At 43.8% G+C, this 144,179-nt stretch overlaps 1 protein-coding gene and 1 non-coding gene across 4 annotated transcripts; one reads left to right on the top strand and one right to left on the bottom strand.

The window, feature by feature from the left end:
• The first annotated feature begins 23,925 nt into the window (after positions 1-23,925).
• On the top strand, positions 23,926-143,677 carry LOC126204465 (uncharacterized). 3 transcript variants are annotated; one of them, XM_049938854.1, is made up of 3 exons: positions 23,926-24,801; positions 58,992-59,088; positions 143,230-143,677. In XM_049938854.1, exons 1-2 carry the CDS (start codon positions 24,001-24,003, stop codon positions 59,019-59,021), a joined length of 831 nt encoding a protein of 276 aa, XP_049794811.1. In that variant the 5' UTR covers positions 23,926-24,000; the 3' UTR covers positions 59,022-59,088; positions 143,230-143,677. The 3 variants fall into 3 exon arrangements, with proteins under 3 accessions (XP_049794811.1, XP_049794810.1, XP_049794809.1); XM_049938853.1 differs by lacking the exon at positions 143,230-143,677 and adding an exon at positions 117,955-118,065; XM_049938852.1 differs by lacking the exons at positions 58,992-59,088; positions 143,230-143,677 and adding an exon at positions 117,955-118,031.
• Positions 37,311-37,385, bottom strand: Trnas-cga (transfer RNA serine (anticodon CGA)). Its single transcript has one exon. It is a non-coding gene; the product is annotated as a tRNA-Ser (tRNA).
• Positions 143,678-144,179: the final 502 nt, after the last annotated feature.

The following is a 144,179-nucleotide window of genomic DNA, read 5'->3' as shown; positions in this document are numbered from 1 at the left end:
ATGACACGATCTCAGAAGACTGCATTAGAGTCCGTTACTCGTGGAAATTTTCGAAAGTCCGATAATTAACTGTATTAATTTCAGATAGTTATAAAAACGTATTGAGACATTACGGAATGGCTGCGCAAAGTTCATGAGCTATGGAGGTATACAGGTCCTTATTGAGGAGATTATAGGCAGGAAGTGTAAAGTCCTATGTAACACAAGTAAGGAGTCGACCGTCACAGATTAGACGAAACTGTCCTACCGCTAATAGGAAAGCTCTACATACGACTAGACCGGGTATTGGTCTGGTGGGGCGATGGGAGCCGGGGACATTAAGACCTAGGATTTTTCTTCGACACCTTACCGTCGAGGCGGTAACGTGCGCCCAATCCTGTTTCACGCATGTCTGCATCTACGTGTACATGACTTCTCTGCAATTCATACTTAGGTGTTTGGCGTGCGATTCATACAACCACCTTGAGACAAATTCTCGATCATTCCTCTCCCGAATAGCACGAGGAGAAGGGAACACCATCTTTCCATGCGAGCTCTGACTTTTCTAATTTTTTACGACATTCGTTTCTCCCTAGGTAGATGTGAGCTAACGAAATATTTTGGCATTCTAAACAGAAAGTTGGCAACTGAATTTTTGTATAAAGACGTCGCCGGAGCTAAAAACTTCTTTGCTTTAATAATTTGCACCCCAGGTCCTTTTATAATATACGTGACACTCTCTCCCCGATTTCACGTTCATATGAAATGAGCTGCCCTTCGTCGAATTTCTTCGTTGCTTCCAACAGTCTACTCTGGTAAGAGTCCCATACTGCACAGCAGTACTGGAGAAGAAGACGCAAAGTATAGTGTAACCAGCCACTTTAGTAGGTCTGTTTTATCTTCAAAGTGTTATATGCGTGAAACGCAGTCTTTGAATCAAACTCCATAAAAAAAATTGTCCATACTACGTTCAAGATTTAAGTCGTTCGTGTTTGTAATCCGCAGACATTTAGAAGCATAGAAAATCTTTAAATTTGCGTGGTTTAGCGTGAAAACGAAATTTAGCAGATTTCTTTACACTTTTTGGTTTAAGTTCCCTTGCCAACTTTTACACTTTGCAGATATCATTTTTCAATTCCTGCTCATCTTCTCAAGCATTTAGTGAGCGAAAAATGACAGCATCGTCTGCAAAATATCTAAGAGGGTTTAAAGATACTAAAAACACCAGAAAGACCAAAACTCTTCCTCTTGAGGAACCCCGGATATTACACCTAGTGTGCCACGTAACTATACGATATGCGCTTCTTTCGTTTGGATGTTTTCGCGAGGGAGAAAATAATATTAACTGTTGTCATCCGCACGAAGTTTGATAAGGAATGGGGACCCTCAATTTTCTCAGCATTTCCAAGTCTAAACGGCTGTTGTACTATCAATTCGTGCGAGTGGACTATAACAAAAATTTGCTCACGACAGTCCTGTGACAGGTATCTGCGTACAGCGGTGAAGTCTGGAGGTCGTAACACGCAGTTCCAGGGATGCAAACGCGCTCTCTGACTGAGTAACAAGATCGTCTGCGTTTTTTACTTTTGCCCACTAGTATCAGCTAACGCTTGTGGTATCACGTCTCGGCTTGCCACACATTAACACTGGCGGTTGTTGTAAGTAGCGACAATGAATACGAAATAACAATTCCGTGCATCACGCCATTTATCGCAGTAGCCGCGTTGATACAATCCTAGTGTGACATTGTTGAGGCAGCTCTTCATGAGAAGCAAGTAATACTGGATTGTCGCTATTGCTGGCCATAATTTTCGTGTGTAATTTTGGATTAATATAAACACGTTCGAAGCAATAAGGGACCAGATCTTCGGAATTCCAATTTCGTGACGATGATGATGATATTTGTTTTGTGGGGCGCTCAACTGCGTGGTTATTAGCGACCGGACGAATTACCAATCTTTCCCCTGTTCAATCTCTCCACTTTTCCGAATGGTGATGAAATGATGAGTACAACACAAACACACAGTCCCCAGGCTGAGAAAATCCCCAACCGGGAATCGAACCCGGGACCCTTTGATGCAGAGCCAACAACTTTCATTTCGAGACCGTTTCTACATGTCGCCCAACTGCTTAGAAAAATTCTGGTAAGTTAAATAAGAATTCCCAGATGAAATGTGAGCCACGTTCCTCTCCACAGAGAGTCTTGTGCTTTTACTAAGCTGTGCTAGAGGACGAAGACTCTCTCGGTAAGCTGTTCTTCGTTCGTAATTGTATTATGCTGTAAATTGCCACAATTTTTGAACCAGTGAGGAAGATAACATCAAAATATCAAAATACTGCGAACATTATTCTTTATCCAGACGACGTCGTAAAACTGTAAGAAAAAACGTGACATACTAAGCGATCTTTAAATTACTAGAACTAAAGCTGAAGTTATAGTTTCTGTCAGCTAATATGCAGTCCATAAATCTATGTGCCCAACCTCATTTTAGCATAAGCGTATTCTGCAAGTCTTTTAGGTGTCAAAATACCAACGCGTTATTAAGACGGACGTACTGTCACGTTAAGAACCCGCGATTATGGTGGCACTTCTACAAAAGTTTTCAGTCGTTGCTCGCATAAGCACTTTATTACGATCATCGGTTACGACATTGGCATCTGCGGATGAGGAAAAGAAGTTTCCCAACATCCACAGGATGCCCCTCGCGCTACAGCTGAATGAAGAAAATAAACATAGTTAGCGATATATAAAAAGAATAGGTGTGTATTCGTACATGCCTAAATTATTTTTGGACCCTAGACCTTGTTTAAAGTATGTTATTCATAACATTTGCTATTATAAACCACGTCAGCTACCTTGTTTATGTATGATGAATTAATGTCTTGTGACTAGAGCCTGCCGTCGGGTAGACCGTTCGCCGGGTGCAAGTCTTTCGAATTGACGCCACTGCTGCGACTTGCGTGTCGATGGTGATGAAAATGATGATGATGATTAGGACAACACAACACCCAGCCCCTGAAAGGAGAAAATCTCCGACCCAGCAAGGAATCGAACCCGGGCGCAGAGGATTGACATTCTGTCGCGCTGACCACTCAGCTACCGGGGGCGGACTTTATGTATGATTATACACGGCGTTACACAGTTTATACAGCGTGACACAAAAATCCATTAACATTTGAAACTCAGTTCTTCATGGAATAATGTAGGTAGAGAGGTAAAAATAAACAAACATGCCTTAAATGACATCGAGTTTTACTGAAACTAAAACAAAGTGTAGAAAAGACCAATAGATGGCTCTTCATCTGATACGAAAGCAATAATTAATATAACGGTTCAAATGGCTCTGAGCACTATGGGACTCAACTGCTGAGGTCATAAGTCCCCTAGAACTTAGAACTACTTAAATCTAACTAAGGACAACACACACATCCATGCCCGAGGCAGGATTCGAACCTGCGACCGTAGCGGTCGCGCGGTTCCAGACTGTAGCGCCAGAACCGCTCGGCCACCAGCGGCCGGCATAATATAACGGTTGATATTTAGCAAAGACGATATTATTTCTAACAAACGCTCAGCATGTGGCCGCCAATAATCAACATTTAGAGAAAAGGGACAGTGTAGTGTGAAATGTTTCCTTTTGAAAAATTATATACGTGACTGGGCTTAAACTGACACACAATATTTTTAGCGCAACGCAGTCTGACTTTCAATAATCCCTACAAAAGAATGGCCCTGACTAACATTAACCTATACCTTTCACAAATCACTTACCTCACAAAAATCTTCGTTACTCGAACTACTGCAATACAGCGAGCGGCACTACTGCCAGCTAAATAAAAGATTCAAACTACGGAAGGCACTAACTACTGATAGGCATAGTTAGCAAATGAAAGATTTTAAAAGAGAACAAACAATGTATTTACCTTAATAGTGTTGAAAACTCATAATATGCATAGCAGTTCATGACATCCAGTTTTACAAATTTCAAAACTCCGCCATTTCTCTCCCCACATCCACCACTGCTGGCGGCTCACCTCCAACTGCGCAACGCTATGCGCTGTTAACAGCCAACTGCCCAACGCTACAATGGCAGACAACAGTGCAAAAACTAGCCACAGACTGCACACAGCACAGCCAGTGATTTTCATACAGAGCGCTACGTAACGTTGCCAATAAGAAAACATAAACAGCCTACTTACATAGCCCCCATGCTCCCTACAAAAAATTTTACGAATTGTTTTGGGCAGTGGCCAATAATGATTTGATAAAATTTTTCATAATTACAATAACAAAGAAATCAAAGGCACACACCTATTGATACAATGTTGGTCAAAAATAGCAGTGTTTTTCTCAAAGTCTGAGCATTAGAAGAAAATGCACACGGAAGTAGTGGATTTCCATGCAGTCTTGAAGAAGTAGTGTTGTCCTTCCAACGGAAAGACAGTGCTGACTCGACATGCAGACAGGTAATGGGCCACAACAGAGCAAACCCACCGCAGAGTCAGTCGAAGTTTTGAAGAATATTGGTACGTAGGTCATCACAGAGTAGACCCACTGTAGTCCTGGTAGAGATTACGGTATTGGTGGGCCACCAGAGATGCAGACCCACTGCAGTCCTTGTAGAAATAATGGTAATGGTGGGCCATCAAAGATGCAGACCCACTGTAGTCCTTGTAGAGACGGCCAGCAGCCATCTGTTGCAACTGTGCAGGTGCACAATCACCATCGAAGAGTCTTGCGGACAATATAGCAAGTCCATAAACCACCACTTGTGCACTCACAAAGTTTTTGAAATTGTCCTTAGAACCAGCAATGCTGTTATCCAGTCCCTTGCTGAATTATTAACACACGTGCGCCGGCCGCGGTGGTCTCGCAGTTCTAGGCGCGCAGTCCGGAACCGTGCGACTGCTACGGTCGCAGGTTCGAATCCTGCCTCGGGCATGGATGTGTGTGATGTCCTTAGGTTAGTTAGGTTTAAGTAGTTCTAAGTTCTAGGGGACTGATAACCACAGCAGTTGAGTCCCATAGTGCTCAGAGCCATTTGAACCATTTTTTTGAACACACGTGCAAACACTAACAGTCCCTACTTCTCACATACTGTCCATATACTATGACCAACAGAAACGTGTGCAGTGAAATGTAACTTACAAGTTACTTAATTTGATGAACTGGTGTCAATTACAATTTTATAACATAAGAATACAATAACAAAGGTACAAAATACATCATTAAAGAACATAACAATACTGATAACATTTGTAGTAAAACAGAATTTACAAAAGAATAGAAATAAACATGTACATCAGTGTTACAAGAATTATGACATAAGTACATACATAAAAGATCAGAATAACTTTCGAAACATCGACTTCACACATGAGCATTAAAACAAAACAGAGTAAATAATGTCTAAACATCGCTACAAAGTAAATAACATAGTATTAGAAAAATTCTACAACATAACTATGATTAGATAAACACATAAAGACAGGAAGAACACAAATACCCAAGGGCAGACAAACACATAGGGGGATAACACAAAAGGAAGGGACAGGGTTCGTTTTCAGTGTAACATTTCGTACTGCAGTATTTTGCAAACAAAACTTTTTTTTTCTTGGAGATCTCCCGTCATTCATCATTATTCCCAAAAAGTCCTATCTATACCTCCTTTCTGTATTCTATTCATATTTCTTTCAAAATAATTATTTCTCATTGTACAATACTCATTTTGACCCAAATCTTTTTCATATAACTTCTCAATGCATTTCTTCCAATTCATCGCAACTCATTCTCTTTAAGATTTTTGTGAGATAAGTGATTTGTGAAAGGTATAGGTTAATGTTAGTCAGGGCCATTCTTTTGTAGGGATTATTGAAAGTCAGATTGCGTTGCGCTAAAAATATTGTGTGTCAGTTTAAGCCCAGTCACGTATATACGTAATTTTTCAAAAGGGGACGTTTCAAATGAACAACACTGTACGGCACATCAATAGGTACGGTGAGAAACTGCCGCCGGCTATTGTGCTTTAGCGTCCCTAATGAGGCGGACGATCGCGATAGGACTGGAGTGGCCGCGCGGTTTGTGGCGCCATGTCACTGACAGCGCGTCCCCTCCCGCCGGAGGTTCGAGTCCTCCCTCGGCAATGGGTATGTGTGTTGTTCTTAGCATAGGTTAGTTTAAGTTAAAATGAAACTTCCTGGCAGATTAAAACTGTGTGCCGGACCGAGACTCGAACTCGGGACCTTTGCCTTTCGCGGGCAAGTGCTCTACCAACTGAGCTACCCAAGCACGACTCACGCCCCGTCATCACAGCTTTACGTCTGCCAGTACCTCGTCTCCTACCTCCCGAACTTAACATAAGCTCTCCTGCGAACCTTGCAGTACTAGCACTCCTGAAGAAAGGATATTGCGTATACATGGCTTAGCCACAGCCTAGGGATGTTTCCAGAATGAGATTTTCACTCTGCAGTTGAGTGTGCGCTGATATGAAACTTCCTGGCAGATTGAAACTGTGTGCCGGACCGAGACTCGAACTCGGGACCTTTGCCTTTCGCGGTTAAGTCCTCTACCAACTGAGCTACCCAAGCCATGTTTCCGCAATATACTTTCTTCAGGAGTGCTGGTTGTGCAAGGTTCGCAGGAGAGCTTCTGTTAAGTTTGGAAGGTAAGAGACGAGGTACTGGCAGAAGTAAAGCTGTGAGGACGGGGTGTGAGTCGTGCTTCGGTAGCTCAGTTGGTAGAGCACTTGCTCGCGAAAGGCAAAGGTCCCGAGTTCGAGTCTCGGTCCAGCACACAGTTTTAATCTGCCAGGAAGTTTCATAACAGCGCACACTCCGCTGCAGAGTGAAAATCTCATTCTAGTTTTAGTTAGCTTACGTAGTGTGTAAGTCTAGGGACCGATGACCTTTGCACACATTTCTAGTCTTGCGACTAAGTAACTCCTCAACCGATAATCTCACGGATTGAGGTCCGGAATCCTGGCAGTCCAAGCACTGCGGTGGTGCCGGCTCAGCACGTGGTCCTCACCAAACGATTTAGGCAAGAAATCTGTGGCCGAGCTGTTGTACACGCTACAGTCTGGAACCGCGCGACCTTACAGTCGCAGGTTCGAATCTTGCCTCGGGCATGGATGTGTGTGATGTCCTTAGGTTAGTTAGGTTTAAGTAGTTCTAAGTTCTAGGGGACTGATGACCTCAGAATTTAAGTCCCATAGTGCTCAGAGCCATTTGAACGATCTGCCACATGTGTGGCAATACGGAGTGAAGCGCCGTCGTGCATAAAAGTCGTACCTACCAGCAGCTGTTTATAAGGCAGGCTACGGATGCTGCAATTCTGTAACGTAACGGAGTACGTTGCACCCGTCACGCTGACTGTACACAATTCCCACATGACGTCACTGACGTGTTACTGTCCGTCGCCACCTGTTGGCTGAATTTTGCACTCGTTTTTGGTTTCAATAAAACCTCAAGTCATTGCGAGCATTTGTGTCATGTTTTACCTCTCTCCCTACATTAGGCCGCGAAGTTGTGCATTTTCAAACGTTAACGGATTTTTCGGTCAACAGATTTATGGTGATTAAAGAAGGACTTTTTTGTGTCCCGCCTGGAAGGCGGCGCGTGGGCCTGCTTCTGAAAACAGAGGGTAGGCCGAATGTGGGAAGTGAGTAGGAGCAGGTGTAGTAAGATTCTCGGTACAGCTTTTTACGTGAAAGTGCATTTAATAGAGAATATTAGTCAATGACATACGTAACTTCGCAACTGAAGAACCCGTAGGTGCGAAACCGTATTCCCGTCGTAAGTAGTACAAAGTCTCAATAGCAAGCCAACACCCTCTTAAGTTGAAGCGATGTTTCCAGGCCGTCTGCTCTTGATGAAATGGGGCTGTATCTGGAGTGGAGCTCGTAGAACCGACTAGAGGGCGCTGTCGTCGGTGTCTGTAGTAGTGCCAACTTAAGAACTTGCACCTACGCCGTGGCATCGTAGCTATCAATACCACGGACTTAGTAGACACAGTTGTGATAAAGGAATCCATGTTTTAAAATGTACCATTTGGATGATAAATAAACTTGAAAATATGATCAGATTCAAATCTCCCGCTTCACGGTACGCACACAGCGGATACAGTGATATCTGACCTGTGTGCTCTACACGAGCCGAAGGCATATGCTGTTTTACAGTTCTCGTCTTCAGTGTCTGTAACATGAGTCCACATCACGGTCAATCTCTTCTTGAAAAATTGTTTTGAAAGCGCCTATGTAACCATAATCAAACCCAGGCATGCACCTTATGGTCCGAAGCAAATCGACGGCCACATAGGCTCCAAAAATATGAAAACTGCATGGGGAGAGATCGGGACCCTTATGGAGAATGTGTAAGGTTCAAATGGCTCTGAGCACTATGGGACTTAACTTCTGAGTTGATCAGTCCCCTAGAACTTAGAACTACTTAAACCTAACGAACCTAAAGACATGACACACATCCATGCCCGAGGCAAGATTCGAACCTGCGATCGTAGCGGTCGCGCGGTTCTAGACTGTAGCGCCTAGAACCGCTCGGCCACACCGGCCGGCGATGTGTAGGGGCTTCCCATGAAACGTCTGCAGCGTAGTCTAAACAACCTTGGCAACATGTGAGCGAGCATTATCCTGCCACTGAATGATGCTGTCAGTCAACCCGCAGCTCATTGACTTTCTGGAACACGGCGCCGCTAGTAATGCACACTAGTACGTGGACACTTTGCAAAAACTGTAGCGCATCAAGTCCAAAAGCCCACTGAAATATCGTGGACTTACAACATTTAAGCGAGAAACACACGAGCTATTTGTTCCTCCTCTATACTTAACACAATGAATTCAACACAAATGGTCTTCGTTGAAAGCCATAGACAAGTAACAACTTTGTAACTAGTGCCTAGCAGAAAAATAAGATCGCAACTAATTTAAAGTACTAGGAACACTGATTTTGGTTGAGGAAACAGCAGAATGACAGGTTCTATAGTGAGAGTTCGTTATATGCTTGTATGACTCTAAAATGTTTGAGTGCTCGCTCTCCTAGAGTGGAGGACATTGGAACGGACTAACTTGTAAGCTACGAACAGTACGAGTTCACAACTTCAACAGTCTTGCCAAATGAGTCTGACAGTATACCAACAGGACCGTGAGCCCATTGCCGAGGTCCCTGGGCGGCGAATGTGGCGTGCCGTCGAGGCGGTGCTGGATCCCAAGCAAACTACTAATCCTGGCTGGCAGCGTAACTGTCGTGATCGGCGTCGGCGCGCTCCTAAATACCCGCACAGCGGAAGTATACTCCCTCCTGATTGGCTGCACTTGACTTTGGCGGATGCAGCAGAATGTTCGTGGCAGGAGGGCTCTCTCTTCCTGATTTACACGCCCTCTGTGTTTTGGTCCGGTGCACACGAAGACCCTCTCTGCAAGTCGTGCTGCAAATGGCGGAGCCGGAACGTTATGTAGTTGCAGGGGTTGAGCTGGCAACCTGCCCGACGGCTGTGTGTTGCAGTGTGGCGTCGGTGTTTGACGGCTTTTGCGACACGCCACCCAGGAAGAAAAGTCGCTTAAACCAACTGGCTCGAAAGATGTGATGATAAACAGCAATAAACGCCATACGTGACGTGTGAAAAATACAACACCTGAAGAAAATGGGTTTTTATCTGTATAGGAACCAAACTGTAAAAACATTATGTATGCAAAAGCGTTTACTCAGTCGCCACAGCCGTAAGAAATTGGGTTTTTAATTCCATAGTGTAGCGGCACCACCGTTTAAGATGGGAAAAGGTTAGCTTCGGTGCAATATTTCTGAACACACAAGTCACGCTACCAGCAGTTGCGAAGTAGAATGGAGGCCACAGGGCCACAGACCCGCTGGAAAGAGTACTCGCAGTGGTTTGCATAGTGCAAGTTACAGGCAGAAGGGGCCCACCGACCCAACCCAGGTTTTATGAGTACATGATTCGGAGCGGCACGTCAACAAAACAGAGGTGCACAGCCGCATATAAATAGGTGACGGTTCACTAACAAGGCATTAAAGTGTGACAGCTCTCCTGGACGGTGGGGCATGTCACACTACTGGCTACACGCAGCAGCAGATGGGGCGCCAGCGCTCCAGTCCACAGCAGGTCGTTGGTTCGATCCTCTAAGGTCAACGTGGGGCCTGCAGCCAGCCAGCGGTAGGCCACGCAATGGCTCGCTACCGTGGGCTGTCTTGTTGGCTTCCCGGGTTCGATTCCCGGCGGGGTCGGGTATTTTCTCTGCCTCGTGATGACTGGGTGTTGTGTGCTGTCCTTAGGTTGGTTAGGTTTAAGTAGTTCTAAGTTCTAGGGGACTGATGACCATAGATGTTAAATACCATAGTGCCATTTTAACCATTTTGTCTTGTTGGCTCCCAACACACGACAGAGACATTCCGAGGCAAGGGCCACAGATTTGGCTGATGAATCACAGACGCTTGTTGTCACTGTGATCCTAACCGCGATGGCGAAGAAGCACGCAGCAGGCCGCCCTGTGGCTTCCCGCAAGCGGCGCTGAGACATCGGGGACAGAGGCCGCTGATTCGGCTGCCGGTGCATCCTGACGTCGCCAAAACTCTGTGTAAAAGGCCGACACAACGCAGCGCTTTGCACGGGTTGCTAAGACAGCCACTCTGCACCAAGCTGTTTCGCAGACAGTGAAGTTTCCTCAGCAAGCGGGACCCAGTGACACAGACCAAGAGGAATGGGGGCACTGTAGGTGGAAATCACTTGGGAGAGGAGTTTTAGTACGGCGCATCCTGACGTACCATCCTTGTCCAACATACCCTCTACAATAGGAATAAAAATTCAAAAACGTATTTTGTATGCAAAAATTTTTGCTCAATCGCCACTGATGTTGCTTTACAAATAAAATAAAGCGCTTCTGCTGAGAAAACTTTTGTAAAATGCAGAACGTTTAAGACAAAGAAATGAGTACTATACAAGAGCTACTGCGGAAGATGGCCTTCCAGAAAAACTTAAAGTACATGGTATACGCAAAATAGTAATAATGGTCCGTCTGAAACACTGGAGTGTTTATACGTTAACGTTGTTTGCAGTACATCGCTGGTGGAAGTCGCTGGTCTTTGCGTGTACTAACCGTGGCTCGCATACTATTTATCAATGTGTCATACGTATAAGACACAGAGCAGAGTTGGTTTCGTCACATTGTGGAAATAAAAAGAATTGACCAATTTACGTAAATCACGTGATATTCAAATAATGCCTACCGACCTCTCCGGTTGGTTTACACGTGTAAATTATTTCTACTTGCTGTGTGTTGTTTGGATTAGACCTGTAAAGTAAAATGAACGATTGTTCTAATAAAATACTTCCGGAATCCTCCAGACGATAAAAAAGTCCCCTCCATAGTGAATAATCTATTCTACTAATAGAATTAGGGAGTTTTCTCTCTTTATCTCCCTCTCCCTTCTTTGTATCTCTGCCTCCCTCTACCGCTATAGTCACTTCAGTATCACATTCTGAAAAAAATGGTTCAACTGCTGTGGTCATAAGTCCCCTAGAACTTAGAACTACTTAAACCTAACTAACCTAAGGACAGCACACAACACCCAGCCATCACGAGGCAGAGACCCCGCCGGGAATCGAACCCGGGAACCCGGGCGTGGGAAGCGAGAACGCTACCGTCACATTCTGAAAGAGCTTTTTAACTGCCACTCTCCATCACTATATACACTTCAGTATCACATTCTGAAAGAGATTCTTAAATAGTGTTAGCTGCGTGGAAGGGGTGTGGGGAAGGGGGGGGGGGGGGGAGAGAATCAACATAAATATTCATTTTCATCCGTTGATAAAACTCGCTTAAGAATTTCGTATTGCACTGACATCAATTCTTTTAATACATACCAAATTTTTTCACAGAGTTCCTGTAAGTAAAGAAAATATTGCTTCCTTAAATTTCGGGCGCACAGTCGCATAAATTCCATTCTTCTTCTTCTGATTTTCGGATGAGTATCATTCAGCCATCTTCAGAGTGAGCCGTTGACTGATTCGCCAACATCCCCTCCGTTCTTTTAAACTGGAAGACTGTGCAACAACCAATGCGGCCTGAGACGTCGATCGGCGGCAAAGTGGTACAACACATGCATGAGTTAGGTCTGTTGTTGCGCGTCTGATCCGCACTGTGTTATCAATGTCACTGTGAGCTATACAGTGGCGACGTCTTAATAAGTTCATTACAGAATGTGCCGGATCCCATGATTTATCCAAAGTTGCTATCTCTATTCATTAAATCCGTCGCCAACACAATTTCAGTGGCTTCTTTCTCTAATGAGTCGCAGAAAGATGACATCGAGGCTAAAATTTCGATGTTTTCGTGCACCATAGAGTACCCAGTCTCAATACAGTGCACCGCTACAGCCGATTTATTAGGTTGTAGGACCAGCAGTGACTGTGCATCTTTCATGGAATGTACATGTTGTCTGTCCGATATATGAAAAATAACGCTAAAAGGGGATCTTGTAAACCCCAGTCTTCCGAACACCAAATCATCTTTAATGGTGCCCAGGAATGATTCTGTCTTCGATGGAACGCGCAAAATCACTTTTACTTTGCTGAAGATCCTATTTTTGACGATTCTTTCCTCACATGACAGGAAAGTGACGGATTTAAAACTTTCCTTGTCCTCATCTACATTTCTTATGCCCATCGTTGGTAGTTTCATTGTTGTTGCGGTATATATTTGCTGTGGAGAATATGCGTTGGCTTCAAAAACTCTATTCAATTGGAGACGCTCGTCTCCCAGAGTGTTCTCGTCAGCAATGATGTATGCTCTTTGCACCAGTGTTCCGACAACACTCATCGTCTGCCAAGGATGGTAACAGCTATTTGCACGTAAATATAAATCCGTATACATCGGTTTCCTATACACCGCATGTCCCAAAAAGCCATCATTTTTGCGTCGTACCAAGACATCCTGAAATGGAAGATATCCCTCTTTTTCGATTTCCATTCTGAACTGGATTTGTCTGTGGATGGACTTCAGATAGTTTAAATAGTCTTGTAGTTTATCTTGACCATTTGGCCACACTATAAACGGCTTAACAACTTACCTCCAAAGTACTGTGGGCTTCAAGCTGGAAGATTTTAACACCTTTTCCTTGAAGTCCTCTGTAAACAAGTTGGCCACCAAGGGTGACAAGGGATTATCCATGGCGACACCGTCATTCTGTTCAGAAAATTGATTATTACATAAAAAGTGCATTGAGATCACGACATGTTTTAAAAACGATGAAATGTCTTTGTTGTTGTGGTCTTCAGTCCTGAGACTGGTTTGATGCAGCTCTCCATGCTACTCTATCCTGTGCGAGCTGCTTCATCTCCCAGTACGTACTGCAGCCTACATCCTTCTGAATCTCCTTAGTGCATTCATCTCTTGGTCTCCCTCTACAATTTTGACCCTGAACACTGCCCTCCAATACTAAATTGGTGATCCCTTGGTGCCTTAGAACATGTTCTACCAACCAATCCCTTCTTCTAGTCAAGTTGTGCCACAAACTTCTCTTCTCCCCAAGTCTATTCACTACCTCCTCATTAGTTATACACTCCTGGAAATGGAAAAAAGAACACATTGACACCGGTGTGTCAGACCCACCATACTTGCTCCGGACACTGCGAGAGGGCTGTACAAGCAATGATCACACGCACGGCACAGCGGACACACCAGGACCCACGGTGTTGGCCGTCGAATGGCGCTAGCTGTGCAGCATTTGTGCACCGCCGCCGTCAGTGTCAGCCAGTTTTTAACACTGGTAGCATGCCGCGACAGCGTGGACGTGAACCGTATGTGCAGTTGACGGACTTTGAGCGAGGGCGTATAGTGGGCATGCGGGAGGCCGGGTGGACGTACCGCCGAATTGCTCAACACGTGGGGCGTGAGGTCTCCACAGTACATCGATGTTGTCGCCAGTGGTCGGCGGAAGGTGCACGTGCCCGTCGACCTGGGACAGGACCGCAGCGACGCACGGATGCACGCCAAGACCGTAGGATCCTACGCAGTGCCGTAGGGGACCGCACCGCCACTTCCCAGCAAATTAGGGACACTGTTGCTCCTGGGGTATCGGCGAGGACCATTCGCAACCGTCTCCATGAAGCTGGGCTACGGTCCCGCACACCGTTAGGCCGTCTTCCGCTCACGCCCCAACATCGTGCAGCCCGCCTCCAGTGGTGTCGCGACAGGCGTGAATGGAGGGACGAATGGAGACGTGTCGTCCTCAGCGATGAGAGTCGCTTCTGCCTTGGTGCCAATGATGGTCGTATGCGTGTTTGGCGCCGTGCAGGTGAGCGCCACAATCAGAACTGCATACGACCGAGGCACACAGGGCCAACACCCGGCATCATGGTGTGGGGAGCGATCTCCTACACTGGCCGTACACCACTGGTGATCGTCGAGGGGACACTGAATAGTGCACGGTACATCCAAACCGTCATCGAACCCATCGTTCTACCATTCCTAGACCGGCAAGGGAACTTGCTGTTCCAACAGGACAATGCACGTCCGCATGTATCTCGTGCCACCCAACGTGCTATAGAAGGTGTAAGTCAACTACCCTGGCCAGCAAGATCTCCGGATCTGTCCCCCATTGAGCATGTTTGGGACTGGATGAAGCGTCGTCTCACGCGGTCTGCACGTCCAGCACGAACGCTGGTCCAACTGAGGCGCCAGGTGGAAATGGCATGGCAAGCCGTTCCACAGGACTACATCCAGCATCTCTACGATCGTCTCCATGGGAGAATAGCAGCCTGCATTGCTGCGAAAGGTGGATATACACTGTACTAGTGCCGACATTGTGCATGCTCTGTTGCCTGTGTCTATGTGCCTGTGGTTCTGTCAGTGTGATCATGTGATGTATCTGACCCCAGGAATGTGTCAATAAAGTTTCCCCTTCCTGGGACAATGAATTCACGGTGTTCTTATTTCAATTTCCAGGAGTGTATGATCTACCCATATAATCTTCAGCATTCTTCTGTAGCACCCCATTTCGAAAGCTTCTATTCTCTTCTTGTCCAAACTATTTATCGTCCAAATTTCACTTCCATACATGGCTACACTCCATACAAATACTTTCAGAAACGACTTCCTAGCACTTAAATCTATATGTTAACAAATTTCTCTTTTTCATAAACGCTTTTCTTGACATTGCCAGTTTACGTTTTGTATCTTCTCTACTTCGACCACCATCAGTTATTTTGCTCCCCAAATAGCAAAACTCATTTATCAAAGGCAAATTGTAACTATTGACGTAATCGAGTCCACACTCATACCCTGTCGCGTTACTCAGATGTTCAAATGTGTGTGAAATGGGACTTAACTGCTAAGGTTATCAGTCCCTAAGCTTACACACTACTTAACCTAAATTATCATAAGGACAAACACACACACCCATGCCCGAGGGAGGTCTCGAACCTCCGGCGGGACCAGCCGCACAGTCCATGACTACAGCGCCTGAGACCGCTCGGCTATCCCGCGCGGCTGTCGCGTTACTCACTAACACCTTAAAAATGACTGCCTTTTAATTATTTTCTGTTAGATTTTGATCACTCGACACAGCTTCTTCTTCGTTCTTGCAAAGAAGACTAATTCCTATTTCGGCTTTATGTGGCATTCAGGTTTAAGATCACTCCATCGTTTTCATAGTCCTTTTTCTCTCATCCTGGCAGGCTTGCATATCAGCATTTGCTTGTAGTATCTCATATCATCCATTCTGTCACTGACGTGTCCCCCGATTAAATTAAATGAGGTATATCTTCTTCCCTATACACATAGTAAGACGATCCTCAAGGACGTAAAACGTCATTAACCAAGAAAAAATGGTGCATATTTACAGTCAAGAGGTATACTAATTTCCTTCATCAGGTCCTAAACGCAATGCTCTTTCTGGACGTGGAATGAGTCAAAAACAAGTGAAACATATCTTAATTTAAGAGGCAATAATAAATTTATCACATGCAAATGTATAATACAGTGAGATGTTATCACGCATCGTCAGACATCAGATCACAACACTCATTCACATTGTCCACATTACTGCACCGAAGATATGCAGAAGTCAGATTTTGCAGAACATTAATGTTAATCGGTATTGTCATTAACATATGGTTCAACTGATTCTAATGAAAATTTGTGAGTAGAGCAGAAGTGGCTGGCCATCAATAGAATCTTTAGGCTCTTCTTAAATTGAGCTTCATTAGAAGCTAAGCGTTTTACGGCTGTTGGCAGGTTATAGAATTGTGAATTCCTCTGTTACCGACACCTTTATAGCGCTATGTAGATGACTTAAAATCTTTATGAAGATTATTCTTACTTTTAGTGTTGAGTTCAAACCGAGCCTCTGGGCTGAAAAAAGAATAAATTAACTGTGACAAATTTCCTTAAGGAATAAATTTATTGGGAAGCAGTACTTAGTATCGTGAACTCCATCAACAGACCCCTGCAGGATATTCTTGAGTGCGTAGTATTAACAGTAAGTAACACACACTTTGAAATCTTTAATTCAAGACGTTCTGATTTATTTTATTCAACGTGTGACCAAATCTGGGAACTCCTTAAGTATTTCTCTCGTTTCTAAACTCTGATAACTAGACCCACGCCTTTATTTCTTCTAACCTACAGTAATTTATAAAATTTAACTCTGGCCCATTCGTGACGACATGACGAAGAACCGTGTCACATATGTGCTAGACCTTATTAATTTTGAGGCTTAACGTATCTTCGCATTATTGTCTGGTGTTACCTTCAAAATATTTGAGAAATATACTGACACATCTAGCCAAACTCAACAATTCTGCATTAGACTAGTTCTTTCCTTTTCAAAGCCAAGGATCGTGTGTTTACTTTGGGAAGGTTAAGAAACTATTTCTTCCACATTTCTTTTACCTTCAACAGGAATTTCTACATCTTATCTTCATCGTCCTGGATGATTGTCAATAATCAGCGGAGAGCAGACAGTTAATGCGGCATCTCCGGTTCGAGGTAATCCCTGGAGAACTGACTTGTATCACCTGATACATGACACACAAAGAAACTATATCCTCTGATTTGCGCCTTATATAACAAACATAAATATGCCGAAGAGAAAAATCAGTACATAACCAACAATATTGCAATGTGCTTCTAACGAAACTTCAAATCACAGTTAAAAGCTAAGCAAGAACACTCTTAATGTTCAGTATTACTGAGAAATTACGATTCATGTTCGAATTAGCGTGAAAGCAATTCTTCATTTGCTATACAGTACGTCCGTATTAGTAGTCATCAACGTGTGCAGCTACATAAATTCTAACATTGGTCTGGAAACTTCTGGTACATTCGCCATAAAATTATGATCTCATACAACTGGAATTCTTCTTCACTTTTTCATTTAAAAGTTATGTGACAGAAGTCTCTCTAGAAAATAACCTCTGGAAGTACACTACTGGCCATTAAAATTGCTACACCACGAAGATGACGTGTTGCAGACGCAAAATTTAATCGACAGGCAGACGATGCTGTGATATGCAAATGATTAGCTTTTCAGAGCATTCACACAAGTTTGGCGCCGGTGGCGACACGTACAACGTGCTGACATGAGGAAAGTTTCCAACCGATTTCTGATACACAAACAGCAGATGACCGGCGTTGCCTGGTGAAACGTTGTTGCGATGCCTCGTGTAAGGAGGAGAAATGCGTACCATCACGTTTCCGGCTTTGATAAACGTCGGATTGTAGCCAATCGCGATTGCGGTTTATCGTATCGAGACATTGCTGCTCGCGTTGGTCGAGGTCTAATGACTGTAAGCAGAATATGGAATCGGTGCGTTCAGGAAGGTAATACGGAACGCCGTGCTGGATCCCAACGGCCTCGTATCACTAGCAGTCGAGATGACAGGCATTTTATCCGCATGGCTGTAATGGATCGTGCAGCCACGTCTCGATCCCTGAGTCAACAGATGGGGACGTTTGCAAGACAACAAGCATCTACACGAACAGTTCGACGACGTTTGCAGCAGCATGGACTATTAGCTCGGAAACCATGGCTGCAGCTACCCTTGAAGCTGCATCACAGACAGGAGCGCCTGCGATGGTGTACTGAACGACGAACCTGGGTGCACGAATGGCAATACGTCATTTTTTCGAATGAATCCAAGTTATGTTTACAGCATCATGATGGTCGCATCCGTGTTTGGCGACATCGCACTGAACGCACATTGGAAGCGTGTATTCGTCATCGCCATACTGGCGTATCACCCGGCGTGATGATATGGGGTGTCATAGGTTACACGTCTCGGTCACCTCTTGTTCGCATTGACGGCACTTTGAACAGTGGACGTTACATTTCAGATGTGTTACGACCCGTGGCTCTACCCTTCATTCGATCCGCGCGAAACCCTACATTTCAGCATGATAATGCACGACCGCATGCTGAAGGTCCTGAACGGGCCTTTCTGGATACAGAAAATGTTCGACTGCTGCCCTGGCCAGCACATTCTCCAGATCTCTCACCAATTGAAAACGTCTGGTCAATGGTGGCCGAGCAACTGGCTCGTCACAATACGCCAGTCACTACTCTTGATGAACTGTGGTATCGTGTTGAATCTGCATGGGCAGCTGTACCTGTACACGCCATCCAAGCTCTGACTCAATGCCCAGGCGTATCAAGGCCGTTATTACGGCCAGAGGTGGTTGTTCTGGCTACTGATTTCTGAGGATCAATGCACCCAAATTGCATGGACATGTCAGCTCTAGTATAATATATTTGTCCAATGAATACCCGCTTATTATCTGCATTTCTTCTTGGTGTAGCAAATTTAATGGCCAGTAGTGTATTATTTTACAAGCAGCATTCCACAAAATTAACATCAGTTGCAAATGGCTCTGAGCCGTATGGGACTTAACTTCTGAGGTTATCAGTCCCCTAGAACGTAGAACTACTTAAACCTAACTAACGTAAGGACATCACACACATCCATGCCCAAGGCAGGATTCGAACCTGCGACCGTAGCGGTCGCGCGGTTCCAGACTGTAGCGCCTAGAACCGCTCGGCCACCGAGGCCGGCCTCAGTTGCAGTTACTATTATGTTGAAGTAGCTCAGTTTTGTTCTTCTTGGCCATCTGTTATTTGTTTGCTGTTGCTTGGTTTGACGTGCTGACAGAAAAAAAAAGATGGAAACGTAACAAGACTTACGAGGTAGTACACCCAGATAAATCGAATACTCGGAGAGAACAGCGACAAGAATTGCACTATCTTTGCAGAAATAATGAAAGAACAGAAAGGAGTGGAGTTATGTATCATGGAGAGAACTTGTGTAAAAACTCCTATAAATGCGATGGGAATAGCGGGAAATTTGAATAATTCCACCTGACAAAGGACGCTGCCACTCACAGTGTGATACTTCCCTCCCATCCTCCCCGTCCCCCCTCCACGAGATTTCCTCTTAACAAGTAACTGGAACGGAAAGAAAAGCTGAAAAACAACTGTGACGTACGTAGTACAAACCATTGGCCATTGGAAATGATACTTCAGGAAGCGCAGCAAACAACTAAATTTTGGTTTCCGTGCATATAATACAGCTATAAACGTCCGTAGCTGGATTTCGGTACACACGTCGGTGCTCCAGAAGAAATGAAGAAACGAGGAAAGCTTTAGGTGGGAGACCCGCCTGCGAAAGAGTGCGCCAGACTAAAGTTAGGCGAGTGAAACTGAGGAAAACACAACAGACAAGGACAAGGACAAAGAAGTTAGAGGACAGCGAGGCGCTAAGCAAAGCCTTTGCCACAAGGACTTCGACAAGACCCAGATTTGCGGAGAGACAAATCCAAGACGCGACAAAAGCGAGTAACCGTATGACAAGCAAGGTAGTTATCAAACAGTCCTAGTACAGTGATGATTGATCTGACGATAAACTGACCATTTGTGCGCTGAGTGGCCGCCCATGGCTGAGGTGGCAAAAGTAATGCCTTACTTCCTATAATCGTGTCGGACCTTCTTTTGCTCGGCGTAGTGCGGCAACCCGACGTGAAATGGACTCAACAAGTCTTTGAAAGTCCCCTCCAGGAATACTGAGCCATGCTGCCTCTACAGCCGACCATAATTGCGGAAGGGTTGCCGGTGCAGAATTTTGTGCATTAACCTGAACTCTCGATTATGTCCATAAATGTTGGACGGAATTCGTGTAGGGCGATCTTGGTGGCCAAACCATTCGCTCTAATTGTCCAGAATGTTCTTAAAAACTATAATTGTGGCCAGTAACATGGCGCATCCTTGTTTGGGAGGATGAAGTTCATGAATGGATAAGAATTGTCTCTAAGTACCCGAACATGCCTATTTCCAGTCAATGATCGGTTCAGTTTGACAAGAGGGCCCAGTTCATTACACGTAAACATAGCCAACAGAATTATGGAGTCACCACTAGCTTTCACGGTGCCTTGTAGTTAACTTGGGTCCATTTCTTTGCGGGATCTGCACTACATTTGAACCCTGCCGTCAGGTGTTACTAACTGAAATCGTGACTCATCTGACTAGGCCACGGATTTGCAGTTGTCTATGGTCCAGCCGATGTGGTCACGATAGGTGCTGCAGACGACGTCGTGTTGTAGCAAAGGCACTCGAGTCGATAATTTGCTGCCATAGCCCATTAACGGCACATTTCGGCGCACTATCCTATGGGATACGTTCGTCGTACATCCCACGCTCTGCGATCATTTCACGCAGTGTCGCTTGTCTGTTAGCACCGACAACTCTACGCAAACGCCGCTGTTCTCGGTCATGAAGCGAAAGCTGTCGGGCGCTGCGTTGTCCGTGATGGGAGGTAATGACTGAAATCTGGTGTTCTCGGCACACTCTTGACACTGTTGACACTGTGGATATCGGAATATTGAAGTGCTATTTCCGAAATGGAATGCCCCATGCGTCTAGCTCCAACTAGCATCCCGTCTTCAAAGTCTGTTAATTTCCTTCGTGTTTCTATACTCACATCACAAACCGTTTCACAAGAATCACCTGAGTAGAAATGATAGCTTCGCCAATGCACTGCCCTTTTATACCTTGTGAACGCAATACTACTGCCACCTGCACGAGTCCATATCGCTATCTCACCCAAGTGTATACCTGCTGCATGAAACGCTATCGTCCTCCACGTTCATCCAGCGCAAGTTGTGGTGCACTCACTGAGCGAGCAGTGCTGCGCAGCCATGGTGCCTTAAAATCCATCTACTCTGTCGAGCCTCTAACCTTCACGGGGCTCCATACGAGAGTATGAGTAATACAAGTTCAAAATTTGTAGGTGATCTCAGGGTGTACAGTTAGTGCACAGAACTGCCATCTCTGGCATTAACAACAGCTGTAGACAGGTCGGTAATCGAATAGTCATCCCGTGCTCTACCTACTCTGTTCCAGAGTTCATTCGTTTTAGTGACTGTTTTTCCGTTTTTCTTTCCTTGTCAGCCTCTCGGTAACCCGTGACCAGATGTTTTCCGTGGATGGTGGCAGATCAGAAAGGCATGGTCTACATTCGGTCTTTTGTTATCTTCCACAAACTCACAGAGACCTCAATATTAGGGCACAGTCACTGATCTTGACACATCACAAATACGACATCTGCTATCTTTATTATGATCCATGCGAACTGGAGGAGGTCTTAATGTGTACCAATTGCCACCACCCCCATGACGCCCGATCCTAAGTTCTTGCTGGGTACACCACTGTCGGTTCTTTCTACTGCCGCATCAAGGGAAACAACAACAATGATGGCCATGCTCACAGGTCGTGCTGTTCTTGACGTCGTCGCATCTGTTCATAAGCACTGTTGTTTGTTACAGAGAAGGCATTTTCGCAACACAAGATAGATGATGTGACTTAACGATCCTGCACGGCTGAATAAACTGTAGGTCTATGCTCTCACGCATTTATCGCTTGGGCGAGTTGAGATCCCACATGGCGGTGGGTATGACTCTACATTCGTGCTGCCCTTCTCTGTATACTTTCAGTATCCGCTATCAGTCCTATCTGGTACGGTTGCAACACACTTGAGCAACATTCTAGGATCGGAAGTATCCGTGATTTGTCGGCACTTTCTTTGTAGACTCATAGCACTTTCCCAGTATTCTACCAATAAACCGATCTCTACCCCCTATTTTACCCATGACATAGCTTATGTGATCTTTCCGTTTCATATCCCTACAAATTGTTATGTACAGGTATTTGTACGAGTTATCCAACAGTGAGTCACTGATATTATTATCACAGGATTCCATGTTATTTCGTTTTGTCAAGTGTACAATTTTACATTTTCGATTACTTAAAGCAAGCTGCCAATCTTTGAACCACTTTGAAATCTTATCAGTAGCTGACTGAATATTTATGTACATTTCTTCAGACAGAACTTCATTACAGATAAATGCATCATCTGCAAAAATCCTGATGTTACTACTATTATTGTCCACAAGGTTATCAACATACAACATCAACAGAAAGGGTCTCAACACCCTACCCTGGGCCACACCCAAGTTACTTCTACATCTGACGATTACTCTCCATCCAAGATAATATGCTGCGTCATCCCTATCAAATCCAGTCACAAATTTCGATTGATACCCCATATGATCGTACTTTTAACAATAAGTGTAGGTGCAGTACTGAGTCAAATGCTTTTAGGAACTCAAAAAATACTGCATGTACCTCACTGCCTCAATCCAAATCTATCAGTACGTCATGTACAAAAAGTGCGATTCGTGTTTCACATGGTCGATGTTTTCGGAATCCATGCTGGTTAGCACGGAGGAGGTCATTCTCTTTGAAATGCATCATTATTTTTGAGCTCAAAATATGTTCTAAGATTCTACAACAAATCGATGTCAAGGATCACTACAACTACCCATCTTGTAGATGGGTGTGACATGTGCTTCCTTCCAAGAACTGGGTACGGTTTTTTGTACACAGAATCTACAATAAATTATAATCAGAAGGGTCGTCAGTACAGTAAAGAATTTGATAGAGATTTCATTCGGCCCTGGAATTTTGTTCACTTTTAACTATTTCAACTGTTTCTCAAAATCGCTGATACCAATACTTACTTCGCTCACCTTTTCGGTGGTACAGGGATTAAATTGGGGCAGTTATCCTCGGCTTTCCTTTATAAGGGAACTTTTTAAAACGGTGCTAACCACTTCAGCTTTTGCTATGTTATCCATAGTTTCAATTCCTGTCTCATTCGTCAGGGACTGGACATTAACTTTGGTGCCACTAATAGCGTTTTCATACGACCAGTATTTCTTTAGGTTTTGTGAAAGATCATTGGACATTATTCTCCTACGGCAGTCATTGAACGCTTCACACATTATCCTGTTGACACCCAAACGCGTTTCCTTCATCACATCTCTATCTATAGCCCTATGCTTTTGTTACGCCTAATACGCAGTATACTCTGGTACTTTAGAAGTTTCTATACAGTATCCGTAATGAAAGATTCGACAATGCGACCCGCCCTCCAGATCGAAAAACAGTTCACGACCAAAGATGTCGACCCTGATCAGGTAATATATATATATATATATATATATATATATATATATATATATATATATATATATATATATATATATATATGTCCGATTTGAGGAGAGGCCATCCGCCCGCACGCCTCAAAGGCACCTCCCCGCCTGGTACAGTTTAGTTGGACATAGTGTTGGGGGGTAATGTCATTCAGTTAACTCTGACGCACATGGCACTCAGTCACAAAAAGTAAGCACAAAAACAAAACAAAAGTCACACGGCGCCCGTAAGCTATACGCCTGGGAGACAGCGGCTACACCGGCTCACAGCGTCCGCAGCAGCTGCGGTGACGTCAGCCACAATACTCGCTCTCAGGAAACTGGGGCAGCGGACAAACTCAGAAACAAAAGCTAACACAGTTACGCACAGCTGTGACGTAGGGCGCCGCATTTATTGCACAGCACTGTCCTCGCACCCCGAGGAGCAGGCAGTGGCAGAGTTCAGTGCGCCATGAAGAGCTCAGGGAGGTCTTGCAGCCTTCTGCTGCTGACGATGGCCGCCGTCTCGAGCGGCCGCAACGCTAGAGATTACTTCGAGAAGTCAGGATTCCAGTATTTCCCTTCTAGGCCCGAGGACGCCCTAGTCTTTTTCATAGTGAATGTTCCACCCCTCATTTGTGAGTCGAAGAATGGCGAATGTGACAGCAGAGGCCACTCGACCTTTTGTGTCAATCTACCGCGCGGATACTCGCCCTACACATGCTGGTTCGAAGGAAACGCAACGGTAGATACCAATTTGAAACTGATAAGAGACAGTCTTCCTTACCTTTTCACTTTCATAACCGGATGGTTAAGCATTTTTACTCACACTGAAATGTACTGCACAACCAGTTCACAGTTACCAGACGAATATTTCCAACTGAGAGTACAGCGCCCTAATGAGAATCGTCCAGTGAAATGTCGTTTTCTTCATGACAATGGAAGGTTGTATCTCAGATTTCCAGGATACCCCACCATTGTTTGCCAAACTGGTACTAAAGCAGGGCGCTTTGATTTTAAGCTGCCCAGTATTGATGACCCATTCAAATGCTCGTTCCGGGTGTATTCAGAGTTGCTTCTAGGGGACACACGCACAGAGGAACGCCTCTATCAGTCTCTGATTAGCGGGCTCCCCAGGCGCATGTATGGAAATCCCCCACGTGTCGTGTGTTCCCACCAAGCAACCTCGAAACAGACGGCGCACTTTCAGCTAGTGTTGCAGAGTGGCTCCACTTACGACTGCAGTTTCCCCGACGCTGTTCCTCGGTATCTGGTAAGTGTGAGACTTTCTGGTTTTATTTTCGTTGCGTCAAAGCTGTTCATTGAATTGTCATATCTAGCATCAGCGTGATTCGAAATACATAGAGTGGGCAGCCAACCTTTTTAATGAAACTGTTTCTCCATTTACATCCAAATATTTTCCCAGTCCATGAACTGAATCCAGATATCCTGCTTTTCACAAGCAGTCGCCTTAATCATTACGATGCTGATGCATTTCTCCGTGACTGACTTAAATTCTCATCACTGTAGTGTTGCTTCCTATGGGAAGAGTTTCTCTCACCACGGGAACAGCCCCACAGCATGAAACGCTGGTTATACAGACAGGGAAAATGGTATCGGTACTTCTTGGTATCGAGTAGTTTCATTTTGATTCCTTCACTTTCTGTTCGATACCTTTGAAATTATACTTTCAGTCAAATCTCTACCATATAGCACGCAACTTATCGAATGATCCTAGTAATGATGTATTGCAGTTTTATTGCGTACCCAAAATTTTGGCCACATAACTGATGACTGCACTGACAGAAGTATAATAGAGCAGTAAAATATGAATTAAAACAGCAAAGAAAACGCAGATTGCGACCAATATGGACAAACTGAATATAACCATTTGGCTGCAGTGTCGTATTTTCTTGACCCAAAATTCGATTACGTACACCTTCAGGATCCTAGAGCTGGTGGACTGGCTATTTCCACAGTAAGCTATTTATCAGTAAGTAATTTTGCTGCTACAGCTGGAGCCAGCAATTGTGAACCAGATATTGATTCTTCTCTTGAAACCGTGTATGACTTTTGGAATTACTGCAAGACATTAGCACACAGTCAACAAAAGACAAAAAGGTGGAGCAGTCACCTATTTCCCTGTCTGCCAATGCCAGCCACATCACTGCACTAAGAGCGTGTATTTTCAGAGACAGGCAGCACGTTATCAAAGCCAAATAACAAACGACCAGCGAAACAACTGGATAATACTAGTTTTTAATTATTGTACTCAGAAAGCGTGGGAAACTTAGTTAAGATTTCATTATTTACTTTTCATTACTGTTGTTATGGTGATCATCAGTTCGAACACTTGTTCGCTGCAATTCTCCATGCTAGTCTATCCATTCTAGGCCGCTTCAACTGCTGCAATCTACATTCATTTGAACCTGCTTACTGTATTTCTGTATTTATGTCTATGTATCCTTCTACAACTCTTACCCCCTCCACCATACAGAAACACATGCCCTTACCAAACTTACTATTCCTTGATGCCCATCAACGAATCCCTTTTTTCATTTGAATTGTGCCATAAATTTCTTTTCATCCCAGCTAGATTCAGTACCGCCTCGCTATATATTATACGTTTGCATCTAATCTTCACCATTACATTTGCAAAGTTTCTACTTTCCTCTTGTCTGATCTGATTATTGTCCACGTTTGACATCCTCACAAGGATAAACTACACACACATTCCTTCAGGAAAGGCTTTCTAACACGTAAATTGGTATCTGATGTAAATAAATCTCTCTTTCTCTACATCTACATACTGCAGACCACTCCGAAGTTCATGGCAGTGGGTACGTCCCACTGGCCCATTCTCGTTTGTAGTGGCTGAAGAATTATAATTTAAATTCTTCTGTGCGTGCTGTAATTAATCTAATCTTGTCCTTACTATCCCAACGGAAGCGATTCATAGAGGCTTGTGGTATTTTCCTAAAGCCATCATTTAAAGCTGGTGGACGAAACTTTTTATCTAGGCTTTCTAACTCAAGTGTATTCCAGTTCAGTTCCTTCACCGTCTCTGTGACACTCCCACGGGTCAACAAACCTGTGACCATTCGCGCTGCTCTTTTCTGTAAACGTTTAATATCTTCTGCTAGTCCTATCTCGCACGGCTCACACATACTTGAGGACTGTTACAGAATGAGCCGTATGAGTGATATGAGTGACTTGTAAGCAATCTCATTTGTGACTGATAGAATTTCCTGAAGTCTACTAGCTGCGTTGGCCGAGCGGTTTAGGAGCCTCAGTCTGGAACCACGCTGCTGCTACGGTCTCATGTTCGAATCCTGCCTGGGGCATGGATGTGTGTGATGTCCTTAGGTTAGTTAGGTTTAAGTAGTTCTAAGTCTAGGGGACTGATGACCTCAGATGTTAAGTCCCATAGTGCCTAGAGCCATTTGAACTATTTTGAAGGCTACTACCTGCTTAACCCATGACTGAGGCATTGTGTAGAGTGTATAACAATTGTGTATAAAAATTATGTGTTATTTATCGTTGTTAAAAGCAGAACATTGTGTAAAGACTTGTTATAGTTTAAGTGGACATTTAAGAGACTTAGCCACGTTGAGCCATAATATTTGGAAGCGGCAGTAGTCGAACAAGGGAAGCCGGCACGTGTGTGACATTGGTCACGTTTCTATCCAACCTCAGGAGGCCGATGACCAGTGGAGTTTGGGCAGTAGCATTCAGCACTTCCATAGATCAACTACCGAACATATGAGCAATGTTTTCAAAGGAACAACGACCATAGCTGTTCATACATCAGGGTTAATGTTCCAGGAACTGTCAGCATACTGAAGTCACGCGCGTGACGTATCTGGCGACGCGGACGGGGACGACAGGGCAATGCCTGCCCACACCAGCATATAGGCAAAACAATGGAAAGCCGGCACGTGTGCCGACATTGGTCACGTTTCAGCCCAACGTGAGAAGCACAGATCAGGGTCGAAGAGTCAGTTAGCCACATTGGCAAAAACACCTCCGACAAATGGGTGTGAGGGGGGTCATTTGAGGTGGTCCTTTGAAGAGGTCCTTCGAGGGGAGAAAGAAGATATGAAGAAACGTCGCCTGGATGGACAGATCGATGGTTAGTCAGCAGACATCATACTTCGCTACGACGACTTAGCCGCTACGCTGATCAACAGAAGAAGATGTCAGTATCGTGTCAAGAGGTCAACGCAGAAGGTGCCATCCCAGATGTTACCAGAAGGAAGGTCGAGTTGTACTTACCCAGGTAGCTGATGAGGACTAAGGGACTGCGGCCTCACCAAATAGGTCACCTGTGAACTTAGTGGTTGATGAACTCCGCCAGAAGATGCCGAACCTGAGGGTCAGAGGTTCGATTCCGGGACAGAGCACTCCACGCCAGGCCGTAGCCGCTTGTTAATAACGCGAATGAATTCACAAGGAGAAGACCACGCCGCCACTGGATAGAGTCACTGGCAGTTTTTTTTTTTTTCCTTTATTGGATTTCGATTCCCCAAGAAGGGGGCGGGCTGGCAGCAACTTAGTACGCCGCTCTTCTACAGAATTTTTAAAACATAAGAAGATAAGAAACAATAAAAACAGGCGATGCAACGGTGATGTAAAATGTAAAATGTCGGAAAATTGTGGACAGTTAAAACATAAAACTAATGGTGGATGATGATAATAAAATACACTGGAAGCAGACAAGGAAAAAGTAGACAGACAATTAGAAAAAACACGGCGACAGTCTGGAAACTATTCGCAAGAGATATAAAAAAATCACACCCTGCGACAGCATGATGTCCGTTCGCAACACTTCGGAAAAGATGCACAACACTTAACAATCACTAGGAACACTACGCTAAAAGGTCGGTACGAAGATGACACGCCACAGGCAAGGGCAGATGGGAGGGGGGACATGGACAGAGGATGGGGAAGAAAAAGGGGGGAGGAGAGGAAAAAACGAAAGGTAGAGGGGGGGGGGGACGGCGAAGGGAGTGGACTCAGAAGGGGTGAGCAAGGTAGATGCGAGAGGGAATGGGGAAGGCAGAGGAAGGAAAACGGAAAAGGACTTGGTGGAGAGAAGGGAGGCAGAGAGAGGGTAGGCGGGGAAAAAACAGTATGGGGGGGGGAGGGGAAGAGGGAGCCCGGGAAAAGGACAAAGGAATGGAGGGGGGGGTGAGGATCAGAGTTGATAGGAGGGATAAATGGAGGGAGAGAGGGCATCAACTGGGAGGGGGAGTTGACGGAAGCCACCTTCGGAAAGGAGATCAAATGTGTACAGATGGAGGGTAGGGGGCGACACAACAGTGAAGGCTTGGTAGAGGGCGGGGGTTGGAGAGGAGAGGAGCAACCAGGGGATGAGGGGGATCAAGGCGGTGGGAGGTGTAGAGTATGCGGGTACGTTCGAGGAAAAGAAACAGATGGGGGAAAGGAATGAGGTCATAGAGGATCTGTGTGGGGGACGGGAGGCTTATATGGAAGGCGAGGCAGAGTGCATGGAGCTCGAGGATCTGGAGGGACTTATAGAATTTGGAGGGGGGGGGGGGGGCGGTCACGGGCAGTGTACTTAATGGAAGAAAACGCTGTAGGCCCATTGCTGCAACACGAGTCATCGCTGCATCAGCTGACACCGAAATCTTCACACTACGACTCCGCCGCTCTGCCGCTAAGAGGAAATGAGAGAGTTAAAACACAATGTGTGGTATCGATAGCTACGATGCCACGTCGTAGGTGCAAGTGCTTAGGTTGGCACTTGGACACCGAAACCGACGACAGCCCCTCTAGCCAGCGCTGTGCAGCTCTACGAGCGCCACTCCGGATTTAGCCCATTCGATTCCGAGCCGACGACCAAGCAACTTAGTTTCTACTTCATAGGGGGCTAGCCATTACAAACTTTGTTACTTTAGTTGCTTCAATGATAGTTTGTCAAACTAATAGTAGCTGTTACCGTTGATGCCTGTGCAGCTATGCACTTACGTGCTCGTCTCAGCCAAAGTTAAGTAATATTATTTGTACATGTTCATACACCAGTAAAAAGAGTTTTAACTTGTACACAGTACCGCAGTACTTCACCTTTTCCTGCTCCTATTCGCTTCCTTCATTCAGCCTACCCTTCAGTTTACAGGAGCAGACCCATGCGCTGCCTACCAGGCGGGATACAAAACAATGTACAGGGTGTACATAAATTCCGGGAACACATTCAGTTATGTACTGCACAAGAACCAAACATTCTACAGATATCGTGTCATTTTGAAGAGAAACCTTGAAAGGTTTGTTTCATGTATACCACCACGGCGTAATTTGGTAATTTTGTCGATAGTCAGCCCTAGTCGCTAACGTGGCGAGCTCAGGTGTCTGTTGTTGTTCGACAATAAAAAGTGTTCTACAGCTGTTCAACGGATGTTTAGAACCAAGTACAGTTAGAAGCCACCAAGAAGGAAGGCCATTTACCAGTGGCATAACAAATTTGTTACGACGGGTTGCTTGTGCCCGGCAAAGAGAAGCGGACGTCCCAGTGTGAGTGAAGTGAATGTGGAGCGCGTACGAGAGACATTCATAAGTATTCCTAAATTATCGGTGCGTCGTGCATCCCGTGAACTCGAAATGGCTCCAATGAGAGTGTGGAATGTCCTGCGACAGAAGCTGTCTATGAAACCATTCAGATTAGACTAGTGCAGAAGCTCAATGACGACGACAAAGACAAGTGTTTTGAGTTTTGTTCGCAGTTGCAACAACTGAATGAGGCTGGGGATGGCATTGTTCTTCGCTTAATTTTTAGCGACGAAGCCACTTTTCACGCTAATGGAAAGAGAACAGACATCATTTTCGAATCTCGGGTACGAATCATCCACACGAATGCATTGAATTTGAGTGTGATTCCCCAAAGGTAAATTTTTTTGTGCCTTGTCACGTCGAAAACTGTACGGGCCATTCTTCTTCGCCGAGATCACTGTCACCGAATATTCCTACTTGGACATGTTGCAGCAATGGCTCATGCCTCAAATGCAATTGGACTCTCCGGTCACCTTTCAGCAGGATGGGGCTCCACCCTATTTTCATCGTGAAGTTCCTGGGTATCTGAACACGGAGCTGCCGCATCGATGGATCGGCCGTGCTATAGAATGGAGCAGCTGTTTCATGAAATGGCCACCCCAATCACCAGACCTCAGTGTTACTTTTTTCTGTGATGACACATTAAAGATCTGGTGTATGTACTGCCTCTACGAAGTGATGTACCAGAGCTCCGGGAGAGAATACGGGAAGCGGCTGCCACTGTCGATGATGCCAGACTGGGAGGGATATGGCAAGAATTCGATTGCAGTATTGACGTCTGCCATGTCACTCATGGTTCGCATAGGGAATGTTTATAAAAAAAAATTTCATAGTTTCTCTTCAAAATGCAATATGTATGACATCTGTACAATGTTTAGTTCTTGTGCAATAAATAATTGAAAGTGTTCCCGGACGTTATGCACACCACGTATTATACTGTTTGTTTAAAGGATCTTATGTCTCAATAAATTACTGTTAGTGGAACCACCAATGGTTCACTCACACCTCACCTTCTGATCCAGGGAAAGAGCCCATCCCACCGCCCACAAAGTGGCGTTTCCACCATCCCTGACAAAATAATGGCCTCTGCTGCCCTCTGTCACTTACACTCAATATATAGTATCACGCACCAGTTCATGTCTCTACTAAGTGCTACACCCAGACTTTCCTATGATTTTACCAACTGTCACTCACTGCTGTTATTTTCATAGGGTTTTGTGAAGTGCACAATTTTAAATTTCTGATAATTTGATGTAAGTTGCCAGTCTCTGCACCACTTTGAAATCTTACCAAGAACTGAGTCAAATGCTTCTCGAAAATCGAGAATTATTGCATCTGCCTGACTGATATATTGCTTTCAGTATGAGATAAAAGTGTTATAAGTATGGTTGTTGTTGTTGTGGTCTTCAGTCCTGAGACTGGTTTCATGCAGCTCTCCATGCTACTCTATCCTGTGCAAGCTTCTTCATCTCCCAGTACCTACTGCAACCTACATCCTTCTGAATCTGCTTGGTGTATTCATCTCTTGGTCTCCCCCTACGATTTTTACCCTCCACGCTGCCCTCCAATACTAAATTGGTGATCCCTTGATGCCTCAGAACATGTCCTACCAACCGATCCCTTCTTCTAGTCAAGTTGTGCCACTAACTTCTCTTCTCCCCAATCCTATTCAATACCTCATTAGTTATATGATCTACGCATCTAACCTTCAGCATTCTTCTGTAACACCACATTTCGAAAGCTTCTATTCTCTTCTTGTCTAAACTATTTATAGTCCATGTTTCACTTCCATACAAGGCTACACTCCATACAAATACTTTCAGAAACGACTTCCTAACACTTAAATCAATACTCGATGTTAACAAATTTCTCTTCTTCAGAAACGCTTTCCTTCCCATTGCTAGTCTACATTTTATATCCTCTCTACTTCGACCATCATCAGTTATTTTGCTCCCCAAATAGCAAAACTCCTTTACTACTTTAAGTGTCTCATTTCCTAATCTAATACCCTCAACATCACCCGACTTAATTCGACTACATTCCATTATCCTCGTTTTGCTTTTGTTGATGTTCGTCTTATATCCTCCCTTCAAGACACCATCCATTCCATTCAACTGCTATTCCAAGTCCTTTGCTGTCTCTGACAGAATTACAATGTCATCGGCGAACCTCAAAGTTTTTATTTCTTCTCCATGGATTTTAATACCTACTCCGAATTTTTCTTTTGTTTCCTTCACTGTTTGCTCAATATACAGATTGAATAACATCGAAGATAGGCTACAACCCTGTCTCACTCCCTTCCCAACCACTGCTTCCCTTTCATGCCCCTCAACTCTTATAACTGCCATTTGGTTTCTATACAAATTGTAAATAGCCTTTCGCTCCCTATATTTTACGCCCGCCACCTTTAGAATTTGAAAGAGAGTATTCCAGTCAACATTGTCAAAAGCTTTCTCTAAATCTACAAATGCTAGAAACGTAGGTTTGCCTTTCCTTAATCTAGCTTCTAAGACAAGCCGTAGGGTCAGTATTGCCTCACGTGTACCAACATTTCTACGGAATCCAAACTGATCTTCCCCGAGGTCGGCTTCTAATAGTTTTTCCATTCGCCTGTAAAGAATACGCGTTAGTATTTTGCAGCTGTGACTTATTAAACTGATAGTTCGGTAATTTTCACATCTGTTAACACCTGCTTTCTTTGGCATTGGGATTATTATATTCTTCTTGAAGTCTGTGGGTATTTCGCCTGTCTCATACATCTTGCTCACAAGATGGTAGAGTTTTGTCAGGACTGGCTCTCCCAAGGCCGTCAGTAGTTCTAATGGAATGTTGTCTACTCCCGGGGCCTTGTTTCGACGCAGGTCTTTCAGTGCTCTGTCGAACTCTTCACGCAATATCATATCTCCCATTTCATCTTCATCTACATCGTCTTCCATTTCCATAATATTGTCCTCAAGTACATCGCCCTTTTATAGACCCTCTATATACTCCTTCAATCTTTCTGCTTTCCCTTCTTTGCTTAGAACTGGGTTTCCATCTGAGCTCTTGATATTCATACAAATGGTTCTCTTTTCTCCAAAGGTCTCTTTAATTTTCCTGTAGGCAGTATCTATCTTACCCCTAGTGAGATAATCCTCTACATCCTTACATTTACCCTCTAGCCATCCCTGCTTAGCCATTTTTTGCACTTCCTGTCGATCTTATTTTTGAGATGTTTGTATTCCTTTTCGCCTGCTTCATTTACTGCTTTTTTATATTTTTCTCCTTTCATCAATTAAATTCAATATTTCTTCTGTTAACCAAGGATTCCTACTAGCCCACGTCTTTTTACCTACTTGATCCTCTGCTGCCTTCACTACTTCATCCCTCAAAGCTACCCATTCTTCTTCTGTATTTCTTTCCCCCATTCCTGCCATTTGTTTTCTTACGCTCTCCCTGAAACTCTGTACAACCTCTGGTTTAGTCAGTTTATTCAGGTCCCATCTCCTTAAATTCCCACCTTTTTGCAGTTTCTTCAGTTTAATATGGAGCCGCGTCATAATGTAAAAGCTTTTACTGGAAAAATCTACTTCTCGGTTACGATTTAGCGGCCTTCTGCTGAACCTACAGCTACAACTGTCAGTATGACATGTGAGAGAAGTACGAGTTATATTCCGCGTGATGTATGTTTTCGATGGTTGGCATGGAGGAGATACTCCATTATGTTTGAGTTCAGAATATGTTCTAAAATTCTATAACAAATGGATATCAAGGATACTAGACTGTAGTCTTGTGGAACATGTCTGCTACGCTTCTCGTGACGGGTGGGACCTTTGTTTTGTTTGGGGGATCTACGATGGATTGTAGTTAACAGAGGGGCTAACACACTCGTAAATTGAGTATATAAGTTGACAGGGATTCTAGCGGACCCTTGGCCTTTGTTCAATTTTATCGATTTTTGCTGTTTCTCAACGTACAGATGAACTGAGGTTTACTGCAAAGCTTTCGGTCATATCATGCGGTGATTCTGGTCATCGATAGGGAGATTGTATGTCCACCCTTGATACTGGGTCTTGCAGAAACAATCTTGCATGCAGCTTCCATTTCTATTTCAATGGATTTGAGTTTTTGGTCTATTGTGACATATACATCACCTCCATTTCCCCTTAGCCTATGCTTTCGACATACACTTAAATTTTTGCCCAAATATCTCAAGTGCTGTTTTTAGGAGTGCTGCTAGTCTCTGGAATCATTCATGTATTACCTCGGAGCCTAGACGACGAGCATAGTTTGTTCCAATGTGTGGCACAATCTCCAGTTCGTTGCGCGATGCTGCCTTAATGACTGCCAGAACAGCCTGTTCTACATTCTGAATGAGACCTTCCGGCATACACAATGAGTGCACCTTTAACGTATAATTCGCGTCCGTTTCAATATGTGCCTGACCACCATGTCATCAACGAATCGGATGAAATGTATTTTTTTTTAAATTTGTACGTGTCTTAGTCATCAGAAAGTATTTTATGACAAGACTATTATATCATCAGCGAATAGAATACAGTATATTTTCTACCATTAATTTTGATCCATTTCGTGTTGTTTTTCATTGTTTGTATCGTACTTTCTAGCAATCGTAAATTACTGTCATTCGAAATGACGAAGACACCATTAGAGATTAGAGACGAGGTTGAAGCTCCAAAGGACAAGAACCAAACATGTGCTCTCTCGGCGACACCAGTTAGGGGTTTAATACAGTGGACTTTAATTTAAGCAAATCCATCGACAAACTAGCTGGCAGTCAAGAGATACGACGGTGTATTACTTTTAGAAATTTGCCTGCTTTAGCTAAATGTGTTTAAGAGAACAAATACCTTCACTTCGTCTCAGATTAAGCTAGTCAGCTGTAGAATTCGGAGGTGTTACATCTACATACGACGGTCATTTTCATTGGTCCGTTCTTTGGAAGATATAGTGTTCTTTGCTTCTCCAATGTTTTTAAGTTAGCAGTCCACAATTTATCGGTAGCTGTTACACTAACTATCGTTATCCCCTCTGCATGTATACACTGAAAACCACCATCTACACCATACTCCGCAAGCCACCAAATGGTGTGTGGCTAAGGGTACTTCCGGTACCACTAACTGATGTCCCCTCGCCTGTTTCACACGCGGTAAGCATGATTGTCGGCAAGCCTTTACATTGGCTTTAATTTCTTAAATTTTCTTGTCGTAATCAGTGCGTGAGATGTATGTGGAAGAAACTCATATGTTGTCCCCCTCTTTCCGGAAACTTCTCTCTCGAAATTTCACTAGTAAACGTGTCCATGATGCACACCATCTCTCTTGTAAGGTACCAATGGAATTGAGTTTGCCAATCTTCTCGGTAACGCTCTCGCGCCGACTAAATGATTCCGTGACGAGTTACATTTCTTTAAGATTCTTCCCATGAATCTGTCTCGCATCCTATTATGAGGTCATTCCACTTACGGTCGCTCTGGATGTTTACTCCTAGATATTTTACGGCAGATACTGTCTCCAGCGGTTTGTCATCAACAGGAAATGTACACTAATGAATTTCTTTTCCTATCTTTGCGCAGTATGTTACATTTATTTACGTTCACGGTCTACTGCAAGAGCCTGCACCATTCATCACAACTCTGCAGGTCATTCTGAAAATCGATACTGCTTTCAAGGGCTGCTACATTTCTTTTTGTAGGCAACCGCATCACCTGCGAACAGTCTCAAACAGACTTCCTGGTAGATTAAAACTATGTGCGGGCCGAGACTCGAACTCAGGACCTTTGCCTTTCGCGGGCAAGTGCTCTACCAACTGACCTACCCAAGCACGACACGCCCCTTCCTCACACCTTTACTTTTGCCAGCAGCTGTGAGGACGTGCCGTGAGTCGTGCTTGGGTAGCTCAGTTGGTAGAACACTTTGTTGTGTCTAGACCATACAGCCCAGACACAATGCTGTAGCCGATAGGGCACGCAAGGCTAACGCAGACGGGCGTGAAGTCTGGAACATGAGACTTATAAATGCACTAAAGAAAAATACGTAGCTTTTTTAATACTTAACTTTATTCTCTTGTTGGAATACATCTCTCCTGCATACTCGTAAGCTATTGGCACTGATACAAATGGCGCCTTGCTAGGTGGTCGCCATTTAACTTAGCAGAGGGCTATTCTACTGTCTATCTCTCGGCAAATGAGAGCAAGGCTTAGCACGTCCAATCGCTAGCTATGTTGTCCGTACAACTGGGGACGAGGTCTCCTCAGTCTCTCGAGACCTGCCTTGTGGTGGCGCTAGGTTTGCGATCCCACAGTGGCGACACGCGGGTCCGACATGTACTACAGGACCGCGGCCGATTTAAGTTACCACCTAGTAAGTGTGGTGTCTAGCGGTGACACCACACACTTGTCCGCGGAAGGCAAAGGTCCTGAGTTCGATTCTCGGTCCGGCACACAGTTTTAATCTGCCGCTGCATAATGAAAATCTGATTCTAGTCTCAAAGAGCATTCGACGCTTTCTACTAGATAATTTATACGCAGTGAATCACCTAAAACATGCATCGCAAATACTGCGGTACTGGAAAGTGCTCTTGACATGCGTTTTTTACACAATGGTTTTGCAGTCAGAGGCTCGTATTGTTAGTCAATAAACAGATACTTAGAAAGTATATTTTTTGTGCAAACATGTGCTGATATGAAACTTCCTGGCAGATTAAAACTGCCGGCCGGAGTGGCCGTGCGGTTCTAGGCGCTACAGTCTGGAGCCGAGCGACCCCTACGGTCGCAGGTTCGAATCCTGCCTCGGGCATGGATGTGTGTGATGTCCTTAGGTTAGTTAGGTTTAATTAGTTCTAAGTTCTAGGCGACTGATGACCTCAGACGTTAAGTCGCATAGTGCCAGAGCCAGCCAGCCAGATTAAAACTGTGTGCCGGGCCGAGACCCGAACTCGGGACCTTTGCCTTTCGCGGGCAAGTGCTCTACCAACTGAGCTAGCCAAGCACGACTCACGCCCCGTCCTCGCAGCTTTACTTATGCCAGTACCGCGTCTCCTACCTTCCAAACTTTACAGAAGCTCTCCTGCGAACCTTACAGAACTAGCACTCCTGAAAGAAAGGATACTGCGGAGATATGGTTTAGCCACAGCCTGGGGGATGTTTCCAGAATGAGATTTTCACTCTGCAGCGGAGTGTGCGCTGATATGAAACTTCCTGGCAGATTAAAACTGTGTGTCGGGCCGAGACTCGAACTCGGGACCTTTGCCTTTCGCGGGCAAGTGCTCTACCAACTGAGCTACCCAAGCACGACTCACGCCCCGTTCTCGCAGCTTTACTTCTGCCAGTACCTCGTCTCCTACCTACCAAACTTTCCTAAAACCTTGCAGAACGAGCATTCCTGAAAGAAAGGATACTGCGGAGACATGGCTTAGCCACAGCCTGGGGGATGTTTCCAGAATGAGATTTTTACTCTGCAGCGGAGTGTGGGCTGATATGAAACTTCCTGGCAAAATACTAACACGACTTCTTTATAGACGATTGGAAAAACTGGTAGAAGCCGACCTCGGGGAAGATCAGTTTGGATTCCGTAGAATTGTTGGAACACTTGAGGCAATGCTGATCCTACGTCATATCATAGAAGATAGATTAAGGAAAGGCAAACCGACGTTTCTAGCATTTGCAGACTTAAAGAAAACTTTTGGCAGTGTTGAGTGCAAAATCCTCTTTCAAATTCTGAAGGTGGCAGGGGTAAAATAAAGGGAGCGAAAAGCTATTTACAATTTGTACAGAAACCAGATGGCAGTTATAATGGTCGAGGGACATGAAAGGGCAGCAGTGGTTCGGAGGGGAGTGAGACACGTTGTAGCCTATCCCCGATGTTATTCAACTGCTATATTGAGCAAGCAGTGAAGGAAACAAAAGAAAAATTTGGAGTAGGTATTAAAATCCATGGAGAAGAAATATAATTGTCGATTATATTGTAATTCTGTCAGAGACAGCAAAGGACCTGGAAGAGCATTTGAACGGAATGTACAATGTTGAATGGAAGACATAAAATGAACACCAACAAAAGCAAAATGAGGATAATGGAATGTAGTCGAATTAAATCAGGTGATGCTGTGGGAAGTAGATTAGGAAATGAGACACTTAAAGTAGTAGATGAGTTTTGCTATTTGGAGAGCAAAATAACTGATGATGGTCGAAGTAGAGAGGATATAACATATAGACTGGCAATGGCAAGGAAAGCGTTTCTGAAGAATAGAAATTTAATATTGTGTGTAGATTTAAGTGTCAGGAAGTATTTTCTGAATGTAGTTGTAAGGAGTGTAGCCCTGTATGGAAGTAAAACATGGACGATAAACAGTTTAGACAAGAAGAGAATAGAAGCTTTCTAAATGTGGTATTACAGAAGAATGCTGAAGATTAGATGGGTAGATCACGTAACTAATGAGGAGGTATTGAACAGAATTGGGGAGAAGAGAAATTTGTGAGTAGAAGAAGGAATCGCTTGATAGGACATGTTCTGAAGCATCAAGGGGTCACCAATTTAGTACTGGAGGCCAGGTTGGGGGGTAAAATCGTAGAGGGAGACCAAGAGACGAATACACGAAGCATATTCAGAAAGTTTCTTGCAGTAGGTACTTGAAGACGCTTGCACAGGATAGAGTAGCCTGGAGAACTGCATCAAACCAGTCTCTGGACTGAAGACCACTACAACAACAACGAAATGCGGTACTAAATTGCAGAATGATTCTCGTGAGCATATCTGAAAAGAAAAGGAAACGGTGCTGCATATCGAAGAAGGCTTTGTTTCTGCACCCTTTTCGTTGCTTTGATACTGTACACCATTTCAATTTGGCCTGCCGTCACATATCCATATCTGAAAAACAAATCGCGTTATTTGTTTCGACTACCGGTGAGAAGGCTTTACTTCATTACAGTAAACCGTTTCTCTCCGATACCTACCAAATTTTTCTTATTTCAGTTCTCGCGCTGTGTGGTTGGATTAATGCAACAAATATTAAAGCGTCAGATTTACCATTTATCCGCAACATGTTCAAGCTTCGCAATCTGATTGTCATCCATGGCCGTTATTACTTCGAAACGCAATCTCCAAAAAATGGTTCAAATGGCTCTGAGCACTATGGGACTTAAGTGCTGAGGTCATCAGTCCCCTAGAACTTAGAACTACTTAAACCTAACTAACCTAAAGACATCAGACACATCCTTGCCCGAGGCAGGATTCGAACCTGCGACCGTAGCGGTCGCGCGATGCCAGACTGTAGCGCCTAGAACCGCTCGGCCACTCTGCCCGGCCGCAATCTCTAACTATTGTGTCAAAGCTCGGAAAGTTTGTTACTGAATCTTTACACGTTACGGACACAACTACCAGATTAATCACTATGCATGGCTAGTAAGATAACTTTGTTTCATATTTAACTAGTGGCGGAAGCAAGGATGCAATTTCATTCCCAATATCCAAGACTTACTGTGAGAAAATAGGCAATGATCGCTCAAGGATTAATAGTAAATAAAAAAATAATTTTGACTACAGGCGGTACAGGGAAAATACTGACAGTCGTGAATCAAACATTCAATTCTCATATTGATTAGCTATAATCGTGGGGATGTGGATTAATAGGAAGGTCACTAAGGACCCTCACAATCTTAACACCACGAAGAACACAAATTTGACTTGAAAATTAAAATAAAATATGCCACAAACATTTGCACTGCCATAAGTAGAAAATATTTTGCACTGAAATCAGAGGAATGGCTATCATCAGGTTTCACAGACCAACAGAAAGACCACGAATCTAGAAGAAGGTATTTGCTTCTTTTTTGGCGTCAGTCTTCTGATTTGATGCGGCCCGTCACGAATTACAAAGCAAACCTCTTTGTGTCAGAGAATCTCTTGCGCCCTCCATCAAAAATGTTCAAATGTGGGTGAAATCTTATGGGACTTAACTGCTAAGGTCATCAGTCGCTAAGCTTACACACTACTTAACCGAAATTATCCTAAGGACAAACACACACACCCATGCCCGAGGGAGGACTCGAACCTCCGCCGAGACCCTCCATCCTCCTCGTAATTATTTGCTGGGACTAGAAGAAGGGATCGGTTGGTAGGACATGTTCTGAGACATCGAGGGATCACCAATTTAGTATTGGAGGGCAGCGTGGAAGGTAAAAATCGTAGAGGGAGACCAAGAGATGAATACACTAAGCAGATTCAGAAGGGTGTAGGCTGCAGTAAGTACTGGGAGATGAAGAAGATAGCACAGGATAGAGTAGCATGGGGAGCTGCATCAAACCAGTCTCAGGACTGAAGACCACAACAACAACAACATCCCTATATCTGCCTTCCCCTGCAGTTTTTATCCCATACTGCTCCCTCTAGTGCCATGGAAGATGTTTTAACACGTGTCCTATCATTCCGCTCTTTCTTCTTGTTAGTGTTTCCTATATGTTCGTTTCTTCGGTGACTCTGGGGAGAATCTCTTCATTCATTGCCCATCAGTTCAGCTGATTTTCAACATTCTTCTGTGGCACCACATCTCAAATGCTTGGATTCTCTTCTGTTCCGCTTTTCCCATCGTCCACGAATCACTACCATTCTACCATTCTTTGGTGTGCTCCAGACGTACATTTACAGAAATATCTTCCTCAAATTAAGTCCTACGTTCTATACTAGTAGGCTTCTCTTGGCCTAGAATACCCTCTTTGCCTGGGCTAGTCTGGTTTTTACGTCCTTGTTTCCCCCGTCATGGTTTCTTTTGGTTCCAGGATAGTAGAATTCCTTGACTGCATTTACTTCGAGATCACCAATATTGCTGTTAAGTGTCTCGACTTTCTCATTTCCATAGCTTCTCATTACCTTTGTCCTTTACAGGTTTATTCTCAGTCCGCTTTCTCTACTCAACAGACTGTTCATTATATTCACATTAACTGAGGATAGCAATGCTGTTAGCGAATCTTAACACTGATGTCCTTTCACTTTGAATTTTAATCCCACTCTTATTTTATTTTATTTCCTCTATTGTTTCTTTAAAGTAGTGATTGAACAGTAGGGGTTATTACAGCCTTTTTAATCCCGGCACGCCGTTCTTGGTTTTCCAGTTTTATTGTCCCCTCTCGAATCTTGTACAAATTGTATATCATTCGTCTTTGCCTGTAGTTTATTTATATTTCTCTCAGTATTTCGAACATTTTGCAACACATTCGCTATCGATCGCTGTTTCTAGGTCGACAAATCCTGAGCGCGTCATGGCATTTCTTCAAACGTGCTTGCACTATCAGCGACAACACCAAAAGTACCTCTCTGGTGCCGTTACCTTTCCTAAAGCCAAACTGATCCTCACATAACAGACCCACAATTAGCTTTTCCATTCTTCTGTATATTATTTTTGTCAGCAGCACGTATGGACGAGCTGGTAACCTGATCGTGTAACAGTCCTCGCACTCAGGGATTCTCGCTATGTTCGGAATTGTGTCGATGAGATTTTGACAAAAGTCTGTCGGTACGTCTCCAGTCTCATAGATGTTACACAACAACTTGAATATTCGTCTTCGTAGGCTTTCCCGGTGTAATAAGTCTTGAAAGTCTATTTGGGCTTGCAGCCGGATACTAAAAGCAACTGGATTCAATATTTCGGCGATCCAATTGTTCGACATCTTCGGAAGAACGCTACTTCTGCTCCTGAGTCCCGCTGAGAAGTGATGGCAAGGCTGCAAATCGACATCCTATATAGTCCTCCGTATCGTACACGGCGCATGCGCCGCCCACCACTGTAACTTCCCTACAAGACTGGGCAGGTAGCGCTACCCGCCGGCAACGGTATATCGCACTCAGAGACGATTTTCGAACACTCGGACTGACCGCACCGAAGAACGTTCTGTTTTAATACGGGATAGTACAGAGCTCCACGTCCCGCTGAGAGGAAACCCATTGTCTCTATTAATCAAATTATCCGCCATCCTAATTTCAATTACCTCTTTATAAACACTGTTCCAGACACCGGTAGTGCCGGCAACTATCATAGTTTCAGGAATTCAACGTAACGTGTGTTATTTGTTTGAGACCTTACAGTCATATGCCACTAGGAGATAGATAGGTACCACATGAAAAAAAATTGAAGAGGCTTTTGGGAAAAAGACAGGTATGAATGAATATCGAGCTTAGATGGTAAACCAGTCCTAAATAAAGAAGGGAAATCTGAAACTTGGAAGTAGTATGTAAAGGGTCTACACAAGGGAGATGTACTTCAAGGCAATATTATAGAAATACAATAAAATGTAGATGAAGATGAAATGGGAGATATGATACAGCGAAAAGAACTTAACAGAGCACTGAAAGACCTAAGTCGAAACAAGGACCCAGCAGTAGTCGACATTCAGTCAGAACTTCTAATAGCCTTGGGAGAGCAATCTGGCGTGCAAGATGTACTTGACAGGCGAAATGCCCTCAGACATCAAGAAGGACATGTTAATTCCAATTGCAAAGAAAGCCCGTGCTGACAGGTGTTAATATTACCAAACTGTCAGTATAATAAGTCACAGTTGCATAATGTTAATATCAGTTCTTCATATAAGAATGGAAAAAACTGGTAGAAGCAGACCTCAGGAAATATCTGTTTGGATTCCCTAGAAATGTAGGAAGACGCTATGGAATACTGCCTCTACGATTTATCTCAGAAGATCTTTGTAGTCTAAGAGAAAGCTTTTGACAGTGTTGAGTAGAATTCTCTCTTTGAGATTCTAAAGGTAGCAGGGGAACCGAAAGACTATTTACAACTTGTACAGAAGCCAAACGGTCGGGGCGTGAAAGGGAAGCAGCTTAGCTGGTTGGCAACGTGCTCGCCTCCCACGCAAGCGGGCCCGGGTTCGATTCACGGCCGGGTTGGAGATATTCTCCGCCCCGGGACTGAGTGTTGTGTTGTCTTCATCATCATTGCACCCTCATCAACGGCGCGCAAGACGCCCAATGTGGCGTCAACTGAAGTAAGGCTTGCACTTGGCGGCCTAACTTCCCCGCATGGGGCCTCCCCGCCAACGATGACAAACGCTCATTTCCATTTTTAGTGGTTGGCAAGAGAGTTAGATAGGGTTGTAGCGTATCCGTGATGTTATTCAATCTATACAGTGAGCAAGCAGTAAAGAAAAGCAAGAAAAATTTGGAGCAGGTATTAAAGTCCAGGGAGAAAAATTAAGACTTTGAGGTTTACCGATGGCATTCTAATTCTGTCAGAGACAGCGAAGGATGTAGAAGAGCAGTTCAATGGAATGGACAGTGTCTTGAAAGGAGGATATAAGATAAACACCTACAAAATCAAACAACCACAATAGAACGTAATCGAACTAAATCAGGTGATGCTGTGGGAATTAGATTAGGAAACGAGACATAATAGCAGATGAGTTTTTCTATTTGGGCAGTAAAATAACGGATGATGGCTGAAGTAGATAGGATATAAAACGTAGGCTGGCAATGGAAAGAAAAGATTTTCTGAAAGAGAGAAATTTGTTATCATCGAATACATATTTAAGTTTTAGGAAGTCTGTAAAGTTGATGCATTAACTTGTTCTGAAAGCGGTGCTAATATTCAAGATAATAAAAGCTGGTTAAAAGCTGTGAGCTATCTGGGGAAGTTATCCTTGCATTACTGAGCAACTGTTTCACCAGGTATCCAGTCTAGTTTACCAAATTGCCAACCGGACTAACATTAATTATAATCTTTTAATAGTCATCTCACAACAACCGGTGATATATATATATATATATATATATATATATATATATATATATATATATATATATAAAGAGAATTTAAATAAAAAGAAATAAATCAGTTTATATTTGGAGATTTATTTTAACATTGATCATTGTTCCGTTAAAATTTCAGCATATTAAACTTGAGTCATAACTAAACTGATGCCTTATTTAGGACTGTGAAAATGTGAGTTTGTAATCTTACGGAACACATCAAATATGGAGCCAAGATTGGGAGACTGCATACAACACTGCATTCATAAAACAACACACGAAGATCGTTGAAACATATGCAAGAGGAAATTAAACACAACCAACCGATTCAATTTTCACCCAAAGAAGTTATGTTCGTAGCGCAATCCTGTCCGTCATGAAATTACCACACACTGGTATACTAAATTCATACTAACTCTCTGTGAAAACTTCCCGAAAAGAATATCTGAGGGCTACTTTGATGATTACACCACATGCTTCACGTGGTCAACTTGGTTTACACAAAGAGTGTAACTCCACAACATTTTTGATAAATAAAATAAATTACATCGTAACGCAATTTACAAAAGAAAAACCTCGAACTGGTTACTATCGTCTTACTATTAACCTGATGGGTCAAACAATTGAATAAGCACGTGGTTCTGGTCTCACAAAGTACACCACACGTGGGTTGAACATAAAGAAAAGTTGCTATACTGAAAAATATTGTCAAGACGAGACGTTATAATCTCACGCACATTCGCATTTAAGATTGATGATCTTAGGGTTACGGATCATCAATACATGGTTCCACTTTACTCACAAAGTAGTGACGAAGCAACTACTGCAAGATATTCTAAACTTCACACTCGAATTACACTGCATTGCAATTTAAGATAACATTAGATATTTTAGATCTAAACCTGAAATAAAGGTGATTAAATTTTCAGTTAGGCTGAACTTAAGAAATCCATTGTCCTATGGACGTAGCAGAGACGTGCTTAGCCGGAGATCTCTTACCACTTCAGACGCTCGCCGTGGACAGACTGGCCTGGGCCCCTACCGAGGGTGCTTCACAGATACAAACGGAAGTGACCAGAGAGGCAGCTTCCTATGCCAACATGACAAGGGACGGACAGGACCATACTAAGAATAGAAACCTCTTTGCTTTTAGAAAGCTTAGCTACCTGTTCCGACGTTGGTCCTACTGTTCTCTAGCAGACAGGCTTGTCTGCTACCATCAAGCATGCAACTAGAAATACATTTGCTCATTCATTCTTTCACACCGAAGGGAAGGGGGATGACAGTATCTTATCATATACAGTATATAAAAGAAAGCAGATGTAGGTTCCGCATGAGGCTGCGTGACATGAATTACATATAAACAGTGTTTTAAAGTGTGGTAGTGTGACAGATCGTTCTTGTTTATGTGTAAAAGTAACATGTTCCACTGCTCAGTCTCCTCCCAGATAGAAACACCACAGTAAATTTATAAGTGGAATGTATGCCGTAAATGACAACAGATTTAAGAAATTGACATGAAAGGAATCCAACAGAGACCTTTCAAGTCTTCCTTGAATGTATTTGTGTGGACTGTAGCCTTGTATGGAAGTGAAACATACTCGATAAACGGTTTGGCCAAGAAGAGAGTAGCGTCTTCCCAAATGTTGTGCTACAGAATAATGATGTTGATTAGTTGGGTAGGTCACGTAACTAATGATTAGATAGTGAACAGTATTGGGGAGAAAACAAATTTATCGCATAACTTGACTAAAAGAAGACATCGGTCAATAGGGCACATTTTGAGACAAGTGGTCACGAGCTTAGTATTAAACTGGAATGTGGGAGGCATAAATTGTAGAGCGAGACAGAGAGATGAATACAGTAAGCAGATTCAGAAGGATTAGGCTGCAGTAGATTAAAAGTATAATAAGTTACTTCTGCAACTAACGAATACTCTGATTTAGTTACACGTATGTTTCTCGTCATGAGAAAATTTGGTCTGCTTGAAGCTCATCTGCAGAAGCGGAAGAGAAGCGAAGTCATCAGTCTCTAAGTGACTTTCCGCGCACAGCCATGTTTCCTTCCTCTTGTTTATCTCCTGATGTCAGATTATCTATTACCCCCAGCATCTTCAATTGTTTCACCTTTCTATTCCAATCTACAAGTTTTGCTCTCTACGTTTCTTTTAAGTCGGATGTTATTCCCTTATGTTCCTTCTAATCTGTGTTTTCGAAAAATTCCTCTTCTCGCCAATTTTCCGACAATCTCCTCATTTCCTCTCTCATCACTCTTCTTAATAATCATCATCCTTCTATGGTACCACACAGCAAATGCTTCGACTCTTTTCTTTTCAGACTTTTCCACAGCCCATGACCGATTTTCGAAGGATGCTCCAGACGTACAAACATTTCTTTCTTAAACAACGATCATCATACTTATATACCTTTTTTGGTGTGGTGTGGACTTTTTACGATTCTATTTTCCTGTGTTAATCTGCTTCTTGTATCCTTCCTGTATCGTCGTCACGCGTGATTTGGCTTCCCATGTGGCAGAATACCTTATTTCAGCTGCTGCGTGGTCCTCAGTGTTGATGTTTGATTTGTCGTTAATGTCATTTCTGCTGCTGCTGCTCAGTACTTTCACACTTATTTTATTTGCTCCCTGTCCACATTCAGCCAACATTCCATTCCCACAGGATAACGAAGTTGTCAGGAACTCAAAGAGTCGCAACTTTTCACACCGACCTTTGACCTCACTGCTTAATCTTATTTCTCATGTCAAGCATAGCACTGTATTACAGGAGCTCGTGAACAAGTTTTCCCTTTTGGTCACAGCAGTTGCTTTTGTACCGGAGCGTAGTTTACCATCACCACTTATACACGATCAAAGTATTTGATGTGGACTGGGCTCAGTTACCGGTAAGTAGGAATGGTCCACAGGTGCAGGCCGTCATTCTTAGTTCTAGAGGCACTGCCGTGTGCGAACAACATTGAACAATTTGGTGTATGTCGTCGCCGGCCGCATATGTACACAGTATAGAGATTTTACTGTTCAAATATGTAAGCGACATCCAGTAAGTCAGGTCGTTTCATTTTTGAACCTACATCACAATGATAGGCTACTCGTCAACGGATGCCGGCGTATTTACTGCAGTAAAGAGCTTTCTAATATTTGATGACGTTGTTACAGATTTTGAATTTGGAATAATCTGAATGAAGGCAAGCTTCAAAAGTGAGACAAACGTGGTAGAATGATGCATTTTAGACCATCTACCTCAGGAAACGTAGCGGCAGAGCGTTTGGGAAGCGATCTGACCAAAAATCGTATGTTTTGGTCTTCCGTAAAATCAGTAAATGGATAAAAATCATATTTTCAGTCAGACACTGATCATACAGGCACTGAAACAGAGGGGGACATAGAAAAAGCGGAAATATTGAATTCGGTTCAAATTGGCTCTGAGCACTATGGAACTCAACATCAGTACCCTAGAACTTAGAACTACTTAACCTTAACTAGACTGAAGCGTCTAGAACCGCTCTGCCACATGGCCGGCTGTGAATTCGGTCTTTCGAAACGGTTTCAGTGAGGAAGATTGTAATATGGTTTCTCTGCCCACTCGTTACAAGTATGCAGAAATTGCATACACCGAAAAAAATAGGAGCAATAGTAAATTAAGCAAAATCTCTGAACGTCGGATAGCATGTGGACCGGATGAGATAACTATGCGATCCTACACTCACCATGTGAAATAACTTGGTCTGCTTCAAACAGTAGCCTATCGTACGTCTGTGGAATGACGAATAGTTTAAGCGAATGGAAAGAGATGGAGATCAATCACTTTCTCAACTAGGGTCGTAGAGCATACGCAGATAATTACAGTAGTATATCGCTGACTTCTTTCTCTTGTAGAATTAAGGAACACACACACCTGGCCATTTAAAATTGCTACACCAAGAAGATGACGTGCTACAGCCGCGAAATTTAACCGACAGGAAGAAGATACTGTGATATGCAAATGATTAGCTTTTCAGAGCATTCACACAAGGTTGGCGCCGGTGGCGACACCTACAACGTGCTGACATGAGGAAAGTTTCCAACCGATTTCTCATACACAAACAGCAGATGACCTGCGTTGCCTGGAGAAACTTAGTTGTGATGCCTCGTGTAAGGAGGAGAAATGCGTACCATCACGTTTCCGACTCTGATAAAGGTCGGATTGTAGCCTATCACGATTGCGGTTTATCGTATCACGACATTGCTGCTCGCGTTGGTCGAGATCCAATGACAGTTAGCAGAATATGGAATCGGTGGGTTCAGGAGGGTAAAACGGAACGCCGTGCTGGATCCCAACGGTCTCGTATCTCTAGCAGTCGAGATGACAGGCAGCTTATCCGCATGGATGTAACAGATCGTGTAGCCACGTCTCGATCCCTGAGTCAACACATGGGGACGTGTGCAAGACAACAACCATCTGCACGAACAGTTCGCCGACGTTTGCAGCAGCATGGAATACTAGAACTGACATGTGATTGCATTATCACGCAATTTGGGTGCATAGATCCTGAGAAATCACTACCCAGAACAACCACCTCTGGCCGTAATAACGGCCTTGATACGCCTGGGCGTTGAGTAAAACAGAGCTTGGATGACGTGTACAGGTACAGCTGCCCATGCAGCTTCAACACGATACCACAGTTCATCAAGAGTAGTGACTGGCGTATTGTCACGAGCCAGTTGGTCGGCTACCATTGACCAGGCGTTTTCAGTTGGTGAGAGATCTGGAGAATGTGCTGGCCAGGGCAGCAGTAGAACATTTTCTGTATCCAGAAAGGCCCGTACAGGACGTGCAACATGCAATCGTGCATTATCCTGCTGAAATATAGGGTTTCGCAGCGATCGAATGAAGGGTAGAACCATGGGTCGTAACACATCTGAAATGTAACGTCCACTGTTCAAAGTGCAGTCAATGCGAACAAGAAGTGACCGAGACGTGTAACCAATGGAACCCCATACCAACACGCCGAGCGATACGCCAGTATGGCGATGACGAATACACGCTTCCAATGTGCGTTCACCGCGATGTCGTCAAACACGGATGCGACCATCATGATGCTGTAAATAGAACCTGGATTCATCCGAAAAAATGACGTTTTGTCATTCGAGCATCCAGGTTCGTCGTTTTGAGTACACCAACGCAGGCCCTCCTGTATGTAATGCAGCGTCAAGGGTAACCGCAGCCATGGTCTCCGAGCTGATAGTCCATGCTGCTGCAAACGTCGTCGAACTGTTCGTGCAGATGGTTCTTGTCTTGGAAACGTCCCCATGTGTTTACTCAGAGATCGAGACGTGGCTGCACGATCCGTTACAGCCATGCGGATAAGATGCCTGCCATCTCGACTGCTAGAGATACGAGGCCGTTGGGATCCAGCACGGCGTTCCGTATGACCCTCTTAAACCCACCGATTCCGTAGTCTGCTAACAGTCACTGGATCTCGACCAACGCGAGCAGCAATGTTGCGATACGATAAACTGCAATCACGATAGGCTACAATCCGACCTTTATCAAAGTCGGAAACGTGATGGTACGCATTTCTCCTTCTTACACGAGGCACAACAACGTTAACCAGGCAACGCCCGTCAACTGTTGTTTGTGCATGAGAAATCGGTTGGAAACTTTCCTCACGTTGTAGGTGTCGCCACCGGCGCCGATCTTGTGTGAATGCTCTGAAGAGCTAATCATTTGCGTATCACAGCATCTTCTTCCTGTCGGTTAAAAAATGGTTCAAATGGCTCTGAGCACTAAGGGACTCAACTGCTGTGGTCATCAGTCCCCTAGAACTTAGAACTACTTAAACCTAACTAACCTAAGGACATCACACACAGCCATGCCCGAGGCAGGATTCGAACCTGCGACCGTAGCAGTCGCACGGTTCCGGACTGCGCGCCTAGAACCGCGAGACCACCGCGGCCGGCTCTTGTCGGTGAAATTGCACGTCTGTAGCACGTCATCTTCGTGGTGTAGCAATTTTAATGGCCCGTAGTGTAATACCTGCTATTACCGTATCATCCTTCTGCCCGACGTAGTGAAGCTACTCCACGTGCCATGTACGCAGCAAGTCGTTGGAAGTTCCCTGCAATAATACTGAACCATGCTGTCTCTATTGTTGTTGTGGTCTTCAGTCCTGAGACTGGTTTGATGCAGCTCTCCATGCTACTCTATCCTGTGCAAGCTTCTTCATCTCCCAGTACCTACTGCAACCTACATCCTTCTGAATCTGCTTAGTGTATTCATCTCTTGGTCGCCCCCTACGATTTTTACCCTCCACGCTGCCCTCCAATACTAAATTGGTGATCCCTTGATGCCTCAGAACATGTCCTACCAACCGATCCCTTCTTCTGGTCAAGTTGTGCCACAAAGTCCTCTTCTCCCCAATCCTATTCAGTACCTCCTCATTAGTTATGTGATCTACCCATCTAATCTTCAGCATTCTTCTGTAGCACCATATTTCGAAAGCTTCTATTCTCTTCTTGCCCAAACTATTTATCGTCCATGTTTCACTTCCATACATGGCTACACTCCATACAAATACTTTCAGAAATGACTTCCTGACACTTAAATCTATACTCGATGTTAACAAATTTCTCTTCTTCAGAAACGCTTTCCTTGCCATTGCCAGTCTACATTTTATATCCTCTCTACTTCGACCATCATCAGTTATTTTGCTCCTCAAATAGCAAAACTCCTTTACTACTTTAAGTGTCTCATTTCCTAATCTAATACCCTCAACATCACCCGACTTAATTCGACTACATTCCACTATCCTCGTTTTGCTTTTGTTGATGTTCATCTTATATCCTCCCTTCAAGACACCATCCATTCCGTTCAACTGCTCTTCCAAGTCCTTTGCTGTCTCTGACAGAATTACAATGTCATCGGCGAACCTCAAAGTTTTTATTTCTTCTCCATGGATTTTAATACCTACTCCGAATTTTTCTTTTGTTTCCTTTACTGCTTGCTCAATATACAGATTAAATAACATCGGGGAGAGGCTACAACCCTGTCTTACTCCCTTCCCAACCACTGCTTCCCTTTCATGTCCCTCGACTCTTATAACTGCCATCTGGTTTCTGTACAAATTGTAAATAGCCTTTCGCTCCCTGTATTTTACCCCTGCCATCTTTAGAATTTGAAAGAGAGTATTCCAGTCAACATTGTCAAAAGCTTTCTCTAAGTCTACAAATGCTAGAAACGTAGGTTTGCCTTTCCTTAATCTTTCTTCTAAGATAAGTCGTAAGGTCAGTATTGCCTCACGTGTTCCAGTATTTCTACGAAATCCAAACTGATCTTCCCCGAGGTCGGCTTCTACTAGTTTTTCCATTCGTCTGTGAAGAATTCGTGTTAGTATTTTGCAGCTGTGGCTTATTAAACTGATTGTTCGGTAATTTTCACATCTGTCAACACCTGCTTTCTTTGGGATTGGAATTATTATATTCTTCTTGAAGTCTGTGGGTATTTCGCCTGTTTCATACATCTTGCTCACCAGATGGTAGAGTTTTGTCAGGACTGGCTCTCCCAAGGCCATCAGTAGTTCTAATGGAATGTTGTCTACTCCCGGAGCCTTGTTTCGACTCAGGTCTTTCAGTGCTCTGTCAAACTCTTCACGCAGTATCGTATCTCCCATTTCATCTTCATCTACATCCTCTTCCATTTCCATAATATTGTCCTCAAGTACATCGCCCTTGTATAGACCCTCTATATACTCCTTCCACCTTTCTGCCTGCCCTTCTTTGCTTAGAACTGGGTTTCCATCTGAGCTCTTGATATTCATACAAGTGGTTCTCTTCTCTCCAAAGGTCTCTCTAATTTTCCTGTAGGCAGTATCTATCTTACCCCTAATGAGACAAGCCTCTACATCCTTACATTTGTCCTCTATAGCCGGCCATAATTGCGAAAGTATTGCCGGTGCAGGAATTTGTGCACGAACTGACCTCTCGATTATATCCCATAAAAATTCGTTGTAATTCATGTCGGGCGATCCCGATGGCCGAGTCATTCGCGATAATTGTTCAGAATGTTCATTTAACAAACAGCGAACAATAATGGCCCGGTGAGATAATGCTTTAGCATCCATTAAAATTCCTTCACAGTCTGGGAACATGAAGTCCACGAATAGCTGAAACTGGTTTCCATGTAGCCGAACATACCAGTTTCCAGCTAATGATCGGCTCAGTTGGACCAGCCCCAGTTCATTCCATGTAAACACAGCCCACTCAATATGGAGCCACCACCAGCTTGCACAGTGCCTTGTTAACAATCTGCGTCCATGGCTTCGTCAGATCTGGGCCACACTCGCACACTATCAGTTCTTACCAACTGAAATCGGGACTCATCTGACCAGGCCACGTCTTTCTCGTTGTCTATGATCCAATCGACATGTTCGTGAGCCCAGGAGACGCCCTGCAGGCGCTGTTGGCTAAGGCAATAGAGTCGCTCATCTGCCGGTATATCCTGTTAACGCCAGATTTCGCCTCTCTATCCTAACGGATACGTTCGTCGTGCTCCTCAAATTGATTTCTGCGGTTATTCCACGCAGTACTGCTTGTCTGTTAGCACTGCCAACTCTGCGCAAACGGCGCTGCTCTCGATTGGCCGTGATGATAGATAATGCCTTAAATTTGGAATTCTCCTCACAGTCCTCGCACTGTGGATCTCGGAATACTGAATTTCCTAAAGATATCAGAAATGGAATGTCCCATGCTTCTAGCTCCAACTATCGTCCCGCTTTCAAAGTCTTTTAATTCCCGTCGAGCGGCCCAAATCACGTCACAAATCTTTTCACATGAACCGCCTGAGAACAAATGACAGCTCCAACTAGGCACTGGCCATTTATACCTTGTATACGTCATAATACTGCCATATGTGTATGTGTGTAGAGTTACTTTGCCGGCCTCTGTGGCCGAGCGGTTTCTAGGTGAGGTAGATGTTTTGAATCATCAGTGTGTGTGTGTGTGTGTGTGTGTGTGTGTGTGTGTGTGTGTGTGTGTGTGTGTGTATGCCACAAAATGATCACGATGTACAAAATCAAAGGAATAATAGAGCACATAACAGCGTTTACCAACATTCATTTTATTCATACACCACTTGTAAACGAATCGGGGTGATGGAGGAAAAGATACCACAGGTACGCTCTGGCACACACGAGAAGTTACCTTACGGAGTATGGATGTAGATGTAGATGTAGATGTAAGTCGCAATTACGCATTACACAGCATGATTCGGAACGGGCTCATCAGTGTGTACAACGCTTTCCTATGGACGACCACTAGTACGAGTCGGTGAGTAGCAGTCATCCCCGTTCACGGCGAAATGTATCGGAAAGACAGACTTATCTCACATGCCGATTGTTCTGCGTCGTCGCGGATCACATGCTGTTATTCTGTCATTTGACGTCTACGGCGGAAACTAGCACTGGTCTGCATATTTTCATTGTGTTTGTTCGTTTGTCACTAATTGACACTGACGCAAGACTGACCTTCCCGCTCACACAAGAGATGTCCCAACTATTGCTACACATGTGACTCAAGTATGAAGCGTGATTTTAAGTGCACGTTACTACACGTCCTTTTAAGTTTCGATTCGTTCAAGGCTTTTTTTGGGTATTACAATTTTTACAAGTGTTAATGCAATAATCAACTTAGTTTGAGTACATAAATGACTAATGTAAGAAAACTGTTACCAATACCTCAAGCAAATATGCACTTAAAAAAGATCTGGCAGCTTTCAGTTTCATGAGTTTTATAGCGTGTAATCACAGGGTTTATTATAGCTCCTCTGCGAGTTCTGACATTGCCTCATATATTTGTTGTTAAAGCTTCATAGGATTTATTTATTTCTTGTTCAGCTAGAGGCAAAGCGTGATACACTTACAAACATCAACATAAAAATTTAAATTAACATTAACAATGATTTACAATAAAATTTTCAGGGTTTCCAGCCACAAAAGTGCTTGGTCACTTATCACATGTATGTCCATCAGATTTCCTCCCTTAAGTCCGTGTACGTCGCACTCAACTATATGCTGCATGGTTTGACTCTCTCCGCACTCACAATTGGGGTCCTGGGAGAAACCCCACTTTTTCAACAAATATCCGCACCGACCAACACCTGTCCGCAGACGATTTAGAGCTACCCACACTCTACGTTGGAGTTGGAAGCCTGGAACTCGTTGAGATGGGTCCTCAATAAGGAAACTGTTATTCACTTTGCTTTCCTGCCATTGCTGTTTCCACAGGTTATCGATATCAATCTGTTGTTTGAGTTCTTTCCAGAAGGGATTTCTTGACATCAATCTGTCAGGGGGAGGAGGTAGGTCCCTGAACTTTTCTTTGTACCTCTGGATTGCTCTTTCACGTCTAATCGAGGGTGGTTCGATATTGGCAAGGACGGGCAGCCAAGGTTTCGGGGTGGGTCCTACTGTTCCTGTTATGAGCCTCATTGTCTCGTTAAGTTGCACATCAATATATCTGACATGCCTACTGCGGGCCCAGACGGGTGCGCAGTATTCCGCTACACTATACAGAAGTGCCAGTGCTGATGTGCGTAGAGTTTCAGTGGAACATCCCCAGGTTGTTCCTGCCAGTTTCATTATGATGTTGTTTCTTGTTTTCATTTTTTGGGCGACTTCGTACAGGTGGCTCTTATATGTGAGAGTGCGATCTAGCTTAACACCCAGATATTTTGGCGTTCTATCGTTTTTCAACAATTTACCTTTTATTTGCACTTTTAGCTCACGATTTGCATCTTTGTTACACAAGTGCATTATTGATGCCACGGATTTAGTCGGATTTACTTTGAGGTGCCAGTTGTCATAATATTGTTGTAGTCGTTCCAGATCCCTGTTTAAAATTTCTTCCAGTTCTTCGAAAGTGTTGGCGTGAGCCGCGATAGCGATGTCATCTGCATACATAAAAGAACGAGATTCCATGTTTGGGATGTCCGCTATGTATAAATTGAAAAGGCATGGAGCCAGCACAGACCCTTGGGGGAGACCATTTTGTAGTGTCCTGTAGCTGCTTGTTTTCCCATTCAGAGATACCTTGAATCTCCTGTTTATCAACATATTTCTGACTAGATCTATGATCTTCTTGCATTTCACGACTTTTGACAGTTTATACAGTATCCCTTTTGTCCATACGGTGTCGTATGCTGAGGTGAGATCTAATAATACCATGCCCGTTTTCTTTTTGTTTTGGTAACCTCTTTCAATGAAAGTGGTTAGGGCGAGAACTTGGTCGCAACAATCTCTTCCTTTTCGAAAACCGCCTTGCTCTGGGGTAAGAGCAGCTTCTATTTTACTTTCTATTCTGCCTAGGATGACTCGTTCAAACAGCTTGTAAGTGGTGCACAATAAAGATATCGGTCTATAATCTTTAGCATTCTCTCCTGTTTTCCCTGGTTTCTGGATGGCTATGACTTGTGCGTTTTTCCATTGCTTTGGTAATCGGCTGGTATCTATGATATTAGAGAAAAGAGAAGACAGCCATGCTCTTCCCTCTGGCCCGAAGTTCTTCAAGAATTCTGGAAGAAGGCCGTCACAGCCAGCTGCTTTACCAGATGACATTTTCTTTAGTGCTATATTTATCTCTTCTTGTGTTACCCAGTTCGCTAAACCTGCTTCCTCCTCGCTTGCATCTAGCTCTTCATTCATCAGTTGGTGCAGTTCTTTTTTCTTCGAGGCGGAGGCATGGATTCTGGATGTTTGTAGTATAGAAGAGCATATCTTGTTAGGGGTCATTTTATTATTGATGTTCCGTCCCTTGAATTGTGCTCCGCCAAGTTTCCTCAGTAGACTCCAGCTCTTCTGTGAGGAGTGCGTAAAGTCCATTTGTTCCATCCGCTTTTGCCATCTCTGTTTGCGTTCCTCGTCCATAGCTCTTATGAGCTGTTCTCCTAGTTCTGGATTCTCTGTTTTGTTATATTCATCGAGTAGTTGTTCGCACTCCTTTGTCCAGCATGGGATGTATTCTTTCCGCGCTCCTCTTGGTATTGAGTTATGTGCCGCTTTAATAATTAACTTCGTAAATCTGTCGTAATTTTCTGGAATTGGGGGAATTCTGTTTACATTATTTTCAATGGTATCTTTAAACTTAACCCAGTTAGCTTTCCTGAGGTTCCAGCGGGCTATAGGGGGGCTCTTTATTACTGGTATTTGGATCCCAAGGTCTATAATAACTGGTCTGTGTTGGCTCCGAGGAATACGGCTCAGTACAGTTCTCTTAGACGGAAGTGCTATTCCAGTTTCTCCAGATGAGACAAAACAAAGATCGGGCGTTGATGTTGTGCCCCACGCTCCTGAACAGAAGGTGGGGGTATCTTTTGCATCGTATATTAATGTATAATTATTTATATCTGCCCAGTCTGCCAGCATGAGTCCTTCTTTGTCGCAAGACTGATAGCCCCATCTGGGGTGGTGGGAGTTAAAATCACCAATTATGACTGCAGGGTGTTGTGGGTTAGGTAAAACAGGTTGTTCCCATTTTTCTGAAGGTGGCTTGTACACGTTATACACAGTCATATCGTTTAGTTTGATTCCCACGGCAAATTCGTGGTGCATAGTTTCCTGAATATTATCAACCAGTTCTTTCTTGATCAGTGTTGCAATACCGTGTTTATTATGGGCTTTATAGCCCACAATTTCATAGCCTGGTATTAGAAGTCTCGAGGTATTTTCTTCTGATAGATGTGTTTCCTGCAAGGTCAGCACGTCAATTTTTTCTTCTGTTAGTAGCTTTGTGAGGATGTCTCCTTTTGTCCTCGTGTATCCTTCTATGTTAACTTGGCATATACGTATTCGTCCACGCACTTGGCTCCGGGGGGGAATCAGGCATTTGTCTCGCTCTCTTGCGTAACTTCGCCTGTAAGGGCCGGGAGGTATTACTACGTCCGGCCGCCGTTTGGTGGTGACATTTGCTTCTCGTGTCGCAGCTCGTTCTGAGCATTTCGATTATCTTCTCGCAATGCGATCGTTGTGCGGCACGATACTGGGGGGGTAGGCCACGTCGAGGCTGTCACCATCTACCCCGCTTCATAGGAGCAGTGACCTTATGGGTTCTTATGTACGAATAAATTATTTCAATTTACTGTATAAAGTTTGGTTTGACCCTGTGAACCGAAACTAACGATCCATCTCATGGCAGACGTTCGGACTATATCAGATTGTCAAGATGTCTCTCGTGGAATCGAGGGCAGTTTCTTCCACTATTCTGGATGGGCTGACCTAGTAACTAAATTTAGTACTCTTTCTCTCTCTGTCTCCATCCCTCTCCCTTTCACAGCCACTCCTTCTCTCTGTTTCACTCTTTCAGCGTCAGTACAGCATTTCGAAGAATTTCTCAGATAATTGTGGTAGGGTGGGAATGGAAAGGAGGCAGGAGCAATATTACTGTTCGTCTTTATGCATTTATACATTACTCTTAATAATATTACATTACACTGCCATCAATTCTTTAAATACATACAGAATTTCATTTCATAATATAACAGGGAATTCTGTACATTGAAGGTCTAAAGATAGTGGTACACACATGCATATTCAAATACAGAGATATGTAAACAGGCAGAATACGGCGCTACGGTTGGCAACGCCTATACAAAACAACAAGTGTCTGGTGGGTGCAGGTGTTACATCTGTTATTGCTGCTACAATGGCAGGTTATCAAGATTGAAGTGAGTTTGAACGTGGTGTTATACTCTGTGGACGAGCGATGAGTATCTCCGAGATAGTGGTGAAGGGGGTGGGGTTTCCCGTACGACCATTTCACGAGTGTACGATGAATATCAGAAATCCGGTAATACATCACATCTCTGACATCGCTATGGTGGAAAAATATCCTGCAAGAACGGGACCAACGACGACTAAGGAGAATCGTTCGACGTGACAGAAGTGCAACCCTTCAGCAAATTACTACACATTGCAATGGTGTGCCATTAACAAGTATCTGCGTGTGAACCATTCAACGAAACATCATCGATATGGGCTTACGGAGCCGAAGGCCCACTCATGTACCCTTGACGACTGCACGACACAAAGGTTTACGCCTCGCCTGGGCCCATCAACACCAATATATTGGTTAGTTGGACGAGTCTCGTTTCAAATTGCATCGAGTGGATGGACGTTTACGAGTATGGAGATATCCCAATGAATCCATGGTCCCTGCATGTCAGCAGGGGACTGTTCAAGCGGGTGGAGGCTCTGCAGTGGTGTGGAGCGTATCAGGTGGAGTGATTTGCGACCCTTGATACTTCTAGATACGACTCTGACAGGTAACACATACATAAGCATACTGTCAGATCACCTGCATCCAGTCATGACCATTAAGCACAACGACGGACTTGCGCAATCCCAGCAGGACAATGCGACGCCCCACACGTCCAGAATTGCTACAGAGTGTCTCCAGGAACACTCTTGTGAGTTTAAACACTTGGGCTGCCCACCAAACTCCCCAGACACGATTGAGCATATCTGGGATGCCTTGCAACGTGCTGTTCAGAAGAGATCTCCAGCCCCTCATGCTATTACGGATTTATGGACAGCCCTGCAGGATTCATGGTGTCAGTTCCCTTCAGCACTACTTCAGACATAGTCGAGTGCTGCGGCACTTAAGCGTGCTCACGGTGGCCATACACGATATTAGGCAGGTGCACCAGTTTCTTTGGTTTTTCAGTGTAAATACTGGTTAATATTTGGAGTTACAAAGTTGGGAATATGCTAACAAAAGCTTGCAGTAACTTCTCTGCCATAATATTAAGTGGAGAACACTTCCTATTGTTATTTCCGCCATGCACCGACATCAAGTAATATGCTGTACTATTATACGAAGAGAGATAGATATTGACACAATATTCTAATAAATGTATTGCTGTAATATAGGTTGTACTATTTATTTATTAATAAATTGTGATGTTGAAATAATTGCTATTAATATTATTAATCATTGTTTTGCACAATATTATTTAATATGTATATTTAAATTAATGTAGTTACAAATTCGTCTCGAATGCGTCATAAGTTCAAAAACAGTTTTAAATTTCAGTAACCTCTAATTTACATGGCCAGCCTGTGATGGAGTGTGCCTTAACCAATTTTGCCTGTCGTTCCCTCTGTTCCAGCCACAACCAGAGAACACGCCACGAGACTAACAGCGTATCTCCGTCAGCGAAACGAAAGATTCTTTACGACAACAAAGCTGGAACACTAGCGAAAACAGTGAGAAAATTATTTTATACTAATGTAATAAATATGAGTATTTAACGTTTAAAGTTTGCTTAATGTAACCTTATTTCAATTTTAACCACGCTCCTTTAAAAATCCTCCTGCAGAGTAAATTCCATAGTTGTGCATTAATATGAATGGCTGCACTTTCCAGATACACAAATATTACTCTATTGTATGACTTAAGTTACATTACTGCGTAGTAATTGGGAATCTAGATAAGATGTGCAGTATCGTCCGGAGAAATAAGTTTAATCCAACTCTCGATTGCCTTTAGTGTTCCACAGCTGGTCTAAATGAAAAGAAGCATGGTTGAATGCCCTGGCGACGAGCTCGTTAGAGAAGAAGCACCACCTAGGATTGAGTATTTATAGGGAGAGATATCCGCTGTGCTCTCTCTAAGCAACCACCTTGGCATAGGCCTACAGTGACTTTGTGAAATCACATAATTAGTGGCGTATTTGAAGGCTGCAGTCTTTTAAGATGACTTCTGTACATTAAACATTATCAAAATTTCGTAATAGTCCCTAACATGATGTGAACTGCGAAAATGAAGCACGTGTAGCGAAATTTTAAAATGTCTGATTTTCCTATCTTGCGGAAGGCAGAGCAGGTTTCTGGGCTTATGATGATTTATACCTCTAGGAGATTTTAACCTATGTTCTCTCGAATGAGAGTGCAGTGTGAGACAACCTTTCTCGGTCACTGGTGAATGAAGGCCTTGCCCACTCCTTTCTCTATTCTCAGCATCGCTCTGTCAGCTCGTGACTAATCTCTCTGGAGTCTTCTCCATATCTTCCTAGTAATCTTCTTCATTTCACTTCTGTGGATGTCGTAACGCTGTCATTGTATCTTGATATTTCCTTCGTGTTTATATCTCTGTGTTTTGGGCTCGGATATGTGTCCTTTAGTACAGTTGTATTTCCTACGTCTTCATTTCCAATTCTGCCTCGAAAAAAATTTATTTTTCAAGTTTGTTTCTGATTTTGTGTCTACATCCCGCGTTAATATCCAGAACTTTGTGTTATACTTGAGAGTTAGTATGAAAAGTGATGATGGTATGGACTGGTACTTGGCGGTATTGAACATTCGTATCCATTCCTTTCTTGATGATAAGTATGATATACCACTGAAAGTAAATGATTCTAGACGCTGCAAATTGATACGTATAGGTACGTTTATGTGGTGGAAACGTGGTGAGGCGATATGTAGTTCAATACTAAAGGCAGTTTCGAGCTTATGGAGATGTTGTGTGGAGGAGGACTCACGTGAACCGTCCACAGGCTATGCAGTGCGTCGTATGGCATGCTGCACTGCGCTTCCATATAGAGAGAAGCTAAATCGCACATGAGATGTGACTCAACTTTAATTCGTCCCAATGGCCCAATATTGATCATTTGTGCAATGCAGTTATATAAATTGATCATATAAACGTCAAATAAGTATCGTCCGTAGTTTTAGAGGTATAGAAGTTTCATTAAAACACAAAATTTTCAGTTGGGGGGCTTATGGGCGCTCAACATCGAGGTCATCAGCGCCACAAAATTTTCAGTAGTTAGAGATGAGTTACAGTTCCCCTATCATTAGAATGTCAATTCAGTGAATGGAAAGTGTACTTGAAAAACGAATCTGGAGTTTATGAGTAATTAAGCATATCTCACTATGTGAAATAGCGTTGGGCAGTAGTGAAGGGAGTCAAATGCTCTAAGTGAATTTAAAAATGTGAAAAAGGCCGCTGATCACATCAAAGAAGCAATATATTGAGGTCAGCCCAAAGAGTGAATAAAGATATCATTATCAAAAGTTCATTCGGCGTTTTCGAAAATATATCCTGGCAATTAATATAAATCCCTTTTAAAGGTGTAATTAGTTAAGGGAATTCTCTTAATTATATGAGAACAGATACAGCCCCCGCTGGCCGTCAGCCAATGAGAGAGACGCAAGGTCCCACGATCAGGAGTCAGCAGGTGTACAGCTCGGGCTACACTGGGCGAGTCGCAAGGTGATACGCCAGTTCCTGCGGCTTTGTGTGCAGTGGCTCCGATGATCTTGTTAACCAAGAGACTACGGACATTTAACAGTGCAGTATTTATGACATCCTATTTTCACGACATTTCAGGTATGTTATTTGGATGAAGCGAAATAAGGCTTTTTTACCACAGCCTTAACTCCGCGTGGCGTATTACGCAGCAGACGCTTATAAACCAACTAAAGGGCAGCGTGGCGTTTATGACGATCATTACTAGAAATTGAACATTGTGTGAAATAAACACTATTTGTGAATTATGTCGGAATTTAATGGTAAAACCTCGTTTGTACGATGTAAGTACTGATCACACAGCGAAATGTGTGTAGAGAAATGAGGTGTATAAAACCACAATGTGCTGCATTATAGCTATGCATGCCACTACTGTCAAAATATCTCACCATTTCCAGAATGAGATTTTCACTCTGCAGTGGAGTGTGCGCTGATATGAAACTTCCTGGCAGATTAAAACTGTGTGCCGAACCGAGACTCGAACTCGGGACCTTTGCCTTTTGCGGACAAGTGCTCTGCCAACTGAGCTAAAAAAGCACGACTCACTCCCCCTCCTCACAGCTTTACTTCTGCCAGTGTCTCGTCTCCTACCTTCCAAACTTTACAGAAGCACTCCTGCGAACTTTGCAGAACTAGCACTCCTGAAAGAAAGGATACTGCGGAGACAAGACTTAGCCACAGCCTGGGGGATGTTTCCAGAATGAGATTTTCACTCTGCAGCGGAGTGTGCGCTGATATGAAACTTCCTGACAGGAGACCACCAGTAAAGTTTGGAAGGTAGGAGACGAGACACTGGCAGAAGTAAAGCTGTGAGGGTGGGGCGTGAGTCGTGCTTGGGTAGCTCAGTTGGTAGAGCACTTGCCCGCGAAAGGCAAAGGTCCCGAGTTCGAGTCTCGTTCCGGCACACAGTTTTAATCTGCCAGGAAGTTTTTTATCTCACCATTATAGATACAAGACTGGAAAAAAATTCTACTAGGTTGACAACAATGTCACAAGGTTGACAAAAGAAGTCACTTAAAACTGTTTTTCCAGTTTTTATTTGAGAACCCAGCATGATGGGTTTCGGAGTTGGATAATCCCTCACCTGACAGTATTTGCACACTGAAGGGCCAAAGAATCTGGTGCACCTGCCTAATATCGTGTATGGCCAACTCGAGCACGCAGAAGTGCCGCAACATGACGTGGTATGGGATCGAATAATATCTCGGGCGCTAAAGACTACACTGTTGAGCGCCCATAACGCCATATCCATCCATCGAATAATATCTGAAGCAGTGCTAGAGGGAATTACCATGAATTCTGCAGGACTGTTCATAAATCCGTAAGGGTACGTGGTGGTGGACATCTCTTCTGAACAGAACGTTGCAATGCATCCCAGATGTGCTCAATAATGTATGTGTCTGGGTAGTTTGGAGGCCAACGGAAGTGTTTAAACTCAGAAGAGTGTTCCTGAAGCCACTCTGTAGCAATTCTGGACGTGTGGGGTGTCGGATTGTCCTGCTTGAATTGCCCAAGTCTGTCGGAATGTACAATGGACATGAATGGATGTAGGTTATCAGACAGGATGCTTACATACGTATCACCTGCCAGAGTCGTATCTATAAGTACCAGGGGTCCCATATTTCTCCAACTCCACATCCCCCCCCCCCCCCCTCAATTACAGAGCTTCCACCAGATTTAACAGTCCCCTGCTGACATGCAGGGTTCATGGATTCATGACGTTGCCTCTATACCCGTAGACGTCCATCCTCCAGCCGCAGCGACGTTGGAGATTTGATGTTTCACCAGATTCCTGATATTCACGGTACACTCGTGATATGGTCGTACGGGGAAATGCCCACTTCAGCATCTCGGAGACGCTGTGTCCCATCGCTCGAGCGCGGCTATAACACCACGTTCAAACTCACTTAAATCTTGATAACCTGCCATTGTTGCCTCATTAACCGATCTAACAACTGTGCCAGACACTTGGCTTATATAGGCGTTGCCGACCGTAGCGCTGTATTCTGAGTGACCACTCGTATCATGATCGTGGTGGTAGAAATCATCATTAGCGCAGAAAACTGCTCTGCAGAACGTAATCTACGCCCTGTTCCAGATAGAGAATCTGACATTTTAAAATTTCGCTACACGTGCTTCAGCTTCATAGTTCAAAGCATAGTAGAGACTATTGTGAAGTTTTGATAATGTTTAATGTACAGAAGTCATTTTAAAAGACTGAGGCCTTCACACACACCACTAATTCTTCACTGGGGGATGCATTGCGTGTCAGCAGACCACTAACAGACAACCGAGTATATTTCATTAACATTACCTGTCAACCAGTCGTCTACGACGTCAGCTTACTCATCTGGTACCCATACTGTGTACGGTCAGCTAAAGATCGATTACCTACAAGACTCCAGTGTTTCACTTCTTTGCTCAAAGCAAATCGAGGCTTTGAAAATATGGAATCGCGTGAGAAAAGATCGAAACTGTATTGAGGATGTGTAGTGGCTTCGCAACGAAGTTCTGCAGCGTGCCTGACCCGAGCATGGCCATATGTGGGCCATCCCATATCTTTGAAGTCTAGAAGAAAAACATTCGTGACCATCCATTTGCTTCAGATGAAGAGATGCGTGCTTGGGAACATTCATGTTTACGTAGGCAACCACAAACATTTTTCCACATTTTCTTCTCTCACAGTGGGATAAATGTGTTAACTGTTATGGTGATTACCTTTGAAATAATTAACAATTTACTTACTTTTTTCCATACATCTCGTTTTCATTTGACTGTCCCTTATAGCTAGTTAGTTAATTATTCATGTATTCCATAGACCATTTGAAGCTTTCTTTTTATCGAAATGATGTGGAACAAGCCAGTTTACAAGATGTCTGTTCATGATTAGTGCTAACATAATTGAACAAATTATCATTTTATTCCTACGTATGCAGCTACATTTAAAAACATGCTTTTTTTTTTTGACTGGCTTCCAGTTTTTAAGTAGAAATTCGTCAATGGAATAGGAGTAGTTGTCCAGAGGAAATGATTTAAATTTTCTTTTGTTACCTGTCAGACTTTTCATGTTATTGGGCAAATAATGAAAAATTTATGTTGCTATATATTGAACTCCTCTCTGAGCCGCTGACAGTTTTAACAATGGGTAATAAAGGTCATTTTTACCTCTAGTGTTGTAGGTATGTACGTCATTGCTCTTCTCAAATTGTGATGGATTATTTAGGACGAATTTTAATAGCGAAAATATGTATTGTGATGGCACAGTTAAATTGCCTAGCTCCTTGAAGTACCTGCATAATGTCAGTGAGTGAACATATTATTCTTACTGCACGGTTTTGTTCAATTAATACTTTCTTTCTATGTGATGAGTTACTCCAAAACATTGATACGTTTTTTTTTTTTTACCAGCTCAGTAATATGCTTTTTGCAGTTCAAGATTTCATAAATAAATACACTCAAAAATTTGGATCATTCTATCCTACTTACTGACTCCAGTTCTGTGCTAAATCAGTTGTTGGTAAGACCCTATTTGTTACACAGAACTGAATGTATTGTGCTTTTCTAAAATTTGAGGGAGCCTGTTTTCCAAGAACCATACACTAATTCGGTAATCCTTTGGTATAATCAATTAATAACTGTTTTATTGCTTCCACTCTAATGCAGTTTATTATAACACTAATTCTGTCTGCAAAAAGTACCAATTTTGCTTGTTGAATATTACGTGGAAGGTCATTAACGTATATAAGTAATAGGAGTGGATCCAGTAGTGTGGGAACTTACAGTACCTTACAAAATTTAATTCTGGTCTGCTTGTGTTTTTCAGATACTGAAGGACTGCACCATAAATGTATTAGATCTTATTAAGTTAAAGACTTAAGTTTCCTTCTCTTTAGTATTGATATGACATCTAGATACTTGAGAAATGATACATGCTGAAGGATCTAACTAATAACATTTCTTTCCCTTTGAAATCTCTTACTATGGGTTAAGGTTTTAGTCACACACGATTCGTGTAAAATAAACAATAACTTCAACTGTTTATGTTGACCACCATGCGTGATCACCATGTCATCATTGAGAGCAGCGTCTTCAGTTCAAAGTAATCACTGAAGAATTAGCACGTGTGGCATAGGAGATTGTGGAAGGCGTAAGTGGCTGTGGGTTATGGGGTTGTAAATACTTGTCTAGTTTTAAATCATTTGGCAGTAACACAATCCTGGAAATCACAGAATATGAGCATAGGAAAAAACGTAAGAAAATGTTACTTGCACTCAAATCAATTCAGTACACACATGAACTTAATAACAAACATAAATCCCACAACTTCAAAATTCCAGGACTTAAAAATTAAGTTAACTTTACAAGAACAGGAAAGCACACAGTAGATCTGCAATCCTACAACTAATTAGTTATACAAGTTAGAAGGGACAATACTACAATAGAGCTGTGAAAAAGTTCAGAGTATAATTCATAATTAAAATACAAATGAGACACAAAACAAAACACGTAAGACTCATCAACTAAATGCAATATGACAAATTCAACAGCAGGAAAATAAAGCTCACTATGCTGGAATATAGACAAGAAAGAAAGGTCCAACAAAATTAGACACTAGGCTAACTGGTTACATACAAGATCACCCATTTAAACAGAAATTAACAATAATATAAGAGCACACTACCAAGGTACAATTCACATAAATCTCCAATGAATGAAACGTATTTCAGCCACACTTAGGACAATAGTAAACCCGAAAATACCTAACCTTCCAATTGCTAGCACAAATTGAAGGTGGGGGACAAACTCAATGCAAACTACTGCATAACATATGTTATGCATGATGTACAATGCACTTCTTGTCACTGCCGCTAAAGGGCACATGCCACAGGTTGTACTCACTTGTGTAACGCCGGTACAGACTCTCCTGGAGCCAAGACGAAAGTCACCATCCTCCTGCTCAGAACAGGAGCACATGTTTAGGTATTGGTAACAAGTTCCGTTCGCTGCTAGCTCGGGCCCGTCTCCATCAGGCTGTCCGATTGCTGCCACGAGAACTTGCAGCTCTGACCCTGCTGCACGCACCTGTCTCTATGTGTCCCTTGTTGTCTATCCTTGGTAGTTCTCCATATGCTCACTAATATCTCTGTCCAAAGCTTCACGCAGATAAAGCGTGGTGCCACTGTCAACATACATCTGTGCTTCAGGCGATCCCTAGGCGACCAGCGACGAGCAACTGGCAGGCAGGAATTCAATGTCAGTAATACCTGGCACACATACAATGAAGCAAGGAAGATCATGGGATACCTCCTAACACAGTGTTGGACCTCCTTTTGCCCAGTATAGTGCAGCACCTAGACGTGGCATGGACTCAACAAGTCGTCAGAAGTCCACTGCAGAAGTATTGAGCCTCACTGCATCTATAGCCATGCATAATTGCGAAAAGTTGACGGTGCAGGATTTTGTACACAAACTGATCTGTCGATTATATCTCATAAATGTTTGATGGGACTCATGTCAGGCGATCTGGGTGTCCAGGTCATTTCTCGAACTGTCGAGAATGATCTTCAAATCGTTTACATGGCACATGGTCATCCACGAAATTTCCATCAATGTTTGGGAACAGGAAGTCCATGATGAATGCAAATGGTCACCAAGTAGCCGAATGTAACCATTTCCAGACAATGATTATTTCAGCTGGGCATTCCATGTAAATACAGCACACACCATTATGGAGCCACAACAAGCTACCACAGTGCCTTGTTGAAAGCGTGGGTCTATGGCTTGGTGGGATCTGAGCTACGGACGGACCCTACCAATAGTGCTCACCAAAAGAAATTGGAACTCATCTGACCAAGCCACGAATTTCTAGGCACCTAGGGTACAACCGACAGTAGAGGAGCAACCTGCATGTCATCCCACTCTCTGTTGTTGGCAAATATATTCAAGATGGCGGATCCAAGATGGCGGTGATAGATATGGCAACGTCGCAATGACGCCATAGCAAGAAGTTCAAATTTTGGCGGTAAGATAGGTCAATTGGACTCCCTCCACCAACCTAACCCCCTCACAATCTCCCCCCCCCCCTTAACCAGAAAATAACAGGAAGTTTAAATTCCTACAGTACAATGCAACACACCATGGCTACCTCCACTAACCTAAGAAAATTGCAGGAAAATAGGTCACTTCGGCTACCTCCACTAAGTCATCTGACCGCCACCTCTTCCTAGGAATTGGCGGGAAAAGGACAGCCTATACTGGGCTGCTGGATAGGATGGACATAAGTCTTTATTTAAACAGACTTTATTTAAACAAGTTGGAGGAGTAGATGCATCCACTGTGTCCACCATGAGGTCCAGAGTCCAAATGATGTATTACACAGTACTGTCACCAGAGGGCACTGTCATCCCTCCCATGACATAATACTTGATGGCGGTCTGCGGGAAAAATGGCGGGAAAAGGATTCACCCTGCACTAGGCTGCTGGAGAGAGGGAGAGGTGTACTTTATTTATTTTTGGAATAATTTACTTAGGGACGGATTTCATATAGTTTGTTTATTACACTGATACAATACACTCACCCTGACATGCTTCGGGTCACAATATACCGCCTACAGACCTGTAAACTACTTGTAAATCAGCGAAATGATGCAGTACACTATTGTGCAGACACGCAAACAACTCGTAAATTGTCAAAATAATGCATGTATAACTCTCTGCAAACGAACTCACTAGTTCTAAACTGTCGAAATAATCCACTGAACAGCCAACAGAGCTGCAAACTACTCGTAAATCAGCGAAATAATGCAGTTCACTGATGTGCAGAAACGCTCACTTGTTATAAACTGTCGAAACAATGCATACAATTTATTTAGGGACGGATTACATCTTTTATTACACTGATACAAAATACTCACCCTGGCGTGCTTGAGGTCGCAGTAAATAGTCTACAGACCTGCAATGCAGTGCTCAAACACTCATGGCACTTAATAATGTTAACCGCTACGTATCAGTGAACTGCTCCCCTACAGAATTCCAGGGCGTGCACGCTAGGTGGCGCACTCATGCTGGTGCCATACATGAGATGCCTCTGAGGCATGCACTCGTGTTTACGATTGCTGGTGCTATGCCTCTCTACCAGGTCATGCTATAGAAATCTGTTCCAATGCTTCCAAGAATAGCACAGGGTGCATTGTTCCTAGCGATCCTAACAAGACATATGAGGTGTGTCTAGCCATGCATGCGTTTACCTCAGCAGTGTGGCTGACGCATTGCCCGAAAATGATATAGTGGCGACTCACTATCTAAAAGGTTCTCAATGTTATATTCACATCACGTCAGATCATGGGTAGAAATGACATAAGGAAATCTATAGAATTGCGAAAAATGACGGCAAATATGTTTAAATTGAGGGAAATACACCATAATGTGGGGAAATTGAGGAAGAACTTGCGTGTCTCCTGGTTGGCGCAGAACAATTCTTCTGCATGGGAGCAAGTATGCGACTGCAAGAGGAATCCAAGAAAATGTCGACATGAAGGCGAAGGGAACCAGGGAAACAGTCAATTTTTTTCTGTCGAGGCAGCATTCTACTGTATATCTATTGAGGTAACAGTGATACACACGAATTGACTATTGTATTTGACGCTTTTCAAGAAAACAGACAACTATCTGCCACTGAACATACATGCTTCTGCATTAAAGGATAACAGAGAGAGAGAGACGACATAGTGATCGATTGAGATGGAGCTGGAACGAGGTAGGATTTAATGACAGACTGATGATGCATTCTAGAGAGGGAGATGTTGGTGCAGGTTATTTTTTCCGCTGTTCTGTCAGGATGCAATGGTCGTGTGATGTAGCTGCATTCGACTCGTGTACAACCATGTTTTCTGTATGTGACTTAGAGCACTGTCTACTCGCGATCGATAGCAGGAAACCTCTCGGTCATCAGAGGACTTCCATCTCATGTGTGATGAAACGTGACCCTCCAGTTTCGACACATTCCTATAAATGAATGAAGATTTATGCGATGTACTCCATTCCCCTGACGCATCTTGGGTATAAACTCGAGACTTCAGTTTAATAACTAAGATGATTCTAGGTTAGCAATAGGTATCTGTGAGACACTGCAATACCCATGAATACATCTTCCTGACAGATATGCTGTTTACAGAGTTAGTGGCTGTATGAAATGTAATTTCACATGTTGGACGCTGCTGCTATGTGTTTCTCTGCTTCATTGCAAGATGTATTCTCCATTACTAACGACCATTTTATATAGCAATGAACTGGGCATAGTATAATTTCTGAACTGAGATCACATGTGAGCAGCAGACGCTATACATCTCTGGAAAGCTACACTGCGCATGTATCACACGGAGATGCTCTTTAAAGGAAGTAGTTTTTCCATCTTACTGTTTGTTCCCGTAGTTTATCGTAGAGAAACCTGCAATAAGAATGTATGTCATGCGCTGGAAATATATTTTTTAGAGTGAGATATTAACAGCACTGCATTCCACATGACTGATAGGTTGGAAACTGATCTAACATTATAACCTGTTTTAAGTGCAGAACCGTATAGCCTTAGGAATGCATGTGTTTACGTTCTCTCTTACCAATACCCTCCTGGCTGATTCCAGACACTAGAACAGTATTTTAAAATTGAAAGCATAGTTGATTTACTTAAAATGCCTCGATCACCGTCCGTCTGGAGCTCCATCATCCATGAAAACTACCCGTTTCTCTTTGTTCTTAATCGCCTGCTATTAAAACGCTATCAAATCTGTTAATTTACACAGATAAGGGGTGCTAACCTTCTCTATATGGGCGCATCTGGAGAAATCTTGTGTACATGGATAGGTAAGGACTCAGCAAGGTCCATTCATTCACGAGACGCGGAATGTTGCAGTCTACTTCTGGTCAGCTGCAGATTAAATCGGTAACGGTACTGCGGGGTAGGTTGATCAAAGACAGTGCGAAGGGGTCTTTCAGTCTCTGATTTTATCCTAAGACTGCGAGAATGCTCTGTAACTCCGCATAGAGATAGATCGTCAATTATACACTATGCTAGAGATGCTAGAAATATGTAGAGTGATGTCTGGTATACTTTGTTGATGTATATGTTTGGGAATTAACAGTAAATGGACATACTGCATAGTCATCAATCTTCATTCGCAATGACACTCACAAAGAAGAGAATGGACGGTTTAGCAGTGATACTGACATTGGGAAACATGCTGTCACATCATTTGTCGGTATTGGAATTACTGTAAAGCTGCTGAATTTGTTTTCACTATCAACTGTGATGCTTATTATTACAGTACAGCGACGGTTCCTTTTCCATACCATCCATCCAATGGTATGCTGTTGGTCACCTCATAATGATTGACTGACATCTTTTGTTTGAGATGGAGAAAGAGTTTTGGTGGAGGGGCAACACCTTCTGGGGATGGCTAGCACCGAAACAGCGATAGCGTCCATGACTGCAATATGAGGAATCAGTCGAAACAGACTGCAGAGTCATCAGCTATTCCATGTAGAGGTCGTCAATCACCTTCGGACTACAGCTTCTAAACGCTCCACAATGCTGCCAAACTCTTCCTTACGTTGTAACTTTCTTCTATTTAAAATCATAGAGTGTGTGTGGTGTGTTATGGTAGCAGCAGTAACAACATGATTTACACCATGCGACGTCTAGTTTTCTGTGAGAGGCAGTGGATCAAAGTATGTTAATGTCAGTTTAGAACGTGTCACAGGCCTTGAAATCGTGGTGGAAAAAACAAAATGTATGGCAGTGTACAAAGTGTGTTACAGTAGAAGAAAAACAATGTTTCAAACAATAACACAGGGAGCATCTCTTGTGACTTACAGTATAGTCTGCTGGATGCGGTCATCCTACTACAGTACTGGCGATGCAACTTTAAACTGGTCTGTGCAGTGGATCCTGTATATTTAATAGGATCGTCACATGTGCTCGATGTCGGCATGCAGACGGTATTTGTTTTCGATATATGCGACGAGAGATGCAGTAAAAATCTCTATTAGATGAAGTTAGTGGAGCTTTCATAACTCATAATTTTTCTCTGTTGGATGGTACAAAATAATGATAATAGAGGTTAATGGGCCCTGAGGGATGCGAATCTGTTTTGGACTGCAGTATCTGTATGCAGTTTAGGGACGCCCCACTATGCTGTAGCAAAATTCTCAGTTCCTAGTTCCTGTACTACCTTTTGTTGCAGGAGCAGGCTTCGTTTGGTGCTGACCTTACACATCCTGCTTTGTTGGCGGAGCTATGACAACTTGTTCCCATTTCCACCGAATGGTCAAAACATGGTCCTGTCACACTAACTCAGGTCACTCTGTTTCTACACGGGTTGCAGAAGATGGTGGATATACCTCTCTCTGACGTCTGCTAAGTTCCGACTTAAACTGCGCAAAGTTGCAAGAGGCATAGGGACTACCTAAAACGAAATTGGAATTTTACTGCAGCAGATATGACTATATAAAAGCTAATGTGAAAATTATAGCAACGGAGGTGTTGGGTAAAAAAGATAGCAACCACAACCGTGCAGCAGAGTGGTGGTCAGAGGAACTAGAGTTCCTCGTTAGAGAAAAACGAAATGCGTTCCTTCAGTGGTTGAATGATAAATCAGAAGAAACAAGATCAATATACAAGGAAAAGAAGAATGAAGTGATGAAAAAAATAAGGATAGCAAAAAATGAAGAATGGGAATGAACATGTGCGAGGGTGAATAGCAAATTAGGATTTGGGAGAGCAAAAGAAGCATGGTCAGTATTGAAAGGGCTTCGACAGGATACAAAAAGCAAAACTAATCTCCAACTGATAACACGAAAGGAATGGGAAGAGTATTTCCAAAAATTATTAAATGAGGACAGAGAAGAATATCTAGAAGAAGGAACAGGGGAAGATAAAGGACATGAAGATGATGAGATCCAGATTTTAGAAAGTGAAGTACTTCAGGCGTTGAGAACAGGAAAGAATGGTAAATCACCGGGACCAGGCAATATCAATGTGGAGTGTCTGAAATATGGTGGTGACAAAATTGTGAAACTGATAACACAGCTCTTCAACAAAATGATACATGGAGATTCAATACCCAACGAGATGAAGCTAGGTTACATTAATACAATATTTAAGAAAGGGGATCGCAAAATTTGTTCAAACTATCGAGGAATTTGTGTTACGAACACATTAATGAGAATTTTTGCGAAAGTAATTAAAAACAAACTGGAAAAAAATTTTAGAACCCAAGAAGAACAATGTGGATTCACGGCTGTGAGAACATGTGTAGACCATATTTTCACATTACGACAGATTTTGGAAAAACATAGGGAAAAATCAAAAAACATAGGATTAATTTTCATAGATCTAGAAAAAGCATATGATACTGTCCCAAGAAAATTACTTTGGAGAGCACTACATATGGCAAACATAAACCCTCCCTTGATTAAAATAATACAACAGATGTATAAAGATAACATTTGCCAAGTGAAAGTTCGTAATAAACTTTCACAGAAATTTAGAACAAGCAAAGGCCTTTTACAAGGCTGTCCCATGTCACCATCATTATTTAAAATCTATATAGATATTAGCCTTAGAACATGGTCTCGTAAATGTAATAGTATGGGATTAGAAATAAGAGATGGAGTTTACCTACATCATTTATTATTTGCTGATGATCAAGTAGTCGTAGCACAAGATAGGGAGCATGCTAACTATATGTGCAATCAACTAGCAGTAGCATACAAAACTTGGGGTTTGAAGATTAATTACCAAAAAACAGAATACTTGACTAATGATTCAGATGAGCTATACATTGAAGGAAAGAAAATCAAAAAGATAAACACTTTCTGTTATTTAGGATCCATTTTAGAAATCGAGGGAAAATCAGAGTCAGAAATCAATAAAAGAATTAGTAGCGGACGGAGGGTCATTGGGATGCTTAACTCAGTCTTATGGAGCAGGAATGTAATGAGCAGAACTAAAAAACTAATATACAAATCCATATTAGAGAGTGTGGTTCTGTATGGAACGGAGACCTGGACAATTAACATGAAGCACATTTAAAAAATTACAAGCTCTAGAGATGGACTTTTGGAGAAGATCGGCAAGAATCTCCAGGAAAGAAAAGATAAGGAACACCGAAGTAATAAGGAGAATGGAAATAAAATAAAGAATATATGACGTAATGGATAGGACGAAATTACAGTGGTACGGGCATGTACGACGAATGGAGAAAACCAGAATACCAAAATTGATACTGGAGTGGGAACCGGAGGGGAGAAGAAGAAGAGGACGACCTATGACAACCTGGCTCCAAAATGTACAGCACATAATGAGGAGAATGGGCGCAGAGGAAGAGGACACACAAGATCGAAACACCTGGAGAAATATATTGAGATTATAATTTAAGAACGTTTATTGTTTGTATTGTAATTTCCAAGTAAATTATTATGTTGGAGATAAGCCTCTGTAATGAGGAAAAGCTCAAAATAATAATAATAAAATAAGATAGGTTCGACAAAGGTGACCCGTTTCGAGATACGGGAGTCCCAGAAATATGATTTACTAGTGGCTGTAATCATTAAAGTGCTTCTCCATAAGATCCAAGGCAGGTATGTGGTTGAATGGAAAGAATTGACTCCAAATCGCAGACAGCATTTCGAGCGGATGGTGTAACACTAGAGATCTGAAAAACACATCATCTACTGAAACTTCCTGGCAGATTAAAACTGTGTGCCAGGCCGAGACTCGAACTCGGGACCTTTGCCTTTCACAGGCTACCATCTGAGCTACCCAAGCACGACTCACTCCCAGTCCTCACAGCTTTACTTCCGCCAGTACATCGTCTCCTACCACCACAAATTTTACAGAAGCTCTCCTGCGTACCTTGCAGAACTAGTTTGGAAGGTAGGAGACGAGGAACTGGCGGAAGTAAAGCCGTGAGGACGGGACGTGAGTCGTGCTTGGGTAGCTCAGGTGGTAGAGCACTTGCAAGTTCCCGAGTTCGAGTCTCGGTCCGGCGCACAGTTTTAATCTGCCAGGAAGTTTCATATCAGCGCACACTCCGCTGCAGAGTGAAAATCTCATTCTGGACACCATCTACTGTTTTTGATCCTTCTCAATCAACCTTCGCCTATAACCCAGTGCTAGTTTATGGCGGGTCAAGGCCCATCGAACGTAGGCCGGTATGAGGTGGAGCGTACAACATTAAGTTAAGTAGTGGTTTCGACTTTTTACATATGTACTGTTTGTGTTTTCCTTTTCTTTTTCGTTTATAAATGTATAGCTATGGTGTTCTTTTAATCATTGACAAAGGTCTTTTTAGGCACTTGTGGGTTTTATTGTTGTTCTGAAGAAGGTGTAGTTATCTATGCCGAAATCTGGGTTAACACTTAACACTAGATGCTTTTTTCGCAATCGAGGCGGGTTTTTAGTTTTTTAATATATTAACCAACGATTGCTGACGCGCTGCGATGTTGAAGGTTTTTAAAATTTACTCCAAATCCACTTAAGTGAGCTTCGAAGTTTCTAGTTCATGCAGATAATTTAGAAATTAGTAGTAATTTCACTGATTTAGTCTTTCTAGCTTTCAAAATGACATAACAACATAATACTGCCTTAAGAACAGAAACTACAAAATTTAAGTTAGGTAATTCATGTACCTTTCTGGGAATGATAAACAATGACATTAACTAATGCTACTTGATTTATCATAATGAGACACATAAGGTCAACTAATTAGCTGCATATTTCCTGTGTATTATTAGATTGTAAATGTATTACTAGAAACTATACTAAGGAAAACTGGAACTAGACTAACCAAGCATGGAAATATTATCAATTTTCACATAATAGACTATGTTAGCTTCGACATTTTCCATACCACATACGGTGTTTTTAAGTGCCCTCGTGTTTCAGATGGCTACGTCAGTGAAATCGAACAGTAGTAAAAATTGTTAATTAAGAGAGAAAAACATGTGTAACCGAATAAAGCCCCAAAATCAAAAACTCAAAAAGAATGTGTCTTTAAACTACACCGTTAAAATACATGATAGAAACTGAAATTTGACGCCAGGCCTTACAAATTTCTTACTGACGATCTAATAAGCATATGATACATAAAACCACATACAAACAACTGTGCAGTGCGCAAGCTGGTATCGGGAGATGAGATATGCTCACTGTGCAATAACACTTTCTTTTAGAAACAATATCAAAACATTCCTGAGAGCAACAAAATTTCAGTCGTAAATAACTTTTGACATAACATTGGTCTGAGTATTTTAATGTGATAACGCAAAACCGCAGTACAGGAAATCGCCTTTTCCAATACTTGCTTTTCCCCTTTCTATAACATTTTTTCAACTAAGTAATTATTTAATAGTTAGTAGCATTGGGCAGTTCTGGCAAGAGTTCATGATGTTCTCAATTGCACGTTCAAGTCAGGAGCTATAATAAGAATGTCTGTAGTATGAGACAAAAGGTCATAAAATTTCTACATTGTGTTTGGCTCTACGTTTTTCATAAAGGTTTTAAGTATTTTAGTCTGTACTTGTCACTTTCTTATTAAAAGTCAAATTCATTTTCCTACTACAAAAAATTAGAAAACTGGTAGGTTGGCTCATAGGTCCTGCATGCAAATAATGTTGCCCATCAACGTGTTTACTAGCAAACTACCTATTGGCTTCCGTCTCGGGTTCTTTGGTCGACGTTCGTCTGATGATTTTTCTGACGTTTCGCCAGCACGCTTCACTGGGATTCTCAAAGCTTCACCCTTCGATGGTGGTGGTGGAGCCGACCACAATATCAGCCGCTCGTGGCGAAGCGTCAGAAAAATCATCAGACGAACGTTGGCCGAAGAACCCGAGACAGAAGCCAATAGGCAGTTTGTCAACAAGTGGCCACGAAAACCTTAACAATGTCTTTAGTGTTCAATATCATACACAGATTTCTCACTAAATGCGCATGTTAAATGACAGATTGATGAAATTGAACTCACTGCTGCTAATTATATGTTGTTGTTGTTGTTGTTGTGGTCTTCAGTCCTGAGACTGGTTTGATGCAGCTGTCCATGCTACCCTATCCTGTGCAAGTTCTTTATCTCCCAGTACCTACTACAACCTACATCCTTCTGAATCTGCTTAGTGTATTCATCTCTTGGTCTCCCTCTACGATTTTTACCCTCCACGCTGCCCTCCAATGCTAAATTTGTGATCCCTTGATGCCTCAGAACATGTCCTACCAACCGGTCCCTTCTTCTGGTCAAATTGTGCCACAAAGTCCTCTTCTCCCCAATTCTATTCAGTACCTCCTCATTAGTTATGTGATATACCCATCCAATCTTCAGCATTCTTCTGTAGCACCACATTTCGAAAGCTTCTATTCTCTTCTTGTCCAAACTATTTATTGTCCATGTTTCACTTCCATACATGGCTACACTCCATACAAATACTTTCAGAAACGACTTCCTGACACTTAAATCTATACTCGATGTTAACAAATTTCTCTTCTTCAGAAACGCTTTCCTTGCCACTGCCAGTCTACATTTTATATCTTCTTTACTTCGACCATCATCAGTTATTTTGCTCCCCAAATAGCAAAACTCCTTTACTACTTTAAGTGTCTCATTTCCTAATCTAATTCCCTCAGCATCATCCGACTTAATTCGACTACATTCCATTATCCTCGTTTTGCTTTTGTTGGTGTCATCTTATATCCTCCTTTCAAGACACTGTCCATTCCGTTCAACTGCTCTTCCAAGTCCTTTGCTGTCTCTGACAGAATTACAATGTCATCGGCGAACGTCTAAGTTTTTATTTCTTCTCCGTGGATTTTAATACCTACTCCGAATTTTTCTTTTGTTTCCTTTACTGCTCGCTCAGTATACAGGTTGAATAACATTGGGGAGAGGCTACAACACTGTCTCACTCCATTCCCGACCACTGCTGCCCTTTCATGCCCCTCGACACTTATAACTGCGATCTGGTTTCTGTACAAATTGTAAATAGCCTTTCGCTCCCTGTATTTTACCCCTGCCACCTTTAGAATTTGAAAGAGAGTATTCCAGTCAACATTGTCAAAAGCTTTCTCTAAGTCTACAAATGCTAGAAACGTAGGTTTGCCTTTCCTTAATCTTTCTTCTAAGATAAGTCGTAAGGTCACTATTGCCTCACGTGTTCCCATATTTCTACAGAATCCAAACTGATCTTCCCCGAGGTCGGCTTCTATCAGTTTTTCCATTCGTCTGTAAAGTATTCTCGTTAGTATTTTGCTGCTGTGACTTATTAAACTGATACTTCGGTAAGTTTCACATCTGTCAACACCTGCTTTCTTTGGGATTGGAATTATTATATTCTACTTGAAGTCTGTGGGTATTTCGCCTGTCTCATACATCTTGCTCACCAGATGGTAGAGTTTTGTCAGAACTGGCTCTCCCAAGGCCGTCAATAGTTCTAATGGAATGTTGTCTACTCCCGAGGCCTTGTTTCGGCTCAGGTCTTTCAGTGCTCTGTCAAACTCTTCACGCAGTACCGTATCTCCCATTTCATCTTCATCTACATTCTCTTCCGTTTCTATAATATTTTCCTCAAGTACATCGCCCTTGTATAGACCCTCTGTATACTCCTTCCACCTTTCTGCTTTCCCTTCTTTGGTTAGGACTGGGTTTCCATCTGAGCTCTTGATATTCATACAAGTGGTTCTCTTTTCTCCAAAGGTCTCTTTAATTTTTCTGTAGGCAGTATCTATCTTACCCCTAGTGAGATAAGCCTCTACATCCTTACATTTGTCCTCTAGCCAACCCTGCTTAGCCATTTTGCACTTCCTGTCGATCTCATTTTTGAGACGTTTGTATTCCTTTTTGCCTGCTTCATTTACTGCGTTTTATGTTTCCTCCTTTCATCAGTTAAATTCAATATCTCTTCTGTTACCCACGGATTTCTACTAGCCCTCGTCTTTTTACCTACTTGATCGTCTGCTGCCTTCATTACTTCATCCCTCAGAGCTAGTCATTCTAACTATATTAAAAAAAAAGCCCTCGAGCCCCCATGTAGTGTATAGAAATATACTATAAATTTTAAATATGAGTAAATACACAAAATTAATTTAAGTGCATGAGTTCACTGTTCCAAAATTGTTCAAGGTTGTCCGGAAAACACTAATTGCGTTTAACACAATTCCATACGTAACTGAACGAAACTATCCTAAGTGTTGACAGCTGAAAAATATTCAGAGTTTCGTCTGAACCGTGTGAGTCAGAGTCCATCTCACCACGAAATAATTCTAGGCCATGGGTGGCATTTTTTCTGAAAAACACAGTTTCGTGCGACACTTGATGAAATTAGTGTGTGGACCGAAGCAAAAATATTCAGAGTCCATCTTAACTCTCTGTAACCCTATAGGGAACTATTCTAAGTGTGGGGCAACCACACAAGTGAAAATCACATGTTCAACGAGAGACTATATTATTCCAAGTGTTGATGCTGTCGTCCCAAAATACTGCCAGCTGCACCATACTGACCAGTTAAATACACGACGCATAGACGCATAGATCATGCCTCCACTAGCACCTCAGTCTCAATGGTCCAGATAAATGGAGGCTACACTCCTCTTATCAGATTGGTTCCCCTGAAGCTGTAATTTCCGAGAATTTACGTCATTCAGCGCATTGCAGAAATCACCAGTCTGAGTTTTGTGTACTGAAATGCGATCTTAAAAGGATAGGTGTTAATAGAAGTGCTGTGACGCTGATTAAAATTATGTATTAAAATCAATCATTGGTTATGTAGTTTGACAACAGTCTTAATTATAATAATTACACATTTCAAATGAAGACCTCAATATTCAGGTTTTGCTGACTGTTTCCAGCAGTTAAACAACCTTTACGTAAATGGTGCATCAGTTTTGTAGGATCTCCTCTTTAAGTTGCTACTATTCAAATTCATGTAATTTTAACCGAATTTAAATTACTTACAAAACTATGATAAATTTTTATCAATTAATTACAGTCAATAATTAATAAATATAAAAATCTTATGATCGAGATATTGTTTACGACGTGTGACTACGTTTCCAACACATACTGCTATGTATGTAATTAATTGTGCTGGCTTTAATTAAATATGTTGCTCTGTCATCTCTCATTGGCTAATTAAGTATGTAAATGAACTTGTACATAGCTCACTCAATGCGTCTATGCGAGTGAATTGACATGGTGGATTGACCATTTATGTAGATAGATTATTACAATAGTTGTTGAAGACATTGTAGAGGTTCGTTACAAATAAATTATTGGGTTCATAACGAATTAGATGTATCACTTGCTTAGTTAGCCAAATCGTTTTGTTCTGCTTTCTAAGTCGGTGAACTGCACTCCGCTATAATTTTTATGGTTTATATCTCATGTGGTCGTATGTGTTCCAAGAAACGACGCCCAGAAATTGATTTTTCAGGGGGTTAAATCTCAGGTTCTGTTGATCATAGAGGTGAGGGGTGAAGTGGTCAAGTGTTTCGGTTAGCCTTTGGCCTAGCGATCAATTATATACCTAAAGGATAATTAACTGAAACCCTCAGCTGCCAACAGGTGTTGTTGGTATACCTCGATGGGGACAACTGAAAATGTGTGCCCCCACCAGGACTCGAACCCGGGATCTCCTGCTTACAGGGCAGACACTATATCCATCTGAGCCATCGAGGACACGGATGAATAGCGCGACTGCAGGCACTTATCCCTTGCAGGCTTCCCGCGAGACCCACAATCCCAACTGTCCACAATCTACGTACGTAATGTACGTAATAGATATTTGCCCATCCACTCATTACTCGCAAATATCTATTAGGTACATTACGTATGTAGATTGTGGACAGTTGGGAATGTGGGTCTCGCGGGAAGCGTGCAAGGGGTAAGTCCCTTCAGTGTCCTCAGTGGCTCAGATGGATAGAGCTTCTGCCATGTAAGCAGGAGATCCCGGGTTCGAGTCCTGGTGGGAGCACACGTTTTCAGTTGTCCCCTTAGAGGTGTACCAACAACACCTGTCGGCAGCTGAGGGTTTCAATTAATTATCATATCGGAAGAACGGGCACACAGTAGCTGTCTTACAGTATAGGCCCAAAATTTACACAGTGCACTATACAAGAGCCGAGGGAAATCGAACAAATCCTTGGTTCTTAAAACCATCATTTGTTCATCGGCTCCTCCTAAAAAAGCTCGCATAAAGCCGGGTGTTAGTATTTTTTATTTATTTTGCATCGTAACCTTCAATTGTCTAAATAACTAACCATACCAAATGGCTCAAATTTTAATTGCATGTTCTTTAGGCATTTATTTAGCAACGCCATTTCCCAGTTTTCGATCATATTTATCCGTTATCAAGACGCATGCGAGAAATGATGACTTATGGATATCAATAGTGCCAGTTGTGGCGATGGCCACTTCTATCATTTCTGTTCATGACAAATCGTTGAAAATTTTACCGTACTAAGAGAGGATGTTCTCGGTGAACCTTGAAACTTTTTCGATATCATTGTCCGTTACCGAGATCCATAAGTTCAAAATTGCCGTACTGGTCCACAAAAAATTCCCCGTCAGAATGGTTGGCTCAATGTGAACAACTTTAAATATCATTAAACACCATCATCGTGTGAAATAAAATTCTCATCTGGACTCGAAAACATTTACATGTCTTTTATTGAACGATTTTGAAAATGTCGTGTTCTGTAGTAGTTTTCTTTTTAATGTTTAGCTGCACATTCAGACGAATGCTAAATGCCGTTAACCAATTTCAAGAACATTTTTAATAATGGCTGATGTCTGACATAATTTACTTGCAACTCAGATATGCGCTTAACTGTAACAATGGATGAGCCAATCGTTGCGTGGTATTCTTATCATATGCTAATCTTCTGTCGTCGTATCTGTAACAGGTATTCAAATATGCACAAAGTAGTACTTCAGTGACAAGAAATGAGCTGAAAAGACTCTTAATGCACCAAAAAATATGTAAAATCAAGGAGAATGCTCATTCAGTAAAATACTGCTGATAACATTTTTACTCTTTTAAGATACAAATCGTAAGTCGGATGTTTTCGATGAACTGTAATCGTTTGAGAAAAATATTCAGTAAAAAAGTGAAGCAAATGATTTTGTGTTAACCTTAAATTATGGGTACTTATTTGTTGTTAATATGTGTCAAAGGATATAAACGTGTCGAAGTATATAAAGAAGCTGTCAAAACTTTACTGAACTATAAAATTCGTTTTATATAAGCGGCACAGACCAACGGAAAAATGATCATGTCAGAGCATAAAAAAGGCGAATTGTTCCTGTCTAAAAGACTCCGACAAGAAAAGTGAGGAATCAGTTGCCTCATTCCACTACCTCAATAAAAATTTTTGCTTGCGAATATATTCGTACAGTTCTCCGCTGAAAGAGAGTAGAAGAGAGAGGACATAGTTCCACTTGGACAGGAAGAGAGAGGAGACAGTGATAAGTCGAAAGAGAAAATTGCAGTGAAAGAGAAAGAAAGATGGATGAAAGCAACAGCAGTGGCAACCGAAGATAGAGGAAACAATGATGACAAGCCAGAGACAGTGACAGTAAAAGAGAAACAGTGATGGAATGAGATAGCAGCAGAGAGAGCAAATGAGAGATGGCGCAGTGGAAACGAAAAAGTGTGGAGTGGAGACTGTTCATAGCGTTGGGGAGTTTGGACCACCCCAAATAGGCGAACTTTCTGACGTACGTGCAGGGTGGGGAACATTTTGGATCGCAGTGTTAAACATCTGTGTACAGTGGAAGAAATAAGTTGGACTCTTCCAGAATTTTTGAGCTTCTGAGGTAAGATAGAGACAGTAGCAGTAGGGAAGAAAGACAAAAAGGGGCAGTGGGATTTACCGTAAATATCAGAGACCGTTGAGCCGTGGTAGAAATTGCTATTTTGAAGAGTAGTGTGTAGTGTGAAGCAGTCGCCCTCCGTTTCTGGCGGTGGCGCTGCTGTGGCAATCGCAGCTTTGGTGTCTCCCTCTGGTGGGAAAGGGGGAAGGTTGCCTGTCCACGTGCATTTAAGGGGCGCTATGAGCTCGCCAGTTGGTCAGTCTGTGTGAGTGTGGAGTCAGTCTGGGGTCAGTCTGTCTCGCCTCCGATTTTGTGGCGCAGCGAGACAACTCAAGGAGTGGTCGCCCGGTTGGGGGCTTAGTTCCTGCATCTGAGTCTGCGCGTTAGGCCGCCAGTCTGCTCGAGTTGCTCAGGCAACGGTCATTAGCGATTGGATCGATCGGTTGGTCGGTCGTGCAGTAAGACACAAGATGACTTGTCCGCCTTGAGCGTCGGCGCATGTGAGGTTGCCACTTGAGTCACGTGGGCCGCGCCCTATAGCAATGATGAACCGTGAATTTACTTTCAGAGCTTTTTCTTAAGAATTTATTTACTAGCGATTCAACAAGAACATTAACACATTTAATTGCTTTTACAAATGGGAATTATATTCCTAAAAGCTTTTTTTTAAAGAAAGATTTAAAATTATAAGCAGAAAGGACCCTCTAAATATCAAGTTACAATTTATTCAGAGGCAGAAAGAAACAAATGTTTGAGTGTATGAGGTTTCGGGCTGAGAACCTTGCCGCTCCCTGTTGACACGCCCGTAGTCACATGCAGAGGAAACATTCCCCAGGCAATCCGACATCCCTACACAGTAGAAGGCCTCACAAGATGACCAAGGTTGAAGGGACTATTCGAAGCTGACAACCAATGAGCTCCCAGAACTTTAAGACCAGAAGCTAATGTCTTAACTTAACGGATTATCAGTGCTAGACTATCTCAGTTAACATGATCTGCAACGCAGCCACCTTCCTCTGCAACTCAACCACTTCCTTACGATCAGTCTCGTTTACAGCAACTTGTTCTAGATCAGAGACCCAGTTAAACACGTGCACCAAATGTGCACGTAGTCTAGCTAACTGCTTGCGACTCGGTTGATCAGCACAAAACCAGTCTAAATGTTGGTGGAACTCACCGACCTCTCCTGCCGCCGCTGCCATGGCTGTCGGAAAGGAACAAATAACTTCCGGTGAAATTTGGACCGGATTGAGCAAGGCATCTTTCAAGTCCGCAAGCAACTCAGGAACAGTGCCCTGTTTGTTTATATTACGAATACTTCTGCGCAACAGGCCTAATACTGGACATTCTCTGACCGCCATGACAACCTGAAACATGCAGCTAAACAGTCACTTGGCCAAAGCGAAATCTTACAAAATTATAAAGTAAGTACAACTACAATTCCATCAGTTACTCAAAGAGTAGTAGCAAGAACTCTAACCACGCTCTGCTACCAGCGATGAACCGTGAATTTACTTTCAAAACTTTTTCTTAAGAATTTACTTTATTTACTAGCGATTCATCAAGAACATTAACACATTTAATCACACTATGTGAGCGTGGAAGTAGTTTCCAGGGAGTAACTGATGAAATCAAAATGAAATTGCTTTTAGAAATGGGAATTTCATTCCTAAAAGCTTTTTTTTTAAGAAACAAATTTAAAATTATAAGCAGAAAGTACCCTCTAAATATCAAGTTACAATTTATTCAGAGGCAGAAAGAAACAAATTTTTGAGTGTATGAGCTTTCGGGCTGAGAACCTTGCCACTCCATTTTAACATGGCCGTAGTCACGACCGCTCAGAACAGCCTCTGAAAGACTACAAAGGTGCAAATCAGCAACACACCAGATTACCTTAAAGTAAAAGTTTTAACAGTTCACACAAACTATGCACCCCGTAGGAGGGATGGAAATGGTACAAATCACTAAAATTAAAAGATTAACCTGCCACCGCAGGTGCAACCTGATTTTAACTTCTAAGAAAAGTCTTACGGTGGAAGGGTGGCAACTTTATATACTAAAATGACCATTTAAATAAAATCCATGAAATGCAGTCTTACATAAAATATACAAGGTTGGCCAAACATGCTCTACATTACACGTATACCGCCTCTCAAGATGATAGGCAAGATAAAAACATATTTCAGAAATTCGGCCGTTAGACTTCAAGCAATAAATTCGTTAACACACCGAATCCGACAAACATGACAGAGGCAGCTATTAACGTACGGCAGATTGATAGGGCGATTACCGAACAACCCGAACCGCAGGTTGCTCTAACCCGCCCCTACTCCATAAGGGAAAAACGGACCACCCAATTCATAAACAACCACCTTCCCGCGGGTGGCCAAACGGAGAAGAATGGTGGGACGACCCCAAAACAAAGCGGCTGGTGACCTCACCAAGGGAACAAGTAGAATTTTACAAGTAAATGAAACAACATATCACCAATCACTTAACTTCTAGTAAACTACGATTTCTGGCGAAGACCTGGCACAGCACCCCCAGAACTCTCTCCTGAACCGTCCGCTGCCAGCAGCTTCAACGGTCGCAGGAAGGCGCGCCGATCTCCCGTCTCACGGCATCGCAACTCGCACCGGCCAGACTGATGTCGTGGGTTGACTCCTGTTGCTCTCGTGTCGGCCGCGAAGCCACTACCCCTCGCTATACGGCGCGGCCCACTGGACTCACGTGGCGACCTTACATGCGCCGACGCACAAGGCGGACAGGTCATCTTGTGTGTCAGTGCGCGACCAACCAAGCGATCGATCGGGCAGTGGGATGTACCGTAAATATCAGAGACAGTGTAAATGAGAGGTAGGCAGAGAAGAGGAATTCTTGGCGGGCCGCATAAAACCAGTCAGAGGACTGATATTTCAAAAAAAATTGTCTGGCCATATATAAAAACTCTTGCAATTTATTCCTCACATTCCCGGCCACCGCGTCTGCAGTTGATGACTTGCAGCGAGCAACTCTCTCCGCCAACAACTACGCCTCCCTGACTCCGCGCTTAGGGACCTAGCGACAATACTTTTTACTTCAGACGCTTGCTTCGGCTCTATACAACAGCAAATTTCCCTGACTAGCCCAGCGTTTTTTTCTATATTAGTTACAATATTCTTTTCAATTAGTTTATTTGAATTAATTCTTTGACATTTAGTTCTATGATAACATTAATAAAATAATAAAATGCATATATGACAGAAATTACATCACGTTTACATTATGGTTACAGAATTATTTGGGCGAAAAAATTATTAGGCACTGCGTTGTTGCATTTTAACACAAAACAGGTATGTAACCAGTGTACACTACTTTATACAGTCGGCTCGAAAATTCAATGCCGAAAAAAGCAAATGTATTGAAGGAGACAACAACAAATATACTCCAACAAAAAAAAAAATGTACGCCAGCAAGGCATTAAGCGAATGGGACGGAAAGCGGTAAATGTGTTTTACATGTTCGGATAAACGAATGATTGGTATTTCAACAAAATAGGATGATTTATTCAAGAGAAAGAGCTTCACAAATTGAACAAATTAATTGCGCTTTGGTCCACTGCAGGTCCTTATTCAAGAGGTTATTCGGCTTTACACTGATTTATGGAGTTGCTTGCTGGATGTCCTCCTGAGAGACATCGTGCCAAATTCTGTCCAATTGGTGGGTTGGAGCTTCAAAATCCCGAGCTAGTTGGAGGATGCTGCTCATAATTCTTCATCTTCAATTGGGGAGAGATTCGGCGACTTTGCTGGCCAAGGTAGGGTTTGGCAATCACGAAGACAAGAAATTGAAACTCTCGTCGTGTCTCAGCGTCAGCGTGCTTTATCTTGCTGAAATGTAAGCTTAGGGTGACTTACTATGAAGGACAACAAAACGGGGTGTAAAATATTGTCGAAGGATCGCTGTGCTGTAAGGGTGCTTGTCTTCGTGTCTGTCAAGCCCTGATGAGAACGTTTGGAGAATTACGTGCAGGGCTTTCCAACCAGCTCGGGTTTTTGACCATATAACCCACAAAATTGACAGAATTTAGCACCATATCCCTCAGGAGTACATACGATAATTTTATCACTCAGTGCCAAGCTGAATAACTGCTTGTATAAGGACCAGAGATGGACCGATGCGCTTTTGACTCTTGTTCTTGAATACAGAGAGGTCATCGGTCCCATCAGATTAGAAAAGGATGGGGAAGGAAATCGGCCGTGCCCTTTCAAAGGAACCATCCCGGCATTTATTTGAAGCGATTTAGGATAATCACGGGAAACCTAAATCAGGATGGCCGGACGCGGGTCGCGATGTGTCTTTTTTTGTCTTGGAGTGTATGTGTGTATGTTCTGTTAGTAGTCAGCTGTCTGAAACGCGTATTGAGTGAATGCAGAGTGTCCAAGAGATTATTGTGTGTAAGTGAGAATATCATAATATGGTTATTTACCTTTCGGCAGGTTTCGACTTGATAGCCCTCCATGCTTCTCTGCTTTCGTTTCATTCTCTGGTTCCCTCCTTGTGATGTTGTGTCCTCATTCAGCATCTGGATATTTCTTCTGCCATTTCCTGTCTTCCCCAGAATGATGCCTACAATTGCCTGTGCTACAAGGCAATCCCGACTGAGATTATATCCTATCCAGTTTACCTTCCTATCCTTCACTGCCAATAAAATCCTGAGATGTTCTCCAACTATTTTCAGTATCTCCTCATTCCTGACTTTATCATTCCAGCTGACCTACTCCATCCTGTACCTGATCCACATTTCAAAAGCTTCATTGCACCTATAGTTCTGCTATTTCCATGATACTGCTCCGCACAAGACCACGTTCCCTATCAGGCATTTCACCAGTTGTTTTTTTTATTCTGTGTTCAGATAGTGTTGAAATCACTAGCTAGCTTTTCTGGTTTTGATACGGCTCTTTCCTAAGCGGCATTCTGATTGTAATATCTTGTTCACACTCCACATCTTTTCTCATCCAGCTTCGGAAACACCTGCTGTATGGTTTCTATCCCTAATTTAAAATTCACTCATACCTATAAAACTATAATCATGGTTTTCGTTATCTTTTTATTTATTTTCGTGTCATATGCTACAGACGCTTCATTCAGGTCATTTAGGATTTGAGTCAGTGTCTCCTAATTTTCTGCAAGAATCTCCATGCCATCTGCGAATCTCACGTATTTTCCGTTCACTTATCCTGACGCCTCTCTTCCCATCCAGACAAATGGTTCAAATAGCTCTGAGCTCTATAAGACTTAACTTCTGAGGTCATCAGTCCCCTAGAACTTAGAACTACTTAAACCTAAATGACCTAAGGACATCATACACATCCATGCCCGAGGCAGGATTGTAACCTGCGACCGTAGCGGTTGCGCGGTTCCAGACTGTAGCACATAGAACCGCTCGGCCACTCCGGCTGGCTCCCATCCAGACACCTTTTCACTATTTCTACCTAATAAATATTAAATAGCATCGGTGAGAGACAACATCCCTGTCTGACTCCTCTCCCGATGCTGCTGTCTGCCGAGGTTTCATGTAGTACTGATACCCATGCCTTCTGGTTCAGGTACAGATCGGCAGCCAGTCTTCTCTCCTTCCACTTTAGTCCCTCCGTCTCCAGGATATCCACCGCTTTATCCCACTGCACTCTGCCAAAGGCCTTTTCGAGGTCTGTGAAAGCCGGAAATACTTCTTTGTCCTTTTCTACATATCTTACAACAGTGGTTCTTAGAACTTCAATAGCATCTCGTGTCCCTTCTCGTCTTCTGAAACCATACTTCTTCTCCCTAAGTCATTCTTCCACCTTACCTTAAAGCCTTCTATGCAGAATTCTAAGAAGAACTTTTGCTGGCTGCAATATTACCCTGATGGTCCTGTGTTCTTCACACTTCTTAGAATTTATGCTCATTGAGATTGGGATTGCTGTAGGTACGGAAAAGTCCTCCGGCCATTCTCCTTTCTAGTAAATATAGTTTCCAGGAGAGGTAAACTCATGTTTGCTTGTTGCTCATAAACTCCTTAAGATTTCTGCTGGAATATGATCTACGCCATATGCTTTCATTTTGTCAATTTCCTCCATACCTTACTCACTTCCGACCCTAGGATCCCCTTTCCTCTCCAATTACAGCTTTTTCTGTTTCAGTTTGCAGATTAGAAGGTCTTTGTTCAGCTTCATAGAAACTATCAATATACTCTTTCCGCCTTTCACGTGGGTTGCTTACAACTGTTCCATATTTCGTGAGTAAAAATCTCTCGGTGTACATGCCGCGTCAAATCAGGATAAAACTCCAAGCTTTCGACCACTACCTCCATGGTCGTCGTCAGGGCTAAAACTGACTGTCGTGAACTAGCGAGGTTCCCACTTTTATATGCAAAGGACGGCTTCTGATTGGCTGGAATACGCCAGCGATATGGCGCGTAGTGAAGTGGTGCCCTCTACTTCCATAGATGTAGTTGCTATCCCGCGTTGCTTGCAGCGCCATCCCTTGAATCAGGAGGTAAAGTGCGAGAAGTTTTTCTCTGCGATTTTTCTTTATCCAGTGCACTCTTCCAAGTGTTGCTAAGTGCATAGCCGTTGTCTCTATTAAAGTTATTATCGCTAAGTCTAATTTCGACTGCTTCCCGGATCACAGAGTCCCAGTAATTCGATGTGTGGGCTATTACTCTGGTTTCTTCAAATAAAATCTTATGCTTGTTAAGCAGGCTATGTTCAGCCACCGCTGATTTTTCCAAATACGAGGGCCGTTCAGAAAGTAACCTCCGGTTGATTTAAAAAAATACACCAAGTTAAATAAAATATTTTAATATATACATCTTACAACTCCATCTTTGCACTATTTTTCTACATAGTCTCCATAGCGATTGAGGCACTTACCGTATCTCTTCACAAGCTTTGAAATTCCTTCTGCATAAAAATCACACGCTTGTGCCGGGAGCCAGCCTGTGACCGCATCTTTGAGCTCTTCGTCGTCATCAAACCGCTGTGACCCGAGCCATTTCTTCAAATGCATGAAGAGGTGATAATCACTTGGCGCCAGGTCTGGGCTGTAAGGTGGATGGTTGATAATGTCCCACTTGAGGGACTCAAGAAGGGCCGTTGTTCTGCGAGCAGAGTGAGGACGGGCGTTATCGTGCCAGAAAACGATACCGGAAGTCAGCATACCACGGCGTTTGTTCTGTATAGCCCGTCGTAACTTTTTTATTGTTTCACAGTACACGTCTTGATTAATGGTCGTACCACGTTCCATGAATTCAACCAACAACACCCCTTTGGCATCCCAAAACACCGTTGCCATCAGTTTTCTGGCAGAAAAATCTTGCGAGGCTTTTCTTGGTTTGGTAGGCGAATTTGAATGTGCCCACATCTTTGATTGTTCTTTTGTCTCAGGGTTCACGTACTTAATCCAGGTTTCGTCACCGGTCACGATTCTGTTTAACAATGGTTCTCCTTTGTCCTCATAACGTGACAGAAAGTCTAATGCAGAGGCCATTCTTTGAGTTTTCTGGTGGTCGGTAAGAATTTTGGGCACCCATCGTGCACAGAACTTACGGTAACCAAATCTTGCTGTCACTATCTCGTACAAGAGAGAAATCTGTGGAAAACCAGTAGACAACTCCGACATTGAGAAACGTCGATTTTTACGAACTTTTGCATCAACTGTCTGAACGAGTTCGTCAGTCACCAATGATGGTCTACCACTCCTCTCTTCATCATGAACGTTTTCTCGTCCACTTTTAAATAAACGTACCCATTCACGGACAACTCCTTCACTCATAACACTTGGTTCGTACACGGCACAAAGCTCACGATGAATAGCTGCTGCAGAATATCCTTTGGCTGTAAAAAACCTTATGACAGCACGCACTTCACATTTGGCGGGGTTTTCTATTGCAGCACACATTTCAAACTGCCACAAAAACTAAACTAGCGCAGGTACAACGTTCACTCGACCACGGCCTGATGCCGACTGACCTGTTGAGTGCGTGAACGCACAGATGGCGTCGCTACTCCCCCCACAACCCGCACTGTGACCAATCGGAGGTTACTTTCTGAACCGCCCTCGTACCTGTATTTCAGGTGGCGTTGGTGCTCGATGCAGCGGTCGGCAACTGTTCTTACAGACTGGCCCACGTAATTCTTGCCACATTCGCAAGGAATAGTATAAATTCCCGGCACTCTTAAGCCGAGACTATCTTTGACTGGTCTCAACATTTCCTTAATTTTCCTAGGTGGTCGGAAAACTGGTTTTATTCCTTGCCTCTTCAGGACTCTGGCTATCTTGCTCGTTGTAGCACCGCAAAAAGGAAGCCGCGCTATGTGTTGGTCCTCTTCTTGTATGTGGCCGGCATCGTGTCTTACTTTCTTGTACAATACTGATTTAATTTCACCGGCAGAATAACCATTCCTCTTGAAAACAGTCGTCAAATGGTTAATCTCGGGACCGAGGTGGTCCTTGTCGGAAATAGTCCTGGGTCTGTGTACTAAAGTATTCAGCATAGCTCTCTTCTGAGACGTATGATGGAAGCTATGGCTATGCAGATATAAGTCTGTATGGGTTGGCTTCCTGTACACAGAATGGCCCAGTCGTCCATCCGGCTTTCGCTCTACCAACACATCTAAAAAAGGTAACTTCCCTTCCTTCTCTACCTCCAATGTAAATTTTATGTTTGGATGTACACCATTCAGATGTTCGACGAACTGCTGCAGCGTGTCGCTGCCGTGTGGCCAGATTAAAAAAGTATCGTCGACGTATCTTTAGAAGCATGATGGGCGGAGGTGAGCACTGCTCAGGGCTCGTTCTTCGAAGTCCTCCATGAAAAAATTCGCTATTGCTGGTGACAGTGGCGAACCCATGGCTGTTCCATCCGTCATTTCATAATAATTTCCACTGTATAAAAAATAAGTGGTCGTCAAGGTATGCCGGAACAACTTCAAAATTTCTGAGGAGAAATGAGCAGCCAACAGTTGTAATGTGTCATCCACAGGTACTTTGGTGAACAGAGAAACCACGTCGAGGCTGACCATGATATCACTTGGGCCTATCTTCATCTGTTTTATGATATCAACAAACATTTTTGAATTTTTAATATGATGTGGGCAGTGACCAACTATAGGCGCCAACAATTTAGTTGAGTGCTTTGCAAGCTTGTACGTAGGAGAGCCAATAGCGCTAACAGTCGGTCTCAACGGGACGTTCTCCTTATGAACCTTTGGCAAACCGTACAGTCTTGGTGGCCTAGGTGCTCTCGGCCGTAAGTTTTTCACCAGTTCGTCGGAGAGGCTAGAGTTTTAGTAGCTCCCTTGTCTTCCTGCTGAGCGCCGATGTGGGATCCCGTCTGAGAACCCGGTATGTGCTGTCCTCCAGTAATAATCCAACTTTCTTATGGTAATCTGTAGCATTGAGGATTACCGTGGCGTTCCCCTTGTCAGCAGGTAAAACAACTACACTCCTGGAAATTGAAATAAGAACACCGTGAATACATTGTCCCAGGAAGGGGAAACTTTATTGACACATTCCTGGGGTCAGATACATCACATGATCACACTGACAGAACCACAGGCACATAGACACAGGCAACAGAGCATGCACAATGTCGGCACTAGTACAGTGTATATCCACCTTTCGCAGCAATGCAGGCTGCTATTCTCCCATGGAGACGATCGTAGAGATGCTGGATGTAGTCCTGTGGAACGGCTTGCCATGCCATTTCCACCTGGCGCCTCAGTTGGACCAGCGTTCGTGCTGGACGTGCAGACCGCGTGAGACGACGCTTCATCCAGTCCCAAACATGCTCAATGGGGGACAGATCCGGAGATCTTGCTGGCCAGGGTAGTTGACTTACAACTTCTAGAGCACGTTGGGTGGCACGGGATACATGCGGACGTGCATTGTCCTGTTGGAACAGCAAGTTCCCTTGCCGGTCTAGGAATGGTAGAACGATGGGTTCGATGACGGTTTGGATGTAGCGTGCACTATTCAGTGTCCCCTCGACGATCACCAGTGGTGTACGGCCAGTGTAGGAGATCGCTCCCCACACCATGATGCCGGGTGTTGGCCCTGTGTGCCTCGGTCGTATGCAGGCCTGATTGTGGCGCTCACCTGCACGGCGCCAAACACGCATACGACCATCATTGGCACCAAGGCAGAAGCGACTCTCATCGCTGAAGACGACACGTCTCCATTCGTCCCTCCATTCACGCCTGTCGCGACACCACTGGAGGCGGGCTGCACGATGTTGGGGCGTGAGCGGAAGACGGCCTAACGGTGTGCGGGACCGTAGCCCAGCTTCATGGAGACGGTTGCGAATGGTCCTCGCCGATACCCCAGGAGCAACAGTGTCCCTAATTTGCTGGGAAGTGGCGGTGAGGTCCCCTACGGCACTGCGTAGGATCCTACGGTCTTGGCGTGCATCCGTGCGTCGCTGCGGTCCGGTCCCAGGTCGACGGGCACGTGCACCTTCCGCCGACCACTGGCGACAACATCGATGTACTGTGGAGACCTCACGCCCCACGTGTTGAGCAATTCGGCGGTACGTCCACCCGGCCTCCCGCATGCCCACTATACGCCCTCGCTCAAAGTCCGTCAACTGCACATACGGTTCACGTCCACGCTGTCGCGGCATGCTACCAGTGTTAAAGACTGCGATGGAGCTCCGTATGCCACGGCAAACTGGCTGACACTGACGGCGGCGGGGCACAAATGCTGCGCAGCTAGCGCCATTCGACGGCCAACACCGCGGTTCCTGGTGTGTCCGCTGTGCCGTGCGTGTGATCATTGCTTGTACAGCCCTCTCGCAGTGTCCGGAGCAAGTATGGTGGGTCTGACACACCGGTGTCAATGTGTTCTTTTTTCCATTTCCAGGAGTGTATATCTTCATCCTTCTGCAACAATTTCAGTCATTGTCTCTCCTCTCTGCTGATGTTTGACTTAGGCGGCTTGGATGTCGCTAAAATCCGGCTAGTAGCAAGCCTTACGTCATCCGCTGCTTCTTGAGGAAGATGACGAACTGCTTGTTCCACTCCACTAATGATCTCAACCACCGGTAACTTACGTGGAGCTGGGGCAAAGTTCAATCCTTTACTGAGAGCCGAGATGGTAGCTTCATCAAGTTCCTTGTCAGAGGAGTTGATAACAGTGCGGTGAATGCCGTTGGACCCAGTAGTTCCTTGATCACGGTTAAGCCGCTCAAATTTATCGGCCTGTTTCGCCGTAGTCCTGCTTAAATTGGCTCGTTGGTGTGCCGCCAAAGTATTGTCCAAGAAAGTAAGACACGATGCCGGCCACATACAAGAAGAGGACCAACACATAGCGCGGCTTCCTTTTTGCGGTACTACAACGAGCAAGATAGCCAGAGTCCTGAAGAGGCAAGGAATGAAACCAGTTTTCCGACCACCTAGGAAAATTAAGGAAATGTTGAGAGCAGTCATAGTCTCGGCTTAAGAGTGCCGGGAATTTATACTATTCCTTGCGAATGCGGCAAGAATTACGTGGGCCAGTCTGTAAGAACCGTTGCCGACCGCTGCATCGAGCACCAACGCCACCTGAAATACAGGTATTTGGAAAAATCTGCGGTGGCTGAACATAGCCTGCTTAACAAGCATAAGATTTTATTTGAAGAAACCAGAGTAATAGCCCACACATCGAATTACTGGGACTCTGTGATCCGGGAAGCAGTCGAAATTAGACTTAGCGATAATAACTTTAATAGAGACAACGGCTATGCACTTAGCAACACTTGGAAGAGTGCACAGGATAAAGAAAAATCGCAGAGAAAAACTTCTCGCACTTTACCTCCTGATTCAAGGGATGGCGCTGCAAGCAACGCGGGATAGCAACTATATCTATGGAAGTAGAGGGCACCACTTCACTACGCGCCATATCACTGACGTATTCCAGCCAATCAGAAGCCGTCCTTTGCATATAAAAGTGGGAACCTCGCTAGTTCACGACTGGCCGGACATGGGGCTTGCATCCTTCTACCATCCTCCACACCTACAAATCCCTCATCCGTCCTATCCTCTGTTATGCCAGCGTTGCCTGGATCTCCGCCCCCACCCGCTTTTACAAGGCCCTCCGAATCCTTGAACGCCATGCGCTCCGCCTTGCCTTCCGTATCCGCCTTCCTTCCCCCACACGGCTCCTGTATGAACTGATCCCCTTCCCCCACCTCCTCCTGTTCCTCCAACATCTCCGCATCCTTTACATTGTTCGCAGGCTTGATCCCCCCCACCCTCTGGTTTCCTCCTTCCTCTCCACCCCCCGCCCATTGCCGCGCCTCTATCGCTGTATCCCTCCATCTCTCCACCTCCACACCCTCCATCTCCTTCATCAGGGCAATTTCCAACGCCTCCCCCTCCCGGATGACGAACTTCGCCGTGACATCTACCCTTCCTTCCAACTATAACCTGGCCTTGTTCCCCCCCCCCTCCCCAGGGCCCCTTTCCCTCTTTCCTCCCTCTCCCAGAGCGGATTTTCCTCTGTCCCCCCCCCTCCCCTGAGACCCTGCATCCCATACTTGCCTCTCTCCTTCCCACATCCCTCCCTCCCTGGCCCTCTTCCACGTGCCCCCCGGTCACCTCCCCCATCTCTTCCCCTCCCTCCCTTCTTCAGGTCTCCCTCATCTCCTAGTGCCTGGCAGATCCTCTGTGTTGCTCTTCATCAGTGTGCCACATCAGTGTTGTTTAGTGCTGTTTCTCGTGTGCGTCAAGAGGTGTGATTTTAATTGTGTCCTGCCTTGAGGTTCGCCGTCAGTGTTACATTATGTGCTATGCCGTCCGTCGCTACCTTTATGCTCCAGTCATACTGTGCCTCGTGTTCTTTTAACCGTCGCAGTGTGTGGCTTTTTGTGTGTGCTACTTTTAAACAGTTTTTATCTCCATTTTAGTCACCCCGTTTTTTGTCTATTGCCTTCCATGATGTTCCCCTTTTTTATATCTATGTTCACCTTATTCTCTCCTTTGCTGTTTTTAACTGTCTTCTATTGTTTTGTTCTATGTCTTTCGGCTGAAGAGCAGCGCCTATGCTGCTGCCAGCCCGCCCCGATGGGGAATTGAAATACAATAAAGGAAAAAAAAAAAAGTTCACGACAGTTAGTTTTAGCCCTGACGACGACCATGGAGGTAGTGGTCGAAAGCTTGGAGTTTTATTTTGATTTGACGCGGCATGTACACCGAGAGATTTTTACTCAAGAAATACGTCGCGAAAGACTTCGTAGCCATGTTCCATATTTCCTCCATACCTCCACATAATGTTTGTTATACCTTTCCTAAAACAGTATCTCCTTGTTTACTTGTTATATCTTTTCGTACATGCCCTCTTTCTTCAGTGTCCCGATTTATGACGAATTTCTCTCGTCCATTTTTCCCTGGCCTGAGTAATTAATCTTCTCAGCTAGTTATTCAGTTTCCTGTATTGGCTTTTTCCTTCTTCAGTTTGTGCATTTTTCCATTTTCTCCTTTCTGCCATTTTCAAGATCATATTGTCAGAAACAGATGTTTTGTTCTCCCCTTGCACATCGTAAGTCAAAAAAATTCTTTACTCGTTGTTTTAGGGGGACACTGAACTGGATCGTTTGTTCATTAGTCTCTCCTTCTCCACTTGTCTCTGAAACCTTCTTCCAGGTTTTCTAGTTATTTTCTCTTCCCTTATCACATCCTAGTTTAACATCTCTCTCACTCAGTTTTCAACCTGACTTGCACTTCCGCTGCAGCCTGGCTGTGGTCGGAATTAATACCTGCTACCCTGCTACTGGTTAAGCCTAGCAGTTCCACATGTCTTTCCGAAATCTATACTGTATCGGACTGTTCGCGGTACCAATATTACCCAAAAAGCCACTCGCGAAAATGAGACTTTTCAGGCGGTCATATCTCGGGTGCTATTGATCACAGAGATGGGGGTCAACTATTTTAAACAGGTCTTTGCCTAGGCACCATTTGTATATCAACCAAAAGAAGGAGTATACTGTAGCTATCTTGCTGCACAGAGTCAAAATTTAAAAATTACACACTTCCTCGACCACAGGCATTTGCATTAGATGTGGTCTAAGATAGACGGCTTATAAAAAGCACCATTTTTTCGTGGCAGTTGCTGAGAAAACACCGAAAAAATACGATTTTTGCTTACCAAAAGTACCAATTGTGGAGATGAACACTCCTATAATGAATATATAATCGTTTGTATCTAATTTCGTCCATACACGATGTCTACGTGAGCCGTCTTCTTTCGCAATTTTTCAAATTCGAGCGTGTTTTCCTAACAAAATCTGATGATTTTAACGCCTCTCTCGTTTCTCTCTTTTTCTCTTACTCTGCCCAACTTTGCAACCAACTTTGCCATTGCTGGACGTACAGGATCTGAAAAGTGCGCCGTGTTACATAACGCTGGAGCCACATTCTCTAACCCAGCGAGGTGGCGCAGTGATTAGTACACTGGACGCGCATTCGGGTGGACGACGGTTCAAATCCGCGTCCGGCCATCCTGATTTACGTTTTACGTGATTTCCCTAAACCGTTTGGATGGGACCGTTGACCTCGCTGTTTGGTCCGCTTCCCCGAGTCAGCCAGTCAACTATCCAACCATCATCACCACACTCTCCACCTGATGCGTAGGGCAACCTCGTACAATAACGTCGACAAGTGCTCTTGCAAGAAAAATAATTGTGGTAAGGACTATGGGACCAAACTGCTGAGATCATCGGTCCCTGGATTTACGCACTACTTAATCTAACTTAAACTAACTTAAGCTAAGGACACCACACACACACCCATGCCCGAGGACTCAAACCTCCGAGGGCGAGAGGGGGGGGGGGGGTTACGAGCCGTGACAAAGCGCCCTAGACGGCCCGGCTCTTGCAAGAACATTCTGCACCAGGACCCCGTGAGTCGACGACGCAACATGTGGGGCCCAAACAGGTAGTAGCCCAAGATACCGGCCCACATGTTTATTGTATACTTCTCTGATGCCCTCGCATAACTGTTGTAAGTGCGTTTTCATCATCTCTTAAATTTGTAAACAGAAAAGGGCGTGCTTACAATTGCTGTGAACCCACTCAATACTCATTTCCAACGCCTAGTCGTTTAACGAAATGTATTAGGCTTCGTCGTAATATCTGTCAGTTTGGGCACCAAGTTTTTGAACATCCTGCAGATTAAAAGTTAAGTCCATCAGATCTGCTTGCTGTAAGTGCTATCAGAAATATTTTGTTTATGCAGTATCATTAAATTTAATAAATCTCATTGAAATCCTCCTTGGGGCACTGCCGCGACATCTGTAAATATTGTAGTACCGAACTAAATCGATGTTTCGGCCGAGTTGAAGAGGGCTTCCTCAGAGTAAAGATTAATTAGTTGCGGAGTGGAGATTTAAATACACTATTTTTTTAACGGTGTTACTAGATCAATGACATCATATTTAATAGGTTTTATTGGCCGTAAAATAACACTAGTGGATATTAGGAGAGAGGGAGGTGATGTGTCGAGACCGTTTGTAGGTTGCATGGTGTGCTGGCAGTTGGTAGCCCGCTATGAATCAACTGCAACAAAGAACAGAAACGGCGTCGTGTAATACAGAACTGTACTGACAAAATAAAAATGAGCTTTGTATTGCATGATGCAGTTCCTAGGAACCATACAACACGTGTCTATCCTACGACTCGTCAGGTGGACTTCTCCAGTGTTTCAGCAGGTATTCGCAATTTCGTTTTTGCATTGTGCAACTGGAGTTAGTCCAGACCATTCCTGCTCGTTATGTCTTTCACCGACAACCAGTGTCAACATAAAGCGTGGGTTTGTTTCCCAGTATAAGCAAAATTATTTTTAACGCCGAATTTTACGTGCAAAATAGACTGAGCGGTCACAGATCGGTCTAGTGAGATATCTGTTTTATCGGTGCATATTAACAGGGACAGTAAAACACGAAGAATAAGCAGCAATAAGGCAGCGACTTAATAGCGCTGCATGCTTGGCTGTTATAGTCAACGCGGGCCAGGGCGGCGCTGTCACTGCTGAAGAACTGGATATTCTTCGTGTTTTACTGTCCCTGTTAATACACATCGATAAAACAGATATCTCACTAGACCGATCTGTGGCCGCTCTGTAATTTGCAAGTAAAATTCAGCGTTAAAAATATTTTTTTTTTGCAAGGGAAAACAAGTCGACACTTTCCGTCAGTTCTGGGCGTCGCTTGAAAGACTTAACGAACGCTGTTTCTGTGGGCTGACTCCAGATGCAGAGTGCGAAAAAGTAATTCCAAAAATCTGCTGAAACAGCATAGTAACTGCGCCTAATGACTCTTACGAGAGGCGCCGTGTCTAACCGCCACCTTAGATTGATAGGTTGCGAACTTACAAGTGTAGATATTTATAAATTTCCGCGCTGGTGTTCTCCACAAGTTGTGAATTTCAATCATGATATAAAAGAGAAAACCGATGTTTAACAGGCAGGTTTACAATTTCTGAATAGTTCACCTCGTTTCTGCACAATGTGTACAGAAAACCTTCAAGCTTCATAACTTTAGATTCGCTTCAAATGATTACCATGATTTTCTGTTCGTCTATCGACGTTTCCAGTCATGTTTGCCCCTGTAATTTACAAGCAAATTAATTGGAAGCTATACGAAACAAGTAAGTAATTTCATTTCTGTCTGGCAGATCGTCTAGCACTCCACATTTTGCGGATCATGCTCACCTCCATTCACACTGCCCAATCAGGAGAGGTCGAATAAGGTAATGGTCAATTACGGCTTCACTATTCTGAACGACTGTGAAAGCTCAAGAAAACTCCCTCCCTCCTGTTTCTACACTCAGACAAATTCATGGCTTGGAAACGTTTTGAGTCTAAAAGTAAGGTTACCACGGCTGTAGATGGGTTCTTTGTAAACACATGGAATTTCTATTAGTTGGGATAAACGCTGTACAAAATTCAAATGGTTCAAATGGCTCTGAGCACTATGGGACTCAACATCTTAGGTCATACGTCCCCTAGAACTTAGAACTACTTAAACCTAACTAACCTAAGGATATCACGCACACTCATGCCCGAGGCAGGATTCGAACCTGCGACCGTAGCAGCCCCGCGGTTCCGGACTGCAGCGCCAGAACCGCACGGCCACCGCGGCCGGCAAACGCTGTACAAAGAACACATATAGCTAATGAACAGCATTTCATTGACAACCGCAAAATTTTGTGTTCCCTCGTCGTCGCCATCAGTCATTTATTGTTCACTGCTGGACAAAAAACCTTGTTCAGACTTTTCTACGTATTAAGTCTCCAGGTACGTGCATCGCTGCTACTTGCGCGTTAATTCTACCTTCCATTGCGTCCTAGTTTCAGTCTTTCGTATCTCTTTATTTAATTTGAATTACACACTCAATTACAATACAGCTGAATTGCTTTTATCTGGAACACTTTTACTTGGATGTCTGGTTCATGGCGTTCGTACTGTATATGATACTCCGAAAGCAAAAGTGCCAACAATCTACGACGATAATCATTAAATTTAAGTTCTGCCAATCGCCATACACCGGTTCTGTCACGAATGTATAATGAGATCGAAGAGAAAGTCGGTAGTAGAGTCAATGGACAAAAGGTTTGATGCACTGCATAGAATGGATAAAGGAAAATTATTAAAAAACTCTTCTACATAATTCGATGTTAACGGATATGCAAAGATTCCAGGATGCTGTGACGGGATATCCTCCTCTAGCATTTTCCTCGACGGAATTATTTTTCGAATTTTGGAGAGGTCATTGATACCTGAAAACTTTCATATAATTTTATACACAGTATGTTATAATTCAAGCTAAAATTTATGAAAGGGAATTACTTTATAGAATATTGTAGTTTCGATGTTGTAAACGATAAGAACTAGTTCTGAATGTACATTAAAAAAAATTTTTTTTAGAAACATTTCAAATTACGAAATATTTGCACACTTAAAACTTTGGAATATTTTTTTCCGCCGAGTGTGGGAGTCGTAAGTATGCCTCTGACGCAATCGGGCATGTTTTTGTATTTTGTGCGGACAATTTAATTTTGGCTTTGTTAATGTCAAAAATCAAAAGACTGTATGATATGCTAAAATGCGAGGAAATATATTTACGTGAAAACAAAAATTCTGCAACAAGAGATTTATTTAGATCAGTCAAACGGCGAGAACCTAAAATGTTAGAATTTCAACTTCAAGAATCAGATCCCTAGACAAGAAAACTCAACATGACAAGCTAAGTAAACTAGAAAGTTTCTTGTAGTCTTCGCTCCTCTCAAATATTCATAAAAGACTTTGGTTATTAATTATTTGGACTGGAAATTGTGTAATGTGGACAATAGATGGAAGTCAGGAAGGAGCGGGGAGATTACAATGTTCAGACACGATGTGTCAGTGACACTGGCCGCGGTAAGATCCCCATGGTGAAATTATCACCGTTTGTTTGTCTGCAGATAGATTAATTGACGAAATTGGCGCTCAATCTGAAGACACTGTGGCAAAAACAGAGGCAACAACAGTTCTGGACAATATAATGGTTTATTTGGAACTGCTTGTGAAACGCTTGCTTTATCGTGTTGCACGTAAACGACATAGATTGAAAAGAAACTTTGTTGCATAAAGCAAACTGCTGCCCATCAGAACTGAATGCCTAGGACGCGTAGCAAATAACGAAATTTTATTTTCTGTATGTACAAGGTATAGTAGGAGTCATACACGTTTAAATCTGTTGCTGATTTCAGGGTGTGCATAGAACAAATTTCAGTACACAGAGCTGTGGTGGAAAAAGATTTTCATTGCCAGTATTTTGCCGGCGAGGGGCGGAGAGGTGCTGCAGTCAGGTTCCTGATCACCAGACGTTGTACCAAACTTTTAAGTACAAAACCTCTCCGTAGTGTCACATGAAGTGAGGGATCGTGATATTATTGATGGTGCTCTGTCTGTCGGATGGGGATGTTAAGTATGGCTCCCCTTTGTGCCAATCGCGAGGAGTAGGTTATGTGCCGGCACCTGGTTTCCCTCTCCCTTCTCTCATCATCATCATCATCATCATCATCATCTTACAATACAAACATTACGCAGCAAACACACACATACACACACACACAAAATACATACATGTATTTCAAAATGTGTAACTCAGATTGTTCTAAGTAAATAAAAATAGTTCGTCAACTGCAATGGCTGATGAGAGTGGTGCAACAGACTCTCGGCAATGAATGACCAAATGTTACCCGTGGCTGGGAGATTTAGAGATGCAGGAAAGGGCAACGGTCGAACACACTGTTTATCGAGCCTGAAGACGACACCAAGTACTGAATGCAGTCTTGTGTTATCATGTTGAAAGTCAAAGAGACCTCTAAATAGGGCACAGTCACTAGCATTGAGAGGTTAGAAGTAGACTGGTTGCATTCCACTTCATGAGCTATGCGGAACTGAGGTGATCATGTTGTGCACCGAATGGAACCACCTACCATGGCGCCCTAATGATGGTAACCAATGACACTGGCAAAGCTCATTGTCCTCGGAGCCACCAGGCACCAGCATACACCACGTGGTGCTGTATGCAGAACTGGGTCTCGTCTGAAAAGGCAACGCGGTTTCAGTACTGTGTCCCGTGTTGTTGAGCACACGACTGTCGGTACGCCACTCTCGGCCACCGCATCAAGAGTAGGCTCAACAGTGCTTGCCGTGCTGAAAGTGTGTGGTGCTTTTACGTCTTCGCACTGCCCATGTGCATGCTTGCCTTATTGCAGAGCAGCCCCTTCCTGATTGCAGACCATGTGATTATACGATCCTGCACGGCCAAGCGAAAAATAAGTCTGTTACCTCGGGTCCTTGTAGCGTACTTGGCGTTCAGTATGACTACCCTCTCACAATTGGCTCCTTATTAGCAGAACAGTGCTGAGATCCCGTTCAAAGCGAGCAGCAAATTTTGCACAATATTGAAGTGCTCTCTCGACTGATCATCTTCTTGACATTGTCGAATTGCAACAAGTGCTAATAAGCTGCTAAGCGTTCTTATATGAGGCATAGCACGATTTTTTCACAAACTATTTTAAATGCAATTTCTGAATAAAAAGTTCGTTGGCATTAGTTGCCCGCTGTTTCTTTATATTCCAGATTTAACTTAGAGGTATACTAAAGTCTGAAGAATATTCTCATGCAGATTACGTACATACTGATCAGTCAGAATATTATGACCACTGACTTAGTATCGATATAAACGCGTCCAGGAGTTAGCACCGTCACCGGCCGAGAAATTATTAGTCAGACACACACGCGGTGCGTGTCAAATCAGTGAGACTGATGTCCTTGTGTGCCGGCCGAAGTGTCCGAGCGGTTCTAGGCGGTTCAGTCTGGAACCGCGCGACCACTACGGTCGCAGGTTCGAATCATGCCTCGGGCATGGATGTGTGTGCTGTCCTTAGGTTAGTTAGGATTAAGTAGTTCTAAGTTCTAGGGGACTGATGACTCAGAAGTTAAGTCCCATAGTGCTCAGAGCCATTTGAACCATTTTTTTGATGTCGTTGTGTAGTGCGAGGAAGGCGCGCCATCTCTCTTAGTTTGACCGAGGGCACAGTGTGATGGCCTGAGGCTTGGCACGAGCATTTCGGAATTTCCACGACTTGTCGGATGATCGAGGAGTGCTGTGGTGAGTGTTTCCAACACGTCCAGATGTCATAGGATTGGCCGGCCACCCCCATTACTGATGTCGGACGTATTAGTTCAAAAATGGTTCAAATGGCTCTGAGCACTATGGGACTTAACATCTGTGGTCATCAGTCCCCTAGACTTAGAACTACTCAAACCTAACTAACCTGAGGACATCACACACATTCATGCCCGTGGCAAGATTCTAACCTGCGACCGTAGCGGTCACGCGGTTCCAGACTGAAGCGCCTGGAACCGCACGGCGACACCGGCCGGCACGGACGTATTAGGCTCGTCAGACAGGGTGAACTGTGGCAGAACTAACTTTAATACTGGGCAGAGTAGAAGTGTGTCTGAGTACACAGTGCAACATTTCTAACAATGGGTCTCTGCAGCCGATGACCCCTGACATCGACAAAGACGACTTAAAGGGACACGTAACGATCGGCACTGATGTTGGCACAGCGACAGAATGTTGCATCGCCTGATGAACCCCGCTACCTTCTTCGTCATGCCGATGGGAAGGCGCTCCTTGACGCCTGTACTATGGGACGGAGGCAAGCTGACAGAGGCTCCATTGTGCTCCAGGGAACATTCACGTGGGCATTCATGGGCTCCGTGGAGTTCGTGCAAGGCACCATGACGGTCAAGGTACATCGTCCACTGGCTGCAGACCACGTACATCCCTTCATGACGATCATGTTTCCCGCCGCCAGTAGTATTTTTCAACAAGATAATGCGCCATCTCATAAGACCAGGAGTGTGATTGAGTGGTTTGAGGAACACAGTGGCGTGCTCCAATTGATCTTCTGGTCCCCCAACTCTCCAGATTTCAATCCTATCGAACATACCTGGGATGCGATTGAATGTGACTTCAGAGCTCATCGCCCCTCCCCCTCTCTGTCCCCCTCTCCGTCCACCACCCCGTCCCCCTCCCAATTCCCCTCCCAGAAATTTATGGCAATTAAGAGGCGTGTATGTGGTGCCAAATCCCTCCAGCAACCTACCAAGTCTTAACTATTTCCATGGCACTATATGTTGCCGCTGCTGTCCATGCCAAAGGTGCACATACCGGCTGTTAGATAGGTGGCCATACTGTTCTGGCTGATTAGTGTACATTGGATATACTTTCTGAAAACTTCAGGTGGAAAGGGTGGGTGAGGAGGGGAAAGTATGTATCTCTTAGACACCGTAGTCGTGCACTGGTTGTATATTTTACTAGTTATACAGGGGTTAGTCTTCAGATTTCCTGTCGAGGCGTTGTCATCTTCGAAAATTGGGCTTTCTACCGGTAATCCATGTCGCACTTGTGCGATATTTCGATCACTTAATTGCAAATCAAGTACCATAGGACAGTCATTTCGAGAATGAATGGCAGTGCGAGCACCAGCGGCCAGAGGATAATCCGACAGCCGCTCCTAGCGGGCACAGAACTCGGATGGAGCACTAAACACGGCCGACTACGGTAATAGGACAGCGTGGTCCATAGAACAGCTTAAATGACGGTAATCAGAAGATTGAACGTCCGTTATAACTTAGAGGTGAAACAGAATGTCAGATGGTTCAAATGGCTCTGAGCACTATGGGACTTAACATCTGTGGTCCCCTAGAACTTAGAACTACTTAAACCTAACTAACCCAAGGACATCACACACATCCATGCCCGAGGCAGGATTCGAACCTGCGACCGTAGCGGTCACGCGGTTCCAGGCTGAAGCGCCTAGAACCGCACGGCCACACCGGCCAGAATGTCAGATGGCCAAATTATTAACTGACAACACGAGAAAAGATATCTGAAGATGCGGAAATCGGCAGTTGACTCTAAATAACGAAAAGTGTAAGGTCATCCGCATGAGTGCTAAAAGGAATTCGTTAAACTTCGGTTACATGATAAATCGGTCAAATCTAAAGGTCTTAAATTCAACTAAATACCTGGGAATTGCAATTACGAACAACTTAAACTGGAAGGAACACATAAAAAATGTTGTGCAGAAGGCTAACCAAAGACTGCGTTTTTTTGGCAGAACACTTAAAAAATGTAACAGATCTACTAAGGAGACTGCCTGCACTACGCTTGTCCGTCCTCTTCTAGAATACTGTTGCGCAGTGTGGGTTCCTTACCAGGTAAGACAGATGGAGTGCATCGAAAAAGGTCAAAGAAGGGCAGCACGTTTGGTATTATCGCGAAATATTGGAGAGAGTGTCACTGAGATGATACAGGATTTGGGCTGGACATCATCAAAAGAAAGGCGTTTTTCGTTGCGACGGAATCTTTTCACGAAATTCCAAACACCGACTTTCTCCTCCGAATGCGAAAATATTTTGCTGACACCGACCTACATAGGGAGAGACAATCACCATGATAAATTAAGGGAAATCAGAGCTCGTACGGAAAGATATAGGTGTTCGTTCTTTCCGCGCTCTATACGACATTGGAATAATAGATAATTGTGAAGGTGGATCGATGAACCCTCTGCCATGCACCTAAATGTGATTTGCAGAGTATCCATGTGCATGTACATGTAGATGAAAAGTACGCGCACAGTAGTCGGAACAGCTACGGCTAGAAAATTCAAATGGCTCTGAGCACTATGGGACTCAACATCTGAGGTCATCAGGCCCCTAGACTTAGAACATTTAAACCTAACTAACCTAAGCACATCACACAAATCCATGCCCGAGGCAGTATTCGAACCTGCGACCGTAGCAGCAGCGCGGTTCCGGACTGAGGCGTCTAGAACCGCTCGGCCACAGCGGCCGGCAGCTAGAAAATACTACGCCTGTTGTACTGACCGCCGCGTATACCGGACGAAGCATCTACACTCATATGCATATGAATACTGGGCCAGTTCTGCACTCGGTTGAGCCTTAGGGACTAATCGATAAAGACTGCGAGTTACATGATCGAAATACCGTGCAAGTACGACGCGGATTACCGGAAGAAAACTAGATTTTCCAAGATATGTGCGTGCTTTCGGCGCTGGAGGCAGGGTGAAAGGAAAGAGGTGGGAGGAGTAAAATAATGCCCCATTGGCTTCGACGAAAAGGTTTCGCAGGACTCTTAATGGAGATTCTTGCGGAATGATGTCATTGAGTTCACAATAAAACAGTGTTACACGATTTTGTCACATGTCAATCAGGCACAAAAAGTAAGCAGGGAGAAGTCACAGGACGGCAATAAAAAGCTGGCTCTGGGACACAGAGCAGCCGCAGCAGCTGTGGTGACGTCAGCCAAAAGACTTGCTCACAAGAAACAGCGGCGGCGGACAAACGCAGAAACAAAAACTAGCACAGTGACGTACGGCTGTGACGCCGGGATGCCGCATTCATAGCACAGCAGTAGGCTCGGTGTCTGGGGATCGGGCAGTAACGGAGTGCAGTGCGCAATGAAGAGCTCGGGCAGGGCTTGCAGCCTTCTGCTGCTGACGATGGCCTCAGTCTCCAGCGGCCGCAACGCTGGATATTACTTCGAGGAGGCGCGATTCCAGTATTCTCCTTCTAGGCCCGAAGACGCACTCGTCCTTTTCATAGCCAGTGCGCCACCCCTCATTTGTGAGCCGGAGAAGGACGACGAATCGGTCGGGACGCAGGCCGAAGTCGCCGACTTTCGCCTCGCTCTGCCACGCGAGTACTCGCACTACACATGCTCGTTCGAAGGAAACGCAACGGCAGGCTCTAACCTCAGCCTGATACGACCCCTTCTTTCGTATTTTTACTACACCGGAACAGGTGCAGTAGGAGGGTTTAGTGAGAGTAAAATGTACTGCACTACGAATTCACAGCTACCAGACGAATACTTCCAGGTGAGAGTGCAGCGTCCTCATGAGGATCGTCCGGTGAAATGTCGTGTCCTCAACAACAGTGGAAGGCTGTACATCAGGTTTCCACGGTACCCGACCATCGTTTGCCAAATTGGCATTGAAGCGGGGCCTTATCGTTTTAACCTTCCAGGTATTGACGACCCATTCAAGTGCGCATTTCGTGTGTATTCAGAGTGGATTTTAGGGGACACGCACACCGAGGAACGCCTATACCGGTCTCTAGTTAGCGGACTCCCCACTCGCGTGGATGGCGCTCGCCCACGTGTCGTGTGTTCCCCGCATGAAACGTCCAACGGGACGGCGGACTTTCAGCTATTATTGCAGAGTGGCTCCACTTACGATTGCAGTTTCCCGTAAGCTGTTCCTCGCTATCTGGTAAGTGTGACACTTGCTGTTTTTATTTTCATTCTCTCACAGCTCACAACTCCTCATATCAAGCAGCAGCTTGATTCGAGTTACATAGAGAAAGAATCCCGTCTTTCTGAAGAAACTTTTTCTAAATTTTCATTGTGCCTGTCCATGTATATAACCTGTATATTCCGATTTTCGTTCAGAATGGTTCAAATGGCTCTGAGCACTATGGGGCTTAATATCTGAGGTCATCAGTCCCCCCACGTGGCTGCTACGGTCGCAGGTTAGAATCCTGCCTCGGGCATGGATGTGTGTGATGTCATTAGGTAAGTTAGGTTTAAGTAGTTCTAAGTTTTAGGGGATTGATGACCTCAGATGTTAAGTCCCATAGTGCTTAGAGCCATTTGAACCATTTTTTGAACCATCAGTCCCCTAGAACTACTTAAACCTAACTAACCTAAGCACATCACAGACAACCATGCACGAGGCAGGAATCGAACCTGCAACTGTAGCAGCAGCGCGATTCCGGACTGAAGCACCTAGAACCGCTCGGCCACAGCGACCGGCCCACTTTTCGTAAGCAGGTGCCTTAACCATTACGCTCTTGACGTAAATCTCTTCGAGTCTCATAAATCCTATTGACCGTTCTAATGTTTCCTAAATTTTGAATTTTTGAGGGATGAGACTCTCCCGTCAAGGGAACAGTCCCACAGCAAGGAGCGTCAATAGTAGCGACACACATAAAAGAATCCCTTTTTTGTATCGAGTACTTTCAACTGTTACTGACTCTTTTTTTACTCGTTAATAGTCAAATGATACTTTCACTTGGATCAGTACTGTATAGCAGGTACAATATAAAATGATCTTAGTAATGATTTATTGCATTTTTATAATTCACCGAGAATTTTGGCTGCATGACTGATGACAGTCCTGAAGGAGGGCAGCGGAGGCAATAAAAATGAGCTAAACAGACAAACAGAACGCGGAATTGAACAAAATTAATCTGTTCATTTAGCTGCCGTTCCGTGCTGTTTCTTCAGCCGAGACTGAAATACACGTTCAAAATGGTTCAAATGGCTCTGAGCACTATGGGACTCAACTGCTGAGGTCATTAGTCCCCTAGAACTTAGAACTAGTTAAACCTAACTAACCTAAGGACATCACAAACATCCATGCCCGAGGCAGGATTCGAACCTGTGACCGTAGCGGCCTTGCGGTTCCAGACTGCAGCGCCTTTAACCGCACGGCCACTTCGGCCGGCTGAAATACACGTCGTTAGGGGTGTAAGTGCTGATGTTTTTATCTGTGGGACATTAATATGTACACTCATCAGTGTGTGGATGGTTTTCTCTTTGTGTCGAACAGTGTTCCCACATACATCACGATGAAATGTTTTCTACATGGCCGTACAGTGGCCGCGAAGCGGACTACACTTGTCTGTACGGACAGACCGATTTGCGTCTACGTGTCCGCATATCAGCACCTGATCTGCTCCCCACAGTACAATGGGCATTAATAACCACATGTACTTGGAGGTACTAACCAACCCAAAAACGAACAACTTGTAACGACTATAATTAACTGTTAGTCTGAAAATGACATAACTACTGATGTAATGTTGCTCACTACAACGTCCTGTCCCCAACCGAAATATCTGCACTTATATCCGTTACGCCCTGGATATGGATTTTCAGGACTCCAGAGCTTCTGCTAGGAAAATTTCTACAATAAGAATTTTATCAGCAACTATTTCTGGTGTTACCACTGGCGTCAGCCAGGGAAAATCATCTAAAACTTGCACTGCAAAAAGTGTGAAAATAGAAAATGCTATAGATTCGAGTTTTTCACAGAATGGATTTGTAGTTAGGGACTCGTACTGTTAGCCAATAAACAGACTGTAATAACACTTGGGAAGTGTAATTTTTTGTACGAACATATACACCATGTGATCAAAAGTATCCGGACACATTGCTGAAAATGACTTACAATCGTGACGCCCTCAATTGGTAATGCTGGAATTCAATATGAGGTTGGCCCACCCTTAGCCTTGATGACAGCTTCCACTCTCCCAGGCATACGTTCAGTCGGGTGCTGGAAGGTTTCTTGCGGGATAGCAGCTCATTCTTCACGGAGTACTGCACCGAGCAGAGGTATCGATGTCGGTCGGTGAGGCCTGGAACGAATTCAGCGTTCCAAAACATCCAAAAGGTGCTCTATAGGATTCAGGTCAGGACTCTGTACAGGCCAGTCACAGGGATGTTGGGATGTTATTGTCGTGTAACCAGTACGCCACAGGCCCTTCATTATGAACAGGTGCTCGATCGTGTTGAAAGATGCAATCGCCATCCCCGAATTGCTCGTCGACAGTGGGAAGCAAGAAGGCGCTTAAAAGATCAATGTAGGCCTGTGCTGTGATAGTGCCACGCAAAACAACAAGGGGTGAAAGCCCCACTCCATGAAAAACACGACCACACCATACCACGGCCTCCGAATTTTAATGTTTATACTACACATGCTGGCAGAAGACGTTCACCGGGCATGCCATACCCACGCCCTGCCATCGTATCGCCACATTCTGTACCGTCATTCCACACAACATTTTTCCACTGTTCAATCGTCCAATGTTTACGCTCCTTACACCAATCGAGGCGTCGTTTGGCGTTTAACGGCGTGATGTGTGGCTTATGAGCAGCCGCTCGAAATCCAAGTTTTCTCACCTCCCACCTGTCATAGTACTTGCAGTAGATCCTAATGCAGTTTGGAATTCCTGTGTGATAGTCCGGATAGATGTCTGCCTATTACACACCAGGACCCTCTTCAAATGTCCGCGGTCTCTGTCAGTCAACAGAAGAGATCGGCCTGTACGCTTTAGTGCTGTACGTGTCCCTTCACGTTTCCACTTCCCTATCACATCGGAAACAGTGGACCTAGGGATGTTTAGGAGTGTACAGCATACAGACACCCAATCACCTGACCACGTTCGAAGTCTGTGAGTTCCGCCGATCGCCCCATTCTGCCCTGTCATGATGTCTAATGACTACTGAGGTTGCTGATATGGAGTATCTGGCAATAGGTGGCGGCACACTGCACCTAATATGAAAAACGTATGTTTTTTTGGGGTGTCCGGATACTTTTGATCACATAGTGTACTTTTAAATGGAATAGTGCCTCATGGTGTTAACAAACTAAATGTAGGGTACTGTATTGTATTGTATTGTTAACCGGGGGCCTAGAAACGACGGAGATGCTCCGTCCCCGCCGCAGTCGCAGTGGTCCACAACCTCACGACGACTACCGTAGTCCACCCCTCCGCCGCCCCACACCGAGCCACGCTTTCAGGGTTATTGTGCGGTTCGGCCCCCGGTGGACCCCCACAGGGAACGTCTCACACCAGACGAGTGTAACCCCTATGTTTGCGTGGCAGAGTAATGGTGGTGTACGCGTACGTGGAGAACTTGTTTGCGCAGCAATCGCCGACGTAGTGTAGCTGAGGCGGAATAATGGGAACGAGCCTGCATTCGCCGAGGCAGATGGCAAACAGGCTAAAAACCATCTACAGACTGGCCGGCTCACAGGACCTCGACACAAGTCCGCCGGGCGGATTCGTGCCGGGGTCCAGGCGCTCCTTCCCAACCCGGAAAGCCGTGCATTAGACCGAACGGCTAACCGGACGGGCAAAGGGAGGGTAAATCAGAATGTCAATGGTGTTTGTTGCAGGAGTGTGGTGAGAGTCGTTTACGAGACATCGTGTTTTGAAAAGTTTCCACATCGACACTTGTTTGTACCATTCACCCTGCGTATTTTCCAGGTGGGGTGTTGTTATGTCTGCTTGCATCGTGCTTATGTATTACTTTAATGCACGGCTATTTGCTAGTCAGTTTGTGTATGATAGTCCAAACAGTAGATCGTGAATGGGCGATGGGATTTACTAATGCAGAAAAAGTCGAGGTGTCCTTGTACCGTGCATGCGGCAAGATGTCCCACCAGAAGTCAACCAACTCGGCAGTTATTTATCAACCTCGTCACGTGAACATGATAGTGGAACTCCTAGACGACGTAACAGAAACAAACAAATGAGGACAGAAGATGGGGGAAATTAATGTTCCTGCTGCTGTTGCAGTTCATCCGCACGTTAGCTGCCGCGCAATGGCGCGTAGAAGTGGCATGACATAGGCAAGTGTTCTACATATTCTCCGTCGACATAGGTTCCACCCCTTCACATCTCTCCTTCAAGAGCTGCATGGAAACCACTATAAGAATTATGTTAACTTCTGTACGTGGGCCTTAAGACTGTATACTTCAGATGTATCATGTATCTTGGTTAGTGATGCAGCCACCTTAGCTAATCATGGACAGGTAAACCGCCAAACAATGGAATATTGTTCAATAAAATTCTTCAGGGTATCAGACCGCATCGTCATACTTTAAAATGCGCCAACTTTTCGGCCAGCGTTGCAGCTAGCCTTCATCAGGGCCTTACGTTAACTGCTAAATGAACACACTTGGTTCCTTAAATAGCTGCACGAGAAAACCGTGTCGTTACTTGATTGGCTGTAAAAGGAGGACGAGGAGGAGGGGTGAAAGGTATGCTTTATTGGTGTTTCCTTTATTATCTGTCATTGGCTGAAATAGCTGTTTTCTATTGGTCTTTATATTAATCCACCCCATTGGAGGAGACGGACGAATAGCGAACAGGTGATGGCTGTGACGTCACACTGTTTCCATGCTGTCCAGAAGCCGGCTGCGGCGTGCCATTGCTTTGTGTGCTCGCGACCACTACTGCGGCTCTCCGCGTGTCTGCATGGGCCGCCACGGCTCTGCCGCCGCTCCGTAGCCCTGCTATTGCAGGCAGCCAAGACCTCGGAAGCTTGTACCCGTCCTCTCTATTCATGTTGGCCGGTCTTTTGGCTATTTCTATCGCCTCTCTAATCTTTCTTTTGAAAGTGAGAGGCTGTTTCGCCAGGACGCGGGCTTCTTGAAAAAATATTGGTTTCCCGCACTCGTCTCGGTGTTCCGCCACTGCTGACTTAGTGTGTTGTTTCAGGCGGATATATCTTTCATGTTCCGAGAGCCTTGTGCTAATCGGACGTCCCGTCTCACCTATGTAGACTAATCCACACGCACAACCAATTTCATACACGCCAGCTGTGTGTAGTTTGTCAACTGCATCCTTGGTAGAACCGAGCATGTCTGATATTTTGTTTCTGCTTCGGAAAATTGGTTTGATGTCGGCTTTCCGTAGAATTTTGCCAATACGTTCGGTGACGTCACAGCCATCACCTGTTCGCTATTCGTCCGTCTCCTCCAATGGGGTGGATTAATATAAAGACCAATAGAAAACAGCTATTTCAGCCAATGACAGATAATAAAGGAAACACCAATAAAGCATACCTTTCACCCCTCCTCCTCGTCCTCCTTTTACAGCCAATCAAGTAACGACACGGTTTTCTCGTGCAGCTATTTAAGGAACCAAGTGTGTTCATTTAGCAGTTAACGTAAGGCCCTGATGAAGGCTAGCTGCAACGCTGGCCGAAACGTTGGCGCATTTTAAATTATGACGATGCGGTCTGATACCCTGAAGAATTTTATTGAAGAAGACAACGGCCGCGGAAGCCTACGCTTACAATGGAATATTGGTCTGTTGACAACCTCCGTTGGCTTCGTTATGTGTACCGTCAGCATCCATGGAGCTTAAACGTATGGTGTAGGATGGTGAACCATCAGTTCATAGGTTTTTCATAGAAGGAACACTGACGTGCACAAGTATCGCAGGCTCCTAACAGACCATCCTCCACTGATGGTACAATACGTTCCCCTGTAGACTACGAGGAACCTACTGTATCAACATGATGGCTGTCCAGCCCACAGTACACGAACAACTAGTCTTCACGAGTTATTTCCAAATTGTTGGACTGAACTCAGAGAACCTGTACGTTGACCATTCCGTTCCCAAGATGTGACGCCTGTAGACTTTTTTCTGTGGGGAAAGCTGAAAGAAGTTGTGAGCAAGGAAATACCAAGTATACCCGATGATATGCAACGACGTATTACTGCAGCCTGCTCGTTTCATACCAGACTGGAAGCGTGTAGGGCCACTGCCGGTGGTCATTTTGAGCACAACCTGTCATGGTCAATTGTCTGATTATTGATCAGAATCCATATAACTAGTGTATGCATTTGTGATATTCTTTAGTGTGTGCCATCACAGGTATTCTGTAGGTGTCGATGTGGGAACTTTTCGAAATACCATATCTCGTAAACAGCTCGCACTAGAGTCCCACAACAAACACTACTGACATTCTAATTTATCCCACTTTTAGTTTATCAATGCCAATAGGCATTGTTCCATTTAAAAGAGTGCATGTTTGAATAGAAGATACTTTCGAAGTGCATTAACATCTGTTTATTAGCTAACAGTATGAGCCTCTGCCTACAAAGCCGCACATCAACTGAACTTTCTACTTCCGCAGTGTCTGTGGTTCAGGTTTTAAGTGACTGGCCCTGTGTAATGATTCTTCTCTTGAAATAGTGCATGAACTTTGGAGTCATCGCAAGACATTAGGATACAGAAAACGAAACAAAGGAAAAACGCAGTCACCTATTTCTGTGGATTAATTCCTTACAGAATTGGGAAGACATGGAAGTTTTATTCCCCAGTTGTAAAATCTAGCGTAGGAGTAGCTGACGATAAAATTTTGAGAATAAAGGAGATTTTGGTCAAGATATAATTTATTTACTTTTGGTCGCTGTTGTTGTTGTGGTCTCCGTTCTGAAGACTGTTCATCACATTTACTTTCGACGGTAACATATTTCTACCACTCGATTCATATTCTGTGATGAATAGCGAGATCATGCGAAATGCCGCATAGACCTCTCACAGAAATGAAAAAAAAAACAAAAACAAATAAACGGGTGTGAACTATGTTACAACGAGGGAATTCAAGAGTCAAATCTTCCAACACGGAGCGCAAGAGGCGTGACATGTGGTATCTGTGTAGGACAAATAGGAGGTACGTACATCAGAAGATCCCTTCCTTATACGACGCTGTTGCAAACTGACATTACGCCACGACACATACAAAAATTTGAACACAGTGAACAGGCACGTCAATGACCGGTTGGGAAGTTCGAATTTTGCGAAAAAAAAAGGACGGAATAAGATTTGACCCCGGATCTACCACTTTGATGTTCAATACCGTGACCACACAACCACGAAATGACATTTATTACCGTTGATCGATATTACACGGATTAATTTTGGATCGTCCACTGTTTCTGTTTTTCTCCTTTTTTCCGCAGTTCAGTACACCTTCTTCCTGTTTTCATGCTTTATCCGTGTTTAGTTTTTGACGGGCTATCCAATGGCCCAACTTACCACTAAATCAGAGGGGGTTGAAGTGGGGAGTTTGCCGTGTGAGAGCTGGATAGGCAGTCCTTCTCGACTCGTGACTACTCCGGCCATTCGCAGAGCCACCCAATATTAGCGTGCAAATCACACGCACTCTGACTGCAAAACTGCACATCAGTCTGGTGATTCGACCTGTTGTGCTGCCTTTCATGAACAGCATTCCGGGGAAGAGCAGGGGGAGGGGGGGAGGGGGGAGGGAGGGAGGGGGGAGGGGGGGAGGGGGGCAGTGTTTTCCAACAAGATAAAGACCGCCACGTACCGCTGCTGTAATCCAGAGTGTCGACATGTTGCCCTGGCCTGCACGATCACCAAATCCGTGATTGATCGAACACATATGGAACATTATCGGACGATAACTCCAGTATCATCCCCAAATAACATTAACCATCCCTGAATTGACCGGCCAGAAGAAACAGGCATGGAACTCCATCACACAAACTGACATCCGGCACGTATACAACGTAACGCATGCAGGTTTGCATGCTTGAAATTCTGCCGGTTGCACTGGTTGTTAATGTACGAGCAGCGTTCAACATCTGCAATGCCTTAGCTCGCACTTGCATTAATCTTGCAATGTTAATCATTTACTTAAGTGCCAGAATGAGATTTTCATTCTGCAGCGGAGTGTGCGCTGATATGAAACTTCCTGGCAGATTAAAACTGTGTGCTCGACCGAGACTCGAACTCGGGACCTTTGCCTTTCGCGGGCAAGTGCTCTACCATCTGAGCTACCGAAGCACGACTCACGCCCGGTCCTCACAGCTTAACTTTTGCCAGTATCTCGTCTCCTACCTTCCAAACTTTACAGAAGCTCTTCTGCGAACCTTGAAGAACTAGCACTCCTGAAAGAAAGGATACTGCGAAGACGTGACTTAGCCACAGCCTGGGGGATGTTTTCAGAACGAGATTTTCACTCTCACCTATACAAAAGTATTCTCAATATTTTATTACTCTACATTAATTGTGTTTTGGAGTAGCTGTTTTTTCCGTCAGTGTATTAACACAATATCAAATAATTCTTGTGATACTCTAAGCATTCTTTTCTAACCTAAGTGTATCGTAATCGAAACAAGTTTTCGCACCAGAGGCATTTCGTTACATTTATAACACATCATCAGTGGCTATTCACTGAACATTTTGCATATATTACAAGTGTTTCACTTTGCGATTTTACAGAATTAAAAACAACTTTGCTTACGATGTTTTTCCTGTACTCGTTAGTTACGGATTTTGAGTCTCATTTTAGATGTTCTAAAGATAAATGATTGTTTGTCTCATTGCTAGTAGAACCTACAGTCAAAAAACCTTCATGTATTCTTGTATGAAGTCAAATTATGTGAAGTTTTACGAAAGTTCACCGAACTGTAGGAAATCGAACAGCAGTTAAACGAAAAGAAGTCTTCAAAAATGCGATAAAAGCGAGTCCTGGGGTAAAATCTGTTTTCGCCTGCAACATAATGATAAAAACTATTGCTTCAGAAATACTGAAAAGTAGCTATAAACGTAGTAAGTAATATGTAAAACTCAGATCAGCCGCAAGGAAAATAGTATTTGAATGTACAGGAGCCAATATATAAAAACATATAATTTTTATCGTACGTAGAAACGTTACTAATTACAGTTGCTGATGATTTACAAAGAAAAGTGAAAAGCGTCTGCTGAGAAAATTCTTCTCCATTACTGTGCGTTTTAGATAAAAAAGACTGCTTTGAGAACCTGCAATTTTTATACGTAACGTTGCTTGCAATATATACTGGTGCATGTTGGTCTCTGTGAGTTCGAATCTTGGCCACATATTTGTTGTTAATGGTTTATAGACGCAAGGAATAAAATAAATTGCTTTTGCCAAAGGGCGAAATACACAGAAGCGACAAAGAAACTGGTATAGACATGCGTATTCAAATACAGAGATATGTAAAGAGGCAGAATATGGCGCTGCGTTCGACAGCGCCAATATAAGACAACAAGTGTCTGTCGCAGTTGTTAGATCGATTACTTTTGCTACAATGACAGGTTATCAAGATTTAAGTGAGTTTCAACATGTTGTTATAGTCGGCGCACGAGCAATGGGGGACAACATCTCCGAGGGAGCGATGAAGTGGGGATTTTCCCGTACGACCATTTCACGAGTGCACCGTGCATATCAGGAATCCGGTAAAACATCAAACGTGCGACATCGCTGCGGCCAGAAAAAGATCTTGCAAGAACGTGACCAACGACGACTGAAGAGAATCATTCAACGTAACGCAAGTGCAACGATTCTGCAAATTGCTCCAGATTTCAATGCTCGGCCATCAAGTGTCAGCGTGCAAACCATTCAACTAAACATCATCGATATGGGTCTTCGGAGCCGAAGGCCCACTCGTGTACCCTTGATAACTGCACGAGAGAAAGCTTTACGCCTCGTCTGGGCCCATCAACACCGGGATTGGACTACTGATGACTTGAAACATGTTGCCTGGTCGGACGAGTCTCGTTTCAAATTGTATCGAACTGATGGATGTGTACAGGTATGAAGACAACCTCCTTAACCAATGGACCCTGCATGTTAGCAGGTGACTGTTTAAGCTGATGGAGGCTTTGTTATGGTGTGGGGCGTGTGCTGTTAGAGTGATATGCCACCACGGATACTTCTCGATACGACTCTGACAAGTGACACGTACGTAAATATCCTATCTGATCACCTGCATCCATTCATGTCTATTGTGCACTCCGTCAGACTTGGCAATTCCAGCAGAACAATACGACACCCCATACGTCCAGAACTGCTGAGTTTAAACACTTCTGTTGGACACCAATCTCCCCAGATATGAAAATTATTGAACATATCTGGGATGCCTCGCAAGAGTTGGAAACTGCCTCTTGTAAATTCGTGCCGATTGCATGGTATTCAAGTAAGAAACAGTGACCCTGCATATTTATATGTGATTTCAATCTGCGTGATCTGGGTTGGACCTGTAATGCAAATTTTCTGAATCTTCCAGACATCCTACGGAGGGAAGTTCCATTCACCGTAGCGGATGAGGTGTTCTGCTAGCTAAATTTGAGACTCTCTCCCTCTTTTTCTTCCTCTTCGCTCTTTTAACGTCAAGACAGCGTTCAGGAGAGCTTCTTAAATAACAGCGATGGGGAGGGACGGAACAGATGCAACGTTACTAATCTTTAAGCGTTTATAATACACGCATAAAATTTTTATATTGCGCTGGCGTCATTTCTTTTAACAGAAACACAATTTTACTATGTAAAATAACAGGAACTTAAGTTCACACTGTGTAATGTTTTAGCCGCAAAGTTGCGGACATGTAAAGAAAAGCTTCCAGAAATTTCTCTACTGCCTTAGGTCAGTTTTGCCAAGCGCTGAAGGAAAATTGAGTGAATGTTCTCCATTATAAGGCGATAGACATTGATATAACTTGCTAATAAATGCATTATCATTATAACGTAGGCTCTACTACTTAATCTTTTTTGCTTTTGCTATTAGCAAAGGGGAATGTTCAACCAATTATATTTGTTATTATTAATTGCATTATTTTAGGCAATAACTGTATTTAAATAATCTACTTGGGAATTCGATGATTTTCGATCACCTCGAAGTATGTAGCAGGTACAAAAAGTTTTATGTTGTCTGCTTTAGGTTTCAGCAATTTTTAATATAGAGGGTGAGGTTGTGTTCCATACCTCTGATAGACTGTGCCTTAATTAAGTCCATTTCTCGTTCTCTCTGTTGCAGCTAGAGCCACGCCACAGGAATGACAGACCGGCTCCCATTGCGTGACATAAGATTAGTTGTGACGACAAAACTGGAACGGTTCAAATGGTTCAAATGGCTCTGAGCACTATGGGACTCAACTGCTGAGGTCATTAGTCCCCTAGAACTTAGAACTAGTTAAACCTAACTAACCTAATGACATCACAAACATCCATGCCCGAGGCAGGATTCGAACCTGCGACCGTAGTGGTCTTGCGGTTCCAGACTGCAGCGCCTTTAACCGCACGGCCACTTCGGCCGGCAAAACTGGAACGGCAACGATAAAAGCCGGAGGCTTATTGTATAGTAATGAAAATAAATATCGGTAAATAACCTTCAACGTTGGTGTTCTGTAATTTTATTCCACCTTTAACTGCACCCCTTGAAATTCCTTCTGCTGAGTAAATTCCAAGGTGGTACATTAACCAGATATGACTATGCATTCCAGATGTGTACATATGAGTATGTTATCAGTTTTAAATAAGTGTACTGCACAGTAATTGGTAACCGAAATAAGGCAAAGCTAAATATATGTACATCTCTAATGGCCAGCATCGTCTAGAGGAATGATGTTTATTACAACCATCGATTGCCTTTAGAGTTCCACTGCTAATCTAAGGAACAGGAAAGATGATTGTGGGTTAATGTCCCGCTGATGAAGAGCTCATTAGAGACGGAGTACGTACTACGTTTGGGGTATATACACTCCTGGAAATGGAAAAAAGAACACATTGACACCGGTGTGTCAGACCCACCATACTTGCTCCGGACACTGCGAGAGGGCTGTACAAGCAATGATCACACGCACGGCATAGCGGACACACCAGGAACCGCGGTGTTGGCCGTCGAATGGCGCTAGCTGCGCAGCATTTGTGCACCGCCGCCGTCAGTGTCAGCCAGTTTGCCGTGGCATACGGAGCTCCATCGCAGTCTTTAACACTGGTAGCATGCCGCGACAGCGTGGACGTGAACCGTATGTGCAGTTGACGGACTTTGAGCGAGGGCGTATAGTGGGCATGCGGGAGGCCGGGTGGACGTACCGCCGAATTGCTCCACACGTGGGGCGTGAGGTCTCCACAGTACATCGATGTTGTCGCCAGTGGTCGGCGGAAGGTGCACGTGCCCGTCGACCTGGGACCGGACCGCAGCGACGCACGGATGCACGCCAAGACCGTAGGATCCTACGCAGTGCCGTAGGGGACCGCACCGCCACTTCCCAGCAAATTAGGGACACTGTTGCTCCTGGGGTATCGGCGAGGACCATTCGCAACCGTCTCCATGAAGCTGCGCTACGGTCCCGCACACCGTTAGGCCGTCTTCCGCTCACGCCCCAACATCGTGCAGCCCGCCTCCAGTGGTGTCGCGACAGGCGTGAATGGAGGGACGAATGGAGACGTGTCGTCTTCAGCGATGAGAGTCGCTTCTGCCTTGGTGCCAATGATGGTCGTATGCGTGTTTGGCGCCGTGCAGGTGAGCGCCACAATCAGGACTGCATACGACCGAGGCACACAGGGCCAACACCCGGCATCATGGTGTGGGGAGCGATCTCCTACACTGGCCGTACACCACTGGTGATCGTCGAGGGGACACTGAATAGTGCACGGTACATCCAAACCGTCATCGAACCCATCGTTCTACCATTCCTAGACCGGCAAGGGAACTTGCTGTTCCAACAGGACAATGCACGTCCGCATGTATCCCGTGCCACCCAACGTGCTCTAGAAGGTGTAAGTCAACTACCCTGGCCAGCAAGATCTCCGGATCTGTCCCCCATTGAGCATGTTTGGGACTGGATGAAGCGTCGTCTCACGCGGTCTGCACGTCCAGCACGAACGCTGGTCCAACTGAGGCGCCAGGTGGAAATGGCATGGCAAGCCGTTCCACAGGACTACATCCAGCATCTCTACGATCGTCTCCATGGGAGAATAGCAGCCTGCATTGCTGCGAAAGGTGGATACACACTGTACTAGTGCCGACATTGTGCATGCTCTGTTGCCTGTGTCTATGTGCCTGTGGTTCTGTCAGTGTGATCATGTGATGTATCTGACCCCAGGAATGTGTCAATAAAGTTTCCCCTTCCTGGGACAATGAATTCACGGTGTTCTTATTTCAATTTCCAGGAGTGTAATTACTGATATTGGCCATGTCCTTTTAACGAAACCATACTGGCATTTGCCTAAAGCTATTTATGGAAATCAACAGCAATCTAGGCTGGATTTGAATCGGCTTTCTCCTGAATGCAGATGGAGTGTGTGGCAGCCTTACCCGGTTCTTGATGACCGAAGACCTCGCCCATTGCTTCTTCTGTTCTCAGCATCGCGCTGTATGCTCCTGATGTATATATCCCTGCGCTCTTTTCGGTATCTTATTTTCCGCCTTCATCATTTCGCTTCCTGTGGTTCCTGTCATCCTATTGTCTCATGCCATTGCCATCTCTATCTTTTGGCTTGGATTTTGTGTAATTCTTCCTCGACTACTCACATTTATCAAGTTACTTTCTGATTTTGTTTCCACGTCCCTAGTTAACGTCCAGTACTGTGGTTCTACGCGAGAGTCAGTACGAAAACTTTTAATGAAATGGAGTGGTACTTGACAGTACTACACACTTGCGTACATTCCCCTGTCATCATGATAAATATCAGACAGTACTGTAGGTAAATTGTTTTAGCCATTGCAAATTGATTGCTAGTACACGGAGAGATAGGTATTTCCGTACGTCGTCGATAAATGGCGTAACAATCTTCTATTCAGTCATAAACATAAGCGTAAGGAAAGCAGGTGGATGCTTCACAGGCTATACGTAACGTCGTCTGGTATACTGCAGCATTCGTGCATATAGAGAGAAGCTAAATCATACAACAGTTCCACTGGTCTCCGTGGTCCAACATCAACGAAACGTTGTACCAGCAATTACATAAAAGTATGAATTCACCATATACACCTCAAGTCAATCATAGTTTCAGAAATATACACTGATCAGCCAGAAAATTATGACGGCGGACCTACTATCGATACAAACCCGTCCAGGCGATAACAGCTTCATCTGGCGAGGAATGACTGCTAGTCAGATACACACACGGTGTATGTATTATCAACGCACGTGCCGTCTGATTGTAGGAAAGAGAAGACCCACGATCTGTCTGAATTTGACCAGGGGCAGACTGTGACGGTCCGGAGGCTCGGCACGAGCATTTAGGAAACAGCACGACTTGTCTGGTGTTCCAGGGGTAATGAGATGTTTTCAGCACGTAGTGAAACTAAGGTGAAACCATGTCCAGACTTCGTGGGTTTGGACAGCCATCCCTCATTACAGATGTCGTACGTCGAAGGCTGGGAAGACTGGTAAAACAGGACAGGTGGCCAACTATGGCGGAGCTACTATCAGATTTTAATGCTGGGCGAGTACCAGTATGTCAGAACACACAGAGTACCGAACGCTCCTAACGATGTGCCTCCGTAGCCGACGACCCATCCATGTGCCAACATCGAGAACTACGACTGAGATGAGCACGTGACCGTCGGCACTAGACGTCGGCGACATAGTCTGATGAATTACGGTACCTTCTTCATCATGCTGATGGGAGTACGCGAATCCGTCGTCTTCGGGGGGAACAACTCCTTGGCACTTGTACTGCGGGACGGAGAGATGGTAGCGGCTCCATTATGCTCTGGGAAACATTCACGTGGGCATCGATGAGTCCAGTGGAGGTAGCACAAGGCTACATAATGGCCAAAGAGTATGTAAACTGGTTGAAGACAACGTACGCACCATCCCCGATCTTGTTTGCCGATCACAATGGCAATTTTCAACAAGATAATGCGTCATGTGACAGGGCCAGGGGTGTGACGGAGTGGTTCGAGGAACACAGTTATTGCCCCCCCCCCCTCTCCACCGCCTCCTCGCGTCCAAGTCTCCAGATCTGGGCCTGTTTGAACACATATTGGAGGTGATTGAATGTGGTGTCAGAGCTCACCGCCACACACCCTGGAAATTACGGGAATTAAAAAAATGGTTCAAATGGCTCTGAGCACTATGGGACTCAACTGCTGAGGTCATTAGTCCCCTAGAACTTAGAACTAGTTAAACCTAACTAACCTAAGGACATCACAAACATCCATGCCCGAGGCAGGATTCGAACCTGCGACCGTAGCGGTCTTGCGGTTCCAGGCTGCAGCGCCTTTAACCGCACGGCCACTTCGGCCGGCTACGGGAATTAAATGACTTGTGTGGACAGATGAGGTGCCAGTTGCCTCCAGCGACTTACCAAGGCCTCACTGCTCCATGTCACAACGCGTCGCCGCTATTGTACTTGCCAAAGGTGGCCGTAATGTTTTGGTTGATACAGAATTGATTTTAAAAAAATTTGCCAGTAGTTAAATATGAGTTTCAGTTGGAATATTATTAAAATGTTTGTGGAGTGAGTGGAAAGTATATATGAAGAATGAATGTTAAGTGACTAATTAAGAACGTCTAAGCGTGTGAAATAACATTGTGCTTTGTGAAAATTGCCTGTAACTACACTCCTGGAAATGGAAAAAAGAACACATTGACACCGGTGTGTCAGACCCACCATACTTGCTCCGGACACTGCGAGAGGGCCGTACAAGCAATGATCACACGCACGGCACAGCGGACACACCAGGAACCGCGGTGTTGGCCGTCGAATGGCGCTAGCTGCGCAGCATTTGTGCACCGCCGCCGTCAGTGTCAGCCAGTTTGCCGTGGCATACGGAGCTCCATCGCAGTCTTTAACACTGGTAGCATGCCGCGACAGCGTGGACGTGAACCGTATGTGCAGTTGACGGACTTTGAGCGAGGGCGTATAGTGGGCATGCGGGAGGCCGGGTGGACGTACCGCCGAATTGCTCCACACGTGGGGCGTGAGGTCTCCACAGTACATCGATGTTGTCGCCAGTGGTCGGCGGAAGGTGCACGTGCCCGTCGACCTGGGACCGGACCGCAGCGACGCACGGATGCACGCCAAGACCGTAGGATCCTACGCAGTGCCGTAGGGGACCGCACCGCCACTTCCCAGCAAATTAGGGACACTGTTGCTCCTGGGGTATCGGCGAGGACCATTCGCAACCGTCTCCATGAAGCTGCGCTACGGTCCCGCACACCGTTAGGCCGTCTTCCGCTCACGCCCCAACATCGTGCAGCCCGCCTCCAGTGGTGTCGCGACAGGCGTGAATGGAGGGACGAATGGAGACGTGTCGTCTTCAGCGATGAGAGTCGCTTCTGCCTTGGTGCCAATGATGGTCGTATGCGTGTTTGGCGCCGTGCAGGTGAGCGCCACAATCAGGACTGCATACGACCGAGGCACACAGGGCCAACACCCGGCATCATGGTGTGGGGAGCGATCTCCTACACTGGCCGTACACCACTGGTGATCGTCGAGGGGACACTGAATAGTGCACGGTACATCCAAACCGTCATCGAACCCATCGTTCTACCATTCCTAGACCGGCAAGGGAACTTGCTGTTCCAACAGGACAATGCACGTCCGCATGTATCCCGTGCCACCCAACGTGCTCTAGAAGGTGTAAGTCAACTACCCTGGCCAGCAAGATCTCCGGATCTGTCCCCCATTGAGCATGTTTGGGACTGGATGAAGCGTCGTCTCACGCGGTCTGCACGTCCAGCACGAACGCTGGTCCAACTGAGGCGCCAGGTGGAAATGGCATGGCAAGCCGTTCCACAGGACTACATCCAGCATCTCTACGATCGTCTCCATGGGAGAATAGCAGCCTGCATTGCTGCGAAAGGTGGATATACACTGTACTAGTGCCGACATTGTGCATGCTCTGTTGCCTGTGTCTATGTGCCTGTGGTTCTGTCAGTGTGATCATGTGATGTATCTGACCCCAGGAATGTGTCAATAAAGTTTCCCCTTCCTGGGACAATGAATTCACGGTGTTCTTATTTCAATTTCCAGGAGTGTACATATCGCAGAAGCAATATCTCTACGCCGCCAGTAACGTGAATGAAAATATAATTATCAGAAGTTGATTTGGCGTTTAGAAAATACATTTTAGTAATTAAGAGGTGTGACTGGTCCGTTACAAGGATTTTTTTAATGATACGAGAACGGTTGCACCAGTTTACTGACCATCAGTAAATTCACCCTGTCTCACAAGCACACGATTCTGTGTTTGGAGCCACAACATGTACCGTGCGGAATACAATCGGGGAATCGTAACTGTCACCAATGCGTGAGGTTGTGTGCTGTGGCTCCGATGATTATGTTGAAATTTCCCTAAAACGAATTTTGATGAGCACCAAGGGACAGCGTACAGTACAAGTGCATTTCTTTATGATTTCCAGTTTTAATGACAATTCGGATACGTTATCTTGATGAAGTACAATTTCTCCTCATCATAACATTTTTACGTTTTTGTCTGTTGAAGCACAGTATTGGAAACCGACGTAACGTGAAAACTTGAAACAATATCCAGAGGATAGAAATCATAATTCGTGCAGAAAGAAGATTTGTGTAATGATTTCTGATCTGTAATCCATTAAAGACAACGCATTGTAGAGCATTCACAAGATAGGACAACCAGATTTTTTTAAAATTTCCCTACGCGTCTTCTGTTTCATACTACGAAAAATTTGTAAGGGGCACTGTGGGTTTTAAAAAAGTTTCAATGTACATAATTCATGATAAATATCAACAGCCTTCACACTCATGACTATTTCTTCGTTGACAGACGTATTCTGATTCAGAACATCGCTAACAGACAAGCGCGTGAAAACCGCCTGCAGTCAACTAGACCCAGGCAGAGCGATGATAGTGTATCTTTAAAAGGAGAAATTGTAACAGAATTACTCAATATATCTGTGTATGATGAAACAGGCGATAAATATATGAAATCTTTTAATAATTATTCAGGGAGAGCCAATCGTTTATCTAATGACGAAGTACAGATCACAGTACACTGTGGTTACTTTTGATTAAGTGGTAATTGTGTTTAACTCTCAGACTGCATGATGGTCGTTTACTCCAACAAGAAAATTTATTTAAATAACGATAAACACCAACTGGGAAACCATCACTGTTCCACGTGTTAATGAATATATGGCTATTGAGGTAATCGAGTTTGTGCTAACTGTACGTTTATATAAAAACCATGTCACGCTACTCGATAATAGGCTTTGCATTAAGAATAATTGCCTTTTTTTTTATTGGCGACTCCATAGTGTCCTGTGCACTACGACCAGATAATGGGTATACTTGAAAAGAGAGACAGCATCGGTCGTATATTTTTATTTTTATTTTTATTATCGCGAAATCGATTTTCTGTCACTGAGTGACCATCTTCAGTGCTGTATTATATAACTTAAATCAGTAAGCACTGGTGTCAATAAGCTACGGCAATCACATAGACTGACTATGTGATTGCCGTAAGCTTATTGACACCAGTGCTTACTGATTTAAGTTATATAATACAGCACTGAAGATGGTCACTCAGTGACAGAAAATCGATTTTGCGATTATAAAAATATACGACCAATGCTGTCTCTCTTTTCAAGTAATTGCCTTTTGTTTTCTGTCAGGTTTGTGATCACATTACACACCCTCTCCTTTTGTTCTTGCACATCTTGGACGGATTCCAATCTCAGCTTCATGTCATAATCCGATTACTTGTCACCCCATCTTTTCCACAGTATTTCTGGTAGACTTGCATACCAACATTTTCTTAAAGTATTTGACATAACATTCTTTCTCAGTGAGATATATCAAGATTATGTTTAATTAGATACACCTTGTTCCATATATTCATACGTAAGAGATACTCAAAGATGTAGAAAATGTCATGAAACAAGAAAACTCAATACATACTTACAATAAGGAGAGAAACATACACTCCTGGAAATGGAAAAAAGAACACATTGACACCGGTGTGTCAGACCCACCATACTTGCTCTGGACACTGCGAGAGGGCTGTACAAGCAATGATCACACGCACGGCACAGTGGACACACCAGGAACCGCGGTGTTGGCCGTCGAATGGCGCTAGCTGCGCAGCATTTGTGCACCGCCGCCGTCAGTGTCAGCCAGTTTGCCATGGCATACGGAGCTCCATCGCAGTCTTTAACACTGGTAGCATGCCGCGACAGCGTGGATGTGAACCATATGTGCAGTTGACGGACTTTGAGCGAGGGCGTATAGTGGGCATGCGGGGGGGCGTGAGGTCTCCACAGTACATCGATGTTGTCGCCAGTGGTCGGCGGAAGGTGCACGTGCCCGTCGACCTGGGACCGGACCGCAGCGATGCACGGATGCACGCCAAGACCGTAGGATCCTACGCAGTGCCGTAGGGGACCGCACCGCCACTTCCCAGCAAAATAGGGACACTGTTGCTCCTGGGGTATCGGCGAGGACTATTCGCAACCGTCTCCATGAAGCTGGGCTACGGTCCCGCACACCGTTAGGCCGTCTTCCGCTCACGCCCCAACATCGTGCAGCCCGCCTCCAGTGGTGTCGCGACAGGCGTGAATGGAGGGACGAATGGAGATGTGTCGTCTTCAGCGATGAGAGTCGCTTCTGCCTTGGTGCCAATGATGGTCGTATGCGTGTTTGGCGCCGTGCAGGTGAGCGCCACAATCAGGACTGCACACGACCGAGGCACACAGGGCCAACACCCGGCATCATGGTGTGGGGAGCGATCTCCTACACTGGCCGTACACCACTGGTGATCGTCGAGGGGACACTGAATAGTGCACGGTACATCCAAACCGTCATCGAACCCATCGTTCTACCATTCCTAGACCGGCAAGGGGACTTGGTGTTCCAACAGGACAATGCACGTCCGCATGTATCCCGTGCCACCCAACGTGCTCTAGAAGGTGTAAGTCAACTACCCTGGCCAGCAAGATCTCCGGATCTGTCCCCCATTGAGCATGTTTGGGACTGGATGAAGCGTCGTCTCACGCGGTCTGCACGTCCAGCACGAACGCTGGGCCAACTGAGGCGCCAGGTGGAAATGGCCTGGCAAGCCGTTCCACAGGACTACATCCAGCATCTCTACGATCGTCTCCATGGGAGAATAGCAGCCTGCATTGCTGCGAAAGGTGGATATACACTGTACTAGTGCCGACATTGTGCATGCTCTGTTGCCTGTGTCTATGTGCCTGTGGTTCTGTCAGTGTGATCATGTGATGTATCTGACCCCAGGAATGTGTCAATAAAGTTTCCCCTTCCTGGGACAATGAATTCACGGTGTTCTTATTTCAATTTCCAGGAGTGTATTTACATTCAGGATATGTGCAGATGTTATTTTTACAGATAGCAAGTAAAAATATATTCATGGATGTTGAATGTGGCATAAACATGTAAAACACATTTCCATTTAAGAGCTAATAACAAACATGTGAAAAAATAACTAAATATATAGTACTGAGGTACATAGGATAATTCTTAACCTGTTCTAACCGTTAATCATCGGACAGATGATCAGTTTAGAACAATTCAATGTGTTGATCACATTACTGCACTGAATATGGGCAGGAGTCACATTTTACATAACACGTTATTTGATATTATTAATAATATCAGGGCGTGCGTTTTTTATTTTTTACTTTTTTAATTTTTTTTTTTTTGAGACGACGAAATAACTCGAAAACGACGCATCGTACAAAAAGCAAAGTTATATGTGACACTTAATATTAATGAAGGGAACACCTGTCTAAGCTACAAGTGGCCATCTTCTAACCACTCCTCCTGCGTGGGTGGGGTCAAATTTCAAATTTCTATTTTCAAATGGTAAACCGTTATTTATTGCATATTCGGATTCTACGCCAAAAGAATTCGTACTGTTTATTCAAATCATTGTTTCCATTCGTGTCAGATGACGCAGTATTCGACAAATATCAGTAGTGGCTGTTTTTACAATTAAGAACTGAGACGTTTAACTCCGCATTTCATGTTCTAACAGTTGACATTCATCTCCAGACACTATTTGAGTGTTGCAAATGTGATTGCATGGTACAAATAATATTGTTAGAGGTTGATTATTTTGGCACATAAGCTACTTGTATGGTAACGTAGCTTTCGGTTCCTTATGGGCTTGATGACAGTGAGCTCGAAAACCATCGGAATCCTTGATTTCGGCGACTGCCCCCGAACCCTGCCAGTTGGGTGACTGATTTCTTTGTGTGTTTCAGCCGCAGCTCTGGCGCTGACCACTACGCGGCTACTGGCGAAATACAAACCACAACTAATGTAATCAGATAAAATGTCCACTAAGTAACAGTGACACATACACCAGCCATGTATACTCACAGAAATCAAGCGCCCCAATGGTGAGAGGCAATGGTGCTCACCGAACTTCAAAAATGGTTCAAATGGCTTTGAGCACTATGGGACTCAACTGCTGTGGTCATCAGTCCCCTAGAACTTAGAACTACTTAAACCTAACTAACCTAAGGACATCACACACATCCATGCCCGAGGCAGGATTCGAACCTGCGACCGTAGCAGTCGCACGGTTCCGGACTGCGCGCCTAGAACCGCGAGACCACCGCGGCCGGCTCACCGAACTCAAACACCCCAATAGTGAGAGGCAAGCGGACTCTCCGAAATCAAACACCCAATCGTGAGAGACAATAGGGCTCACTGAAATCAAACACCCCAATGGTGAGAGGCAAGGGGACTCACAGAAATCAAGATCCCCAATAAAGGGAGGCAAGGGGACTCACAGAAATCAACCACCACACTCGTGAAAGGCAAGGGGACTCAACTCACACGGGAGGGGTGGTCAGGACGTGGCCAGTTGTACCACTGACAGATGTCCCGTTTACTAATATTAACTTTTCGCCAAGAATATTTTTCCGAACGATGAGTTTTTCTTTTTGAGATATTTAGCTGTCTTGTTAAACACACAGAACCTGTATACATGGAATTGGTGTACTAAAATTTGTCAATAGATTAGGAGTTGTCTCAATAAATCCTTTAGGCGTCTCTTCAACTGAAATTTGTGAGAAGCTAAACTTTTTATTTCTGTAGCAAGTTACTCAAAATTTGTGATTTGTGTTACTGAGTAATGAACATTCCCCTAGCCCAGAGAAGATGAATTAAAACTTTTATGAAGATTGTTCTCATTTCCAAACTGATATCATGAACATAGCTGTTAGTTTGGGAAAGAGGTAATTTATTTTATGTTACATTTCCTTAAGGAATAAATATATCGAGAAACCGTATTTGATGTTGCCAGTTCATGCAAGAGCCCTCTGAGTTCATGCAAGAGCCCTCTGAGTTCACACCACGAATAATTCATATCATACATCTTAGGACACTCTACTGCAAGATTTCTCATTTATTAAAAATCCATACTAAGTTCCCAACGAATGTCTATTTTACTATGTGACTCAGTCTGAAAACCGCTCAATATATCTCAACACTGTCATCTCTGGTAACTAGACTGATCTTTCGACTGGAGAGACCACTTCATTAGAACTGGAACTTACACTACCTTATAAAATTTAATTCTGGTTTGTTTGTGTGTCGCATTTTTGCAGTGACGAAGGACTGTAACATATATGCACCAGACCCTATTAATTTTAACGCTCAACACATCACATCCAAGATACTTGAGAAATGAGACATACTCAAGAATTTAGGTAACAAAAACTTTGCATCAGATTGTTCTTTAGGTTCGGAAGCATAGATTCCTGTCTTTTCTTTCGGTAGGTTGTTACTTCTTATGCGATTCGTCAAAAATAATGATTTAATGCCACAGTTTGTGTTCAGCGTCGTGGATGATCGTCACGTCATCAGCGGAGAGCCGACAGTTAATACGGAATTTTCGGTTCGGACTATTCACTGAAGGATTAACATACGTGGCGCAGGAAAAGTTGAAAGAGAAAAGTGGTAGATAGTTGTCGGTGGGTAAATACTTATCAAGTTTAAAAACATTTATTAATAACAAATTCGATCCCATGAGCTTTGTTAAAAGCGTAAGTTAATATTTCTCGCGTTTCTTGATATGTAAAATAAAAGGCCGGTGCACAAAAATTGTCGCCATGAATATAGCCTGCCAAGAACAGGACAGCACGAGGTAAGTCAGCAAGACTACAACTAATTAACTGTACAGACTGGAATGGACAGTAAAGAAACAGTGATAATATACGTGCTTTCTGTTCTTTCTCCCATAAGCGATTATAATAGCAATATTTAAGCGTTGATGGTATTTCATGATACCTTCAGTGTGGATGCACTCTAGGTCCACCCTCTTGCGCGAGTCATGCGAGATGCTGAGAGCAAAGAGGAGAATAAATACCAGGGCGCTACGGAAGTGATGTATGACAAGTTGGTAATTTGGGTCTCATGTATTACAGGCTCGGGTAGCTAAAGCAGTTTAGGTGGCCTTCCGGCCTGGCACAATTTTAACTTGTCGCCATTGGATTATTTGCATGCCCTCATGTGACTGACGACTGTAGTTCTCTTTCATCAAATAAAGAAGTAATGTAGCTGGACGTAAGGTCAAAAAAAAAAAAAAAAGAAACCGGTATCATTTTACTGACACTTAGCCCGTTATTGATTTCCACTCTAAAAATGTGATACCAGAAAGAACTATGTCCTCTGACGCACAACGTACAGAAAAAATCTAACAACATATAACATGCATCCAATCGTATGGTAATGATCTTTTAGCGAAGCTTCAAACAAAAAATATTTACGAGACACTCTGGGAAAACAGCTCTTCAATTGCGATCATAACAGCTGCCATTCACGTTTGAGAGTGTGTAAATACAACTATTAGTATAGGAATGTCGAGCTCATTCGCCACGATCTCACCAGAATGGAATACTGTTTTTCTTGCGGGTAAGAAGCCATATGTGTTGTAAATCTCTATAGCACGTAAGCGCTTGAACTAAGACTGTGATATTAAACGTTACTTACAGTAGTATATCAGGCAGATATTTACAAACAAATGTACTCTAAAACCTCTTTAACCAATGTCACTAGAAAGTAATCAGTTTCGATTTTACTTTGTTGGATGGCATTATTTGAGGCTGACCTTTAGAGATACCACAGAAATACACAGTTTCGATGGGCCGGCGGATTCACACTAGATTTTACATACTCATCTCTGCATCGGTATCTTGAAAGATTTAGGTTTCGGATTTTGTTGTTATTCAAATCACTGTTTCCGTCTTGAGGTTTCATTATCCATCTGAGTATACTAATCACTAGTTTTCCACTCATTCGTTTGATGTGCCGTGTTCTGGGTCCACAGCTGTGCCAGAAGTATATAAAAGACTACTACTCACACTGAGCTGTTGTGACTTACCTCGATGCACCTTCTTCCACCAGAGAACACCTACCACGCAATTAAAAGGCGTTTCATAAATGGGATCAGTGGATGTGCTAATGTCATCAGCACATCTGAGAGTAAGTAGCAGCACATACATCCTAGTATCACTCATGGGATTCTTGTGTCTATTGTTCCTGGGCTGTGTCCATTTTCTTCTCACAGTCCCATTTGATACGACTCACTTATGTGAGCAGTAGATCTGCATGTGGTATGTGGGAAGTGTACAAGGGATGAACTGATGAAACTAGACACAAATATATAATTTAACAGACCAGGTTATATGGCTCCACATACCGAGTGCCATGACGTTTGTTGGATGAGCTGGCAATGTAAGGAGAGGGTTGGCTGAGATATGATGGACCACTGGTATCACTAAAATTTAAGTACATCAAATAGTGCACAACTTAAGGCGCAATTTATTGCAATTAGTGAATTACTAGCCTTTCCCCCATGACTTTCCGTGTGTACATGTTTGATACATATATTGAACACGTCTTCTCCTTCTCCTCCTCTCCCTCTCCACTTCTTGTTCCACCTGTCTTCCCAACTCATCCTCCCATTTCTTTCTGTCTCCTCCTCTCCACTCTCACAGTTTCTTCTTCCCTTTGTTCATTTCCTCCTAGCCCTCTCTCTGATCATATTTCCCTTCACCCCTCATTCGATTATATACTCATTCTCCTCTCTTTCTCCATCTCTGCCTACCCCTCTTTCTTTTCCACCTGACCACTATCTCTCTACCCTTTACACCTGCCTTATGCATTTTCCCCTCTACCCCTCTCTCTGTCCATTTCCTCCACCCCTTTGCTCTGTATATCCACTACTCTTTCCACCTCAATCCCCCCCCCCCTTCATCCATGCTGACTGGAAGATGTAGCCCCTGCAGTCTAGTTCAGTAAAGCAGGCTGATACTATTCCCACAACATAAATGTCATACAAGGCTGTCTACACATCAGGGGTTTCAAAATTACTTATTTGCCCCTGATGTACAGGCCACCATGCAAAGTATATCGATCATTTATCTCCCCCCTGCCACGTAGACCACCATGCAAAACAGGTCAGTGAATAAAACACGCCTGACATGTAGGGTGGCCTACATGTCAGAGCCAACAAAACCATTTCTTGATCGTGACATGTAAGCTGTCCTGGAAAGCAGGTTGGATTTGCAGACCATCACTGTCATGCAGGGTAGCCTATATACCATAATCGGTAAAAAGACGTTTCTGCCCATATCTTATATACATATAATTTATTTAATTGAACAATAGTTGTTTCTATCATGCACTGGAATCTGCAGCACCAGCTGTGTATACATCAATTTAAAATACATTCCTATCACTTTCAGTTTCGGAGCTACAACCCTTCAAAGTTTTAGGGGCAAATACCACATACACTGCACATAACGCAACGCGCCTTCTAAATGGAGTGCGGCCGAGTTGTAATGTCGCCAGTGTCATGGAGCGAGAAGCTTCCTCGATGCGCTGTTAGACTGCGGACTGTCGCCGCACACGGCCGTATACCCGACAGTTCGAGACACAAACAAATGGGGCTCAATATACCACAGTTACTGATATCAGATTAAGATGGCATACACGAACAACGATTACATTGACATGTTGCTGATGCTCGACGAGTGCTGACATGATGCCACTGAAGCAGCCATGGCATACGCGGTGAGATATCCTCGGCGAAGAGATCGGCAGCCATTACGTTCTTACGTGCCAAACAATGATTTCGGGAAACAGGCAGATTGGTAATGCGCCACAGGAACAGTTGAAAAACTGCAAGACATGAGGAGACGGAGATGTTTGTTTAAGCTGCAGTACACCACGATCCTCAAGTCAGCTTACGAGCCGTTGCTGCAGTCGCTGGTGTCAGTCTCACATCTGTGCGGCATATAGTACACGGCCACAGGTTTCACATTTACCATCTGTGACTGACCGAGGAGCTGCATGGGAACGATTTTCGTGTGAGAGTTACATTCTGTGAATGGGCCGTGCATAATTTCACGCTGGAGTCTTTACAAGGTGCTATGTTCTCGGATGAGTCCGCATTCACAAATTATGATGCAGTGGATCGCCATAATGTGCACTACTGGGCCACAGACAATCATCAGTGAGTACAACCTGTCGACCATCGGTGTAGGTGGTCTATTAATGTAGGTGTGGAACCCTTGGGGATGAAATCATTGGTACACACTACTTCCCAGGTACACTGACAGGGGAGTTATATCGGGCGTTCACAGTCGACAGTTTGGGTGGTCTCCTTGACCATGTGTGTCTACACACGAGAGTCCATATGTGGATGCAGCACAATGGTCACTCAGCCCATTCTGCATGTGCTGTTGTGGAAGAACTAAACAACAGATTTGCAGGAAGGTGGTTGGGGCGCCATGGTCCTCATTCATGGCCCTGATTTAATACCATGAGATTTCTTTTTGTGGGGATATCTGAAGGATCGTGTTTATGTCACTGAGCCCACATCCCCAGATGATTTAAAACGACACATCAAGGACACATGTTGCTCCGTGACACTGGCGATGTTGCATCTCATCCTCAGATCCTTTAGAAGGTGCATTGCATTGTGCATTCAGGAACATGGACACACATTTGAAAATCTCATTTAAATCAACTTCCCACCGCCAGAACATCCATCACCCACCACAGAACCATGTATTATGTACAGCGTGTGGTATCTGCCCCTGAAACTTTGAAGGGTTGTAGCTCCCAATCTAAAAGTGATAGGAATGTAATTTAAATTGATGTATACACAGCTGGTGTTACTGATTCCAGTGCATGATAGAAACAACTATTGTTCCATTTAAAAATTTGTATCTTTTTGCTGTAACTCTTTGAATAAATGTTCAAATGTGTGTGAAATCTTATGGGACTTTACTGCTAAGGTCATTAGTCCCTAAGCTTAGACACTACTTAATCTAAACTATCCTAAGGACAAACACACACACACATGCCCGAGGGAGGACTCGAACCACCGCCGGGACCAGTCGCACAGTCCATGACTGCAGCTCGTTAGACCGCTCGGCTAATCCCTCGCGGCTAACTCTTTCAATAATAACACAATAAACTATGTTCATAGCTTTGCAGACAGTGTAACGTTTCTTATGGTGACCTACCGCCATAAATATTACGGTCGCCTATTACTTCGTAACTTACAGAGGCAAATAAGTTTAGTGAAACACCTTGTGTATATATTGCATTGCATTGTGCATTCAGGAACATGGATATATATACTTTGCCTTAGATGAATTTAATAGCTCTTCAAGGATCTATGCTAGCTGATCTGTGGTTTGACATTCACGTAGTACATGAGTCATGTGAGTTGAGGTTTTCTCTTGTTTCCCATTTCTGTGCCTTACTCTTTCTGCTTGTGTCATTCTATTCTGTAGTGAGGTAGTTGCGAGTATAAGCCAAGGTACAGTGCTAATGGCATAAAAACTAGACCAGTGTCGCTACAGTGTCCAACAATTCAGGATTTTTGACTTCTCGCCGTGCAACTCTTTCTCAACAGAGAATAGGAAAGCACTGAGGTACCACAGATGTGAATAGGGTCACCAGCCCTAACATCATTATTATACCATTCCTTGAGAAAATGTTATTGGGTAATAGGAGTAGAATTAAGGGACATTGGTTGTAGCTGGTCGAACGATTGTGATTAAATATCATAGATCGTATGGGGCAGGATACGCTGATTAAGGCTGTCATGGATGAGAAAATTAGTTTTAAGATTTGAACTACAGTTCTTCACACCTTATAATCAAAAATACGGCTGTTGTGACTTCATCAAGCAATAATGTTTTGTAAATAATTCATGTTATATTCCTATTGCCAAACTTTTGAGCTTGTTTGCAATGTAGTGGTAAGGGATAGACTATTAATATTATACATGGCGTATAAAAAAAATAAATCAATTTAAAAAAATTTTAACTATTAAGTTATTTGGGATATGTACATGAACAAGGTGCTGTTGGAAAGAACACGGTCTGTACTAGATAGCACACTGGCATCTGGAAGTACGGGAGTTTTTAAATCAAAGGTTTACTGAACACTGGATCGGTCGCATGGACCAAATGATCAGCCTTACATTACTGGCCCCAAAGGTCATCGGACATGACTGTATGTGATTATTTCTTATTGGGGGTCTATAAAAGACTCTGTTTATATGCGTCCGTTACCAACATCAATGAATGAGACATCGCATGACAGCAGCTGTGGAAGCTGTAACTCAATCATGCTCGCTGCAATGTCGGAATAATCTGAATATTGCACTGACATGCCGTGCATTTCAAGGGGCGCACATTGAACACCTATGAAAAGGCATGAAAAAAAATCTTTTTGAGTTTTCCGCTCATCAAAAAACAAAATTCATTGTATGTGTTTGTTATTTTCAAAAATATGGACGTCCCAAATCGGATGATTTTTTTGATACACCCTGTATTATGTGTAAGAAGTGGAATATAAAACTATTTTGATAAATCTAGGTATTTCTTTAAGGGTGATAAATAATGGAAGCAAACGAGTATGTAATTATGTAATGTTACAGTTGTAAAACTGTCTTCCAGTGCCCCAATGACATTATCCGTATGAGATGGTTTTACACTGTTGCTGAATGGACATGTCAGAGTGTTAGACTGTATTGCAGACTCCTAGCTGAGGCAGCCCGCAGAGCCCGCAGAGTGATGCAGGAACCGGCGAGCTAGTTACATGAAAGAGGGTTCAAGCATGTATGACGTGTATAAAAGTTAAAGTTTTATAACACATCTCAGCTATCCTGGTATTTTATTCTCAGCACTAGTGCTAGTTTTCGGGGCCAGCCAGTGGCTAGCACCAAACAAGTAGTTGAAAGATATCTGCTTTCCCAAGAAGAACTTCTGAGAATAATGTGAGCTCAAGATTAACGGAATGTGTCGACTAGAGCTGCGCCAAGTTAACTAGTACCACGTACAGTAGCAGAAAGAGGGGAGAGCAGAAGAGATGAGTCTAACGCAAGAAGGGTCGAAGCCGCAGCCAGTCGCTTGCTGTAACGTGCTGGAACGGCACCCACCTAGGCGCGACTGCCCCGCAGTCCAATGACAGCCGCTGTCGAGATAATTCCTTGGTTGGTGATAACCAGTTGCCATATTCTTCTGTTCTTGTGGCATAAATTTCGTTATTATTCTGTTCTCTTGACAACTACGTTACGATAAAGAGCACGCCTATGAAAAAGCGCTTAGCCACTTCAGATCAAAATCAGTAAGTTGGTACCTTTGGCGCCCAGATGCAACACCAACGTTGTGTGTTAATCATAAATAACGACGGAGATGGTACAACAATAGATTTTTGTGCTTTATTTATCTCAAAAACATGTATAATTATTAAAGACCATAAAGGTTTGTACCAAATAATTAAAATAGTGCTATCCGGAGAGAGAGCAAAGTAGATCTTTACTACGGATGGATATACAAGGCGGTAAGAAAGAGTCTGAAATACTCGTAAGGGAGTTGCAGGATAGGTTGTGCTGAGAAATAATTGTTAGGAAAAAAATTACGTTGCGCCATTTGCGAATAAATTAGCACTGAAGTCAGCCAATCAGGCCTTTGTGCGTGCTTATTCAAGCAATCCGCCATATACAATTAGTATCAGTTCTTCTCATGGCATAAATGACAGCGCACGAGACTGGTCAGCTCGTAGTTCGGGATCGATCCTTGCTGCCGTCCCATGTCCAACTTTTGCACCGCTTTCCAGTTCGGTTTTAAAAAACCAAACTACGCACGCGTTTGGCGACACCTTCTCTGGCGGGCCGCTTGATTTTGTGTGCGCAATGCCCTGTTTGGCTTAAATCAATGCTAATGTACTTGGAACGGCGCAAGGTGTTGCATTTTTTCCTTAACAATTATTTCTCAGCACAACCTACCTTATAACACCCTTATAGTCTTCCCAGACTCTTTCTTACCACCCTGCATAGGAGAGATAATCTGTATCCACCTAAGCTCATCTAAGCCACGATCAGCTATGACTGGCTCACATTAATAGATTTTGAAAATATTTTTGACCAGTGGGGTAACAAATTTTAAACTACTCTCACTTTATCTGTATACGGCATCATCCATGAACCTTTTAAACACCGCTTTCCTTGCACCTGGCATTCTAAAGCGCTGGTTAACGCTGATCCTCTCAAGATTTCAACAAGAAGGTGTGAAAGCTCTACACAAAAACAAAAGTAATAGTGACCTGGCAGTATTTCTGGCGACCATTCCCTAAAATTTATACACTTAAACAATTTAAAGTAATGGTAATCATATGACCGTTTTAAGGTCTGAGTAGCGGTGGTTCCTTGGGTAAAAGTTTAGTATTGGATCCTCCTTGCATTTTTCAATATGGCACAGACGTAAACATCAGGCTTCGCTACCGGTCAATTTCTTACTGCAGCCAGGTGTTTTGCCTTCACATTCGTTGGCTTCGCTAACTAATAACCAAACTGTCACCTTCCAATCTAACCTACAACTAAGGCTGCGCTACACATCCTTCTGTCAACAGAACCAAGATTTTTTGTGGGGGAGGGGGGTGTCCAATACGTAGACTTAGCCGTTCCTTGGAAACATAGTGTGCAACTAATCGAATAAATTGCTACAATTTTGGATTAGAACTGAAATAAAAATGTATTAGTGAAATGATAGCGTAGAAAATGTATTATTAACCCTCGATGTAAACACTACAGAGGATAATGTTTGCAACTTTGTTACTCGCGGGAATGCAACGAAATCATTGAGTTTTTGATGTGTGCATTGAAGCTATAGTAAACATAGAACAGAAGCAATTGTTTCACCTGTTAATGCATGTAAATTAGTATAAAGTCTATTTCCATTACAATCACAATGCACTTTCATCAAACGAAATCCTATTTATCTTCATAAATCTAGGTAATCAGCCCTAAAATCTAGAGATGCAACTGAATCGAGAGTTCACTTGTATCACATTACAATGATAATATTTTATACTCGATATGTACCACTATTTTCCTAGCCATTATACTACTCAATATTCGCGAGAGTTGCCTCGATACAACATGTCCAGTGGATGCTCAGAGCTCAGATGCCAGTTGCCAGGCAGTAATAAGGCAGCACCGTCGTGCACCTATACCGAAATGACGGTCATCTCTTTCTGATATCTTTGGGATACAGTTTCGGTCTTTACAAACTGTCACCACATCCGAGAAACAACAGAACGATTCACATTAAGCCATCGGGTCATCTGAATTTGCGACTGTCCTGCCTCCATTCTTCCTACAGCTCTTTACTGCAGAGAGTGTGGTGGCGTCTTCTCTGTGCCACACTGCATCCTCTGTGACTGTGTACACAGCGACTATGGATGTGGGACAACCGACCAATAATACCTAGTTTGATGGAAATCGTAACGTCATTGCTGGCGTAATTGTCCGTTGACCGGAGTGCCATCTCCTGTACAGAACACGAGCCGTATGATCATATCGCGACTTAGACATAGGAAGGGGAAATAGAAGTTTGTTGCTTTAACTTTGTTCACCAGTGTATAGGCCCAAGGTAATTTTGTTTCAGTTGGTTGTCGGCCGTAGTGGCCGAGCGGTTCTAGGCGCTAAAGTCTGGAATCCTGCCTCGGGCATGGATGTGTGTGATGTCCTTAGGTTAGTTAGGTTTAAGTAGTTCTAAGTACTAGGGGACTGATGACCTCAGATGTTAAGTCCCATAGTGCTCAGAGCCATTTGAACCATTTTTTTTTAAGTTCGTTCTTGACCATTTTCTATAACGTAACAACAAGTAAAAAGTATATTGTATCCCCTTGAAGGTGGGACATTTCAGTAGTAGATTTTAAAAGGTTGTCCCAAAATAATAACATTTGCGGTATTCTGAAGCAATTTATTTTCAGATTCTAGTAATTTGCTGTAAGCTGCGTTAATAACGAGCTTTTCCTTTATTTCAAATCGTGTATGGTTGTCAAACATACACAGAATTCAGTCACTGACCAGATGTCGGAACACTGATAGCATTAGTTTCTGGATGATACATGGCCAGTTTTATGGATACGCGTTGCAGGTAATAGTAGATGCGGGTACATGAAATCGAAAATAATGAATGGGTCATATTTAAAAAAAAGTTTGAATGACACAATATTTTATTAAAAAAACTATAACTAATGAATACAAAAACAGGTCAAGGGAAAAGTCAGAATCAGAATAACAGAAACAAAAGAGAATCTGTAAGTTACTGTTGGACCCACTCGTTTTGTCGGAGTGGTGAAGAAACATACATAACACCATCTGGACAAAGGAGATAACAACGGTTACGTAATTGGGATTCGTGTTCTGAATGAAAAACTCTAACCTAGAAACATGCCGCGAAGGTAATAGTTTTCTTACACAGAAATTAAATTAAAAAAGAATGCTAGAATAAACTTCGATAGTAAGAGCCAGTTCAAATTCTTGCCAGCGTAAAACCACGTACTGGATCAGGACATAAACTCAGAATGCTATTCCAGCTAAGCTATCCCAGGGCTCTGATTCCCGAACCTTGTTCGAACAGGTGCCTCTTTGACTTCAATAGCTGTTAGACGTGAATTGATTCTTTGTGACTAGAAGTGCGATAAGTTAAACAAATCATTACGGTTCTGTCAACGCACTGTGTTGCCATAGGAATAATGTTTTCGTCACTACGAACGTAACAATTCACAGAGTTATCTTAATAGCGGCGTTCTCTGCCTTTCACGAACAGTTCACACAGCGTGTGTAGGACATTCACAGCTTTCAGTTTAAAGACCAGGAGTACCTCTTTTGGATATTGGGACAGAGCTGCAACCAACTGACATGAACTGCATAAGAATGAAGTAGGCTTAGTATGATTTGTGTATGGGACCCGTAAACATCCATTATGATGAAGAGTCGGAAATGATTGCGCAACTTCGTTACATTCGAAAACACGACTTTGGAGACATTTTTCCCGTTTCATTATAGAGAGAACGTGATATTTGTCTGTCTCATTATGTCTCACACCCTGCATCTGTCACTCTTTAGCGTCACCTGAAAGCTCCCTGAGTTACAGTGAGCTAAAAACTGTACCCAGTGTTTCATTATTAATGTGTAAGATTCAGCTAACAAAGACCTTTTAACTGTACTTGACTGGAGTATCAGTTGCTGTCCGTAAGGGTACGTTATCCATTAATTCAGATACATTACTATAGAGCTATCTCTTTGAAAGAATGCGTAGAAGGTTGAGTACAGTGGTAAATTATAAAGGGTGAAGCCGTACTCCAATGAAGAAATTGTAGAAGTTTGTGTGAGTATTTTTGTATATTGTTACCGATGGCTTGTTACACAACAATTGCATTTCCTTCGATTTCTTACCACATTTCATCTATTTATCTTTAGTACACTGTCAGTACCTGCACAACCGTGCAGTCGACGGTAAGCGCTGTGTATCTTGCCTGTAAACAAATGTATTCCTTTCACTCACGGTACTTGTTGTTGATAACAGTTACGACCACTTTAATCTTCGCTCTGAGACTTCGCTTCAGTACTGCTCGATTACGTCTCAGGTATGGTTTGGCGGCCTTTTTACTTGGACGCTAACAGTGATATACTGCAGGATGGCTACAATTACTGTTGAAGAGTACGAGGCTCGCGTATGTTTTCACTGATGGCAATAGCATCACAGTACTTTTTCATTGTCCGACGATTGTTTCACTACTCTGCAGTTTAAGTTGTACGTATTGTTGATTGTATACGAAAGGCCCTTTCACTATTGTGAAGGTATTTTCACCAAAACAAGGGTAATTCGAAGTAATAAACCTAATACATCATAATTAATGAATTTATTCCTCTGTTAAGAGTCATAGCTGACCGCTGGTCGCTTAAACCGAAATATTCAGGAAGTGTCCCTGAACTAACTCCGAAATTATTGTCGGTTAAGTTCATGTTCCTCTTGCAGTAATTGGGATATGGAACGATTGCAGAAGGTTAAGTGAGAACTTGCAGCGAGGCGTTAGGCAGTAAGATGCCCTCGTATTCGCGTGGTACTTAAACGAAGGAGTACTCTGACAGTGAAGTACAGGCTCCTGATCCGGCACAAAGTTTTAACTTTTCATAAATGATCAACTGGAATTTTCATGGAGCTGGTAGATTTGATATGCTACAGTGTGTTCAACTTCCTTGTCAATTATAATGAGGAATAATACGGTCTGATACGGAAGGGTCGTCATCGTCCTTTGGCGCCTGGTGCTAACACAATACGGAGTCCTCAGAAGCTGTCATCCGCGCCGAAACCGAATCCCTGTCCGCCGAAGTCGAAGCCTTGGATGTCTTCGTCGTCGTAGCGCGCGCGGCCGGTGCTGGCGGTGTGGGCGGGTGTCCGGGACACCAGGCCGCGTGTGGGGGCGGCGGCGGCGGCAACGGGGGCGTAGGCTCCAGAGAGGCGGGCCCGCGGGGGCGACGCCAGAGGCCGGTCATGCTGCACCTGGACATTACAGGAAATACCACACAATGCTTCAAATAAGATGTATTTGACGAATAAAGAGCGTGTCAATAGGGAAGAGCCATTTGTTAATATGTCATCTTATGACCCTTACTTATTCTTGCATGTATTTACGACCTCTAATCACTGTTACCGGCGTCAAGAGAAGACAAAGATGAAAGTGTTGGGGGATGGGGTGTGGGGTGGCGAAAAGTCAAATTTTCAAACGCATAGCGAATAATTTTTCTCGTTATGGAAATCGTTGCTAGAGATGGGAAGGGAATTACCTAGTGTAATTCGGTATTGGTGCCTCGAGGTCTAATTAAACGTTCTGAGATGGCTGTTCTGTCAGGCTTTGAGTGGACAGAGTGCAAATAGCTGCAGAACGTGAATAAAAGTTGGGTATCGTCTGGACTCCAAGAACATTCTTAGAACACTCCAGCGATTCGTAGAGTGTTGAGAAGACGGGCTGTGTTCACGGAATTCCAGGGAGCCTCACAATCTGCATCAATGCTCCCAGAACTGATCGCAGCCACATGGTCCTGAGTCGATTAGAACTCCTGAACCAGAGCTGCTGTGAAACTAGGCTGCGACTCCCTAAACGTGCGCCAAATGGTTGAGAACCTGAGGGTCTCAGACACCTATTTAGCCATTGTGAGTATGATTATCGGAAATGCGTAATGTGAAGAAAATATTTCATGCTGCTAGAGAGCTAAACGGATAACGATAATTCATTCTTCCAGCTGTCACCTATTCAAGAGAAGCTGTCGTAGCAGTATTATAGTTGTCACACCTATTGCGCCCACATCGTGAGGAATATAATGGATGTACTTACTATTTATGAGCATACTACGACGTTGTCTTCACCGATGTGAATGTGCAACTCTTTTAAAAGTTTTAAACGTAAATAATTTTGTTATTAATGTGCTTTTATGATACTTAAACTACATGTTCGCGTCCTTAGAGTTGGTCCCAGTATTCACATATTACACAGGGTGAGACAGAAAAACGTAAACTTTTGATACAGCCAACAAAAGTACAACATTAAGAAAAAAAGTTATTGACAGCAACTGAAGCACTGCAACTTGCCTTTTAAGGGACAGTAAACCAAATTACGAATGTTTGAAAATTACGTTCTGTAAATGGTGTCCTCCTGTACGAGTGCATTCTTCCGATCTGCTCTTAAGTTTTGGCGGCCGTTGTGGCCGAGCGGTTCTAGGCGCTTCAGTCCGGAACCACGCGACCACTGCGGTCGCACTTTCGGATCCTGCCTCGGACATGGATGTGTGTGATGTCCTTAGGTTAGGTTTAAGTAGTTCTAAGTTCTAGGAGACTGATGACCTCAGATGTTAAGTAACAGAGTGCTCAAAGCCATTTGAACCATTTTTGCTCTTAAGTTTTCCCACTGATTGTTGCAACATCAAAGCAGATATACCACGAATCTTGTCTTCAATTCTCTGTTTCAGTTCATTCAGTGTTCTTGACCGAGTCGTGTACACACGTGTTTCTTAACGAAGACCCACAAGAAAATGTCACAAACGGACCAATCTGCTGCAGTGTCCGACGCCGTACCATCCCGCTGAAGCCAGGCCTCGTTGTGGAATACTGTTCCATGCAGGTGCAACAAAATACTGTAACATCTCAACATATCGATCCGAAGTGACAGTTAGTGTGATCCGATCTTCATTTTCGAAAAGTAAGTAAGTTTCGTTAAGGGGGTGTGAAGAAACTGCACACCATATTGTCGTCTTATTGGGGTGTTCAAATGTGTGTGAAATCTTATGGGACTTAAGTGCTAAGGTCATCAGTCCCTAACCTGAATTATACTAAGGGCGCCGGCCGCGGTGGCCGAGCGGTTCTAGGCGCTTCAGTCCGGAACCGCGCGATTGCTACGGTCGCAGGTTCGAATCCTGCCGCGGGCATGGATGTGTGTGATGTCCTTAGGTCAGCTAGGTTTACGTAGTTCTAAGTTCTAGGGGACTGATGACCTCAGATGTTAAGTCCCATAGTGCTCAGAGCCATTTGAACCATTTTTATCCTAAGGACAAACACGCACACCCATGCCCGAGGGAGGACTCGAACCTCCGCCATGACAAGCCGCTTGTTGGGGTGCAAAGGGCTTTCATGAAGTTCATTAAGGCTAGTGTCTGCGCAATAGCAGTGGTTCCGTTTATTCACGTAGCCTGTGAGATGAAAAAACTCCTCATCTGCAGGTTATGCTGAAATCCATTGCCCTTGTCCGTTTATATTTATCACGAATTCCTTACAGAATACTAATCACAACTGGTAATCTTTCTCCTTTATTATAGCACGATCTGCAGCTTGTGCGGATGAAATTTTAAATCACAAGCTAGAATTCGGTGAACAATATCTGGCGATACTCTGCCAGTAATTGCTTTCTTGTCAACTGAACGCC

Source organism: Schistocerca nitens, chromosome 9 (genome assembly GCF_023898315.1).
Source record: "Schistocerca nitens isolate TAMUIC-IGC-003100 chromosome 9, iqSchNite1.1, whole genome shotgun sequence".
Taxonomy (NCBI): Eukaryota; Metazoa; Arthropoda; class Insecta; order Orthoptera; family Acrididae; genus Schistocerca; species Schistocerca nitens.
The sequence above is the reverse complement of the archived record's forward strand: the minus strand, read 5'-3'. Positions and strand labels throughout refer to the sequence as shown.

What these genes read in the sequence shown, in the direction of transcription:
- LOC126204465 (XM_049938852.1), top strand. Translation starts at nt 24,001, where the DNA reads ATGAAGAGCTCAGGGAGGTCTTGCAGCCTTCTGCTGCTGACGATGGCC. An exon ending in ACGCTGTTCCTCGGTATCTG is followed by an intron (nt 24,802 to 117,954) that starts GTAAGTGTGAGA and finishes TCTCTGTTGCAG; the next exon opens with CTAGAGCCACGCCACAGGAA.